Below are 129,527 nucleotides of genomic sequence, written 5' to 3'. Positions count from 1 at the left end.
CGCCCGTCGCCACCACGCCCGGCTCTTTTACCACTTTTTGAGTACTTACAGGTGCTTAACTTAATCAAACTATGTTTGGCTTGATGGTTTCCTGCCCTCAAACTGGCACAACTGTCTCTCACCTCATACAGGATATAGCAGGATTTTCAAGAATGAGGAAGCAGGATGACCAGTGACATTAGTAAGGAACTAGCACTTAAAAAAAATCCCATCTTTTTAATCGTTCTTGATGTAAAAGCAGCTAAGTTGTAAAGTGAGAGAGGACAGCTGCATAACTTCAGCTTAGCATGATGCAGTAACTAACGTTTCTGTAGCTCCCAAATGGTTCAAATCTTGCCAGCTCCTTTTAAGTTTGATTTTCAATTTATGTGTAAATAAGACTCAAACTGCTTCTAATTATATGAATTGATAACCACTCGTCCTCCAAGGCAGAAGGGGAAAATAGGAAAATTGACTTTTTTTGTGTGTGGTATTGGGGGTGGGACCCAGGGGCTTCTACCTCTGAGCTATGCTCCCAGACCTATTTTATATTTTATTTGGAAACAGGGTCTAAGTAGCTGAGGCTGGCTTTGAACTGGTGCTATCCTCCTGTCTTAGCCTCCCAAGTGCAGGGATTACAAGCGTGCACCACCACGCCCCACTTGAAAATTGTCATTTTGAATTTGGATACTCTGTTGATTTTCTCTGTCAATCCCATTTGAGTTTTCCAGAGCTGAACAACTATTTTATCCCTGCTGTGGTTTACTGAGGCTTTAGGCTGTTTGTTCTCTTCCTCATGTCAATGAAATATGTGCAACTGAGCAAAAGGACCATATAGGATAAAATGAGTCACCAGGAAGCTGCCAACGTTTTTAAGCTATGGCTTCTGAAGTACAAAGAAAAAAATGCCAGTAAACAAAAACAATTCAATCCCCCTGTGTACAGCAAGTGTGTATGTCATATCCTGACAATATCCTGATGCTGTGAGTTTTATAAAATTGTTCTTTGATGCTTCACGAAAATCAATCTGCCAATCTCGAGTACGATCAGATTCTTTATTCCTGTGGTACATCGGCTGGCAACCATGGCTCTCACTTGGAAAAAGGCAATCTGAAGTCAGACTTTTTTTTTTTGCGGTACTAGAAATGGAACCCAGGGGCATTCTACCTCTGAGGCTACACCCTTAGCCCTATCTCTCTTTTTTTTTTTTTATTCTTTATTTTGAAACAGGGTCTCACTGAGTTGCAAAGGGCCTCATTAAATAGCGGAAGCTATCCATGAACCAGGATCTTCCTGTCTCAGCCTCCCAAATGCTGGGATTACAAGTGTGCAGCACCACACCCGGCTGAAGTTGGGCTTTTGATTAAAAAGCTCCTATGAGTTGCTGCTCAAAAAGGGAAAAAGTTGCTGCTGTTCATAAACGGCACAAACTATTTCTCCAAAACTTTTCTAAGAAAGTTATAGCCCCTTCGTTTTTTTTAAAAAAGCAACAGGATCTCACTTTGTTACCCCAGATGACCCTGAAGTCCCGGGCTCAGCGACCCTCCTGCTGCAGCCTCCAGGGCCGCTCTGACTGGTGGAGCTCGCTACCTGGCTCCACCATCTTTATTACGGTTAAATCTAGTCCTGGATTGACTAGAGTGGGTTGAGTTCAATCTTCTATGTGTTTTAATACCTATTCCTAGGGATAATAATAAAATCAAATAACTGGCCCTGCAAGTATCCTGAGATGGAATCTACAAAGCAAGCTAAGAAAGCCAAGTAACTAAAGGTTTTCTACACCTGACAGCTGTAGTTACAACTTCAGATGTCATCTGTGAAAAGTATTTTTATATATACCTTTAAAATAACTAGTTCTCTCTTTTTTTTTCAGTGCTGGGGATGGAACCCAGGGGCACTGCACCTCCCAGCTATACCCTCAGCCCTATTTTTTTATTCTTTATTTTGAAACAGGGTCTCACTGAGTTGAAAAGGGCCTTCCTAAGTGGCAGCTGTCCATGAACCGTGATCCTCCTGTCTCAGCCTCCCAAATGTTGGAATTACAAGCGTGTGTCACTATGCCCGGCTAAGAGAACTAGTTCTTGAAAGTCACGGTAACTGTGTTCAAACAAATCCCTATTCTGTTATAACTAAATCAAAGAAGTATCTTCTTAAAAAAAAGGGAACAAAAAACTTTTAATATCTTGAATTTTAAACTCAAGCCAAGTAGTTTAGTACACCAACAAGGACCCAGTGTGGTAAATCCCCATTCCACAAGCTGTCATCAATCTCAAATAGGTAAAAGGCACACAGCAATGTAATTCTTTAATTGTATTTTAAGGCTTTTTACCCATAAGGGTCAAAGGTAAAACTACTTTCTCTAAATGCTTTTGAAAGGACTGTATACATCCTTTGACTACATGCTCTTGTTTCTACATCTAGACTAAAATGAAGATAACAGAATTAGGGCCTTAGCGTTCATAATGCTTTTAACTAGTGACAAGAAGGAATAAGCCTATGGTTAAATATCCCAGAAATTTATTTGATGTTTGCTTGAATACATTTTTTATAGAAAGATTGGGGCTTTTATTGTTTGCTGTGGGTGCCCCAGTACATTTCATACAGGCACTGAACTACAAAGGGTGCCGATCTGGAGACATCAGAAATACAAATCACAAGTCCAATTTAGGACTGTTCTTAACCTTAAAGACTTGTCTTTAGAGAAATCAAGCCACTCCCTTAAAAAATGCTTGGTGCTCAATGTATTGAAGCTACTGTGTGAAGACAGCTGACATTTAGGAGGGCATTTCATGTTCTGATACGTTGGAAAATTTAAATACTTGGAAATAAAAAATATTCAGCTCTGAAGTTTTCAATACTGGAAAACTTTCAAGTCTGGGGGTTATGGCCAGAAAGGGCTTCTCAAACTGGACTGTTTCCCACAAGGCTAATCTTCAGCTTTGGCTTCCATTTCCTCTGCATCGTCATCTCCATCCACTTCGGCATTTTCTCTCTCCAGCCTCTCCAGCTGCCTCGCAAGTTCAGTCTCATCTGTGTCTGTGACCACTTTGGGCTATGGAAGTAGAGGCATAATTTCAAAGTGAAGTAGTTAAATGCCATACAAATTCAATTTCAATATTACTACTGACTAGTGTTTTAATTTCAACATTCTACCTGTTTTAGCTTCCCAAGTACTGTGATTACATGTGTGCATCACACCTGGCAAATTTTAACTCTTTAAAAAATGCTTTCGCCGGGCGTGGTGGCAAACACTTATAATCCCAGCACTTGAGAGGCTGAGACAGGAGGATCCCGGTTCGTGGACAGCCTCAGCTACTTAGTGAGGCCCTTTGCCAACTCAGTGAGACTCTGTTTCAAAATAAAAAACAAAAAATAGGGCTGGGGGTGTAGCTCGGAGGTAGAATGCCCCTGGGTTCAATATCTCCCTTCTTTCTCTCTCTCTTTCTCTCTCTCCCTCCTCCCTCTCTCCTCCCCCCCTCTCTTCCTCCTCCCTCTCTCCTCCCTCCCTCTCTCTCTCTCTCCCTCCTCCCTCTCTCCTCCCCCTCTCTCTCTCTCCCTCTCTCTCCCTCCCTCCTCCCTCTCTCTCTCTCTCCCTCCCTCCCTCCCCCCCCTCTCTCTGTGGTAGCATACACCTGTAATCCCAGTACTTGGGAGGATGAGACAGGAGGATCACCAGCTTGAGACTGGCCTCAACAATTTAGTGAGGTCCTCTACAATCTAGCGAGAGTCTATTTCAGAACGAAAAATCAAAAGGGCTATATAGGGGTGAGCAGGGCATGATGGTGCACGCTTGTAATCCCAGCATTTGGGAGGCTGAGACAGGAGGACCTGGGTCCACGGCCAGGCGCAGCTACTTAGTGAGGCCCTTTGCAACTCAGTGAGACCCTGCTTCCAAATAAAGAAGAAAAAAAAATAGGGCTGGGCTCAGCACTAAACATGTCCTGTAAATGAAATGCACCTTCTGGACTCTAAATACATTATTTACTACTCCTTTCCAGAGAAAGACTCACTCTATGTACATGCATACATTCAATACATCCATTTAGGTATCTGTATGAAAATTAGGTTTCATTCTTGTTGAGATGAGGGCAAGACAGGAGATTACTCTTATTCTGACAATAAACATTTCATCTTTGTTGTCTATTTTCTTCCTGAAGGGGAACCCCTAACATCATTGATGACAGCAGGCTTGACGGTCCATCTCCTAATATGACATTACAGCACCGACATTTATTCATAAAACCTCTTTTTGGGTAGTACTTGGGGTTGAGCCCAGGGGCATTCTATCTCCAAGCTACACACCCAATCTAATTTTTATTCTTTGTTTTTGAAACAGGGTCTCACTAAGTTGCAGAGGGCCAAAATCCCTAAACTGGCTACAAACCTGCAATACTCTGGTCTCAACCTCCCAAGTACTGGGATTACAAGCATGCACCACCACGCCTGGGTTATAAAAACTCTTCTTAGAAACTCTCTTAGTCGACAACTTAGATTTGTAATCCTAAATGTATTTAAAAAAAAGTAATCAGGTATTTTAGAACACAAATCATTTAGATGACTAAGTTTCTCAAAAATATTAACAACATGCCGGGAATGGTGGTGCACACTTGTAATCTCAGCATTTGGGAGGCTGAGACAGAAGGATCATGGTTTGTGGACAGCCTCAGCTACTTATAGTGAGGTCCTCCGCAACTCAGTGAGTCCCTGTTTCAAAATAAAGAATAAAAAATAGGGCTGGGGGTGTAGCTCAGAGATAGCTATACCCTGGATTCCATCCTCAGTCCGCAAAAAAAAAAGTAAAGACGAAAGCAAGATCTCACCTCCATCTGAACGTTGAACACACCCCTCTTCTCCTCGATCTTTTCTTTGATCACAGCCATAGCCTGATTGAGGACAGAGAGGCCTTCTGTTCTCTCCAGCGTTGTTGTAGTCATCACATACCGAGGAGGAGCTATTAGATTAATCTAAAAGAGAAAGCCAAAACTTCAGTTACAAATGGACCTATAGTCACTCATCTCCCAATTCTGAAGCTGGCAATTTGTAGCAAGAGTAAGTGATAGAATGATCAAATCTAGCAGTGTGAGCTGCCTCCCAAGTACTGGGATTAAGACATGCCACCACACCTGGCTTTTGTTCCTTCACCCCACTGCAATACTGAACAAAAAGAATTATGATTTTAGGGTGTCTCTGGTGGCTGAAGTAACTAGTCATCATTAGCATAAAGGATAACTGCCTCTAAATAGATGGAAGGAATTGTTCTAAGAAATTCTGAATAATAGTCATGCAATTTATTTTAGTACTAATGAAAGCTACAGATCAAATATCATAAAAGAGCCAGGCGTGGTGGTGCACGCTTGTAATCCCCGCGCTTGGGAGGCTGAGACAGGAGGATCAAAGCCAGCCTCAGCTACTTAGTGAGACCCTGTTTCCAAATAAAATATAAAATAGGTCTGGGAGTATAGCCTGGAGGTAGAAAGCCTCTGGGTTCCACCCCCAGTACCACCAAAAAACCAAACCAAAACAAACAAACCAAAACAAACAAACAAAAAACAAACAAACAAAAAAACCACCCCCCAAAACATCCCCCCCCAAATATCATAAAAGTTGTGTGTATATAGTTAAAGAGCATGTTATCTTTTAAAGGTGCAAGCTTTCTGGGCACTACAACTTTTTTTTGGTACTAGGGATTGAGCCCAGGGTCATTGTACATCTGAGCTCTATCTCCAGCCCTTCCTTTTATTTTTTGTTTTGAAATGGTCTTGCTAGGTTGCTGAAGCTGTCCTCAAGCCTTCGGTCCTCCTGTCGCAGCCTTCCAAGTACAGGGATTACAGGCACATGCCACCATGCTCAGCTTACAAATCTCTATTGTAAAGGAGGTTTAATATCCCTACAAATCTGCAATAGAAATACCCATTCACTGTGACAAAAGCAAGAAAACAAAAAACATTCTCCAGAACTATTACCAAGAACCACTGCTTAATTTTAAGAAACACTATAACATGATCCTTTTTTTGGTGGTAGTGGTGCTGGGGATAAAAGCCAGAGCCTTGTGCATACTAGGCAAGCGCTCTACCACCGAGCTCACTGAGCTATACTCCTAGCCAAACATAAGAAAAGAAAGAAGAGCTAGGCATAGTGGTATATACACTATGATCCCAATACTTGGGAGGCTAGGATAAGAGGATTGCAGATTCAAGGCTAGGCTCAGCAACTTAGTGAGACTCTGTTTCAAAATAAAAATAAAACGGCTGGAGGTAGAAGTGTAGCCTGAAGGCAGAATGCCCCAGGTTCAATACCCAGTATTAAAAGTCAATACAAAGCCTGGCGCGGTGGCATTCGGGAGGCTGAGACCCGAGGATCGCTGTTCATGGACAGCCTCAGCTACTTAGTGAGGCCCTCTGCAACTCAGAGGTTTCAAAATAAAGAATTAAAAAAAAAAAAATAGGGTAGGGGGTATAGCTCGGAGGTTGAATGCCCCTGGGTTCCACCCCCAGACCAGAAAAAAAAAAAAAAAAAAAAATCAATACAAAGATCTGATCGTTCAGGTGGTTATTTTAGCAGGTGGGAGGAAACTGATGACTCACCTTGATGGGCATGGTCTCTGTGGAACAATTCAAACCTGCTCTCAGGGCCTCTTTAACAGCATCAATGCCTTCATAACCATAACAAGCCACTTCAATATCTAAAATTATAAAAATTCAGAAGCTGATATGAAAAAATATGAGAAATAAAGGCTTAAAAGAGTCAGAATGTGGGAAAGAGACTAGTATTTAAATAATTATGAAAACTTTCATCACCCTATCAATTAAAATTTATTATTATTATTTTGTGGTACTGGGGATTGAACCCAGGAGCATTCTATCTCTGAGCTACACTCCAATCCTGTTTTACCTTTTATTTGGAAACAGGGTCTCACTAAGTTGTGGAGGGCTTCCTAAGTTGCTAAGGCCCGCCTTGAACCCATGCTCACCCTGTCTCAGCCTCCCAAGCACTAAGATTACAGGCATGCACCAAGTCTAGTTTTTTTTATCAATTTTCACAATTAAAATATCTGAATATATAACATTTTTTCCCATCTATATTAAGCCACCTACTACCCAAACTATAAAAGACAAAGAAATTTACCAAATATTTTAATAGCAACTTATCTTGAAATGATTAGAAATTGCTATTGTTTGACAAAACATTTCTTTTTATCAATTTGCCTTAAGAACAAATGTATGTAAAAGGGTGCTAACTTATAGTGTATTATTGTAATTGTGAAAAAACTGGGAAAAATCTAAGTGTTCATCAAGAGAGGACTGGCTAATATGAAGGTTTATCTGTTCTATGGAATATTACCTAGCTATCAGAAAGGAGAAGATTCTCATGTCTGCATAAAGAGTACCAATAATACAAAGAGTAGAAAAAGCTAAGAGATAGAAATTCTATTTGATCCTGATTTTGTAAAAACAAAAAATTTAAATATGAATGTGAACAGCTTTTTCTTTTTGGCACTGGGGGTTATTCCCAGGCCCTTGAAACTTGTCCTATTAATGAGCCGCACCCTATGTTCTTACACAGTGAGTGTGTAAGAAAAACACCTGAAAGAAACTAAAGTACTAACAAGCAGCCAGCCTAGCACAGGAGGGCTCACCACAGAAACACGTTGCCTTTCTTGTTTTCATGATGCTCAACACCAAGCGCAGGCCTCCACACACACTAGCAAGAACTCTACTGTGAGCTGCATCCCTAGCACAGCGGAAATATTTAAGTACACACAAACACAAAATAATAAATTCATTTTTTAAAAAAAAAAAAGGCTAATTTAGCCGTGCGTGGTGGTGCACGCTTGTAATCCCCGCGCTTGGGAGGCAGAGACAGGAGGATCGCGCAGGTTCGAAGCCAGCCGTGCGCGCTGGCTTAGGAGACCCTGTTTCCAAATAAAAATGTAAAAATAGGTCTGGGAGTGTAGCCCGGAGGTAAAAGGACTTCCAGGAATCCCAGTACCACCAAAAAAAAAAAAAAAAAAAAAAGAGGCTGATTTAAAATTAGTTGTGCTGGGTGTGGTGGCGCACACTTGTAATGCCTGCGCTTGGGAGGCTGAGACAGGAGGATCGTGCAGGTTTGAAGCCAGCCTCAGCTGGCTTAAGAGACCCTGTTTCCAAATAAAATATAAAATAGGTCTGGGAGTGTAGCCTGGAGGTAGAAGGGTTCCATCCCCAGTACCACCACCACTAAATAAATAAATAAATAAATAAATAAATAAATAAAACTAGTTGAATTCATGATTCTTTTTACCTGTGTCAATATAGTTTTTTATGATGATGACTCTGTAGAAGCAAAAATGACTTTTTTGGGCTGGGGACGTGGCTCTGTGGTAGGGCACTTACCTAGCATGTGTGAGGCCCTAGTATGGGAAGGGGCAATACCATAAACCTCAAATTTTTCTTGTCATAAAAATACTTAAATTTTCATTTGTAGATGTGGCAACATATTCTTTTATTAGTCCCATTACTTAGCAACTTTGGTGCACGCAAATACTTTCAGAAAGTCATTTACCTGCTCGAATTTTGACAGCCTGTGGTGTCAAACGCCTATTAATATTGTTAATGAGTACTTCCCGTTCGTTTTCATTCAAATCTAAACTATCCAAAATAGATGGATCTCTGATTAAAACAAAAACAAAAACACAAAGGTCAAGGTTACAATACCAAAAATGGGAACTAATCATACACACAAGGAATGGTGCCCTGAACTGAAAAGCACTGGTTTCAGTGTCAGGATTAAGAAGTCAAACCATGGCTTTGTACTTTTAACTGTGTCCCTTTGGTCCTTTCCAGTCCTCAGTTTCTACGTGAAATGAGAATGAAAACATTTTATCAAGGGATTACTTTAAGTATTAAATGAGATAATGCAATTAAAGCACCTAGCAGTATATGGCAAACAGATAACACCCTACTGATTAGCACAAGAAGAATTTTAGAGATCTGACTAAAATACGCACTTAAATGCCTCCTGTAACATGACACCCTACAATAACACTTAAGCATTTCTATGTAATTAGCTGCCCCTGCTGAAAGGAACTTATAATTTAACCCGCAAAGAACAAAGACTTGGCAGAATTTGTAAAAATAAAAACACACCCACAAGTATCAGGAGAGGGAAGCACACAGGTCATAGTCACTCACATGTCGATGGAAAAAAAAAAGTCTGAAAGAACGGTAGCATCGCAACAAGCAAAAGGAGAACTGTTATTAGACAGTTATGATGTATTGGAAAGAAACAGCACGGGGTCCAGGTTAATGAACGGAAGGTGACAGAATTTTGGCATAGCAAATTTTCATTTAGCTAATGCAAAGCAACAGGAAGTGTATATAGAGCAACAAGATGGCAAAAGAATACAAGAAACGATTGGCAAGTGATCTAAACAGGCATTTCATAGAAGAAATATAAGTGACCAACAATCAGGAAAACCTATTCACCTCCTAAATAAATCAGGAGCATGCAAATCAAAGGCTGCTGGCAAGAGGGAAAAGAATCTAGAGACTTATATCAGATATTGGTGAAGACATGGGAAAAAGGAATACCTACACAGGTGCTAGAAGGAAATTACAAAATCAATTTGGAGAGTAAGCTGGCAAAATCAAATCCATTTAAAGATGCACACACACATACGTGTGAAGCTGTTGGATTGTAAGATTGATTTCTATATTAATTTAAGCTATGTATAATATACAATGTAACTTATTGTGTCATATGTATAGTTATGTATTAACAATATTATAATGTATCATATAGTGTATATGTCCTTAAATATATACACATATGTAATATACATATACATGTATATATAAAATCATTCCTGTGACCCAACAATTCCATTCCTAGGTATATATCAGACATACACATATTTACCACAACAATGTTTTTAAAAAGGGAACATCAGGTAAATGGCTCATAAGGAAAAATATAATGTATGTTCTCAAAATGAAATATCACATAGAAACTGATACTGATGAAGTAGGTACACATCTATTCATTAGAGAAATCCTGCTCAGTAGCCACAGAAAGAACAATGAATTCAATCTTTTTTCGTTTTGGGGATTGAACCCAGGGCATTCTACCTCCAAGCTACACCCCGACCCCCAACCCCTTTTTAAAAGTTGAAAGTCTTACTCAATCACTGAATCTGACCTTAAACCTTTGATTTTCCTGTCTGTCTCCCAAGTACTGGGATAGGTGTGCATTACCACATCCAGCCAATGCACTGAACTTTAAATACACAAACTATTCTCTATCTACTTAATCAATACATACACAGGCTATAAATCTCTTATCCAAAATCCATAGGGCCAGAAGTGTTTTGGACTTTTTCAGACTTTGGAATATTTGCATATACTGAATGAGGTATCTTGAAGAGATCCAAATCTAAACACAAAATTCATTTGTTTTAATATACCTTATGTGCATATACTGAATGGAATTTTATATAGTATTTTTAATTCATCTGTATTTTGACTGCAATCTACCATAGATCAGGTGTGGAATTTTCCACTTGTGGCATAGTTTTAGATTTTGGGCATTTTAGATTTGTGGGTTAGGGATGCTCAACTGGTACGCAGTAAAACCATAAATTATTATTTCGATATTGGGGCTTGAACTCAGGGCATTCTGCCTTCAAGCTATACCCTCAGCCCTTTTCATTTTGAAACAGGGTCTTGTTAAGTTGCAGAGGGTTTCACTAAGTTCCCGATGCTTAACAGAGAGAGATCCCTGAGCTGGGCATGAGTGGTAAGATTAGTTTGAGAGTAGGAAGGACATAAATTTCAGGAGCAAGGGAGACAATGACAGGCGGGACAGAGATAAGTATATTCAGATAGCTGATGCATGCAAGCAGAGGAGTGCTATGGTTTGATCTGAGGCATCCCCCATAGACTCGTGTGTTCAAGGTATGGCCCCGGAGCGCAGCAGTGTTCAGAGGGGCTTTGGAGGAAGGGACTGGATCATGAGGCCTCTGACCTCACCAGTGCATTAGTAATTCAAAGGTATTATTGGGAACAGCAGGAGGTAGAACCTGGTTGAAGGAGTAGTCAGTCACTGGGTGCCTACCCTTGGGATCTGCCCGGGCTCCCCCTCTCTGCTTCCTGGCTGCTATGAGCTAAGCAGTTTTCTTCTGCCACGCTCTCCCACCATGATATTCTGACTCAACTTAGGCCCTGAGCAATGGAACCAATCCACTGCGAAAATCTCTAAAACCATGAGCCAAAGAAAAATGTCCTCCTCTAAGTTGTTCTTTTTAGATATTTGTCACAGTGAATACAGAACTTCTTGCACATTGGCTTCTTTGTGAGATAACACAGGTAGTGAACATACCAGCTAAGAGAGAGGCAGGGGGGTGGAACAGGTTGAGCATGAGAAGTTGTCAAACAGCCACTATAGAAATGAGAGAAGAACCGGGCAAGGGCTGAGAGAACGTGGGCAACAGTGAAAGCCAGCTGAGGTTGGAGACCGTGAATATGCAGTGGCACCAACCTGCAAAACCGTTTTCCTAGTAGTGCCCAGCAGTCTGTAAGTGCAGAGAGCTCAGAAACATCCATCCAAGGCTGGACGCATAAGAGGGAAAAGAGGGCAAAAGCTCACAACACTGGCAAAAAAGCTGTTGAAATGACGGCTCATTGTGTCGTCTATGTTGAATAGGAAAAATAAGGCAGGAGAGGGTAAAAAGAAAGAGAAAAACCACTTTGGAACCAGAGACCAATACATAAGAATTAAAGAAATGGAGTATAACTTACTTTCTGAGAGCCAGAAGGATAGGAAACTATTCAAGTCTAAAAGAGCAAGCTGTGTGAGCTGGCCAAGGTGGCACATGCTTATAATCCCGGCTACTCTGGGGATTAAGGCAGGAGAATACAAGTTCGAGGCTAGCCTCAACGGCTTAGTGAGACGCTGTTTCAAAATAAAACAAAGGGCTGGAGATGTGGCTCAGTGGTGAAGTACCGCCCCAGAAGCACACGCATGCACTGTGTGAATTAAAGGTTTTAGAAGCAGAGCAAATCCTGGTGATAATAAAGCCCACGTGAGGCCACATTGAAGACTGGCTAAAGAGGAAGGGGGCAAAGAATTAAGGTAAGGAAAATAAGACATCCACATTGGTTGTGAAGTCACTTAGGACAATAATGAAATGAGAAAATGAAAATGTGTAAGGGAAGCCAGGTGTGGTAGGCTACACTTGTGATCTCAGTACTTAGGAGGCAGAGACAGGAGGATCGCAGGTTTGAGGACAGCCTCGGCAAGGAGTGAGACTCTCATCAACCCAGAGAGACCCTGTTGCAAAATAAAAATCAAAAAGGGCCGAGGGTGTAGTCCAGAGGTAGGATGCCCCTGGGTTCTATCCCTAGTACCCCCCTAAAAAAGACAATGTGTAAGGAAGTAATGTGAGATAAAACAGATGGGTTATGACTAGCTATTGTATAAGAAATTACAAAGACTTAAGCATATAGGACTGACCTGTATCAGGGCCTTTTTTAATCTAAACTTGATAAGGACTTAATCTATGGACGCTGTGAAAAGAGTGGCACGCTATCAACCTGTGCGCTAGACCCGGCACTGACATCAAGGCAGAAGCAGAATCGAGAAGGCGCGCTTACGAGACTGCGTGTTTAAATGCATCGTAGGCACCGTAGCCGGGTCTCTTGTACTTGTCGTCAAAGACCCAGGCCGTCCTCTGGAACAGGCTTTCCAGCTGCTCGTCCTTGGTATACTCCAACACTTCAGCGACATGACGCAGAATGCTGTAAACCTAGAAGCAGAATAAAGAGCTCAACAATTCCAAGAAAAGAGATCTATGAAAAAATGGCTATTTTTACATTTTAGTAGACAGCATAATTTGACTACGGTGACTCTTTAACGATAAAAGTTCCCCACACAAGCTTTCTCCATAGAGAAATATTAACTTTGTCAAAACAATTAACTCGAGTGGGCTTAACAAATAGAAACAGTACATAATTTAGGGTCCCAAGACCTGGATTAAGTCTTGACAATGGTTGACAAATTAACATCCCTGAATTGTTTCCTCATTTGGGAAAAGGAGGCACTGCAGAGAGTTATATACCAATATATATAAACACACGTTATTACACATAAAAAGTGAGGAATGGTATTAATAATGGCTGTTTTATTTTATCACTTTATTATCCTGATGTTTTTTCTTTTTTGAGACAGGGTCTCACTATGTTGTCTAGACTGGCCTTGAATGAGCTCACAAAATCCTCATGCCTTGCTGGGTGTACATGCTTATAATTCCAGGTTTGAAGCCAGCCTAGCTTAGTGAGGCTCTCAGCGACTTAGTGAGACCCTGTTTCTTTCTTCTTTTTTTTTTTTTTTGGTGGTACTGGGGTTCCTGGAAACCCTTCTACCTCCAGGCTACATGCACAGACCTATTTTATATTTTTATTTGGAAACAGGGTCTCTTAAGCCAGAGAGGCTGGCTTCCAACCTGCGCTTTCCTCCTGTCTTCACCTCCCAAGCGCGGGGATTACAAGCGTGTACCACCATGCCTGGCGAGGAGACACCCTATTTCTAATAAAATATAAAAATAGGTCTGGGAGTGTAGCCCAGAGGTGGAAAGCCCCTAGGTCCCATCCCCAGTACCACCAAAAAAGTCTCATGCCTCAGTCTTCCAAGTAAATAGGAATATAGGTACATGCTACCATGCCAGGCAAATACTCATTTTAGCAATATCCCAAGGAGACAAACCATGTAAAAGTTTCCTAGAGCAATGCTTCCCAAACTTGGTGGGATCCTAAATTCTGCTTATCTTTTTTTTTTTTTTTTTTTTGTGGTACTCGGGATTGAACCCAGAGACATTATACCTCTTGGGGCTATACCTCAAGCTCCTCTTTTTGCGGTACTGGGGATGGAACCCAGGGGTATTCTACCTCTGAGCTACACCCCCAGTCCTATTTTTTAATCTTTTCTTTTCTTTTTTTTAAACAGGCAGGGTCTCACTGAGTTGCGAAGAGCCTCAAGTGGCTGTGGCTGTCAGTGAACAGCAATCATCCAGTCTCCGCCTCCCGAATGCTGGGATTACAAGTGTGCGCCACCACGCCTGGCTCCCTAGCCCTTTTTATTTTTTGTTTTTGAAACAGCCTCACTATGTTGCTGAGAGTCTTGCTATGTTGCTGAGACAGGCTTCACACCTGTGACGTCCTATCTCAGCCTCCCAAGTATTGGGATTACAGGTGTGCACCATGCCAGGCATGAGATTCTGCTTTTCAAAACAGCCAGGCAATGCCAGTGCCGTTGGTTTAAAGACTGCATTCTGAACGTTAAGGTCCAGGATATTCAAATGTAAAACACCTTATATTTTACTTATGTGTAATTACATCAGTAAAACAAAGGAAGAGACCTAGGTAATGGTCTGAAGGACCTTAGACTTTTTTTTCTTTTACTAGAAATAACTAATATTTAAAAATTTTATTTAGACATTATTTTCTTGGTATCCTATCTCGAGGGCAGCAAGATAATAGCAAAGGGCAAAGAAACCACTAACAATGCTCTTCAAAAACAAAGATGTGGGCTGGGAGTGTGGTTCAGTGATGGAGTGTGAGGCTCAGCACGCACAAAGCTCTGCATCAAGTTCCCCAGCACAAGGGAGGGTGTGATGGTTTGGATTTAGAATGCCCTCCCCCCGCCCCCCCGCCAGCTCTCACAAAAAATAAGCAATGTTGGAAGCAGGCCTGGCTGCTAGGGAGGGGTCCCTGGGGCTGTGGTCTGGGGATTAGACAAGGTCCTCCTCTCCCCTGCTGGTTCTGGCCTCTGTGCTGTGAGGTGAGCAGAGCTCCTGCTGCCTCTCCGCTTCCCCCACCACGTCGAGAGCCGCAGGCCCCGGCCTCATGTGGGCTGAACCTCTAAACCTCCAAAACTGTGATCTTCCTTCCGCTAAGTTGTGTGGTCAGGTTTATTGAGCCATAGCCACGAGAATGCTGTCTGAACAGAGGGAGTGAACACGTGTGGTGTGTCCGAGAGGAGAAAATAATCCTAACTAGGGCAAAAAAACACTAGCAATAGGTCCCTGCCTTGCTTTCACAGATTCATAGAAATTTACAAACCCTTACTCATTTTTAATATACAGCAGTTGCTTGTTTATCTTTGTTATCTTTATCACAGAATAGGGTTGAATGACAAGAACTATGTTATGACACCCCATCAGAAATAAGCCAAGCCCCCAGGTGGAGTAACAGCTATAATCCTAGCTACTAAAATGGCGGAGACAGAAGATTCCTTGAGCCCATGGGTTCAAGATCTGCCTGGGCAACATAGCAAGACCCTGCCTCAAAAAATAAAGAAGACAGGGTTGGGGATGTCAGCTCAGTGATAGAATGCCTGCCTAGCATGCACAATGTGCTGGCTTCAACTTCCACCATTATAAAAATAAACAAAATTAAATTAAATAAGTCCACTGAAATTACTCATAGTTAATTTAAACCCAAATGGCTCCAAAACACTAACTTCCAGTATTGATCTGAGTTCTTTGTGTGTGTGTGTGTGTGTGTGTGTGTGGTACTGAGAATTGAACCCGTGGCATTCTACCTCTGAGCTACACCCCCAACCCTGTTTTATTTTGAAACAGTCTCAGTAAGTTGTGGAGGGCCTAAGTTAGTGTGTGTGTGTGTGTGTGTGTGTGTGTGTGTGTGTGTGTGTGTGTGGCACTGGGGATTAAACCCAGGGGTATTCTACTTCTGAGCTACAACCCCAGCCTTATTTTATTTTTATTATGAAACAGGGTCTCATTAGGGTAATAGAGTTTCACTACTTACTGAGGCTGTCCTTGAACCTGCAATCCTCCCGTCTCAGCCTCCCAAGTCCTGGGATAACAAGCATGAGCCACCTTGCCCAGCTTCATGCTAATTATTTATTAGATATACAGACAACAGACTAATTTGACTTAAAATTAACTTACAGTTTTGGACTTTGTGAATTTGTCTTCACATTTGATTGCTTCTTCTGGAGAAACTCTTCTTTTGGACAAATCTATATAACCTGTATGAGACAATTTTGAAAAAAATTACGTTCAAATGCCAACATACTACTGTGACCAACACTTCTAACCAAATGAAGACTTACGTAAGTTTAAGGCAGTCTTTGCCTTCAAGTAGTTTAATAATTTTGGGTGGGCAATGAGATAACTCACATCAAAATATTTATTATAATCAATGTGCTCAACTGTAGTCACTACCTAAGAGATAACATAAGACACCTTCCAAGTATGTAATCTAAGACTATAGTCAGAAAAAATTAAAATGTCAGCATGTATAAAAGTAATCACTTGAAGTGAAAAGGTCTCAGTAAATTATACTGTAAAGAGTGAGAAAGGCAAGTTCAATCAAGGTCATGACAGGCTATTATTCAAGCTCAGAAATATTTACCTACCTGATACTAACACCTCATAGATGAAGAGTGAAATTATAAAACACCGTACTTACTTAATGATACTATATACTGTATTTAGGATAGAAAAGGTTTCACAACAGAGATTGATTTATAGAAAAAAAGGAAAAACAAGCAATGAGTAAAACATGAAATTCACTTAGCACTGTCTGAAAGATCTTACAGGATCTGGGGGATATAAACACTTTAATTACCAGAAAGACATTTAATATTGGATTTCAGGTGTGCCTAGAATGTGTAAAGCCTTGGTCTCAATCCCCATACCATATGCATACAAAATATTGGATTTCAGGGGTGTGAACACACACACAGAACAACACAATGCTTTTTCAAAACTTATGTAAACCATTCCTAATACCACTTACCTTTGCCTCCTTTGTATGCTCACCCTATGCTTTGATTACTAATTGCTTTTTTTTTTTTAAACTGGGATTGAACCAGGGGCAATAGACCTCCTAGGTGTAGTGCTGCACCTCCAGCCCTAGTTTTTTTTAGGTTGAAACAGGGTCCTACTAAGTTGCTAAGGTTGGTCTTGGTCCTGCGATCCTCCTATCTCACAGCCTCCAAAGTTCTGGGATAACAGAGGCACACCACCACGTACAGTTAACTTTAAATTAAGGAAAAGGCATCCAATACGTTCAGGTCTGTCAGCGAAAATGAATGAACTAGTATTTTGGTTTATTTATCTGTCTTTTCTGGGTTTGGTTATCATGTGTAAATTCCTAAGATTCTGATAAACACTAGGGGAAAAAAAATCAAGTTATATGACCTACAAAATCTAAACCTGGAGCTGGGCGTGGTGGCACACAGTTATAATGCCAGTACTTGGGAAACTGAGACAGGAGGATTGCAGGTTCAAGGCCAGCCTCTGTAACCTCATGAGTCCCCTACAACTTAGTGAAACTCTGTTTCCAAGTAAAATAAAATAGGGCTGGGGGTGTAGCTCAGAGGTAGAATGCCCCTAGGTTCAATCCTTAGTACCATCACCAAAAACAATCAAAACCTGAGATGTACTAATTAAACTACAACTACAACCTAGGAGGTTTTTCTAAAAATACTTTGTAGCTAGGTTTGGTGGTATATGCTGGTAATCCCAGTATTTGGGAGGCTGAGACCAGAGGATCATGGTTCGCAGACAGCGTCAGCTACTTAGTGAGGCCCTTTGCAACTCAGTGAGACCCTGCTTCAAAATAAAGAATACAAATAGGGCTGGGGGTGTAGCTCAGAGGTAGAATGCCCCTAGGTTCCATCTCTAGTACCACAAAATAAATAAATTAAATACTTTGTATATAAAGTAACAAGTATAAAAGTTAATTTTAACAGAAGTAGGCAACTTAAAATACTTTACTTTTGTAATTGATATTTTGTGTGTGTGTGTGGTACTGGGGATGGAACCCAGGGCATTTCTACCTCTGGGCTACACTCCCAGATCTATTTTATATTTTATTTGGAAACAGGCTTACTAAGTTGCTAAGAGCCTCACTAAGTAGCTGAGGCTGGCTTGAACATGCGCGATCCTCCTGTCTCAGCCTCCCAAGTACTGAATTAAAAGCGTGCGCTACCACGCCCGGCTGTAACAGATAATATATATATATTCTTTAGGTATTTTCCTCACTTACCTTTTTCTTTGTCCACTCTAATGACAACCACACATTCATTCCTGCCAATTCGGATAAGTTTGTTTATAGAACGGATGCGTCTTCTGGATAACTCACTAAGAAGAATCATGCCTTCGATGTTGTTGTACTCCAGCAAGCTGACATACGCCCCCATTTCAGCAATGGACCTTACATTCACCATCACTACATCTTCTACTTCCGGAAATTTATGTTGATAAAATCTACAACTTAGACTTGGCATTCTGCAACTTAAACAAAAGAATCAAATTAAGTGTCCAGTTATAAGTCAAAAGAATGAAATACTAATTTTCTATATCTTGCCACCGAAAGAAAGTAAAAGATAAAAAAACATAGTTATTAGGCTTCTCATCTTTTTAAACTTAAGTGTTCTCAGAAAACGGACGGCTATTGAGGAACCAAGCTTTAATTTGTATTCTGCTCCCCGTTTCTGTAAGGCTTGGATGATTCTTTGCCATTAGTTTCAAAGGAATCATAAAAAATAATGACCATCTATAAAGTACTCTGAAACCTAAGGATTAAAGGAATACCTCAAGAGTAAAGTACTACTTTAACACCATCATTTTAAGAACTATCAAATGATGGGAAGCACCACTTTTATAAACCTGTCAGCAAAACTAAACTACTCTTTCCTCAAGTCACGCAAGACTCAGGTAGTAAAGAGAAGAATTTTCTGACTACCTAGACCAATATACCAAATGCCAAACACAATCCTGTGTGTGTGTTGCTGAGAACTGAATCCAGGGCTTCAAGCACACTAGGCAAATGCTCCATCACAGATGACATTCAGAGTCTCGTTTTCACTCATAGCCAAAATATTACAGTATCACATGTTAATGGAAAATTAAAATTTTATCAATCACAATATATTAAACTTAAATTTCTTCTTTTTTCTTTTTCATGGTACTGGGGATCGAACCCAGGGGCATTCTTCTACCTCTGAGTTACATCCCCAGCCCTATTTTTTTTTCTTTTCTTAGTAGTACTGGGGTGGAACCCAGGGGTATTCTACCTCCAAGCTATACCCTTGGCCCTAATTTTTAATCTTTTTTTTTTGTGTGGTACTGGGGAATGGAACCCAGGGGCATTCTACCTTCAAACCTCAGCCCCAGCCCTACTTTTTATTATTTTTTGAAACAGGGTCTGAGTTGCAGAATATCCTTTTGTCTCAGCCTCCCTACAAGCATGCACCACCACTCCCATTTTCTTTATTTTGAAACAGGGTTTCACTGAGTTGCAAAGGACCTCACTACGTACCTGAAACTGGCCAGAGATATCCTCCTGTCTCAGCCTCCTGAATGCTACCACGCCTGGCTTCCCCATCCCCACTCTGCAGTACTGGGGATTGAACCCAGGGCCTTGTGCCGGTAGGAAAGTACTTCTTCCACTGAGTTACATCCCTCGGGATCCCAGGCCTATTTTTTAATTTTTTATTTGAAACAGGGTCTCCCTAGGTTGAGCCAAATTCTCATTACTTGCTGTAGTTGTCCTCAAACTTGTGATACTCCTGTTTCACCCTTCTATGTACTGTGATTACAGGCATGCACTACCATACCAGTTAAATGTTTCCTTTTAATAAACTTTAATTCACAATTATCAAAATTTCAAGCTTCTATTAACTCTAAATTTTTACTTATTTCTGATGGTGCTGGGATAGATTTGGAGCCTTTTATGTTAAGCAAGTGCTGTACCACTGAGCTAGACACCCAATTCTTTTTTTTTTTTTTTTTGCGCTCATGTACGTGCGTGTACAAGTACATGTGATATTGGGGATTAAACCAAGGGCATTCTACCTCTGAGCTATTTCCCCAGCCCTATTTTATTTTTATTTTAAAACAGGGTCTCACTACTTGCCGAGGCTGTCTTCAAAACTGTGATCTTCCAGTCTCACTCAGCATCCCAAGTACTGAGATTACAAGTGTGCGCTACCATGCCCGGCTCTATTTTTTTATTTTATTGAATAAGTGTACCTAATCTTTTTTTTTTTTTTTTTTGGTACTAAGGATTGAACCCAGAGGCAATCTACCTCTGAGCTATATCCCCAGCCGTACTTGACTTTTTATTTTGAAACTGGGTCTCACTTAAGTTGCTGAGAGCCTCACTAAAGTAGCTGAGGCTGGCTGCAAACCTGTGATCCTATCAGTCCCCCAAGTACTGGGATTACAAGCATGCATCACCACGCCAATCTGTAAGTTAATCTTAAGAATAGTTTTATAGGTCTCCATTATTTTATATCCCAAAGCTGAAAATCATATTATAGGTAGAACTGCGTTTCAAACAAATAATGGCTGATAATTTTCAAGTTTTTCTACTAACCTTAACCTATTTTCTATTGTCAGAGGCCAGAAGATAGTAATAGGTAGGATCTAAAGGCCTAGGAAAAAAATTGTCTTAAGTTCATTTAATAACTTAATGAATTTACTGTTAAGTGGGAAATAGGCTGCCAAGAACTGACCTTAGGCAGACCACCTACATCCAGCACACGAACGCCAGAGTTCTTTCTGGTGTGGTACAGTATGAGAATTGCCACCTGCCACCCACTTCTGCACACCTACCAGTGGGAAGATCTTTGTGGGACTTTTATACACCTTTCCTTTACCCACAGGGTCCTAAATGCTATGGCCACTATCTTCTTGAAGTACTGCTTTCTTTCTAGCTTTCCCCATTTTATAGAGAAACTGAGGCCCACACTGACCAACTTGCTCTTTCCTATACTGATACCCATGAAGTGTGGATCCAGTCTTTGATCTTATAAATCAGGATATATTGTTGTTACAATATGAAACATGCAAACAAAAAGTAACATAAACATACATATTCAAGTATTGGAGTTTATACCACAAATTAGTACAAACTATTAACACTACTGGGCTTTAACAAAAGAAAGCAACATATGTATCATGGACTTGCTTCTCTTGTAGTCTGGCAAAACACAGATTTAGCAAACAAAGGGAGGTGGATATTCAATGGCTAGAATTCTTCACTAAGAATTAGCTGAACTGGTTGTTTCATTTTTAAATAGTCCTTTTGGGGGGGAATGGAAGAGGAACTGTCAAATATCTATACACAAAACACTCCAATTTGATATCTAAAAAAGAGTTTCAACTGGATATCGAAATAAATAATGTCATGGACATGTACAGAACAATTTTAAGAGGTACATTTACGTATCAAGTTTCTCCAAACAGTTTAAAAAAAGGGCTTTTGGGGAAACAAAGCTTAATTTGATGTTAAAGATATGGGCAACAGGAGAATCCTAAAGGGAGATATGAATCCTATGTTTTAATGAGAACAAGTCTCTTTGCAACATAGAGAGTAAATAATGTTATATTGCTGACGGTGTGTTATCCACAGCAAAAATAGAAAATAACTGGTACTTACAAAAGAACTGGTATCACAAATCACAAAGATCCTGCAATTGGTTGAGGGTGTGTGTGTGTGTGTGTGTGTGTGTGTGTGTGTGTGTGTGTGGTGTACTGGGGATATAAACCAAGGGCTTTCTACCTCCAGGTTATACCCCTGACCTATTTTATATTTTACTTGTAAACAGGGTCTCACTAAGTTTCTGAGAGCCTCACTAAGTAGCTGAGGCTGGCTTCCAACCTGCACAATCCTCCTGTCTGCAAGTACTGGGATTACAAGTGTGAGCCACCATGCCCGGCTGGTTGAGAAATTTTGAACATATCCTTTTATAAAACACTAGTAACTTTTTATAAATACTAAAAACAAAAAAACAAACAAACAAAAAAACCCACTACCTTTTTCTCAGGAAAACAGAAACCACACCAGGTACTTATTCAGCCCCTTCTATCATTTTCAAAGTATTTTAGAATTCAAAGCATTATTTTTACTGGGCTCTTAACAAGTGTCAAGCCAGACAAGTAGCCTTTTGAACTGTAGGAACAGCCCTAGACTTGGGTTCTAGTTAGTGCTCTGTCCTGCTTTCCAGCTGTGGTTGCTTGGGAAAGGAACTCTCTTTGGACTGTTTTCTCATCTATGCCAAGTACCTTATAGGTTTGCTGAGGGTATCAACTGAAAGTACATGTAAAAACATTTCAAAAACTGTGATGTGTTATGCTAATACAGAGTCTAAAAGGCAAAGGGAGTATTCTTTCCATTTTGTGACTTAATTTGATATATATATATTTTTTTTGGGGGGGGGGCAGTATCTACTATGTACTATGTACTACTGATACAGCTTCTTACCTAAGGAGTTAAATACAGATTTGGAAACAATCTAGAAACAAAAATTTACAATATAAGTTACTATGAAAGGAGCACAATGAAGCAATCAACCAACAGGGACCAAGGAACAGAAATACTGAATGAATGACTTTCTCAAAGACAAATGCTTAGTTAAGTATTAAAGCTATGCCCATGTCTTCTCACATCAAATCTAGAGTGTCTTTCGCCCACAGAACCTTAATATGCCAGAGCACAATACTGTTATGTGTTCTCATATAAAAATAATCCATCTTTCAAAAGATTTTAGGTCAAACTTCAAGTCCCTATTACTTTCCAAAGCTTATTATGTGTTGAAAAAATTCTTGTCTGGCACTGACAAGTAATGCTTATCAGTAATGCTCTCTAAATGTTATAGTTCTTGGTCTAGAAGCACACTTCATATTTCACCATAGTTGAAATAGTGCCACCAAATCTCTACAAATATTACTATCTTATCAGACAACTTTTGAAAATTAGTAACTGTCACTTGGCATCACATGAACTGATGATAGGCAGTGAAATTCTATATAACTTCCAAAGTTTAAAAAACAAGTTTTTCCTTGAATAACAAGTTAATTGGGATTAAATCCATATTTCTATGCTCTTTTTCCATGAAGCAGTGATTCATGTCTAATAAAAATTAAAGCAGCCTAAATTTTTGGGTATGACTAGTGTATACACATTTAGCTCCAAAGTATTTCCCAAGTAGGAGGACCCCAGATTTGAAGCCAGACGCAGTCACTTAGCAAGATTGTGTTTTAAAATAAAACATAAGCCGGGCGTGGTGGCACACGCTTGTTATCCCAGTACTTGGGAGGCTGAGACAGAACAGTCGCAGGTTCGTGGCCAGTCTCAGCTAGTGAGGCCCTCTGCAACTCAGTGAGACCCTGTTTCGAAATAAAGAATAAAAAACAGGGCTGGGGGTGTAGTTCAGAGGTAGAATGCCCCTGGGTTCCATCCCCAGTACCGCAAACAGTAAAAATAAATAAATAAATAAATAAAAGAGGTGGGGGCATAATACAGTGATAGAATGCCTCTGGCTTCAATCATCAGTACTACACACAATAAATAAAGTATTCCTTAAACATAAGCTTTTAGTTATGAAGAGTTATAAAACCACAATTTTATTCTCATCGCTTCCAAACTACACCTGATGTTAACAGTAACAGACTCCTCAGTAGCAATGATTCAGTTTCAACGACGGTAAGGCAGCTTCAGTCTTAATTGCCAGATTAATAAACTATTCTTGAACCTAGCTCTTTTCAACAATGGGACCCATCCTGCTGGTTCCTTGGAGAAGAGTCCGGTCAGGTTTCCACTGAGAATGAAGAAACTTATCGTAGCACTGCTGGGTGGCAGAGAAGAAATAAAAGATAAAAAGACTTCTCAGACCCGGAGAACGCGAAGTGCTCAGAGTGCCGGGCCGGGATGGGGTGTCCGAGCGCGCCCCGAGGCTGCCCCACCCCCAGGCATCCCCTCTCCGGCGGACTGGCGAGGCCGAGACCTCGGCTCGGGGGCTGCTCGGCGGCGGGAGGCCGCGCAGAGCCGCGGGTGGGGTCGGCGCCGTCCGGACGCTTCCCGCGCCGGGCCGGGCGGGGTGAGCCCGGGGCCTACTCTCTCCCGACCTCTGCTGTCACTGGGTACTGCCTAGAGCGAGTCCTCGGGAAAACCGGGCTGCGGGATTAGTCACCTGAGGTACGTGTGTGAATCCTGCACTAGAGTCCGCGCCGAGTTCTTAAATCCGAGCGATCAGACTTGATAGACCCGCACCAGCAGGCGAGCAGCCTCAGCGTGCGCTCCGCTCAACCCACTGCGCATGCGGCACCGCCTCGGACTGCGCAGGCGCGACGGGGAGGCCCCGCCTCCTCACTGACCATAGAGTCCGGGTCCTCCGAGCGCCAGGAAGGGCGTGAGCCGCAGGAGGACCTGAAAAGTACATGTTCTATTTATTTTCAGATTTTTCTGAGTAACGTCACAGGCGTGAGAAAGAGGCAGGATTCTGATGCCTTACCCCCAAAGGTCAATCTCCTCTCCATGTTTTAGTAAACCATGAGATGGCGCTGTGACTAAAGACGGAGGAATGGAGGAAGAGAAAGAGTACGCTCCCCCCCCCCCGCCCAGCACGTGCGGCGATCTGCGCAGCCGCGGTGACCTGGAGGGGGGCGGGGCCAGAGGAGAGCTGGACTTCCGCGGTGCGCGCGTCTCCACATCCGGGCCATCGTTTCCGCCCCGCCCACTCCCTCTTCCAAGACCACTGGAAGCGGAAGTGAAAAATGGGTGTCCCTGCTGCCTCTTAGCAACTCCGGGAAGGGGTCAGGTGACACGATCAGCTGATTCCGGGAGAGGCAGGCACTGTGGCGGCCGGTACTGATCTGTTGCAGCTACGATTGCCTGGCCGGGGACTTGAGCTGAACAGTGACTGTCAGAATGTCGGGCAAAGACCGGATCGAAATCTTCCCCTCGCGAATGTAAGTAAGAGAACGCGACGAGGGTGCTCGGCGTAGTGTGCAGGGTGTGCAGGGACGCCTGGCTGGAGCGCGACCCCTCCGTACCCCGGCGAGGTTCTTAGGACCAGCCTGAGCTCTCTGCAGGCTCCTTTCCTGAGTTCAGGGCCATGCTGCACAGAGCAATCCCGGCCAGAGGAAAAGGCGCCGGCCTGCTGCCTTCGGGACGATCTGCCTTTACTCTTGAGCCATTCATTCCACATAGGCTTGTCTAGCCACGCACTGGGTTTATATAACTGAACCGTCGCCATCTCTGTCTCCACAGAGATCACGGCTCAGTGGCGAGACGGAATAACCAAGGAGGTTGAGTAAAAGTTCTGAGACGGGAAGTTTACTGCAATGAAAACATATAGAAGGTCCCTAAGCCCTAGTATGGACGTCGGATCCGATCTTGGATTGCTTTACTTTCCAAGATTCCGTCCACCGTCACCTGTGGTGGGAACACATCCCTGCGTTTTGGAGGCAGACCTTTCTGCTTTCACCACTGCGCCTGTACAGACCTTTCTTACTGTCGCTCTTGGGCTACATTGTAAAATGGTTATTTGTTTACTACATATTTTTCAATTCCACCAGTCTGTGGGCTTTGTTCCGTATGAGAGCGTCTTGATTATTAGTCCATTTGCAAAGAATGCTCCTTGAGGGCTCCCACGCCTTGGTATCTGCTCAGTTGAGGGTGGCCTTTCCCTTTTAGCTTGAAATCTTTTTTTTTTTTAATATGAAAAGTATCTAATTTATTTTTTTAAACAAATTTATTGAACATAAATGGGATACATTTAAACTATATTTGGTGCCCTCTCCCCCTACCCCCTTTTTTCCTTCCCCCCTCCCACCAGTGGTTATCCAGGTTAACCATGTCATATTCATAATTTTACGCATATTCAGATGTAGACCCTCATTAATCAAGAAGATGGAAAGCCCTGGAGAACATTATGTTAAGTGAGATCAGCCAAGCACAGGAGGAGAAGGTACATATGTTTCCTCTAATATGTCCCAACTAGGAAACACAGAGGAAACACAGAGGATACCAGTGGGACTCCAGATAATGGAGGGGAAATATCAGCAAAGTTTGAATGGAAAGATAGGAGAGGAGGAAAGCTTGAAATCTTTGTCAGGAGAAATTGCATCGCACTGTAGGTGTTAGGCCAGTTTCTAAAGAAAAAGTTGAAGTGTTCTCAAATAGCTTGTGAGAGTAAAGATTGTTCTGATGTGAACTCTTCTCTTTCTTCCACAGTGGAAGCAGGAAATCGGTTTTGACTCTGACATTTAAGTCTTTTCATTATGGTCCTATTTTTTGAGGATGTACTGTTGTTTTTCCTCTTTTTTTTCTTTTTCTCAGATTCTGAGGACACTTAGAACAATTATATTCAAACTTCAAACCCAAGTGTCTGTCTCTGCCAGGATGACTGTAGCTCTTAGTGGATTTTTTTTTTTTTTATGGTACTGGGGATGGAACCCAGGGGCATTCTACCTCTGAGCTACACCCCCCCCCCAGCCCTACTTTTTATTCTTTATTTTGAAACAGGGTCTCACTGAGTTGCAAAGAGCCTCACTATGTAGCCGAGGCTGGCCACGAACCTGCGATCCTCCTGTCTCAGCCTCCCAAGTACTGGGATTACAAGAGTCTGTCACCATGCCCAGCTTGTGAAATGGAATTTTTAAATTGGGTTTTTACTTTTATCTGTGTGTGTGTGTGTGTGTTACTGGGGATGGAACCCAGAGACATTCTACCTCCGGGATACATTCCCAGACCTACTTTATTTTTTTGTTTGGAAACAGGATCTCACCAAATTGCCAAGAACCTCATTGAGTTTCTGAGGCTGGCCTCAAACCTGCGACCCTCCTGTCTCAGTCACCCAAGTACTAGGGTTATAGCCATGCCCCCACATGCCCAGCCTCGTTTTATCTTTTCTTTTCTCCTTCCTTCCTTCCTTCCTTCCTTCCTTCCTTCCTTCCTTCCTTCCTTTTTTGCAGCACTGGGTATTGAACCCAAGGGCAGTCTACCTCTGAGCTATATCCCAGCCCTATTTTATATTCTTTATTTTGAAACAGTGTCTCACTGAGTTGCAGAGGGCCTCACTAAGTAGCTGAGGCAGTTTGCAAACCTGTGATCCTCCTGTCTCAGCCTCCCAGGTACTGGGATTACAAGCGTGTGCCACCTGGCTTTTTCTTTTTTCTTTTCTTTCTTTTTATGGTACTGAGGATTGAACCCAGAGGCATTCTACGTTTGAGCTATACCTCCAGCCCAATTTTATTCCTTATTTGGAAACTCTTCAGCACTAGTTTGATGAGAGTCTCACTACTTGCTTAGGCTGTCCTTGAACCTGCCATCCTCCTGTCTCAGCCTCCCAAGTCCTGGGGATTACAGGTGTGTGCCACCACACCTGGCTATCTTACTGACTTTCTAATGGCTGATTGTATTGGTGAGAGAAAACTGACTGTGGAGAAAGGCAGTGCTTGTGACATAGATAAAGATCAGGACCACCCTGGGGGAACTGCAGAACTTTCAGTACTTAATGACTCCATCCAAACCTCTGCTCTGAGACAACCAAATTCTAACATGGCTTGTAGCAGCTGGAGTCTGTGTCCCTAGGGTAACCCCTGCTCTCCATTAAAATACCTGGGTTGGGTGTTGTCCAGTGGCAGAGCACTTGCCTCCCATCCTATGTACTCACAAGGCCCTGAGTTCAGTACCCAGCACTGCAATAAAATGAAATGAAATAAAATGCTTGCCTGAAAAATCTCCAAGCTGCCAGACTTAAAAAATTTGGCCAGTCATGGTGGTGCATACCTATAAACCTAGTACCTGGGGGACTGAGACAGGAGGATCACAGTTTCCAAGCCAGCCTCAGCAACCTAGTGAGATCCTGTTTCAAAAATGGAAAATAAATAGCCGGGTGTGGTGGCGCACGCTTGTAATCCCCGCACTTGGGAGGCTGAGACAGGAGGATTGCACAGGTTTGAAGCCAGCCTCAGCTACTTAGTGAGGCTCTCAGCAACTTAGAGCCTGTTTCCAAATAAAATATAAAATAGGTCTGGGAGTGTAACCCAAAGGTAGCCCACCCCTAGCACCACACACACACACACACACACACACACACACACACACACACAGAGTCTAATCACTTCAGTGCAGATCAGAATGGAAGCCCCTTCTCTTTCCTGTAATGACAGTGGTTACTGAGTGAAACCCATTTCTTTTGTTTTACTAATAGCTGACTGTGTTTGTCTTTTTAAAAAGTTTCTTTTATTGGTACATTATAATTATACATCATAATTGAGGTTCAGAGTGATAAAATCATACATGCACAGAGCATCTGGAGTGCTTCCCTCCAGATCCCCACCCTGTACCCCCTCCCTACCTGTACATGTTATTGAAATTGGTATTGGTAATTTCATATTTGTACATAGCATTATTATTATTATTATTATTAATTTATTTTTGGTGGTACTGGGGTTCCTGGAAGCCCTTCTACCTCCGGGCTACACTCCCAGACCTATTTTTACATTTCTATTTGGAAACAGGGTCTCCTAAGCCAGCGCGCGTGGCTGGCTTCGAACCTGCGCGATCCTCCTGTCTCTGCCTCCCAAGCATGGGGATTACAAGTGTGCGCCTCCACGCCCGGCTTTTGTTATTATTATTTTGGTAGTACTGGGGATGGAACCCAGGGGCATTCCACCTCTGAGATATACCCCTAGTCCTATTTTTTATTCTTTATTTTTGAAACGGTCTCACTAAGTTGTGGAGGGCCTCACTAAGTAGCTGAGGCTGGTGGAGAACCTGCGATCCTAGAGTTTCAGCCTCCCAAGTACTGGGATTACAAGTGTGCGCCACCATGCCTGGCTTGTACATAGCAATTTTCACTGTTTCCTTCATTAAGTCTGCACTCCACCATCCTCCCATAATCCTCTATCACTTTTACTGGAATCTCTCCTTTATCCAAAGTTTCTTTTCTGCTCCAATCTCTCTAGGGTCCACATATGAGACAAAACATACAATTCTTCACTTTCTGAGAGAATTGTGTTTATCTTTGACAGGAGTTAGAATTTTAACATGCTTTTATGTTTACTTTGGAACTTTGAGACTAAGAGGTGAAAATGGACTTCTTTGGATTTAGACAAAAATGATAGGTTTGTGAAGGTGAACACTATTGTTAGCAGGCCCTCAGCTTGCTGATTGGGAGGATCAGAGGCAGGAAGTAAATATTTTTGCCGAGGCCCAGACAACAGGTTCTTTGTCAGCAGGTTCTTTGTCACGTAGTCAGATGTCTTTGATTCAGCCACAAAACAAAGTCGTTGTCTGAAGGTCAAATTTTTTTTTATAGGGCTGAGCAACTCTGAAACATGTTAAAGAACAAGTCTTAAAAGTCCTAGGTTAGAAAATGTATTAGTGACTCCTGTGGATGAAGCAGGTTCACCAAGAGCTGCTTATAGTATATTCCATGGAATGTGGCTTTGACTCACTTATGAACCAGAGGAAACATAAGTTTAGAGTGAAAGAAAAAGAGGCACAAAGAAATTGGCATTGATGCAGATCCAGATTCTGCTAAGTGTCAGCTACAAACGCGTGTGCAGACTACTCTTAAGAGTCTCAGTAATCTAAAGTTTGCCCATTTCACAGAGTTTCCATCATATAGGAGGAAACTAAGTATTAAAATTGGTTTTATCAGGCGGGCGTGGTGGCGCATGCTTGTAAATCCCAGCATTTGGGAGGCTGAGACAGAGGATCGCAGTTTGCGGACAGCCTCAGCTACTTAGGCCCTCTGCAATTTAGTGAGACCCTGTCTTATTATTTCCTCCTCTTCTCCTTCTCCTCCTCCTCCTCCTCCTCCTTCTTCCTCCTCCTCCTCTTCGTCTTGCAGAATTGAGGATGGAACCCAGGGCATTCTACCTCCAAGCTACACTCCCAGCCTTATTTTTTAGTCTTTATTTTGAAACAGGGTCTCACTGAGTTGCAAAGGACCTCACTAAGTAGTCGCTGAGGCTGTTCGTGAACCTGGATCTTCCTGGTGAGACCCTGTTTCAAAATAAAAATGCAAAATAGGGCAGAGGATATAGCTCAGACCCTGGGTTCCATCCCAGACCCACAAAAAAGAAAAAAAAAATTGGTTTTGTCAATGAGTTCACCTATATTCTCTAAACTTGTTGGAATCTTTGGTACTAGGATTTTGCCCAAGTTTGATCCAGGTCTTTGAGACCAAATTCCGGTATGTAGTATCAACAGTACAGTATGTCAGATGTACACACGGGTGGATAGCTCCTGTTCAGGCTGGAGACTGGATCAGCTTCACTTGATCAGATCTCTGCTCAGTTCTGTCAGTGCAGAGTCAGCCACTGCTAATAGATTTGCAAAGTGAAAACTAACCTGCTACTGCTTGACATCTCTCAGGTGAGGAGGCAGGCCTGGAGAGGTAGCTCAGTGGTAGAGCACTTGCCTAGCATGTGTAAAGCCCTGGGTGTACACACACACACACACACACACACACACACACACCTCAGAAATTTAGGGAGGCCCTGTTTCAAAATAAAACATAAGCCGGGCATGATGGCCCATGCCTGTAATCCCAGCAGTTAAGAGGCTGAGACTAGAGGATCACAGGTTTGAGGACAGCTTTAGCAAGTAGCAAGACTCTCAGAAATCTTGCAAGATCCTGTTTCAAAACAAAAAATATAAAGGGCTGGTGGTGCATATCAGAGGTAGAACACCCCTGGGTTGAATCCCTAATACCACACACAAAAATAAGTAAAAAATAAAAAGGGCTAGGGATGTAGCTCAGAGTTTCCATTGCCAATATTGCGGTACTGGGATGGAACCCAGGGGCATTCAACCTCTGACCTGCATCCCCAGCCCTATTGTTTATTCTTTATTTTGGGACAGGGTCTCACTAAGTTGTGGAGGGCCTCACTAAGTAGCTGAGTAGCTGAGGCTGGCCGAGAACCTGTGATCCTCCTGTCTCAGCCTCCCAAGTACTGAAATTATAAGTGTGTACCACCACACCTGGCTTGCCAGTTCCCTTTTACACACACACACACACACACACACACAGAGGTGAGGCGGGGTGGGGAGTGTTTGGGTACAGTGGACCTGAGTGACCCATAGGTGAAGCCTTGGCCAAGCCACTGCAGTAAGAAGTCACGTTTGTGCTGGATCGTGCACACCTTTATCCCAGTACTTGGGAGCATGAGACAGGAGGATTGCCTTTAAGAGCAGCACAAAGTAACTAGTGAGACTCTCTTTCAAAATAAATAAAATAGGCCTGGGGCTGTAGCTGCGAGGGTGAATGCCGCTGGGTTCAGTCCCCAGTTCCACACACACAGAACAGGAAAATCTGGTTCCAGTTTCTGCCCTGCCTTTTCTGCACCAAATGACTGTGAGAAAGTTGTTTGACTTCTCTGAGACTCATTTTCCTGCTCTTTAAGTTAATGTCTGAAGTCTCTTCCATCTGTAGAATTCTAAATTACCTTAGCCCAGTGGTAAAAGATCTCAATATATGTAAGCTAAGAAAACGGCCGAAAGGTACTTAATATGTGCGCTTTTGCAGTAAGTTTTTAAGTGGTACCATCATATGAAATCCTATCCACTTAAATCACGCTAAGCATCGGGATTATGCATGCTGCCGTTGAGGTTTATTACCCACTTTTTCCATTATTTATCTGGCATGGCAATGAGAACAGAAATGTGAATTTCGGTGGTTGCTTGTTTCATTTTGGTATTAGGACTTCTGATGGGAAAACACTGCAACAGGAGAGGAAGCTTGGGCCTTCTTAAACGCCACCTGTACCTGGAGTCATTTCCATATACTCCAGTGAGTGATACTGGGGTCTCGATTGATGACACCAAAGTACTTTAATGCCACAGTGGTGATAGGAAGTATCATAGGAGATTGTGGTATAAAATGCAAAAAGTACAAGAGGAGTAAGTAAAAAGTAAGCCCATATTTTTTTCGTCCAGCTTCATTTGCTAAAGTTTCCAGTTTCTGTGAGTCTTCTGTAGAACTTATTCTCTGTATCTATGTATGCACATTGTTCCCTTACTTTACATAAGTCAGTCAGTATTATACAGGAAGCACATGCAGACTCACCTTTCTTTGTTTAAGGCTGCATATATTGCATCTTACGGTGAGCCACGAGTTATTTAACATTTGTCTTGTTTCCATCCTTTTTTCTTTCTTTCTTTTTTTTTTTTTTTTTTTTCGTGGTACTGGATTGAACCCAGGGGCATTCTACCTCCACGCTATACTCCAAACCCTATTTTTATTTTGTAACAGGGTCTTGCTAGGTTGATGAGAGTCTTGCTACTTGCTGAGGCTGTCCCCAAACCTGCGGTCCTCCTATCTCAGGCTCCCAAGTGCTAGGATTATGGATGTGCCATGACGCCCAGCTTGTTTTTGCCCTTTTGCTATTACAAATAAGTTGAGACTAGCCGGGTGTAGTGGTGCATGCTTGTAATCCCAGCATTTGGGAGGCTGAGACAGGAGGATCATGGTTCAAGGACAGCCTCAGCTACTTAGTGAGGCTCTTTGCAACTCAGTGAGACCCTGTTTCAAAATAAAGAATAAAATAAAGCTGGAGATTTAACTCAAAGGTAGAATGCCCCCGGGCTTCATCCCCTGTACCGCAAAAAAAAAAGTTGAGAATACTCATTACTAACCTTGTACTTGTTTTTGTAAACATGTGGTAATAAATCCATAGGAAAAATTCCTCAGAGTGGAATTCTTGACCAGAAGGTAATTAAATTTCAAGTTTTTGTTTGTGTGAGTTGCTGGTGGTCAAATCCAGGGCTTGAAATGCTAGGCAAGTGCTCTACCACTGAGCTAGATCCTCAGCATCCTGTGGCCAGTTTTAATATATTAGGGGTAGATTTTTTTTTTTTAACCTTTTATATATCTGTGTGTGTGTGCATGGTACTCAGGACTGAACCCAGGAGCACTCTACCACTGACTTACACCCACCACCCTTTTTATATTTTACCTGGGATCCTCTGATCTCAACCCCCCAAGTACTGGTTGAGATCATTACAGGCATGAGCGGCTGTGCCTGGCTTATCCTTACTTCATCGCTTAAAGAGAACTGAAACGTTACTAAATATTATTTTTTAATTTACAGGTTCATTAAGTACATAAACTATGTTGACATCAGAAAATAAGGATTCTGCCGGGCGTGGTGGCGCACGCTTGTAATCCCCGCGCTTGGGAGGCGGAGACAGGAGGATCGCGCAGGTTCGAAGCCAGCCGCGCTGGCGTAAGAGACCCTGTTTCAAAAATATAAAATAGGTCTGGGAGTGTAGCCCGGAGGTAGAAGGGCTTCCAGGAACCCCAGTACCACCAAAAAAAAAAAAAAAAAAAAAAAGAAAAGAAGGATTCTGATGTTTGTTATCATTTAATAAACACTTATTTCAGGTATTGATTACAGAATTGTTTCAGTGGTAAGTAAACAGACTTCTCATTCACAGAACACTGATGATGGAAATCTATAGTATTCAGACACCAGTTAAACTTGTCAGCTCTAAATGCTATTTTCTCACTCTCCTTACTTTTAAAAAAAAACAATAATTTTGCCACTGTGTCATAGAGGCATTTTTCTGTCTTTAAGTGATGACAGTACATGTCTTTGTTTATATAGGGCACAGACCATCATGAAAGCTCGTTTGAAAGGAGCCCAGACCGGTCGAAACCTCCTGAAGAAAAAATCTGATGCCTTAACTCTTCGATTTCGCCAGATCCTAAAGAAGATAATAGAGGTAGAATGAACTTTGCTTACGGAAGTTTTTGTTTTGTAAATATCTAAGGAAAAGTCAAAATGATCCTTGGTGCGCACATGCGCTTGTGTGTGTGTTAGTTTCCGGGGATGGAACTCAAGGGCATTTTACCACCAAGCTACACAGCCAGCCCTGTTTTAGTCTTTTACTTTGAAACAGGATCTCGCAAAGCTGCAGAGGGCCTCTCTACATTGCTGAGGCTGGTCAAGAACCTGTGATCCTCCTGCCTCAGCCTCCCAAGTACTGGGATTACAAGCATGCGCCACCATGCCTGGCAGCCCTTGGCATTTTAATTTTTCTTCTTTCTGGTATGGGGGATTGAAAATCAGGGCCTCACACATGCTAAACACATGTTTTCTCTCTGAGCTACACCCCAATTTTAAGTTATTTTAATTAATTTTGTTTTCTTTCAAAAGTAAAAACACCATTGTAACAGTGTAACACTAGACAAATAGTAGCATAAATACTTACAAGGATTTAAGTTTTGGGTAGTTCATTTAATAAAATCCAAACTCCTAAGCATCCCTCAAAGCCACAAAGCCCCATTGATGTGATATGGCCCTGCGGCCTCTCCTACCTCACTTGGAGGATGCTCCGGAGGCCTTCCCATAGCTCTTTCTCTGTCTAAAGTGCTCTTTCTCCAGAACATTTCATGAGTGGCTCTTCTGGTCATTCCAGTTTCTTCAGAGAGGCCAGTTGCTGATCACCGCATCTGAAGTGATCACCATTGTTACATCTGTCAAAGTTCATCTATTATTTTTATCTTAACTTATACAACTGCAGAATATTTCCTTCCTGTAGTGAAAATTGAACCCAGAGGCATTTTGCCTCTAAGCCACACCCCCAGCTCTATTTACTTTTTATTTTGAAACAGGACCTCACTAAGTTACTAGGGCTGGCTTCGAACCTGCGACCCTCCTGTCGCAGCCTCCTGAGTACTGGGATTACAGGTGTGTGCTACTGTGTCCAGCTTGCATGATGCTTTCTTGTCTGATTGCTTTCTCCCTAGGGAATGTCAGTTCTAGAGAGCCGGGCCAGTCTTTTCAGCACTGCACCCCCAGTGGCTGCAACAGTGCTAGCACAGAGTAGGTTTTAATTCAGGGCTTTTTTGGGTAAATGATGTGCGTATACAGAATTACACATAAAAATGGTTCTCTTCTTGTCTCTTTCCATTCTTCACAGGGATCCTTTCATCCTTTCTCAGGCGTAGTTGTTCTTGACAGTGGTTTATAGCTTTTCAGTCCCACACCCCCATCTTTCTGGTAGCTTGTACGAAAAGTATTATATTTGTTAAGCATTTATGAAGTGTATCATGTGTATACATAGTTGTTTTCCAATAATGAACATGTGGGTAGTTATATAGACATATAAAATTCTGTAATATTTCCTGGCCTGCGCCCTTCTCTCCCCAAGGTGGAACATGGACAGCTTTCTACATCAGTACATAAAAATCAGAGTCATTCTAGCTGGGCGTGGTGGGCACACCTGTAATCCTAGGACTCGGGAGGCTGAGACAGGAGGATTGTGGATTCAAGGACAGTCTCGGCAATTTAGCAAGGCCCTGTTTCAAAATAACAAATAAAATAGGGATGGGTTGTGGCTTGGAGGTAGAACACCTCTGGGTTCAATCCTCAAGTATTACACACACACACACACACACACACACACACACACACACACACTCACTCTCTCTCCTCCTCCCCCTCTTTCTCTCTTCCTCTCTCCCTCCCTCCGTCTGTAGATTTTGGTTAATGTATAAAACTCTAAAAATGTTTTCTCCACATTGTTTTTGGTTTTGAAAAGATGAGTGGAGTGGTGTATGCCTATTATCCTAGTATGTGTAAGATCGCAGATTCAAGACAAGCATCAGCCCTGTAGTGAGACCTTCAGCAACTTTACAAGACCTTATTTTATTTATTTTATTTTTTTTGCGGGTCTGGGGATGGAACCCAGGTGCATTTGACCTCCGAGCTACACCCCTTGCCCTATTTTTTATTCTTTATTTTGAAACGGGGTCTCACTGAGTTGCAGAGGGCCTCACTAAGTAGCTGAGGCTGTCCACGAACCATGATCCTCTGGTCTCAGCCTCCCGAATGCTGGGATTACAAGTGTGCGCCACCACGCCCGGCTTTACAAGACCTTGTTTTAGAAAAAATAATTTGAAAAAAAAAAGGGGGGGGCTGGGAGTGTAGCCCAGAGGAAGAATGCCTCTGATTCAATTCCTAGTTCTAGCAAAACAAAACAAACAAAAAAGAGGTATTTTAATTTTTATTTGGTTAAATGAGCCTCTATCTTTATATAGTTTCTGAATTAAAGGCTTAGAAAGGCCTAAAAAGATTGTGAACATATTTTGTGTGTGTGTGTATATACATATATCAGTTCTTTTTTTGAGACATAGTCCTGCTGAGTTGTTTGGGTTGACTTCAAACTCCTGGGCTCAAGCAGTCCTGTTTTCTGTCTTCCCAGTAACTGGAGCTACAGGTATATACCATCATGCCTGACTCACCTGAACAAAAGGGCTTTCTACCTCTGAGCTTCACCTCCATATTTCCTTCCCGCACTGGGGAGGCATTCTCCCTCCGAGCTACATCCCCATTCCTTTTTATTTTTTATTTTGAAACAGGGTCTAAGTCACTAAGGGCCTCACCAAGTTGCTTCAACTGGCCTTGAAACTGCAATCCTCCTATCTCAGCCTCCCAAGTACTGGGATTTTAAGCATGCATCACCATGCTCGGCTAAAAACCATTTTCTTTAACATGTCTGGATTTATTTTTTTCCTTTTTATGGGGGGATAGTATAATGATGTAGGGTAGGGATTTCGCTTTATCACTTTGTAAATGTATATACAATTCAATGTACTCTATTGTACTAAATTCACATATATATATATATGCTTGTTTCTGAACCCTGTATTCTATTTCTTATCTGTCCCATGCCGGTTATATTTCCTTATTGTACCTGTAGATTTTAATACTTGTTTAGCCAACTCCCTTCTCACTTGACCCAAGTTTCCTTCTCTTTATTTTTATGCTTGGCTATTCTCAAGCATAAAATTTTCTAGCTGAACTTTAGAATTCACTATGCCATTAGATTTTGAGTCTAACTACAGTGAGTTTAAGAGATTAATTTGAGCAAATCAGTTTGTGCCCATTCTGAAATAAGCTAGTTCCCACAGGATATATTGTTTTCTAGTGTTTTAACTATAAAACTTATTCCTTTGTAACCTTTTTAGTAACTAATGTAAAACAGTTCAATATTGGACATTTTTGTTTTATCAGTATCAAATCAACATTTGTTATTGATATTTTATATTTAGCATAAAAATACTGTTATTATATTAAGGAACTTAATTTTGATATAGGGTTTTTTTCCCCCCTGTAAACACGTAATTGAATCTGTGGTTGCTTTGTGCTTTTCCAGACTAAAATGTTGATGGGTGAGGTGATGAGAGAAGCCGCCTTTTCACTAGCCGAGGCCAAGTTCACAGCGGGGGACTTCAGGTAAGAGGACCAGACAGGGAAGCTTAAGACATGCAAGGGCCTGCTTGGCACAGAGGCCTGTAATCCTAGTACTTGGGAGGCTGAGACAGATGGATCATAGGTGTGATGCCAGCCTCATTGACTTAGTGAGACCCTGTTTCAAAATAAAAATAAATAAATAAATAAATAAAGGGCTAGGAGTATAGCTTGGAGGGATAAGCCTCTGGGTAAGATCTCCACTACCAAAATATATACATACATATATATAAATTTTACATATTATATGTAAACTTTACATATTATACACGTAATACATATATTTTTTATTTTTTCGTTTTTTAAAATATACATTTTTTCTTTTGTGTTTTGTTTTAAGCAAAGTATGGCCAGGTGTGGTGGCATATGCCTGTAATCCCAGTATTTGGTAGGCTGAGACAGGAAGATCACAGGTTCAAGGACAGCCTTGGCGACTTAGTGAGGCTTAGAAACAAGACTGTCTCAAAATAAATCGAGTAGGGCTAGGGGTGGTGTAGCTCAGAGGTAGAGCTACCTTGGATTCAACTCCCTGTACCACAAGAACAAAGAAAACAAGAAAAGGCCAGAACTTTATGGCATTTGTCCTATCAGTATATGTTTTACAAAATATGCACACTGTTTTGCAAATGAGTTATGCCAATTTATGTGTTATTACTGATTTTCCAAATAATCCCGTGAAGTAGATAAGCACTTTTATTCTCAGTTAACTGAAATGTCTTGCTGAAGTCACATGGCTAGTTACGGATGGGTAGAAGCTGTTTTCAGGATTTCTGTCTTCGTTTTCTTTTCCCAATGACATGATGTCTCCTTTAGTAGGTACTCTTCCCCTGCAGGCCTTGCAGCCTGAGGCCCCTCAGGCCAGGCGAAGCGGTAGATTTTAATTTTTGCCAACAATGGTAGGATCACAGCTTGCATTAAGTGTTCCAGCAGGAGGAAATTAGTAGTATGTAAGTTGTAAGAGTGTGTTTTAGGGTGGATATGGGGAAAACACTTTATGATAACAGACGGGGGCGGGGGGGGGAGTCAGTTGAGGAAGTTAGGGTAAAGAAATTTGAACACCAGCTTAACCAATCAAAAGCACACTTGGAAGGAAAGAAAGTTTTCTCCAAATTACACTAACAGATTAAAAACCCCTTAGCCAGGCGTGGTGGCGCACGCTTGTAATCCCCATACTTAGGAAACTGAGACAGGAGGGTCACAGGTTCACGGCTAGACTCAGCTACCTAGTGAGGCCCTCTGCAACTTAGTGAGACCCTGTTTCAAAATAATAAAAATTCAGGCTGGGGATAGAGCTCGGAGGTATACCCAGTTGGGCTTCCATCCCCATTACTGCCCAAAAAAAAGAATAAAAAACCCTCAAATCACATCCATGCACTGCCTGGAAATACAAGAAATCTATATATTTTAAGATCAGTCTTTGTTGTTTCCTATGGCTAATTGTTAGGCCTGGTTCATTCTCTGCTCTCCAGAGACTTCCTCTGGCAGCAGAGATTTTTCTCCTATTCTGGAAAAAGGACAATTACTCAAACATGCTGTGACATCTTATTCTTGGCCTCATTTAATGTTGAAACTATTCAGTGGATCTTTATGAGCTTATTTCTAAAAAGACAACTAAATAAAGGCTTTTTTTTTTTTTTGCAGCACCACAGTTATCCAAAATGTAAATAAAGCTCAAGTGAAGATTCGAGCAAAGAAAGATAATGTAGCAGGTAATTTTTCAACCCTTTGAACCTTTACAGGAGAAAAGGCAACACTGTAAAACTAGCTATTTATACAGTAATATCTCAATGTCTCTTCATCTCTTCTGTTAAGACAACTTGGTTGACTTCACTTGTTAAAACTATTAATATCCAGGTGTTTATTACTAAGAACAATTTTATTTTTGAATAGAAACAAATACTTGAAAAGGCAAGCTTCTAAATTTATTAATTGAAACCATTTACAATTCCAGACTTAATTTCTTGGCTTTTGAATCTTTGATGAAGAGACAGAGTACACAGTGGTTAGGAAAGTCCTTCAAGACCGTGTTTGTAAGTCCGTCTGTTTCTGTGTTTAACAGGTGTTACTTTACCAGTATTTGAACATTACCACGAAGGCACTGACAGTAAGTGTGAAAATTCTGATGTTAGTATGTGGCTGAGATCTTCTGTTTCTTCTTTATTTTTGTTTTCTCTGTTTGCAGTGCTGGGGATCAAACCCAGGGCTTTGTGCATGGTGGGCAAGCGCTGCACCACCGAGAGGCATCCCAGCTACCTGGATCCTGTTTTTTTTTGGTATTGGGGATGGAACCCAGAGGTCGTCTGTTTCCAAGTTATACCGCCAGCCCTATTTTATTCTTTTTTTTTAAACAGGGTCTCATTAAGTTGCTGAGAGTCTCATTAAAGTTGCTGAGGCTGGTTTTGAACCTGCAATCATGTCACAGCCTCCCAAGTACTGAGATTACAAGCATGTCCCACCTTGCCTGGCCATTTCCTTCTTCAATGGACCTTGTACTGGAGAACGGTGTTTGGGGGACTTTCTTAGAGTTCAGAAGTTCCAGTTTTAGACGCTCTCTTAATTGCTAAGGTCACAGCAAGTGGTCAGTTAATCAAAAAGGTTCTGACAGGAATTCATAAAACGTTGTGTATAGCATAAAATGTTTTGTCAAGTGCCATGGCACACTCATAAAAGCCCAGCTACTCAGGAGGCTGGGGCAGGAGGATCACAAGTTCGAGTCCAGCCAGGAAAACTTAGCAGGATCTTGTCTCAAAACAAAAAAGCAGAGCTCAACATCCAGAATTAAAAAAAAACAAAAAACAATTTTTTACTTTTGACATATATCAGTGTAGAGTCTTTGCCACTTAAAAAATACAAGGCTTTATCTTCGATTATGAATTTACTGACTTGACTTCTGTGTGGACTTTCTTCATAACCTCTACCCATAATGTTTTGCTTTGAATTTCCAGTTTGCTTCTATAATAAGGTCTTGGATGCTGGTGTGATTTTAATGCTGAGTTGTTTGTTTGGGTTTTTTTTGGTGGTACTGGAGATTGAGCCCAGAGGCATTTTACCTCTAAGCTACACCCCCAGCCTTATTTTTTATGTTTATTATATGAAACAGGGTCTTAGGTTGATACGAGTCTCACTGCTGGCTGAAGCTGTCCTCAAACCTGAAATCCTCCTGGTTTAGCCTTCTCAGTACTGGGATCACAGGCGTGCACCACCACACCCTGCTATACTGAGTTTTTTTAATTGTCCCTTAGCCAGTTTCTTATAATTGTTTCACCCATTCCATTCCTACCTTAGCAGTTTTATTTTTTGTCTTCCCAAAGTAAAGTAATCCCCCCCTTAGAAATAACAATATTATTTCTTTTGGCACTCATCTCATTGGTTCATGGATATTTAGTTAAATCCTATGAAATGCTCAGTATGGCTCATATGCAGAATTAGAGCATTCTAGAGTTACCTGTTAACAGTGAGTGTCACTCTACTGTGGGTATAAGGCAGTAAGGTTTCCAAAGAGAATAGGGGAGCCAGGTATGGTAGTACACACCTGTAATCCCAGTATTTGGGAGGCTGAGACAGGAGGATTGCAGGTTCAAGGCCAGCCTCAGGTACTTAGTGAAACTCTCAGAAACCTAGTGAGACCCTTTTTCAAAATAAAAATGGGTATGGTTTAGAGGTAGGAAACCTCTGGGTTTAATCCCTAGTACTGCCAACAAAAGAGAGAGAAAGAGAATGAGGGGAGGAGGACAGAGAGAGAGAATGGAGGATAGCTAACCTAGCAAGCTAGTGAAGTGAAGGCTGGTTAAATTTCTCCTCTAGGGCCGGGTGTGGTGGCGCATGCCTGTAATCCTAGCACTTGGGAGGCTGAGACAGGAGGATAACAGGTTCAAGGACAGCTTGGGCAGCTTAGCTAGGCAGCAACTTAGTGAGGCCTTGTTTCAAAATAAAAATAAAATGGGCTGGGCATGTAGCTCAGAGGTAGAATGCCCCTGGGTTCAATCCCCAGCACCACAATAAGTAAGTAAAATAAAGTTTGCTGGTTTGCTAGTTAGTCACTCCTCTAGGGCTGGGCGTAGCTCAGTGTTAGAGGCTCGCCTAACATACACAACGCTATGGTTCAGTCCCTAACACACACACACACACACACACACACACACACACACACACACACACACTCATTCACTCACTCACATGCACATACGTTTCTCCTCTAGTTTTAGTTAGAATAGTAGCCTTGAGGAATACTTTTATTTAGCAGCCCACTGCTGTAGTGTTGGGATGTAATAGGAGTTGGTGCATTTGTCTTTCCGTATTTATTTTTCTGAATTATCTTCCCTTTGGGAGTTTTATGTCAGAGATGATTTTGTGTGTGTGTGCGTGTGTGTATGTGGTATTGGGGATGGAACCCAGGGGCTCTACCTCCAGGCTATATTCCCAGACCTATTTTATATTGTATTTGGAAACAGGGTCTCATTAAGTAGCTGAGGCTGGCTTTAAACCCGCGCAATCCTCCTGTCGCAGCCTCCCAAGTACTAGGATCACAAGTGTGCACCACCACGCCCGGCTTGTGGGAGATGATTTACTCTCTAAATTTTACAAATATCATCTGACTGGTTCTTCCAGGTTACGAGCTGACTGGTTTAGCCAGAGGTGGGGAGCAGTTGGCCAAATTAAAGAGGAATTATGCCAAAGCAGTGGAACTGCTGGTGGAGCTGGCTTCGCTGCAGGTGAGTCGCAGCCGCGTGAAGCTCCCACCTGTGTTGGCGCCGCTGCGCTTTCAGCTGCCAGCCGCGCCTGGGGTCCTGTGTGAGACAGGCTGCATGCGTGGGTTTCTAAAATGGTGGCTTCTGCACAGTCATCCCTACTTTTTGTTATTAGCATGTTTAGTGTGACAGTTTCTGTCTTTGCTAGGTGAGAACAGCAATAGTCCATACTAGATTTAAATATAACAGGATTTGTGCATGAAAGCCATTTTTTCCCCTTTGTGGCCAGTGACTATATATCTAGATTATTAGTGAATGACTATCTTCTTGTCATATTTATGTCTTTGTTTAGGTCAGTTCAAGGTAAACAAATTATGATAGCATGGAAACAGTGATCTCACATGAGTTTTGTTTTTTAACCATGCTGAAAAGTAGTCTTTGGGTTCTCAATGTGATTCCAGGCGTCGACTGAGTGGGGCCAGTGAGCGGCGTGGTTGTGCTTCAGCCACTAACTCATTCTCTGTTTCAGACTTCCTTTGTTACTCTGGATGAAGCCATCAAGATAACCAACAGGCGCGTAAACGCCATTGAACACGGTGAGTCAAAGCTTCTCCTTCTATCTTCCCCTTTGGCTCAGACCAGTAAGGCCTGCGGGCCAGGGCTCAGCGCAGAGCAGTGGAGCTCGAGGAAAGTGGCGCATTGCAGATGGTAGAACGCCACGTTAATGTCGGGTTACTCATGCAATTAGCAAAGGGTGGGATTTCTCTCCGGAGCCTTAATATTTTCTCTCTCTCTTTTTTTTTGGTACTGGAGATTGAGTGTAGGGACATTCTACCTCCAAGCTATACCCTCCAGCCCTTTCCATTTTTTTTTTTAATCTTGAAACAGGATCTTGCTAAATTGCTGAGGCTGTCCTGCAGTCTTCCTCCCAAGTACTGGGGTTACAGGCGTGCGCCACCATGCCCTGCTAGTGTTTTCTTTAGTTCCTTCTCATGGTTGAACAATAGATCTCTTTGGATACAGGCTAAATATATAATGTTAATCCCTTTCTGTTAGGCCATCCTGTTGGATATCTAAAAATAAAATTACCTATTTGGTGCATTTATTTTCCATCTCTTATTTCATTTTTACAAACATGATTGCATAGTGTTAGCAATGCTTTCTGCTCAAGAAACCTAGTTCTCAGCCGGGCGTGGTGGCGCACGCTTGTAATCCCTGCGCTTGGGAGGCTACAGGTTCGAAGCCAGCCTCAGCTACTTAGTGAGGCTCTCAGCAACTTAAGTGAGACCTTGTTTTCAAATAAAGTATAAAATAGGTATGGGAGTATAGTCTGAAAGTAGAAAGCCCCTGGGTTCCATCCCCAGTACCACTAAATAATAATAATAAAAAAAGAAACCGACTTCTCACTAAAGATATATTTATTCTATTGTAAGGTAAGTAAGGAGCAAAATTTGAAGCCAAGAAATTAATTTGAAGTTCTGTTAATGTTACAAAGGAAGCTATCTCACTTTTTAAGAAAATCCTTCCTTTCTTCCTCTATTTCTTTTGGTGGGTGGGTATCAAGCTAGAACTTGGTACATGCTATGTAAGCACTCTACCACTGAGCTATATCCTATTTCTTGACTGCTTGCTAATGCCAAACCTTTTTTTTTTTTTTTTTTTCGGTACTGGGGATAGAACCCAGGGCATTCTACCTCTGATCTACACCTCCAGCCCTATTTTTTATTCTTTTTTTTTTTTGAAACAGGGTCTCACTAAGTTGCAGAGGGCCTCACTAAATAGCTGGGTCTGGCCACAAACCTGTGATCTTCCTGTCTCAGCCTGCTAGGTACTGGGATTACAAGCGTGCAACACCACACCCAGTGCCAGGCCTTTTACATGGAACTACAAACAACAAAATGGATGGTTAATAATTCTCACCTGCAGCAAGTTCATATTTATAAGCTGAGTAGGTCAATTCTTTTTTAGAGCATAACGATTCACATAAAACAGCAGTCTCTCTGCTTGATTTTTTTTTTTTTAATTTTTTTGTGGTACTGGGGTTCATGGAAGCCCTTCTACCTGTGAGCTACACCCCCAGCACTATTTTTTATTCTTTTATTTTGAAACAGGGTCACACTATGTTGCAGAGGGCCTCACTAAGTAGCTGAGGCTGGCCACGAACCTGGATCCTCTTGTCTCAGCCTCCCAAATGCTGGGATTACAAGCGTACGCCACCATGCCTGGCTCTCTGCTTAGTTTTTAACAGTAGATTGTTATTGTATTTTAAAACAACACCTGTGGTTCAATGTTATCTATTCACGTAAATTTAGTATATTCAGTGTTAGTCTCTTTTGTGGTCCAGTATATTTCCTATGCAGAGAAAAGACATTAGAAGTTCACATATAGCTGGGTGTGGTGGCACACGCGTGTATGCCCAGCATTCGGGAGGCTGAGACCGGAGGATCGTGGTTCGCGGACAGCCTCAGCTACTTAGTGAGGCCACTGCAACTCAGTGAGATCCTGTTTCAAAATAAAGAATAAAAAATAGGGCAGGGGCTGTAGCTCAGAGGTCAGATGCCTCTGGGTTCCATCCCCAGACCCGGAAAAAAAAAAATTCACATACTAAGATATTTACAATAGTTACTTTTGGGTGGTTGGATGTACATATACTGTGTATGTTTTCCAAGTTCTCTGCATTAAATGTATATTAATTTTACAATTAGAATATTATAGAAATGAGCACTGATCATTTGCAAGAAGGGGCTTTCCTTACATATGTATTTTTTAAACTCTAGTCATTATTCCCCGGATTGAACGCACCCTTGCCTATATCATCACAGAGCTGGATGAGAGAGAGCGAGAAGAGTTCTATAGGTTTGTTGAACTTGGTTTTGCTTTCCGTATTCCAAAGGCTCCATTTGTTGAGTGACTAGTTGGCTTATATTCTTTAGAATTCACACAACTTGTATTCTATTCTGATCAGAAGAAATAATACAGCGGTCCCCTCGTATCTGTACTTTTGCCTTTCCTGGTATCAATTACTTGTCAACTGCAGTCTGAAAATGTTAAATGGAAAATTCCAGAAATAATATATAAGTTCTAATTTGCATACTATTCAGAGTAGCGTGACGGGCTTCGTCTTGTCAGGTCAGCCCCTTAGCCCCTTAGGCTCTGCACCCTGCATGCACCTCCGCGCTTAGTAGCCTGGGCCTCCTGGGTTGGCCACGCACAGTGCTCATGCCCCTGCAACCTTCTGTCATGATGGCCCCTTGCACAAGAGTAGAGGTGCCGACAATTCATCCATGCCAGGAAAGCCCGAACAGGTCGCCTTGAAAATGAACATTCTTGACTTCATAAGAAAAAAACCAGTGGTTAATTTCTTAGTACCTAGTTTCTAAATCAAACTTTACATAGGTATATACTATGTTCAGCCACAGCTGGTTTACTTGGATGTGAAAGTGCAGATGCCAAGTGCCAACTTTATGGAAAAAGTATCCAAAGAACTTGGTACTCTCCAGTTTCTGATGTGCGTAGCAGCTCTTGGAATATACCCCACAGACAGGGGGGACTCTATTGCTGAAGTCTGTGGCTACAGATCAGTGTCACATTTGCATGTGAGACCTAAAAAATGGCATCTCAAAAAAAAGGTACCTTTCAGAGAAAATTAAGACTTGATAATTTCCCAAACAAAATATGATTTATATTGGGTGTCTTCTACATAAAAAACCCCAAGAAGAAACTGGAATTAATCAGCTGATCAGAAAATAGGTATTGCATGTTGAATATATTGAGAAGGGTATAAAGTACTTGGAGCATTACCAAAAGTATAAATGACACCATCTAAGAATTAGCACAGTAATCAGAGAAGCGATGCATGTTCATGAATTGGTTATGAAGATTTAGAGCCATTAGGGGTAAATATTAAATTGGTGGTGTTCAGGGTCAGTGTATCTGGTTCAGAGAGATGAGGGGGGCGGGCCGGGTGAGGAGGCATAAAGCCGAAGTTCAGGGAAGACATGCTTGTCTTAGACCTTGAGTGGCATCTTATCAATGTTTTTGGCTTTTTAGTTTCTGCCCTTCAGTGAAGCTCAGGGTTGTGGTGAACGACAATTTAAATAAATGTCTGAATGCTGAAAATCTGTTCTATTAGGGAATGGAGGGTTTTTTTGGGGGGAGTGGTGGTACTGGGGTTCCTGGAAGCCCTTCTACCCCCAGGCTACACTCCCAGACCTATTTTGTTTTTGGAAACAGGGTCTCTTAAGCCAGCGCGATCCTCCTGTCTCCGCCTCCCAAGCATGGGGAATTACAAGCGTGTGCCACCACGCCCGGCCTGGAAATGGGTTTTAAAATTCATTTAACCAGGGATAGGGGGTTCAGAAATCAGCCATTATTTAACTTACATATTACATCCCAAATATTTTTTAAATGGGTTATAAATTACTGAAATTAAAATTAATGGTAGGATAAAAACTTTAGTTGTATTTATGATTATCCATATTACAAAGCTAGAAGAACTCAATCTACCTTGTAATGAAATAGTGTTCAGTAAGTTCCCCCCTTTATCTTATAGGTTAAAGAAAATACAGGAAAAGAAAAAGATTATCAAGGAGAAAACTGAGAAGGACCTGGAGCAGCGGAAAGCAGCTGGCGAGGTGCTGGAGCCTGCCAATCTTCTGGCTGAGGAGAAGGATGAGGACCTTCTGTTTGAATAATCTTTCTTGCTTTGCTTCTCTCAGAAGCCCGCCGCTCGCCCCATTTTAGTCCAGTGTTGTAGATTTGGTACAAGTGGCTATTTATTTTTTGGCCCAAGAATTTCAGTGATGGTAAAATTTACCCGAGTGTCCAGTTATGGACACTTTGCAGACTCATAATCCAGCTATTTATCAAAGTGAATGTGATTTGCAAAAGCCTGACCAATACTTCAGGCTTTATTTTCCTGAAGTGTCACACTATTCCATTTACACCTGTGTTCCATGTGATCTGTCTACCAAGCACTTTGGAAACACCCCACTAGTGGCCCTTTAGTGGTCTCCGCCCGCCATGGTGGAGCAGCCTCCATCCCCTTACTTGCCATCCAGGTGCTGCTGTCCGAGGTGAGCGCAGCCGTCCTGTGTTACATGGTACTTCTCTCAAGCTTCATGAAACTGCACTTCCTTGCATGGCAGGTCTCTGTGTTGTCCGTCATGGGACAGTTCTGCCAGTTTGAATGTGTTCTAAACAGTAAAAAGATTTAAAAAATAAGTTGTTCCTTTTAATTTTACTGCTAAAGATGGTATGTTGGATGCACAGAGCAGTGACTATTGCCAATGAGAGCTTTCTCTACAGATATATAGTAAACGGGCAACCGCTTACTGGTTCTATATCAGTATTTCATTAAAAGGCTGAGACGGTTACTGCATTTTGGGGTACAAATAAATAATTGCCAATGAGTTAAGGCTTCCTACTAATTCTTTCCCAATCTAAGAATGAATTCCCTTTATGGAGTAATGTAATGTTAGTAATGTTGCTGCTCACAGAATAAAATTTCAGATTAGTTTGTAAATTCATTAGTGTCTGGAAAGCCACTAACAGAATTTACAAATAGCTTAAAAGTAGGTAACATCAAACTCTTTAACATCTATTACCCAACAGCTGGCTGAGTTGAAAGTTCTGTCATTTCCATTTTGCATGAGAAAATTGAACCTTCGTTCAGATAGCAGTGTCTTGATTTCAAAGGCTTGGTCCTTAAGCACTGTGTACATCTTTTTTTTTTTTTTTTTTTTGGTACTAGAATTGAACCTAGTTGCATTCTACCCAAGACATACCCCCAACCCTTTGTTTTTTAAGTTTAAAAGAGCATTTCACTGTGTTGCTAAGGGTCTTGCTAAACTGCAGAGGCTAGCCTCAAATCTGCAATCCTATCAGCCTCCCAAGTAGTGGGATTTACAGGGGTGTGCCACTATGGCTGATTTATACACAACTCTAATGAGAACTAGTTTGAAGGTGGTAGGATGCCAGATTCTTTAGTGGTTTTCATTTAAATTCAACATTTATCTTAGCATTGAGTCAAAGGAATCTGGATTTCTACGGCTACCTAAAACTCCAGGGTTTACATACCTTAGTTAAACTGCAGATGATTTTACGGCTTATTGTTAAAGAGAAAACAGTGGACAGATAACTTGTGTGGGGTTGTGATCTGATCCACAGTGGGAGGGGATAGATTGGGAATAGGAATAGAAAGCTAGATTAGGGTAGCAGTTGTGTATAGGTACTGGACTTTCGTTGGCATATGATTTATGTCCTTTGGGAGATAGGATAAGAAAGTAGGAAAAAAGATGAGTATGCTACATATTTGCCCACAACTCACATGCTGTCCCAAACCCTTGACTGTATTTAAAGCCATTTTGCCTGAGTAGGACATACCTCTTTTCTCCAAACTTTCATGGTTAGTCTTAAGCTATGAATATGAAACAGGCTCTCCCTACCTCTGCCAGCAGGGGGCAGTCTCCAACAGCAAACAACAAAAGCTGTGTCTACCTAGAGGCTCCCATTGTTTCTGCCAAACACTTGGAAGAGTGATCTTCATATCTGGAATCCTTGAGTGGCAGTATAAATAAGGCAAGAGAAAATAGTGGCTTTTTAAATTTGAAATATAACTTTACTTTTTATTTTTACAATACAGTGTGCAGTATGACATCTCAAAATAACAGAGTGCAGACACAAGAGTATAGAGGGAGATTAACAACAGATGTCAGAATGGTTACCTTTATTAAGGCTAAATCCCTGGTTTATATTTTTCTCACACATTCACAGAATTACATTCAAATCATTTCTTATCAATACTTATTCCTTAGGCCATGAGAAATGAAAAAATCCAGACATTAATTTTCATAGAAAGCAAATCTGGATTAGTCTAAATACTATTCTCCATTTGTTCTGACTTATGGTAGCTTAGGAAATGAAGCTACTCTCTGGTTGGATTCCTCAAGAACATTGCATTAGTGTTGGTGTAGCTCTGTAACAGTTGAGACCTCCTTGGAAGTGCATTTCCAGTCAGAACCGCAGAGGGACGGGAAGTAGCACTGGCCAGAGTGGCTATGACCAGAGGCATAGCAAAGTTTTTTCCAGTATGCTTTTGAGGAAATCAGCATAATTCTGTTTTCACTTTGTTTATGGGCTGTCAATATTGAATATCAGCATATTTACATCATTAGGATTTAGAAAAGTTCAAGACAAACATTTCTATCCCTCCACCGCTGATGACAAAGGGACCTGCTATAGGCCTTCGCTGACCCTGACAGTGTCTGCCACCTTAGGAGTTCCTGTAGCGCACGGTGGACGGCATGTGCGCTGCACAGGATCTGCTTGAGAAGCCATGTGTCTGCATCTTGGTAACATGGCCCTAGTGAGGCTCAATGTCAGCTACGGCACAAAAGCCACTCACACCACCTAAAACCTCACTCATATCCAACATCAACTGGCAGTACTTTCAATCTTGAAGCTGAGAACAGCTGTCAGTTACAGTATGCTAATCACAATACTCCACTGTTGAATACAGACTACCTTTTGTACCTGAGGAGAAAGTAAACTGGAGAAATGAAAAGATTAAGTGCTAAGGACGGTCCTTGGTTTTCAATGCTGAAAGTGGGTGCGACCTTGGCATTTTCCTGCTGGGAGCTGGAGTGTTTCAGACCTGAGGAGACAGCACATACAGCATTCCTTCCCTCAACCCAGGAATGGGACTATTTCCAAAATAATAATATCTTGAAAACATTTCCACATAAGACACTCCCCAGCCAACAAGGGAGGCCATGCAAATTTAAACAGAAAAAGGCAATGCAAACAGTACATTTGTTCAAATAAAATTGTATAGAAGAGAAAAAATCACATATATACATGACACTGAGACAAACCACTTACTAATAAATGCATATGTTAAATTAAGTGACAAGTATTATTCCAGTGTTTAGCTTTGGGAATAGGAAATGCTGTAGCTAAAGTCATTATAAAAACTAAAAGTATTCACATTTGAGATTGTCACATATCACGCTACCTTAAAGGCGTGAAAAGACGACAAATTAAGTTCCCATGCCAATTAAGATTTTGAGTTTTAAAGCTACAGCTATAGAGACAGTACAAAAACCCCACTAGCTTAAACATTTATTTTATGATTTAGCAAGCTGTTGTGTTCTGGTCAAGAGGCAGATCTTGTTAGGATAAAAACCTGTTTCTATATTGAGTAACGTTCCCCTCCAATGTTCTTTTCCTGAAGTGTTTGATTGACTTTCAGGTCTTCCTTTCCTTCTGATCTCGAAGTCAAGTGTCAGCATTCCCCTAGTACAGATACAATCTTACTCCAATGCTGAGTGTTATCAATGACCACTTGTTGATCTATTAAATATTAGTATACAGTATAGCAGCTATAGTCATCGACAGAATTCCAGTTATCTACATATGCGGCACAATCATAGACCAGTACTCTGCTCATATATAAAAATGGAAAAATTGTCAAATGTGCTGTCCTGCCACATATAAAAAGAACTATCTGCATCATGAGGAAGAAACCTTTTAACAGTCAACAGTTCATATAAATGTCTGCCACTCATACAAGTGTAATTTACACATTCTATTGTACTATTTAGCTCAGAGAAAGAAAACAAAGCTATCAAATCATCTGTGGTGACTTAACACAAAAATTTGGAAATTTATATCTTTAAAAAGATCAGCATATTTTGTGTACTTTTAACTACATTACAATCTGCTGAGTGCACAATCTGATCCACAAAGTTCTGGGGTAAAAAAAAAATAGTATGGAATGTGTGTGTGTGTGTGTGTGTGTGTGTGTGTGTGTGTGTGTGTGTGTAAGAATTGAAAGACAAATTAATTCAAGCCTAGTAAGTATCTCCCAAACCAGAGTGGCATCATTTTTTTTTCTTTTCTAGGAAATTTTTTCTGATTACTAAACCAATCTAAGCAAATACTGTTTTGTTCAGTGCATAGAAGCACGGTCCTCCAAAATATTCATTCCTATGAAGTAATTTAAGTGTTAAATAACATCAGTATTTATAATTGTGAGAAATGAAGTATTGTGTATGTACAGAGTTTTTCATAAAAATAAGATCAAGGAGAAAAGATTTAGGGGAAAACAAAAGGTTTAACAGGATAAAATAGAACCTCTCTGTTGAAAACTTCCATTTAAAATCCCACCATGAGGCAAGGGCTGCAGAGCCATGTGCAGAGGATAATGTGCAGAAATCACGTAGGGATTCTCTCTCACTAGGTGAGGGTGTAAGCACAGGTCTGTGGTTTATCGTGCTGCCGCCTCACACCACCTCTCTCTTGCTCAAGTGTTGGGCCATCTTCCTGCCGGCAGTCGACAGATCAAGTCCAGTCATGCCACAGAATGAATGTTTCCTTCACCTCAGCCAAGTGGAGGGCACCCACTGAGGCTCTGTATCAAGTTTGTTAATTAACCTAAGCAATTCTTGATAAGCTTTATCGAGATCTGAATTCACAATTGCTGTGTCAAAGTAGTGGCCATTGTTCTGCTCCATCTCTCTAGTCTTCTCAATGATTTCTCTCAACTCTTCAGGCTGAAAGAGAAGATAAAAATAGTGAGGTAAACTGGGCATGGTGGTACACGCTTGTAATCCCAGCATCCCGGAGGCTGACACAGGAGGATCCGTTTGTGGACAGCCTCAGCTACTTAGTGAGGCCCTTTGCAACTCAGTGAGACCCTGTTTCAAAATTAAGAATAAAAAAATAGGACTGGGAGGTAAAATCCCCCTGGGTTCCACCCTAGTAACACACACACACACACACACACACACACACACACACACACACACACACACACACACACACACACGAGGTGATCCCTATCCTTACCCAAATGCGGATGAGTCAGATGGCCCAGAAACAAGTGTCTTTGCATCACTTTCCTTCTGTCTCAAAATACGAAACCTCAAGCGCTCCTTTCCAATCCCTCCACAGGGTCACTGTGGTTTCCTCTCCTCTGATGCCTTCTGGATTCACACTAGGAATCACTAGGACTCTATAACCCATTTTATACTACTATTTAGATTTTTAAATATTTTTGTCTCATCCATCCAAAAGACTATAGGCTTTAAGTGCACAGACTGTTACTTTGAATTCTCTACAAACATTCATTTCAAGCATTTTAGGGCATCATAAACTCTTCCAAAAAGTAACATCTGTAGCAGAGTCAACATTTCTTGTTAGAACAGAACTCAGAGCCCCTGTCCTCTTGGCTCTTCTAGAGTACCTGTCAGCTGGGTGTGAATCCCAGTACTTGGGAGGCTGAGACAGGAGGATGGCAGGTTCACAGCCAGCCTCAGCTACTCAGTGAGGCCCTCGGCAACTTAGTGAAACCCTATTTCAAAATAAAGAATAAAAAACAGACTTAGGGGTGTAGCTCAGAGATAGAATGCCCCTGCGTTCAACCCCTAACACCACACACACACACACACACACACACACACACACACACACACACACACACACACACAGAGTACCTGTCCTTTAAACCTGTTGCAGAGTTAGGTAGAATAAACATTAGGGGAGAGGAAAAAAAGCATCAATAAAATAGGTTATATTTTTCAAAGCAAATCTTGGGCCATCTCAAGATCAAAGCTGTAGCTTAATACTTCGAATATTATACCACTTTGATTTCAATATACAAAGGATATATAGTATATATACAATGTATTATACATTACATATAATATATATAGTATATTGGTATTGGTTATTGAACCCAAGGCCTTTTTATTTTAAAAACAGGGTCTAAGATGTTGAGGGTCTTACTACTCATTGAGGCTGGCCTTGAACATAGATCCTCCTGTCTCAGCCTTCTAAGTACTGACAAAGGATATTTTTAAGATACAAGAATATATTCTAAGAGTGTTTGGTTACTATATAGAGCAGATTACTTGAAAATATTGATTAAAGAGCCAGGCATCGTGGTGCACCCTGTAATCCCAGTACTTGAGAGGCTGAAACAGGAGGATTGCAGGTTCAAATTCAGCCTCACCAACTTACCAAGGCCCTGACCAAAACTTAGCAAGATTCTATTTCCATATTATATGTAAAAAAAAAAAAATGGCTGTGTTTGTTGCTTGGTGGTAGAATGCACTTGGGTTCAATTTCCTGCAACACACACACACACACACACACACACACGGTTGTTTCACATTGACAAGCAGGAGTCAAAGCTATCTGAGAAATTTATCTATTGTCCTCTGATCATTAAGACACACATATTCAAGAAAGTGAAACTGCACCCAAATTACCCTTGCCAATGAAGATAGCTAAACTCAGGCCAAATGTCTCAAAACTCAAATGTCTCAGCAGTCACACACTTAACCCATTATACCCCACTGTCCTATATATAAAGGACACCTATGAAAACCTGTAAGATTTTATAGAACACCTATAAAATTACTCAATTTACATTTGTATAGGTGTCCTATATATAGGACAATGGGATGTAATGGGTTAGTACCTTTTGGACCTACAAAACAATTTACATCACCCAAATGAACTGTAACAGTAGGAAACCATTTTAAAAATACAACCACCTGCGTGTCCCAGGGCAGCAGCCTGTCCAGCTCTCTGCTGCTGGTTCTGGAATGCTGCGCATCTGAACATGGGGCACTGACTCCTTTGTCCCCTGGCAGGGACTCTACTTCACCAGTGCAACTGAACACACTGCAACATTTTTGCTAAAACTAAGTCCACTCAAAGCTTGAGATGTAATTTTTATCAAATTTAAGGCATTACTGTCTTATGCCAAAATGGCTTACATCATTTATTTCAGACTCTGTTTGAATTTGTTTAATCTGTGACCAAGAAGAAATAAAATGTTTTAGCTCAAAATATACTGAATTGAAAAAATTAGCCTGTTTGCAAAACTGAGTATTTCATACTGACAGTTAAAAAACTCTCAGACCCCACCTGTGGAACAGATTTAGAAATTCAGAGCACAACTGATTGGGCACTTGTATTTTAAATCCAGTGAATAGTATCATTACGTTCTTGGCTACCACAACTTTATGAAAGATTTTTTACTCCATACCTCTACTTATATAAATAAGAAAGCATTATTAGAAATATCAAAGAAGAGGCAAGCATGGTAGTGTACACCTGTAACCCCAGTACTTGGGAGGCAGAGACAGGAGGATGGCAGGTATGAGGCTAATTTCAGCAACTTAGACCTGTTTCAAAATAAAAAATAAAGCCAGGCATGGTGGTACACACTTGTAATCCCAGTACTTAGGAGGCTGAGATAGGAGGATCGCGGGTTTACAAGCCAGCCTCAGCTGCTTAGTGAGGCCCTCCACAACTAAGTGAAATCCCGTTTTAAAATAGTTAAAAATAGGGCTAGGGGTGTAGCTCAGAGGTACAATGCCCTTGGATTCAATTCCCAGTACCCCCCCCTCCACCACACACACACAAAAGAAGAGTACTTGTTACTCTGATACAGCAAGTTTTCATTTTACATATTTAAATATATCAATATCAGTGGAGAGTGGTGGTACATACCTGTAATCCCCCTGTAATACCAATACTTGGGAGGCTGAGACAGGAGTATTGCAGTTTCAAGGCCAGCCTCAGAGCAACCCAATGAGCCCTGTTTCAAAATGTAAAACAAACAGACAGACAGGGCTGGGGCCATAGCTTGGAGGTAAAATGTCATTGGCTTCAATCCTCAGAATGAATGAATAAATAAATACCTTCTGATTAATATATCAGTATATAATCAGTCATGGAATTATTAATAACATGGACTACATTAACCATAACAAGCACAGAAGTAATTTTTTCTTTTCCAGATCATGTGAGATTAAAAAGAAAAACAAAGTTTCAATGAAAAAAAATAAATTAAAAAGAAGAGATTCAATCCTGATACCCTGAAAATGAAGACTACCTAAAGAGAAAAGTAGGTAATCCCTATGAGTTTGCTGAGGACTTTGGGATGGGGATGGTTCATATAATCTGCTTGGAAATGTCACAAATCCACAAGAAAATGAAAGGAGTTTTAAGGATCCCCATAAGTTGCCATTTATTTGGGGGGTAACAACAGGAAATCTCTGGGGAAAAAAAGAGCAGCCTCTTTTTGAAGAGCTTTGAAGAGCTGCCACAGCTCAACTAGTGGAACTTTGGAAATTCAGGGGCAAGTGTTATCAGTTGGAGAGCTGAGGCTGATGTAGCTTTCAGGCATTGTAACAGATTATATCAGGAGAGTTTCATGTTTATCAATGGAACAGTATAACAGTATGACAGTTTTACCTTTGGATTCTTCCCCTCTTTGGCTAATAATGCCCGAAGTCTTTCTTGTGAAGGGGGTGCAATGAAGATAATATATGGTTTCAAATCTGAATTCCGGAGAGTCTTCAAAGACTATAAAAAAAAAATTTAGATTCTTAAAATAATTCCCATCACTGAACTACTTCACTACTTCTTAATAATATACTTGGAACATAATAATGGTGTGTGTGTGTGTGTGTGTGTACAGGGGCATGTGTTATTGGAGATTGAACCCAGGATCAATCTACCTCTAAGCTGTACCCCCACAGCTCTATTTTATTTTTACTTTTTTTTTTTTTTTGTGGTACTGGGGATGGAACCCAGGGGCACTGTACCTCTGAGCTACACCCAGTCCTATTTTTTAGTCTTTTTATTTTATTTTTTTTTTTGGTGGTACTGGGGATGGAACCCAGGGGCTTTTCTACCTCTGGGCTATACTCCCAGACCTATTTTATACTTTATTTGGAAACAGGGTCTAAGTTGCTGAGAGCCTCACTCAGTAGATGAGGCTGGCTTTGAACCTGTGCAATCCTCCTGTCTCAGCCTCCCAAGCGCTGGGATTACAAGTGTGCGCCACCACACCAGGCTAGTCTTTTTGTTTTTGAAACAGGGTCTCACTGAGTTGGGAAGGGCCTCGCTAAGTAGCTGAGGCTCCTCCAGTCTCTGCCTCCCAAATGCTGGGATTCCAAGTGTGTACCACCATGCCCGGCTTATTTTTTACTTTGATACATGGTCTTGCTAGGTTGCCCAAGCTGGCTTTAAACCTGCCATCCTCCTGTCTTAGCCTCCCAAATACTGGGATATAGGTGTGCCCCACCACACCCAGCTAATAATGCCATTTTAAAAACACTGCCAATAGGCTGGGCGTGGTGGTGCACGCTTGTAATCCCAACGCTTGGGAGGCGGAGACAGGAGGATCGCACAGGTTCGAAGCCAGCTGCGCTGGCTTAAGAGACCCTGTTTCCAAATAAAAATATAAAAATGGGTCTGGGAGTGTAGCCCGGAGGTAGAAGGGTTTCCAGGAACCCCAGTACCACCAAAAAAACAAAAAAACACTGCCAATAAGCATTTCTGAACATCTTCATAACAAACAATTCACACAAGATTTTAAGATCCTATCAATCACTATCAGAATATATTATGTAGCCATAAATTCATATGTTAGCTTGCTCTTTTTAATTACAAAATATAAATGCTTGAAAATGAAGGATGACAACTATGTGATGTTAAAATACCCTACTGATTAGATTGAATATACATTATAATAACCATATTAAAACCCATTACAGAGGAATCAGAATCAAGGCAATTGTCTATGTGTCAGGCACTAAATATAAACATCAGAGAAAATTTTCACATATATATGCCATAGAAAATTCTGGAAAAGCATATCTAAGAAAAAAACAAACTGTTTGAATTAAAAGATTACGGTTTTCACTGTCTTTACTAGTGCTCTTCTGTGTATCCTCAAACTAAGGCATTCTACCAAAACAGAATTATAGGAACTTACCCATTTCTATCTAAAACACCAAGATAATATGCTTGGAACTAGTCTGAGTTCTTTGGGAAACTCTGTTAGTTCAAATAATATAAAGAATCTGAAGGAATTTAGTGAAAACTTTTATACTTCCTTTAAATCAAATGTTTACAATTGAAATAAGTATTGCCATAGGACACTAAAACAAACAAAAAAGAAAATCTAATTACTATTTTAAGGTAGCAATTTTAGACTCAAATCTCCTTTCTAGAGTGTACATCTCTTTTGACTATGTGGCCTGAGTTGACAGCAAGAGATTCAGTTTTACTCAGGAAAGTTCTCTGCTGAAGCTGAAACAGTAGTATGTTTCTATAACCAAGACAATTTTTTTCCTCTTTTTTTGCAGTACTAGGGATTGAAAGCAGAGGCATTCTACCTACATGCTATACCTCAGTCCTATTTTTTATTCTTTATTTTGAAACAGGGTCTAATTTGCAGAGAGCCTCACTAAGTGTGGCTGGACACGAACATATGATCTTCCTGTCTCAGCCTCCCAGGTACTGGGATCACAAGCATGCATCCCATGTGGCCCAAGACAATCTTTAAACCTCTAAATTTCTAAAATTATTTTTTTAAACAGAAATCCAAGAGGCACTGACTAGTAATTTTCATTTATTTGTTTATTCTACCAAATAAGTGATGCTGACTGAAGGTTCATTGCTTACATAAAATCCTTCAATACGATACTTAATACTACTTGAACAGTGGCATCCAAACATCTCAAGAATAACCTTTAAATTTTCTAATTTTTCTCAGATCAAAATCAGAAAAGAGAAATTCTTTTAGTCTCTAAAATATAGTATTACCAGTAAGTTTCAGAAAATATGTACATGTGGAAATGAGAGACTCAGCAACTTACTTGATTTTACAAGGCAAATCCCTGGGAAAGTAGTGTGAGAACCTAATTACACTTGGCCATTCTTGCATCAAAATACTGCTTCCACTAACATTACTTTGCTAAACACACTAAGTTCAACATTTAAAAACAAAATTTTAGCTTTACCTGTGTACGAAGACTTAAAAGACATATTTTTCCAGAGTTGATCACTTGCCGTACAGAATCTATGCTGGTTCCATACAAATTTTTCTCAAATTCCCCATGCTCAATGAACTTTCCAGCTGCTATATCTGCTTCGAATGCTTGCCTTGAAACAAAGTGGTAATCTCTACCAGCTACTTCATGGTCTCGCCTACTCCGAGTTGTATCTAAGGCAAACAAAATCAGATAAAAAGAATGAGCATAGATCAGAGTGCAGAGGGGGGATAATCAGTATAGTCAAAGGATTTTTGCTCTGTAACATAGGTCAGAAAATTGTAAATTAAGGAAATGGTGAATTAAGGAAATGTTATGAGGCCTTTTTTGTGTGTGTGATGCTGGGGAATGAACCCAGAGGCACTTTACCTCTGAGCTACAACTCCAGCTCTATTTCATTTTTTTTATTGGACGATAGGGTCTCAATAAGTTGCTGAGGCTGACCGTAAATCTGTGATCCCTCTGTCTCAGCCTCCCAGTACTGGAATTACAAGCAAGTGCCACCACACCTAGTACGTGTGTGCGTGCGTGCGTGCATGCGTGCGTGTTTTGCTTTGGTTTTTTGGTACTCGGGATTGAACCCAGGGGTATTGTGTGTGTGTGTGTGTGTTTTGCTTTGCTTTTTTGGTACTCGGGATTGAACCCAGGGGCATTCCATTTGCAAACTACATTCCCAGCCCTTTTTAATTCTGAAAGTGTCTAAGTTGCTGATGGTCTCACTAAATTGCTAAAGTTGGCCTCAAACCTTAGATTCTCCTATCTCAGCTTCCCAAATACTGGGATTACAGGTATGCACCACTGTACCCAGCCATGTATTTTAACATTGTTCTTATTTCTAGTTTAAGACGTGAACCAAAATGCTTTTGTAGAAATCTTAGTAATTACATACAAGCCAGGCATGGTGGTGCACGCTTGTAATCCCAGCACTTGAAAGGCTGAGACAGGAGGATCGCGCAGGTTCGAAGCCAGCCTCAGCTACTTAGTGAGGATCTTAGCAACTTAGTGAGACCCTGTTTCCAAATAAAAGTATAAAATAGGTCTGGGAGTGTAGCCCGGCAGTAGAAAGCCCCTGGGTTGCACCCTCAGTACCACAAAAAACAAAAACAAACAAACAAAAAAATAATTACATACAATTACCTTTATCCATTTTATGTTTACACTTTAAATAACTTCATATTACATTTCAAACAGTCTTTCATCTTTTCCTAAATGAACTCCATAATCTTAAAACAAAATTTTCATTTTCAGAGGTTAGGTATAAATGTCTACCTTTTGAATCAGTTCAAAGAACCAGAAGAAGCTGATTCCCTATTGAAAAGGTAACTATAAATGGCCCAAAATGAAATTCATTTAGAAAATTCTTACCATACTGTTACAAAAAATGTTAAGTTTTTCAAGAATTATCTTTAATAAAAAATTCTTAAAATATTTCACTGAACAAAGGTCCTCTGTCACTGTTTCAATGAAATGGATGAAAAATTTCCCTAGTTAGTTAGTGAGATGGTAAACTGAAAAGCACCGGGAAACAGGAATGTTCTCAATCTTACGCGGAACTGCAGAAGCAAAGCGGTCCTTTTCTTTGTTCATGAGCCTCTGACGTAATTCATTCTGGCCACAGTTCTGTGGACCAATCAAGATGATAGGTCTTTTCCTATTTGCGGGCTGATGATAAAGTGACATTTCCTCATAAGTCAAGATCTCCTCGTCATAATCTTTGGGAAATAAAAAGTTAAGCTCTTCACTCAAACTTACTGCCATGTCATAAAGATATAAATATCCATACCGTTCCCCCACCAACTGGAAAGAAGTACAAATTCTTGTCATTAAAATACTTAATGTTTTATTGGAGATAGGGTATCCATGATAGAAATAAATGGGTAGTGTATCCTGAGCATTTCCCCATGTCCTTACATCCTTGCTAGAGCTATTATAAAAATTAACCAGACAACATTATAAACCCTTCTAGATATTTTTACTGCTTATCTTGTTCTATAGTGTTTTAATGTCTAATACAACACAATTATACTGATCCTTACATAAAATCTAGAGTTTGCTGTGAATACTCTGACAGAAGGTGGGGTGCCAGGGGGTAAACAAAATTATTTATCATTTTTATAAAATCGGATACTAATACTTTACTTAAGGAGGTTGTTTTAAAGATCAGATAAATGTTCTTACACAATATACAAACATTTATATGGTGTTATTAGAGTTTTCTGGAATAATTCCCTGTAGTTGTCTAACTTGAAAGCAAGTCATTGTGCCATCCTTACTTTCTGCATTTATGTTTACTTATCCTGGAATACTATCCAAAGTTATGACTCGGGATGAGGTATGAATTACGATGGGTGAGGTAGCATTTCTAAAGCCTATAATCCAGATGACACAGAGCTGTCAAGAGGTGAGAACAAGGGCAGACACCAAGCAGGCTGCCTTGTCCTCTCTGGTGTGACTTCACCTAAGTAGGAGGGGCTTCCAATGTGCAGTTAAATTCGTTCTAAGTTCCATGGGGGCAGGAACCATCTTCGTCTTGCCAAAGAGTCTGGCTGAGTGTGGGAGCTCAAACTACACTTGTTCAAGTTGTAAGAATTTAACCAGTTCACTAAATGTGAACCTGAATCTATTAACCTATTATCTCAAGGAATTTTATTATGAGAACTAAGTTACTGCCACGGATTATATCAGATATTATACATTTATACATGGTAGTTATTTTTTTTTGGGAAAAAAAAGTTCCCCATTACAAATAGCAAATGTAGCCCGGTGTTGTGGTGCACCCTTGTAATCCCCACACTTGGGAGGTGAAGACAGGAGGATTGTGCAGGTTCGAAGCCAGCCATACTGGCTTAAGAGACCCTGTTTAAAAAATAAAAAAAAAAAAAAAAGAAAGAAAGCAAATGTAATTCCTTCCCTTCTCAAAATGCTTTTCTCTTTTATTTATTCATTCATTTGTTTGTTTAGCAGTACTGGGGATGGAACCCAAAGACATTCTATCTCCAATCTATACCTCCAGGCATATTTTTTCATTCTTTGCTTATTTATTTATTTATTTATTTATTTATTTATTTATTTATTTATTTGCAGTATTGAGGATGGAACTCAGGGGCATTCTAACTCTGAGCTACACCCTTTGTCCTAATTTTATTCTTTATTTTCAAACGGTCTCACTAAGTTCCAGAGGGCCTCACTAAATAGCTGAGGCTGGCTGCCTCCCAATTACTGGAATTATAAGCATGTGCCACCACGCTCAGCTTTTTTATTTACTTATTTTTGCAGTACTGAGGATTGAACCCAGGGGCATTCTACACTCTGAGCTACACCTCCAGCCCTATTTTTTTAATTCTATTTGTTTGTTTGTGTATTTATTGCAGTACTGGGGACTTAACCCAGGGGCAGTCTACCTCTAAATTACACCCTCAGCCCTATTTTGTATCCTTTATTTTGAAATAGGGTTTCACTACATTGCAGAGGGCCTCACTAATTAGCTGAGGCTGTCCATGAACCTTTGATCCTCCTGTCTCAGCCTCCCAAGTATTGGGATTACAAATCCTCCTGTCTCAGTCTCCCAAGTATTGAGATTACAAGCATGTGCCACCATGCCTGGTTTTGCTTTGCACTATTCTTTGTTCCTTCTAACATGTACAATTAGATTGTGGTAGCTTTTTTTATTTGTAGTACTGGGGATGGAACACAGGGGCATTCTACCTCCAAGCTACACCCCCAGCTCTATTTTTTTTTAAGCCTTTTTATTTTTGAAACAGAGTCTCAATGAGTTGCGAAGGGCCTCACTAAGGAGCTGAGGCTGTCCACAACCCAGGATCCTCTGGTCTCAGCCTCCTGAATGCTGGAATTACAAGTGTGTGCCACCAACCTGGCTGTGGCAGCATTTTGATCTACACTCTTAACTTACATATCTGTAGGTTTCAGATTTATCAAGTTATTTATAGCACAGTAACTCTCAAGAACTGAACCAGTAAGACTGTTTCAAAACATGAAATAGGTATTAATCATATTTGTAAGATTTTTAAAAACCCAATCTTATTTATATAATGCCAATTAGTATTAAAATACAAAAGTATAAAATAGATCTGGGAGTATAGCCCGGAGGTAGAAGGGCTTTCAGAAACAACAGTACCACACCAATAAATAAATAAATAAATAAATAAATAAATAAATAAATAAATAAATAAATAAAATTATTTTAGAGCCAGGCATGGTGGCACACGCTTGTAATCCCTGTGCTTGGGAGGCTGAGACAGGAGGATCGCACAGGTTCGAAGCCAGCCTCAGCTACTTAGTGAGGCTCTCAGCAACTTAGTGAGACCCTGTTTCCAAATAAAGTATAAAATAGGTCTGGGAGGATAGCCTGGAGGTAGAAAGCCCCTGGGTTCCACCCCCAGTACCACCACCAAAAAAAAAAAAAAAAAAAAGATTTATTTTAGAAAAAAAGAATCTCAGATTTATCATGGTATGAAATAACTAAATAACCTATAACATTTTGTCTTCATTAAATTTACTCCACCTCAAATATTTCTGTTCTTAAAATAATAAACCTTATAAACTGTGTAAGAAGGAGTACCTTATTTTGTCTTGGAAAGCAAGGGTAGCAAATTCAACTGCCAATAAAGATCAACAAAAAAAATCAAGTTGGGTTTATAAAAACCAGAAGTGATGGAAAGTGCTGAACTAGACAGCAGGAGCGCAAATATAAGGGCAGCAGCTATCACTGAGGCCCAGTGGACTGTGGTCACTTGAGAGTGTAAGTCCAGTGTTGTCAGAATCCTTGTTTCTTTCTTTCTTTTTTTTTTTTGTGGTATTGGGGATTGAATGGAGGGGCATTTACCTATGAACAATACACTCTCAGGCATTATTATTTTGAAATTTTGAAACAAGGTCTTACTAAGCTGCAGGAGCCTTGTTAAATAACTAAGACTGGCCTCGAACCTGTAATCCTCCTCTCTCAGCCTCCCAAGAACTGGGATTATAGGTGTGCGCCACAACACCAGACAGAACTGTTAATTTTTTAAGAAAACCTATAACTTAAAGTCTTTTTAATCTTAGCAAACAACATAAAAGAAAAATTTCTGTGCCTGATTCAGCTACTCAGTAGTGGGCTCTGTGCAAAGAGCTGCCTCTGTGATGTATGCTATTTAGATGAACTACTTTTTTTTTTTTTAATGTAAGACATATCTGTTTTGTAAGAATTTCTTAGAAATCATAATTTTGACCTAAGTGTGGCAGTGCACAATTGTAATCAATCCCAGTACTTTGGAAGCTGAGACAGGAAGATCATAGGTTCATGGCCAACCTCAACTGCTTAGTGAGGCCCTCTGCAACTTAGAAAGACCCTAAGTAAAGGTTTCAAAGTAAAGAAAAAATAAGGCTGGGATTATAGCTCAGAGGTAGAGTGCCCCTGGTTCAATTCTTACTATCACGCACACAAATATATATATATAGTTTTGTAAAGAAAGGATCTAAAGAAAAGCTGGAGGAAACCACTGATTTAACACCATATATGCTAACTAGTACTTCACTTTTTATACCAGTATTTCCCAGAACTTAAAACACTGTATTATTCATAGGACTCTAAAGGCAAATAACTTCTATTAAGTAACTTTCTTAAGCACATATGCTATATTAAGGGTAAAAACAGGAGTTTCTTAAGGGTAAAACTTCCTGAAAACATTTTTATTTCTTTCATCAGATTTAAACCCCTTTCAGATATAACTACAGCTATACCTGAGTAAAACTTACCATCATTTTTATTGGCATTATATAAAACCTTTTTCCTCTTCTTTTTATTCTTCTTTGCACACCATAATTTTCCTGTTAAGCAATCATAAGTAAGTATAAGTGTGATAATTGTTTTATTAAAACTAGATATTTCAAACTGAATAGCAGTTTTAATATACATTTATACACTAATAGACTGTTCATTGAACTATTTTCTAATAACATTTATAATTTTCCATTAATTACCTATTGTAGATCTTTAATCTTTATTTTTATTTTTTATTTTTATTTTTATTGGTGCACTGTATTCATACATCATAGTGGGATACAAACTTTTGTAGACATACATGCACACAATGCCCAGTCAGCCCCCACCCGATCCCCACCCCATTCTCTCCCCATCCCTCCCTCCCATGCTTGGCTTAGTGGTTGACATCTGGTATTATAGCAATTTATCCAAAATTAAAAATGATAATCTCACATAACAGTTTCATTTGTCTGATACCAAGCTTTTGATGACTTAAAGATAACATTTCAATATTTCTTTTTACTTTCTTTCTTACCAGAGAATATTTTTTTTCTATTTTTTTAGGTGAAACTATCATATATTTATATATTTATTTTTCAGAAAAAAAAATCTATCCTAATATGGAAAATGGACTCTAGATACCCAAAACGATCTTGAAAAAGAACAAAGCTAGAAGATATATATTTTCTGATTTCAAACCATATAAAGCTACAATAATTGAAACAGTGTAGTACTATTCTAAAGGCAGATATATAAACCATTGGAGTTAAATAAAAGCCTAGAGCTAAATTCTTCCCTATATTGTCAAGTTATTTTTGACAAGGTTTCCACAAACATTTGGTGGTAGAAATAATAATATTTTAACTAAATATTGTTGAAACATAATAATTACATGGAAAAGAATAAAGTTGGACCCTTACCTAATCCCATATACAAATATTAACTCAAAATAGATAAAAGACCTAAATATAAATCTTAAGACTATAAACTTTTAGGAGAAAATCTGGGTCATTAAACCTCACAACATTGAAATTGGCAGTGATTTCTTGGATATGATTTCAATGGCACAGGCAACAGAAGAGTATACAAACTCCCTAAAAAATAAAAAAAAATATTGCATATCCAAAGACAATGTAAACAGAGTTAACAGTTATTAATAGAATGGGATAAAATATTTCCAAATGCTCTATCTGAAGGTATATTAATATTCCAACTAGAAATCCTAAAAATTAACAACAATAAAGGCAAACAATACCATTTAGAGATAGGTAAAAGACTAACATAAGTAATGAATCTCCACAGATAACCAATCTTAGTTGTCTGTTGGATGGAAACTCTTGTTTCTCTGGTTCTTGTGTGTGTTACCTATTTCTTCTTTGTAGTTAATCTCTTTGAGTATTTTCTCTAGTGCTGGTTTTGAAGACATAAATTCCTTCAGTTTCTGTTTGTCATGGAAGCTTCTTATTTCTCCATCTAATTTGATAGAAAGTTTTGCTGGGTAAGAAATTTTTGGCTGGAAGTTGTTTTCTTTCAGAGTTTGGAATATGTTACTCCAAGCCCTTCTGGTTCTCATGACTTGGTTTGGGAAGTCTGGAGTGATTCTAATTGGTTTGCCTCTGAATGTCACTTGGCCCTTTGTTTTTGTTGCCTTTAAGATTCTCTGCTTGGCTTCCACATTGGTCATTTTGACAATTATGTGGCATGGGGATCCTCTTCTCTGAACCTGTCCAAAGGGAGTTCTATGAGTTTCCTGGACCTGTGTATCAACCTCTTGCTCTATGTTTGGAAAATTTTCTGCTATTACTTCCTTGAAGAGATTGTTGAGCCCTTTGGTTTCACTTTCTTTTCCCTCCTCTATTCCAATTATTCTTAGGTTAGCTCTCTTAAAATGGGCCCATATTTCTTCAATATCATATTCCTGCTGTCGGATATTTTTTCCTAGATTAGAAACTATGCGTTCATTTTTGGAATGATCATCTTCTAAGAGCGAGATTCTGTTCTCCATGTGGTCTAATCGGTTGTTTGTGCTTTGAATTGAGGCCTTTACTTCATTAATTGCATCCTTTATCTCTTTTTGGCTCTCTCTGAGTTCTTTTCGAAGCACCTCTATTATTTCTACAGTTATTTTCCTGATTTGATCTTCTAGAAATCTCTGATTTTCTGTTTTATCGGGTTCTGATGTTGTGGTGTTGTGGGCATTCATTGCTCCAGTATTATTCCTCTTTCCCATGATTTCAGAAGTTTGTGCCTTCTCTGGGTTCTTCCCTTGGGTCACTATGACTTCACTTAAGGTGTTCTGGATCTCGAGTCTGTAGTATCTCAGACTCCACTGCTCCTTTACTGGGTTGTATCACAGAGTCTCTGACCCAGAGAGTCGATAGAGGCTGCTTTAGACTGTGGGGGGTGCCAGGTTGCACGTTCTCCTATGGTGTGATATCTCTGCCACCGCCCCTCCCCCACTGGGTCAAGTCCCAGGGAGTACAGTACTGGGATTTCTCCTCTGTGGCCCGCAATTTGACTCACTGTTCTTGAGTACGCAGATGTAGCTGTACTGGATTTGGTGAATTCTCTGCTGCTGCCGCCGGTGACAATATGGCGCTGCCGTTACGCCCTCGGCCGTGAGGCTGGCGTATTTCTTCTTGGTTTTGATTTCCACTCTGAATCCCTGCAGCGTGTGCTGAGCTCAGCCACTGGGAGCTTTAGATTTTACCTGCGGCGAGAAATCCCGCCTGGCTGTTCCGCAGCGGCTCACCTCAGCTTGCTGTAGCTGTCCGGTGAAGTCGCCGCTGCCGCCGGTAGTATGGCGCTGCTGCCGCGGCCTCGGGCGTGAGGCCGGTGTATCTCCTCTGTGGCTCTGAGCTCTGTTCTCAGACTGCTTTCTCTCTGGAGCCTGGTGATTTTTTTGTTTCTCTGGTGATGGTGTTTTCTGGCTATGAAAGGCGCTGATTTTGTGGTAATGGAGATTAGTTGTTAGCGGGGCTCTTAAGCCCCGCTTTTCTCGGTCGCCATCTTCCCGGAAGTCGATCTTTAATCTTTAAATCTTTATCACCCTAAGATAATCAGTTTTGACTCTTACTTTACTCTTTCCATGAATACATTTTTCTTCACAATTCTAACTGATCTGCAAATTTAAACACTGTTCTAGATAAAAATCCAAGACATCTCTTATTAATGTCAAATATAAATGTCTCACCTGATTTTTCTGGCTCCTTATCTTCTTCTATGGTTTGCTTCATGGCTTCCCTTTGCTGCTGAAAGCTCTTTCCTTTATAGCAGAAAGAAAAAATTATTTAAGATAAAAGAATACAAATATTTTTTAATCAAGAGGAAAATACTAAAAATAATTCTTCATATACATTTTTTCCAAATTCTTCTGCCATCACATTACACTAACGTTAGTCATGATATATAAGCCTCCAAATGTTTAAAATATTAAGTTTCAACCCCATTCAACTAACCATAGGATATGTATTATTGAACTATAAATCAGCCACTATATAAAGATAAATAATAAGCCATTACTAGAAAATTAAATAGTTTAACTTAGAGTTACCTCAAATTAAACATATCAATCCTAGGCATTACTTTTCCAAAGTAATATGTGGGCATCCATCACTTTTTGATCCCAAGATACATTCAACATATTCCCTTGCATTTATTATTTGTATTCCCTTTTTTCCATATGTATACATGTTAATTTTTTATTCCCACCTTTAAGTTACTAATGTTACAAATAAATGTAATACATTATTCCTCACAGGATTAAGATTTTAACATAGAAGGCTTTCAAAATGCCTGACTTTCATCTTCTTTTAGACTTGTACCTGAAAAAAAATTTTTTAAGGGACTGAACCCAGGTCTTTATGCATGTTAAGCACATATACTCTTCCACTGAATTATATTCCTGGCCCCTTAAAAATTCTTTTAATACTACGTATTTTCTCTTATGTCTCTTACCTGGAACAAGCCCAGCTAGAGGCTGATTATCTTCATCCCCCTCCCTGTAGGCCTGCCACCAGTTTGGATCTTCTTGACTGATGACATGAAGTATATCCCCTTTTTGAAAAGACAGTCCTAGCTCTCGACATGGAACATAAGGGTCATCTGATGGGTCATAGTCAAAATGAGCTTTAACATGAATCTAAAGGATAAAAAGGCAACACAAAATATGGAGCATAAATATAATTTAAATGTTATGCTTGTTCAAAAATGTAAAGAAATGAGTTGAAAGGGTGCTTCGTTAAGTAACAGTATTTGGGGACAGTATCTGCAAGATTATCTGTTGTTATCTCTACGTGGAATACGAACATGTACAAGAGTCCCCTGACTATTTTACTGTTAGCAGCTAACAAGCTGGGGTGTAAAGGTCCCCCAAAGGCTTGACAACAGAAGAAATGTAATAAAAAAGTCTCTGACTTCTAACAACAGTGACAATCCCATAAGGTGTGCAAATTCTAAACCTCTATTACCAGAAAAGGTAGGCTTTAAACCTTACCACATCTCATGTAAGCAGGTGTCAGTTTCCCTGTGGCTATCACCCTTTGACACCATTAATGCAACTCTGCCTTAATCTCCTGGTATTTCTTCTAAAGTTCCATGAGACAGACACACCTCAGACTGTTAAAATTATCTAAATAAAGATTAAAATCAGCTAGTGTAGTGGCGCATGCTTGTAATCTCAGTACTTGGGAGGCTGAGAGAGGAGGATTGCAGGTTCACGGCCATCCTTAGCAATTTGTGAGGCCCTATCCAACTTAGTGAGACCCTGTTTCAAAATAAAGAATAAAATAAGGCTATGTGTGTTGCTCAAAGGTAGAATGCCCCTGGGTTCAATCCTCAGTACCACACACAAACAAAAAGATTACAATCAATTCCTAAGTCTACTAAGTAGACTTTGAAATACCACTAATACTATGTTATGATTTTTGCTAATAATGTGCTTTTGTATATGGGGATACAATAAAAGAATTGTGCCCTTGCTATTTAGCATTAAAGGTAATTAAGAACTCACATGACTTTTATAGAAATCTAAGTTATTTTCTCTGATATGCCTTTCTAAAATATAACAAAGTATTCTTGCATCTAAAAAGGCATAAAGGCATTAATATTCTCTTTAATTTCCTTTTTTTTTTTTTTTGGTGGTACTGGGGATGGAACCCAGGAGCCTTCTACCTCTGGGCTACACTCCCAGACCTATTTTATATTTTATTTAGAATCAGGGTCTCTTAAGGCAGCTGAGGCTGGCTTTGAATCTGCAGGCTCCTCCTGTCTCAGCCTCCCAAGTGTGGTGATTATAAGCGTGCGCCACCACCCCTAGTTAATTTCTAATTTTTACCTCACCCGAAAAATAGCATGTGGCATTTCCAATGTATGTGAGAAAGCCACCTTCATTGAATGAACTATAACATATAACACCTACAAGGAATGAGAGTTTCTGTCCCGAAAGATTAAGGCACACATTCAGGCCTAATGAGCCAAGTAGTAAGTACATCTAAGAGTTTTATAATTCTGAGTCCATTTCTTTTAGATTGCCATTTGGCTTAAGTCTCTTACCTTCACCTTAACTGTGGCCGTATATCATAAAGATAATACTGTTCTGCCTCAAAAATCACTTTAGAGAACATCTTTTTTACACTTATAAAACGCTGAGAAAACTGACTATTCCCAATCAGCAATAGGCTACATGAAATTTAATAAAGTATTAGAATTTTTTAGCCAGGTACAGTGGCAACACCTTAATCCTAGCTACTTGGGAGGCTGAGACAGGAGGATCTTGAGTTGGAGGGTGGCCTGAAAAACTTAGCGAGACTGTCTCAAAAAAAATTTTTTTTTTTTTGGTGGTACTGGGGGTGGAACCCAGAGGCTTTCTACCTCCAGGCTATACTCCCAGACCTATTTTATATTTTATTTGGAAACAGGGTCTCACTAAGTTGCTGAGAGCCTCACTAAGTAGCTGAGGCTGGCTTCGAACCTGTGCGATCCTCCTGTCTCAGCCTCCCAACGCAGGGATTACAAGCGTGCGCCACCACACCCGGTGACTGTCTCAAATTTTAAAAATAAATAAAAAGGGCTGAAGATGTACCTCAGTGGCAGAATGACCCTGAAGATGTTCCTCAGTTGTAGAATGACCCTGGGTTCAATCTACACTACTATTCTGTTCCCCCCTCCCTCCTTCTCATGTTTGGCTTAGTCATTAACTTTGATACGTTTGGGAATGTACTTCATGTACATTAGAAAATTTCCCTCTCCCTCCTCAGGTCACTTTATTTGCTCACCTATAGATTCTCCTTCTATGTCTACATTCCTCCTATTCTTGATGTGAAAACATTTGATTTCCCAATAAAGTCTTGAATACTTTGTTAGCGGTAATGAAAATAAATTTTTATGCATGTATTTTTTTTTATTTACATGTATTTTATACATTTATGTATTTATGATACTAGGGACTGAACTCCAAAGGTGTGCTACCAGTGAGCTACACTCTCAGCCCCTTTTATTTTCTGAGACAGGATCTCATTAAGTTGCCCAGGCTGGGCAATACCTTGTGATCGTCCTTGTCTTAGCCCTCAAGTACTGGGATTACAGGTATGTGCCACTGTGCTGGGTCCAAAAATGAATTTTAGAAAGTCATGTGGGATAGTAATGAATCAACACACAGCTGGAAAATTGGTTAAGAAGAATGTGCATGCAGAGCATGGAGGTGCACACCTGTAATTTCAGTACTTGGGAGGCTAAGAAGGGAGGATCATAGGTTCGAGGCCAGCCTCAGCAACTTAGTAAGACTATTAGCAACTTAGCCAGACTTGTTTCAGAATAAAAAATAAAAAGGGCTGGTGTTGTAGCTCAGAGGTAGAATGCCAAGTACCAAATAGGTGAAAAGTAAGAAAAAAGGTATGAGAAAAGTATCTAATATGTAGGATGAACTAGAAATATGCCTCATGAAAAACTCTGCTCAAGTACTGTTCTTGCCAATTAATGTTTGCAGAATCTGTTTAAACTGTTACTTTAGTTGGGCATAGTGGCAGACACTTGTAATCCTAGTATTGGGGAGGCTAAAACTGGAGGATTGCTGGTTCAAAGACAGCCTCAGCAATTCAGTGAGGCTTTCTACAACCTAGTAAAACCCTATTTCCAATTAAATAAAATCAGCCGGGCATAATGGCACATGCTTGTAATATCATTATTTGGGAAGCTGAGATAGGAGGATCACAGTTCGAGGACAGTCTCAGCTACTTAGTGATGCCCTTTGCAACTCAGTGAGACCCTGTTTCAAAATAAAGAGTAAAAAATAGGGTTGGGGGTGTCACACGGAGGTAGACTGTCCCCCAGTACCGCAAAAAAAAAAAAAAATTAAATCAGTCTGGGTATACTGTAGCTCAGAGATATAATGCCTCTGGGTTTGATTCCAATTACTTTTTAGCCCCAAATCCTTGGAAATCTAAACATGAAATTTTCAGCATCACTTAAAGTACTGGAGAGACCATTTTTATCAGGCTCTTCAGAGATCTGTTAAATTGGACTTGTAGTCAGCTTGAGAATTTTATCAAATCACCTTCTGAAGACAGCATTTTGTTTTTCAAACCGGTTTGCCAGATCACCTGCTGGGATGTTTATTAAAATGCTGAATTCTTATGCTATACTCCAGACTTTGAGACTGCATTTTTATCAGATTCTTTGGGTAGTTGTTAGGTAAAAATATCATGGAGAATTATTACCCTGAGAGAAATTTCAAAGATCACTGAGAAAAGAACATCTATGTTTATGAACTTTGCCAGAGGCCAACAAAATCACCCAGAGATCCTTTCCCATATCCTCCTGCCCAGGCAGTCCTTGCCCTGGCTATCCCAATTTAAATGGCTTGGCGCGGTGGCCCTCTTTATGTCAGGCAAGGAAGAGGAGTACAGAGAACATGCTTTGTTTATGTGACAAATCCATCTAATCAAATACACCTAATATTAGGAACAAAAGCTCTTATTTCCTTCTAAGAAAAGTTTATTTCATATTAGAGAAATTACCCATGTGAATGTGCTAAAGTCTGGGTACTGCCTTAATACATATTATATAATATCTTTTATATATTTCTCTGATCAATTCTTATCAGTTCTAGAAATTATACCCACCAATGTTCCTTTTGTTTATGGCTTGTTTTCCAAATGAAGAAGAGAGCATTTTTTAAATGAAGGAGAAAAACTGACCCCCAAAGGAAAGCTCCAGGATATATAATAATGCTATAGTTTCAGAACAGCGTTATCTCATGAAAATAGTGTTTTTCAATCACATGAAATCTGTCTAAATGTCAAATTATAGAATTGTTTAGATACAATTACCTTCTGGCCCAACATATTCTTTTTGCATTTTTAAAATATTTATAAGCTATTAAAAAATATATATATATTTTGGCAGTACTAAGGATGGAATCCAAGGGCATTCTACCTCTGAGCTATACCCTAAGCCCTATTTTTTCTTTTTTCTTTTTATTCTTTGAAATAGGGTCTCACTAAGTCGTGGAGGGCCTCACTAAGTAGCTGAGGCTGGCTGCGAACCTGCAGTCATCCTGTCTCAGCTTCCAAAGTACTGGATTACAAGCATGAACCACCACAACTAACTTCTTTAAGTTCATTTCTATTGTAGCATATATACTTAGTCTCTTTATTGCTAAATGACATACCACTGTCTAGAAAAAGCATAGTTCGTCTTCAGTTCTCAGTTGGTGGATATTTGGGGTGTTCCTGCTTTCTAGCTATTATGAATATTGCTGCCATGAATATTTATCTGCAAGTTCTGCTGTGAATGTATGTTTTCATTTGTCTTGAATATATACCTCAGAGTGGAATTTCTGGACTCTATAGTAATGAAATCTAAAGGCAAAATTCAATGTTAGAAATCATAAATACTGTCAAACTGAAGTACATTCTTTTAAGCTTAAAAAGGCTCAGTTTGCTAAATTTGAAATGTAAATATTTTATATTTACTGAAATAAAAATTGCTGAATGTACCTCCTCTTTTTTTTTTTTTTTTTTTTTTTAGGTACTGAGGATGGAACCCAGGGGCATTCTAGCTCTGAGGTACACCTCCAGCCCTATTTTTTTATTCTTTATTTTGAAACAGGGTCTCACTGAGTTGCAGAGGGCCTCACTAAGTAGCTGAGGGTATCTCAGCCTCCCAAATGCTGGGATTACAAGTGTGTACCACCACACCCAGGATTTTTTTTTTTTAAACTTTTATTGGCGTGGGTATGATCTTAGGGATTGAATCCACAGGCATTCTACTCCTGAGCTACATCTTCAGTCCACCTTTGTATGCATGTATGCATGTATGTATGTATGTATGTATGTATGTAAGTATTTTTGCAGTACTCAGTGCTGAACACAGGGGCATTTTAGCTTCAAGTTTCACACACACACACACACACACACACACACACACACACACACACCGCCTTATTTTTTCTTTATTTTGAGACAGGGTCTCACTAAGTTGTGGAGGACCTCACAAAGTAGCTGAGGCTGGCCACGAACCACGATCCTCCTGTTTCAGCCTCCCAAATGCTGGGATTACAAGCATGTACCACTATGCCTGGCTTTATTTTTTGTTTTGTTTTGCGGTACTGAGGATGGAACCCAGGGGCATTCTGCCTCTGAGCTACACCCCAGTCCTATTTTTTATTCTTTATTTTGAAACAGGGTCTCACTGAGTTGCAAAAAGCCTCATTAAGTAGCTGAGGCTGTCCACGAACCCAGATCCTCCTGTCTCAACCTCCCAAATGCTGGGGTTACAAGCATGTGCCACCACGCCCGGCTTACTTTTATTTTATTTATTTATTTTTTTTTGGTGGTGCTGGGGTTCCTGGAAGCCCTTCTACCTCCGGGCTACACTCCCAGACCTATTTTAACATTTTTTATTTGGAAACAGGGTCTCCTAAACCAGCGCGCGCAGCTGGCTTTGAACCTGCGCGATCCTCCTGTCTCTGCCTCCCAAGCGCGGGGATTACAAGCGTGCGCCACCACGCCCGGCTTACTTTTATTTTTAAATAGGGTCTCACTTAGTTGCTGAGGCGGGCCTTGAACCTGTGATCCTTCTGCCTCAGCTTTTAAAGTACTAGGATTACAGGCATGCACCACCACACTCAATTTTCCTTCCTTTTACTTGAGTGCCAGAGATATTAACAGTGTCATTTCTGATACAAATAAGTAATTGCCATAGAACAATAAATAATGAACATTTTTTTTTTAAATCACTTACTACTGTTTCCTTGGCAGCAGGAGGCTTGATCTGCTGACTGGGAATCAGAACAAATGTCAAAGTACCATGCATATCAGACTGCAAAAGAAAGATTAAGTTATTTTTAAAATCTGTATTTGTGAAAAGAATTCCATGATCTTATGAACCATAACTCCCCAAACTGGACTATAATGGAATTTCCAGTCTTTTGTGTGGGTGTGTGGTACTAGAAATTAAAACCAGGGTCATTCTACTTATGAGCTACACCATCGGCCCTTTTTTACTTAATTTTTGGGGGTACTGGGGATTGAACCTAGAGACATTCTACTTCTTGAGCTATACCCTAGTCCTATTTATTTTTTATTTTGAAACAAAGTCTCACTAAGTTGCAAAGGACCTCACTAAGTTTCTAAGGTTGGCTGCACACCTGCAATCTTCTCTCTAGTCTCAGTCTTCCAAATACTGGGATTACAAGCCTGTACCACCACACCCTGCTTACTATTTATTTATTTATTTTTAATTTTTTTGTGGTGCTGGAGATAGAACCCAGAGGAGCTTTCTACCTCCAAGCTATAATCCAAGACATATTTTATATTTTATTTGGAAACAGGGTCTCATTAAGTTTCTGAGAGCCTCATTATGTAGCTGAGACTGGCTTCAAACCTGCATGATCCTCCTGTCTCAGCCTCCCAGGTGCAGGGATTGCAAGCATGCACCACCATGCCCAGCTTACTTTTTGTTTTTAAAAAGGCTCTCACTAGCCGAGCGTGGTGGCGCACTTGTAATCCCAGCATTTGGGAGGCTGAGACCGTAGGATCACGGTTCACGGACAGACTCAACTACTTAGTGAGGCCCTCTGCAATTCAGTGAGACCCTGTTTCAAAATAAAGAATAAAAAATTGGGCAGGAGGTGTAGCTCAGAATACCTCTGGGCTCCATCCCCAGACCCGCCAAAAACAAACAAACAAAAAAAAGGCTCTCACTAGGTTGCTGAGAGCCTCCTCTCTAAACTGCCAAGGCTGACCTAGAACCTCTGATTCTTCTGTCTCAGATTCTCATCTCAGCCTTCTCGGTACTGGGATTACTGGCCTGTGACATCAAGCGTGGCTCATCCACAGTCTTACAAGCAAATACTCAGTTCCTAGATGCCTTCTCTGTCATCCATTCTATTTTTTAACTGTATAAAGTTCTACTACTAGTTTCTCTATTATAGCCAAGTGTGCCACTGATTGATCCATTCAGATACCTCAAGCCTAGAGTGTAGTTATTACAACTTCTGGTACTAACACAGCAGGAAGCAACGTTCAACCTAAAGATAGCAGACAATAAAATGGGTTAAAAATGACAATGGGTTTTTTTTTTTTTTTTTTTGGTGGTACTAGAATTGAACCCAGGAACATTCTATCTCCGAGTTACACTCCCAGCCCTATTTTTTTATTCTCTTTTTAAAAACAGGGTCTCACAAAGTTGCTGAGGCTGGCCACGAACCTACAATCCTCCAGTCTCAGCCTCCCAAGTACTGGGGTTATAAGCATGCACCATCACACCCAGCTACCAATGGCATTTGAAACACCAAAGCAATGAGATGGGATTGAATGGAGGAAGGGATATGAGGATGTTTTCTGGATTTCACAACAGACATTAGTAGATAGGAGAAATGGTACTATTATTAAGACTATAAAAAAAGCCCAGCATGGTGGCGCACACTTGTAATCCTAGAATTTAGGAGACTGAGACAGGAGGATCGCAGGTTGGAAACCAGCCTTGGCAACTATGTGAGACTGTTTCCAAATAAAAAATAAAATTGGTCTGAGGATATAACTTGGAGGTAGAATGCCTCCGGAGGTTCAATCCCCAGTATGTAAGGAAGTATGAATATATGTACTTATGTATAAATAAACAAATAAGATACCAATTATGATACTACCTGCTTCAACTTACCAACAAGTCGAATACCTCATTGACATCTTTCCCCCGAATTTCAATGCCATTAATCTCCAGAACTTCATCTCCCTCATGTAAGAGACCACTCTTCTCTGCAGCACCTCCTTTTACTATCCTGCTAATGATGACAGAATCCATTTCATTACGTACTGTAGCACCCTTAAAAAAAATAAAGCACAACACATAATATAAACATAAAAATAAAATTTTTATTTCTTCGTGTGCGTGTGTGTGTGTGTGAGAGAGAGAGAGAGAGAGAGAGAGAAGAGAAGAGAAGAGAAGAGAAGAGAAGAGAAGAGAAGAGAAGGGAAGGGAAGAGAAGAGGAGAGAAGAGATTGAAACCAGGGGCATACCCCCCCCCAAGCTACACCTCCAGCCTTTTTTTATTATTATTCATTTTGAAATAGGGTCTTGTTAGGTAGATAAAAGTCTTTCTAAATTGCTGAGGCTGTCCTTGAACTTATGATCTACCTGTCTCAGCCTCTCAAGTATCAGGATTACAGGTGTGTGCCACCATACCTGGCAATTTCTTCTTTTTTTTTTAATTTTAATTTTTAGCAGTCCTAGAGATTGAAACCAGGGGCATTCTACTTCCGAGCTACACTCCAGCCCTAATTTATGTTCTTTATTTTGAAACAGGGTCTCACTAAGTTGAGGAGGGCCTCACTAAGTAGCTGAGTTTGCTGTTAACCTGAGATTCCCCTGTATCAGCTTCCCAAGTACTGGGATTACAAACGTGTACCACCATGCCCGCTAATTATTTTGGGAAATAAATTTACTTACATAGAGTAATAATTAACGCTAACCATTTGGCCCACATTTTCTGCTTCAAAAACACTATTAGCATTCTGAAATAAAAAAAAATTCTAAAACATATAATAGCAGAAAAATGCATTTGCTTAAAAATAACATGTGAAGACCTATGAAGATATTTGTTCTCTATTTGCCAGATCTTATTCAAATGTTTATACTACATTTAGGAAGCCGGGTGTGGTGGTGCACACTTGTAATCCCCGCGTTTGGAAGGCTGAGACAGGAGGATTGCACAGGTTCAAAGCCAGCCTCAGCTACTTAGTGAAGCTCTCAGCAACTTAGTGAGACCTTGTTTCCAAATAAAGTACAAAATAGGTCTGGGAGTATAGCCTGGAGGTAGAAAGCCTCTGGGTTCCACCCCCAGTACTACCCAAAAAAAAATGTTTATACTATATTTAGGCATAATTAATGAGCATCACTTTATAAAGAGCTTTAAAAATTCAAAATATACGGAGAGACAGGAGGATCACAGGTTCGAGGCCTCAGCTACTTAGTGAGACCTTGTTTCAAAATAAAGAATAAAAAATAGGGCTAGGGTGTTGCTCAAAGGTAGAATGCCCCTGGGTTCCATCCTCAGTACCTTAAAAAAAAAGAGAGAGAGAAGAAATGAGTACCAAGCTGGTAGATTATTCAAATGTTAAATATAGCTGCATCCAATTTGCATTAAAATATATTAAATCTTAATATTTATTATACAAATTGAAAGCACAACTGAAAAATGTTACTAAAAGACTGGAAATGTATAAAGCTTGTTCTCCTAAACTTTTAACATTTTCTCAGGACTGCTGTAATTTGCATTTTGATGGGGGAATTACTTACATAACCTGCCTACAAAATACATTCCTTATTCACGTGCTACATTAAGGCACAATTGAGATAAGTAGGAGTCAAAAATATTTCTCTGATTATAAAGAAGAGCTACTTAAGGCAATGAGAGCTGTCTAAGATCAGAGCTTTGAAAGGCTGTACATATAAAACCTATCCAACAAATGCCAAGGATACATACTCCCCCAACACACACACCCTGCAAGGAAATTCTACTTTTTGCAAAAACTGCATACTACCAACAAAAGCGTTGGGTAAGCAAGTGCCATGGGTAGGATGTTCACCCAGTTTTTATCCCTAAAGGCAGACTTCTACACCATCCTCCTATCTGGAAGCTGGCTTCACACTGTTACGTGTTGGCTAATTCATACAGAATGGAATGTCAGGGGAGGAGTTGGCATTTGCAGTAGTCAGTAAAAGGAAGTTCATGATGAAACAAGGACTTATAAAAGGTTACAAAATGGTGGTTTTATAAAATGGAGTTACTTTTAATGAAGTTAATCCTTTGATAGAAAAAAATTATATTCTCACAATTTCCCCCTTTTTTTTTGTGGTGCTGGGGATTGAACCCAGGAGCACTCTACCTCTGAGCTATACCCCCAGCCCAATTTTTTTTTCCTTATGAAACTAGGTCTCACTAAGTTGTGGACGGTCTCACTAAGTAGCTGAAGCTGGCCATGAACCCAGATCCTCCTGTCTCAGCCTCCCAAGTACTGGGATTACAAGCATGCACCACCATGCCTGACTTCCCCTTCTTTATTATATATCTACTCTTCAAATTCTGTTAGCAAATGGAGACTTTTGCTCTCAAAAGTGTCTAACAAGAACAGATTATTAAGAGAGTTGTCCCTGTGAGTCCCTGGATTAGGCCTCTAACATGGGATTATAGAGAATCCTACTAGGGTCATTACTCTGACATTATAATGAGCAATGTTAGGACTTATGTCATTATTTCTTACTATTTTCCAAACCATTAGATTGGAAAAAGGATCATCAACTCCAGTATTCTCAGCTAATGCACAGGCATCAGCTCATAAAACATTAAGAGCAGGGAAATTGGCCTGTTCAGATGAGATCAAAGTGTGGGTGCACCTGGACCAACTACCCCCAAAATTTGTATACTGCCCCCCTACACCAGAAAAGGCAGGGAGCATAGTTTACATTCCTGGGGGCACTAGCTATTGTTTAAAATAAGTTGGAAGAATAATAAATTATTCCCTCTTTGTTCCTTAACAAATGTTTCACAAGTTATTACTTTAAATTATGGATGAGAAAATAAAACAAAATTTTCTCAACTTAATAAGGGGTATGAGCAATAATCTCCAACAAGATAACCTTGAAAGATATAAATCATAGCTGAGCATAGTGACACATGCTTGTAATCCTGGTAATTTGGGAAGCTGAGACAGGAGGTTGCAAGTTCGTGGCCTTCTTCAGTAACTTAGTGAAGTCCTCAGCAACTTAACTTAGTGAGAACCTGTTTCAAAAATATAAAAAATAAAATAGGTCTGCAGGTATAGTTTGGAGATAGAATGCCCCTGTGTTCATTCTCAACACTATAAAAAAAAAAGAGAGAGACAAATTATCAAGAATACAATGGGAGAGCCAGGTGTGGTGGTACAAGCTTGTAATCCCAGCATTTGGGAGGCTGAAAACAGGAGGATAACAATTCACGGATAGCTTTAGCTACTACTTAGAGAGGCCCTTTGCAACTCAGTGAGACCCTGTTTCAAAATAAAGAATAAAAAATAGGGCTGGGGGTGTAGCTTGGAGGTAGAATGACGCTGGGTTCCATCCCCAGTACTGCAATTAAAGAAAAAAAAAGAATACAATGGAGACTTGATGTATGTGCCATACGTGAGATCTTTGTATAGAAAGAATGAAGGTCAGAGGTGTGGGACACTTACCAATGGAATATCACGAGCCTTTTCTATGCGAACTATTTTTACAGTTTCTCCTCCATACTGGCCAATGCTTTCATAAACTCTCTCGTCCGTAATGGGTTCTAGCTGCATTTCCTGCTCAGCAACCTTATCATGGGCCAGTAAAAGTGCCTGTTTCAAAGAAATCCACATTTTAAGTAACAGCATGATTTACTTCTGTGAAGAGATTTTTAGCCTCATCATGTATGTAATATTCTGATCATTAATTCTTTAAAAGTACTATAATTACCTGTATGTCCCAAACTTTCCAACTCAAGTACAGATGCAACCCTGAATCTTTTGGAGCTACTGTTAACTAATGATGTGTTGAAGTGTGCCAGGAAAAACTCTGAAATGGATTACAAAAGTCAAAAATGCTTATTAAACTTCATAAAATAAAAATCAATGTAAAGGCCTAAAGCCGGGTATGGGACACAATCTTTAATGTCAGTATTTGGGTTGGAAGGCTGAGACAAGAGGACCACAGGTTAGAGACAAGTGTTCAATAACTTAGCAAGACTCTGTATGAAAATGCTCCCTCACTGCGATATGTTGGAAGTCAGCCCTCGACACAAGGGTTTGTAAACAAGAAAATAATAAAAAGAAATTAAAAAAGACAAAGGAAAAAAATGAAAAAAAGTGCTAGGTAGTGTAGCTCAATGGTAGAACACCCGAGGGCTCAATCCCTAGTACCCCCCCCCCGCAAAAAAAGGTAAAGGTCTAATCAGCTTAGATAAATCAAAATTTATGGAAAAAAAAGAAAAAGAAGGAACTTTTCTTCAGTTTTAAAAATAAAAGAGAGTTATTTAAAAATAACTTTGGTTAATTTTAAATATAAAAATTTGTAATCCAAAATAAAATAATCATTTTGCAAAAGAGGTAATAAATATCAAGAGTAAACCAGACATGGTGGCTCACACTTGTAATCCCAGTATTTGAGAGGCTGAGACAGGAGGAATGCAGGTTCAAGGCCAACCTCAGCAACTTAGGGAGGCTCTCCACAACTCAGTGAGACCCTATTTCAAAATGAAAGAACAAAGTAGAGCTAGGCATGGGGGCACATGTGTGTAATCTCAGTGCTTGGGAGGCTGAGACAGAAATATCTCAGGTTCATGGCCAGCCTCAGCTACTTTTTGAAGCCCTTGCCACTTATTGAGACTGTTTCAAAATAAAGAATAAAAAATAGGGCTGGAAATGTAGCTTGGAGGTAGAATGCCCCTGGGTTCCATCCTCAGTATCACAAACAAACAAACATCAAGAATGGATAGAAGACATGTGTAATCTTAGTATTTGGGAAGCTGACAGGAAGACTGAAGGTTCAAGGTCAACCTTAGCAGCTTAGTGAGATCCTCAGTAACTTGGTGAGATCCCAGTTCAAAAATTTAAAAAACAAGCCAGGAGTGGTGGCACAAGCTTATAATCCCAGCATTTGGGAGGCGGAGACAGGAGTATCGCTGGGGGTGTCACTCAGAGGTAGAATGCCCCTGGGTTCCATCCCCCATACGGTAATAATAATAATAATAATAATGATGATGATGATGATGATGATGATGATATACAGGGCTGGGGAGTATAGCTCATAGGTAGAATACACCTGGAAGATCTCAGGTTCATGGACTGCCTCAGCTACTTAGTGAGGTTCTCTAAATTTAGTTAGACTCTGTTATCAAAATAAAAAAAGATAAGCCGGGAGGCAGGCTTGTAATCCCAGCACTTGGGGCTGAGACAGGAGGATCGCGCAAGTTCGAAGCCAGCCTCAGCTACTTAGTATGGCTCTCAGCAACTTAGTGAGATCCTGCTTCCAAATAAAATATAAAATAGATCTGGGAGTGTAGAAGGCCCCTAGGTTCCATCCCCAGTACCGCAAAATAAATAAATAAATAAATAAATAAATAGGGCTGGGGTTATAACTCAGAGGTAGACTTCCCGTGTGTGTGTGTGTGTGTGTGTGTGTGAGAGAGAGAGAGAGGGAGAGAGGGAGAGAGGGAGAGAGAGAGAGAGAGAGAGAGAGAGAGAGAGAGAGAGAGAGAGAGAGAGAGAGAGAGAGATGAGAATATATCCTTTTAAGAGTGGCTAGATAATGTTCGAGGTTTCTTCCAACTCTAGAAGACTTTGATTTGGGAGGAAAATAAAATAAAAAGATAAATGCCAGAAAAATAGTCACATATGTAATACTCTGTCCATTTTGTACCTGAAAATGTGGCCCATTCAGCAAAGCACTTAATTCTTGTCCTTCCTTCTGATGGACTGGCCTTAAAATACTTTGTACCTAAAAAACAAAACAAAGATTATATAATATGTATATAATACATACATACATACATACATACAAGCCAGTACCACAGGGGAAAAAATAATTTGGTTGAACCCAGGGGCATTCTCCCTCTGAGCTATAACCCTATCCCTATTTTGGGGGGTAAACAGTATCTTACTAAGTTGCTGAGAGACTTGCTAAGTTGCCTAGGTGAGCCTCAAACCTGCAATCCTCCTGTCTCAGCCTCCCAAGTGCTGGGATTACAGGTGGGCAACATGCTGAATATCAAATCAATGGTTGTCTTATACTTCAAAGTAACTAATTCAACTCATTCAAACTGGGGCAAATGCATGCTTTCATTTTTCCTCTACACCTTTATATTGCATTACCTTTTCTTGTATTATTGCAGTGGCTACGACCTCCATGAAAATGCTAGATACTAGTGGTGAATCTGGACATTCTTTTTCTTATTACAAATTTAAATGGCAATGTACTAGATGTTTCACAATTCAATAAGATATACTGGTTTCTGGCATTATTTAAGTTAATAAATATATCTAACCTTATAAGTTAATAAATATACCTAACCTTTTAAAAATGTTCATTACCAAGAAAAAAGTACTGAATTTAAAATTTTTTTCAGTTATTTTTATGCAAACTGATTTCTCCTTTTACCTATTAATGTTATTTAAAAATATTTACCAAAGTTGACCAATATAAGACACATTATTAATATAGCTTAGTTTTTTGGGGGGCAGCAGTATTGAGGAATGAGTCCAGGGATATTCTATCTCTCTACACCTCCAGCTCATTTTATTTTTATATCTATTTTGAAACTGGCTCTTTTAAACTAACTTACTTGGCTCCATCTTTTAAGATCATGTTCTAGAGCTGGGCATGGTGGCACAGGCTTATAATCCCTACTTGGAAATTTGAGACTGGAGGATCAGAGCTTCATGGCCAACCTCAGCATTTGTGAGACACTTACAACAAGATCCTTTTTTGAAATGAAGAATAAAAAATCAAGTTGGAGGCGTAGCTTAGAAGTAGATTGCCCCTGGGTTCAACCCCCAATATCACAGAAAATAAATAAATAAATAAATAAATAAATAAATAAATAAATAAATAAATGGGCTGGGATGTGGCTTGGAAGTTTAATGTCCTTGGGTTCAACTCCTAGTACTAGACACACACACGCGCGCGCGCGCGCGCGCGCACACACACACACACACACACACACACACACACGATATTTTACCCTTTACTCAATGTCAAAGAAATATGCCAAGCTGCTTTCTCAATCACTATCACTTTTATGCCTTCTGATAACAGAATGCCTTCTCTAAGGTTTTCTGATAGTTACCAATCACCCTTTCTTCCTTTCTTCCTACCTTCCTTATCTTTCTTTTTTTGTGTGTGTGTCTGTGTGTGTGTGTGGTACTAGGGATAGAACCCAGGGGCATTCTATCTCTGAGCTATACCCCCAGCCATATTTTTTATTCTTTATTTTGATACAGGGTCTCACTGAGTTGCAGAGGGCCTCACTAAGTAGACGAGGCTGGTCACAAACTGCAATCCTCCTGTCTCAGCCTCCCAAAGGCTGGGATTCCAAGCATGCGCACACACGCCCGGCTTCTTTCTCCTTTCTATCACTCTTTTACCCTCATGCCCCACAGCATTTGGCACATGTCATTGTGCTGTTGGCACTGTTCTCATACTGCCCCGTTATACTTCTCATTAATGACTGGGTTTCATTCCTAGTACCGCAATATAAGTAAGTAAATAAATAATCTTGCATATATGTGACATTTTAAAGAGAAAAACTACAGTTTTAATTGTGTGTGTGTGTGTGTGTGTGTGTGTGTGTGTGTGTGTGTGTGTGATCCTGGGGATGGAATCCAGGGCCTAGAACAAGCTAGGCAAGTGCTCTACCACTGAGCTACACTCCAGCCCCATAATTCCTTTATAAAGTACCACATGACTAATTTCAATAATAAAAGATGAGCTCAGTGAATTGGTTTCAACCATCTCTTTTCAAGTTTGGTGATGGAAAGTTTCCTCTCTAGGAACAGGTCCTTAGATAATTTTCTCCTAGATCTTGTGCAATACTAGACTTTCTCTTTACTTTTCTTGCAGTTGGGTCTCTGCCATTTTAGGCAACTTGATGATGAAAATAATTCCCTTAGGGTCCAATCTATGCTAATTTGAAAAGTATCTCCGAACCTAATTTATAGGTCTGTACCGTGGAAGTCCTATCTTTTCCACAGCTCATTTTCTGTCTTGCATTTGGATTCAATTAAATACTTGATAGGCTTCCAGAATTATCTTTATAATATCAAAATAAATTAAAATACTATAATAATAACAAGAGCTCTTTCTTTTTTGGGCCTGGCACAAGAACTCTTTTAAACCTTGAATTTGAAAAATGTTTGCAAACACATTCAACACTGAACATCAACTAGCATCAGATCCTAGAATTAAAGTCAGAATATTAGCAGAAGAAAGTCACAGTTCCTTACTATATACAATTTTGAACATGTCCAAAATTATTACAGGGGTAAAATATCCACAAGTAATAAATCTTAGGAGTTATAAATTATATAAGGGATAACCCAGGCGTGGTGGGGCACGCTTGTAATCTCAGCATTTGAAAGGCTGAGACAGGAGGATCCGGGTTCGAGGACAGCCTCAGCTATTCAGTGAGGCCCTCTGCAACTCAGTGAGACCGTTTCAAAATAAAGAAAAAATAGGGCTGGTGGTGTAGCTCAGAGGTAGGATGCCTCTGGGTTCCATCCCTAGTACCACATAAATAAATAAATAAGTAAATAAATAAATAAATAAGGGATAAATGACCTCTGATTATCATTCTTTCTGAGTTTTTAATATATAGTTCTCAATCAATAAAATCACACTTATAATAACTGAAATACTATCCAAATTTGTAATTTTTTTTTGTGTGTGTGGTGCTAGGGCATTCTACCTCCAAGCTACACCCCTAGCCTGATTTTTTTATTCTTTATTTCGAAACAGGGTCTCACTAAAAGTTGTGGAGAGTCTCACTAAAGTATTCGAGGCTAACCGTGAACCCAAATTCTTCTGTCTGAGCCTCCCAAGTACCAGGATTACAAGCATGTACCACCACACCTAGCTTCAAATTTGCAATTTTATGTACAAAATTAACTCTCTTCATGGAACAGAGCTCTTACTTTGAACTAATCATTATTTTCCCCACCAGGGAAAAAAATGCAGATAGTAATTTTTCCTTTCATAATTAGTTAAGTTTTTAAGATGTGACCAGCAAGCTGGGCATGATGGTACAGGCTCATAATCTCTGTACTTGGGAAGCTGAGAAAGGAGGATCTCAGATTCACAGGTAGATTCAGCAACTTAGAAAGGCCCTACATAACACAGACCTGTCTCAAAATAAAATATAAATAAAAATATAAAATAAAAAGTAGATTATATACTTAGGCATTTATTTATTTATTTATTTATTTATTTATTTATTTATTTATGGTGGTACTGGGGGTGGAACCCAGAGGCTTTCTACCTCCGGGCTACACTCCCAGACCCATTTTATATTTTATTTGGAAACAGGGTCTCACTAAGTTGCTGAGAGCCTCACTAAGTAGCTGAGGCTGGCTTCGAACCTGTGCGACCACCTGCCTCAGCCTCCCAAGTGCGGGGGATTACAAGCGCGCGCCACCATGCCCGGCTCACTGTTTATTTTAAAACAGGACCTAGGCCAGGCGTGGTGGCACACACTTGTAATCCCCGTGCCTGGGAGGCTGAGACAGGAGGATCGCCAGGTTCGAAGCCAGCCTCAGCTACTTAGTGAGACTTTTGGAACATAATGAGACCCTGTTTCCAAATAAAGTCTAAAAAATAGGTCTGGGAGTATAGCCCAGAGGTAAAAAACCCCTGGGTTCCACCCCCAGTACTGCCAAAATAATAATAATAGTAATAATAATAGTAATAATAATAATAATAATAATAATAATAATAAAATAAACAGTGAAAAATAAGGCTGAGGATATAACTCACCGGTGGAATACCCTAGAATTCAATCCCCAGTATTGAAAGAAGAGAGAAGAAGAAAAAAAATAAAGAAGAAGAAGAAATGTGACCAACAGTAATTAATTCAAAGAAGCTCTTTTCAGTTACTTCCCAATAATTACCTTGCAGATGCCAACAAAATGCCCAGGATACATACCTCTTGAGCAAGGTCTTGTGCGTTGGAGATAAGAGGAAATGGAGGACTGGCCTTGTTCATGTGTATTGTGACAGCATTGTGTATCTTGAATGCATTCTGGAAATCTTTATTTTGTACAAGTTGTAAAAGCAGTGAGATATCTTCCTGGCTCTGAGAATCTACCAAAGTATGTTGGATATGTTTAAGTGAAGAAAATAAGTCTTCCACTTCTAGCAGGAGAAGGAAAAGGTATCCAAAATTAGTTGCTTTGGTCTTAATTCAACATGTGTTTCAAGACAAAATTTCTTAACTAGTAATAATTTATATTTTCAGGGAAATATAAAGCTTGTATATATTTTCGAGTGTCACATTCTCTGTCATTTTACTGATTTTTAAGTAAAACTCTAAAAACTATACAACAGAACTTCCATTTTAAAAAGTATTTTAAGTACAAAATACATGCTCACTATAAATGAGGGAAAAACAGAAATTAATAAAGTTACAATCTCAACACCTAGAAATAATTAACATATTTCCTTTTTTCACTTAACAGTACATTGCAATTGTTTTCCTACATCACTAAATAGCTGTATTTTTCTCCCAGTACTGCAGATGGAACCCAAGTTTGCTACACCACTGAGCTACATCCCCAATCCTTCTCAATTGTGAGACAAGGTTTTGCTATGTTATCTAGGCTGGCCTCTAACTCACAAACCTCCAGCCTCAGCCTCCTTAGTAGCAGGGATTACAGGTATATGTAACCATGCCCAGCTCCTAGAATCTTCTTTAATGATAAAATGTTTTGTTTGTTTTGTGGTCCTGGGGATTGAACCCAGGGGCATTCTACTTCTGAGCTATATCCCCGGTCCCATTTAAAAAAATTTGAAACAAGGTCTCACTAAGTTGTTGAGGTTGGCTGTGAACCTGTGATCCTACTGTCTCAGTCTCCCAAGTACTAAGATTACAAGTATGCACCACCACACGCAGCTATAATAATAGTATTTTAATTAGATTATAATGTACCTTTTGGTTAAGAACAAATGACAGTGTATTAACATAAGCTATAAAATAATTTTAAGATGTGTCATGCTTGGGACCATATTAAGCCACTCAAACGACTATTTTCTTTCATAGAAGAAAATAATCACTATTTTGATTTTTATAGTTATGTGGCTTTTTACAGTTATCTTATTTCCTGCTTTGCAACAGTCTGTTGTCCTCTTTTTGCTTTCCATATATAAAATGAAATATTAAAGTATTTTACTTAATCAGATGCTGTAGGGGTAAGTCAGCAAGAAGTACTAGGGAAAGTGAGGCAGGGTAATCTACACCAGGAATGCTTGACAGATAAAGCTTGACATCAATGACATTATTTCAGGAAATTAGTTAAGAGCTGAGATATTACTCAAACAGGAAATGTGAAATCTTGCTGCTAGTCCAAAAGGGATGGTAGCTTCAAAGTTCTAAGAAATAAGTAGGCTTCATGTGTTGACATGGATCCAGAAAAAAAAAGAGAGATGTGGCCAATGTGTTTGTATTATTAAGTTCTAAAGCTATAAGGACATAAGTTTAGGACAATTTAAAACTCCAGAGAAAAACATTTTATAGTCAACTTAAAAATGTTTCTCACTGTCTGGGACCAAGATAAGATCCACAGGAATAAGAAATTAACAGAAAAATAACACAACCCATTCCTGAAGAATCTGATGATCTGGTACCTACCTACGTTTAAGACTCAAGCTAAGTAATGGGTAGTGGGAGAACCTGAGAACCATACCAATCCGAGAAATACCAACAAATTTAAAGTGGGAATAAGGATCAAGTTTTTTAGGTAAGCATTAAGACCAATTTAAACTTGTATTATCTTTTACAATCTTAACTCACCTTTACGAAGTCCTATTCATGTTTTTGTTCTTTAGTTAGTAAAAACTATTTCACCAAAACTCCAGATACACTGTTAATCAATACTGCCAAACTAAACTGAGATGGCTTGTATTAAGCCCTTCATTAATAATTTTAATTAATAAAATTAATAATTCAGCCGGGAGCGATGGCACACGCTTAAGCTCTTGGGAGGCTGAGACAGGAGGATTGCACAGGTTTGAAGCCAGGCTCAGCTACTTAGTGAGGCTCTCAGCAACTTAGTGAGACTCTGTTTCCAAATAAAGTATAAAATAGGTCTGGGGGTATAGCCCAGAGATAGAAAAACCCCTGGGTTCCACCCTCAGTACCACAAAAAAATTAATAATAATTCATTAATTAGTAAAAATTAAGCTTTTATAATTAAGTCCTGCCAACCATGATTGATAAACAATTAAGATGTATCTGGCTAAATTCCCTATTAGTTACTACCATACTGAATAGCATGATAGAAAAATATCATATCTTTTACAAGCATTCTTTTATTTAAACCTCTTTAAAAACCTGAGAAACTTTTCCAAATTAAAAAAACAAACACTTGAGACAAATCAAATTTCTACTGATAGAGAAAATAAAGAATGAAAAAGTGGCTTCTGAGTTGGGTGTGATGATGCACACCTGTAATCCCAGTACTTAGGAGGATGAGGATGACACAGGAGGACCACAGATTCAAGACCACAGCAACTTAGTAATACCTTATTTCAAAATGAAAATTAAATAGAGCTATGGGTGTAAATCAGAGGTATAATCCTTGGGTTCAATCACCAGCACCACCAAAAAAAAAAGTGACTTGCCTAAAAAGTCATACACCAATATGATATCAGAGTGGGTGAAAATCCATTTCTTCAACTTCTAAGGCAGGGATTATTTTACTGCCACACCAGAAAAATTTTTAATTTTTGCTTTTGCAAGCTTTTGGCTTGGTTTTGATACATTGCTTTTGTTGTAAAAGCTATATTGAGACCCCCCCCCCATACAGCAACATATAATGAATGCTGACTGGAATTTAGAGGTTCTTACACATTATTGCTATGTTGCTCACTATCTTTTAGAGGAATCATGCTCACACATAAAATGCACATAGACCTATTTTAATTAATCATCCAAATGCTACTTTTACAACAGTGTTGAATTTTACTTCTGATATTTTAACCAAGTAGCTTATCTTCAACATCACAATGGTATGTTAGGTAGACAGAGGGGAAGCCAGCTAAAAAACCAAAACTACAATTTCTGTAAACACTTTTTTTTTTTGGTGGTACTAGGGGTGGAACCCAGAGGCTTTCTACCTCCGGGCTATACTCCCAGACTCATTTTATATTATTTTGGAAACAGGGTCTCACCTAAGTTGCTGAGAGCCTCACTAAGTAGCTGAGGCTGGCTTCGAACCTGTGCGATCCTCCTGTCTCAGCCTCCCAAATGCTGGGATTACAAGCGTGCGCCACCACGCCCGGCTGTAAACACATATTTTAAAAGGCTACATATCTTTTTAAAAAATGTTGTATTTTTATAGTGTTGCATGAACTAGGTAACCAAGTAGAATACAGCAAAATTGATTAATATGATTTAAATAGGTAAAACTTTCAGATAAATTCCACAGCTGCTTTCCTGAGCAATTTAACTGGGAAAATTTCCAGATAGCATTTTTTTTTTTTTTTTTTTTGGTGGTACTAAGGGTGGAACCCAGAGGCTTTCTACCTCCGGGCTATACTCCCAGACTTTTTTTTTTTTTAATGTGGAAACAGGGTCTTGCTAAGTTGCCGAAAGCCTCACTAAGTAGCCGAGGCTGGCTTCGAACCCGTACGTACGATCCTCCTGTCTCAGCCTCCCAAGCACGGGGATTACAAGCGTGCGCCACCACGCCCGGCTTTCCAGATAGCATTCTTAGGAAAGGAAGGAAACCTGGCCAGAGTACTGTCATCCTTCAGGCACAAATGTTTCCATTAAAAATGTTGGATGAACAAGTAGAACAGATTGAGTTACTAAACATTCAGAAGAGTTTTTAAAACATCATTAAATATATGTAGCTTGGCAAGGAGATATGAACTAAACTACATGTATCTGAAATATATACTTAAGAAATAATATGAAGCTGTGCGTAGTGGTGCACACTTGTAATCCTAGCATTAGGGAGACTGAAACTGGAGGATCGCGGTTCGTGGACAGCCTCAGCTACTTAGTGAGGCCCTCTGAAACTTAGTGAAACCCTGTTTCAAATTTTAAAAAAAGAATAAAATATAGGGCAGGGGGTAGAGCTCGGAGGTCAAATGCCCCTGGGTTCCATCCCCAAACCCGCAAAATAAATAAATAAATAAATAAATAAATAAGAAAGAAAGAAAGAAAAAAGAAATAATATGAAATACCAAATGAAAAAATCTGAAAATACAAAATGATATAAGTAGTCTGATGAAATTAGTATGTATTTACAAATCAGTTTACCAATTTAAAGGACATTAAAAATGATGCTGCTTCTATCCAACAATTCTTAAGGTCATATATAAAGTGATAAATTCACTGGGTCTAGTGGTGCATGCTTATAATCCCAGTACCTGTGAGGCCTGTGACTGGAGAAGGGCAGGTTTGCCACCAACCTCTGCAACTTAACTGAGGACCTCTGTAACTTGCTGAGATCTTGTTTAAAAATAAAAAATAAATAGGGCTGGGGTATAGTTTAGAAGTAGAATACTCCTGGGTTCAATCCCCAGTAAATACACACACACACACACACACACACACACACACACACACACACAGTATTAAATACTTATGGCATTAGTCTTATAATAGATTATGATAAATGAAATGAATTCACTGTCTCAGTTCATTAAATTCTGACCGCTTTTCTTTGATATTAGGGATGATATTATAATGAGTAATAATTGACAACATTAATTCAGAGATTCTTGTTTTAATACACATGCTCATTCATATTTTTGTTTCATATAAAAATTCTTAATTACAAAGGTCAGAATATTTGGTTGCAGATTTAAAACATATAAGTTCTGAAATGGCACCTTTAAAAGTACTTCACAGCTGGGCGTGGTGGCACATGCTTGTAATACCAGTGCTTAGGCTGAGACAGGAGAATCGCACCGGTTCGAAGCCAGCCTCAGCTACTTAGTGAGGCTCTAAGCAACTTAATGAGACCCTGTTTCCAAATAAAATATAAAATAGGTCTGGGAGTTAGCTTGGAGATAGAAAAGTCCCTGGGTTCCACACCCAGTACCACCAAAAAATAAAAATAAATAAATAAATATGTATACTTTTCTAAAATAAAGATGAACACAGAAGACTATGGGTATTGCTCAGTGCTGGAGTGTTTGCCTAGAATGCTCAAGGCCCTGGGTTTAATTCCAAGCACTGCAAAAAAAAGAAAAAAAGAGAAAAAAGCGAAGACACACACGATAAAAGAATGGAATACAAAGAGAAGAGACTCCCTCTCATGACCTCCCCCCCACACACATGACATGAAGAGAACCACACACACAGACAAAAAGATGAAGGGAGAATCACAGGAGTAGAGACTGACATAAGTGCTAGGAAAGAGTGGACAAAGAAGGTAGTACTGAGGCAGAATGAAGATGTTCTGTGATGGGGAAGCAGAGGTAGGCATAGTAAACATGGCTTAAAATAAAGTCTAGGCTACAGAAACTTTCAAATCAGGCTTTGGTAGTAAGTGCTAGTCTATAGCAACTTTCTTACATGAAATTTCTTTAAATCTGTCTCTTTTTTGGTGGTGGTGATACTAGAGATTAAACTATCACTGAGCTACATCCTGAGCCCAAGGAAGTTCTTTATATCGAGTTTAAAATCCTTTCTGTAGCTGGGCATGGTGGCGCATGCTTGTAATCCCCACACTTTGGAGGCGGAGACAGGAAGATCGCGCAGGTTCGAAGCCAGCCTCGCTGGCTTAAAAGACCTTGTTTCTAAATAAAAATATAAAAATAGGTCAGGGAGTGTAGCCCGGAGGTAGAAGGGTTTCCAGGAACCTCAGTCACTCACACACACACACACACACACACACACACACACACACACACACTCCCTCCTGTAGTGTGATCTATTTCTTGTTTTTCATTAGAAAATATTTTAAGTTCCCATTATCATTTCTAACATTTCATACAACAGTTTTAGATCTTGGTTATCTACATTAAAAGAATTGAGTATATGGTCTTAAAAAGTTAATTTTAGCCAGGCGTGGTGGCACACAGCTTGTAATCCCCGCACTTGGGAGGCAGAGACAGGAGGATCGCACAGGTTCGAAGCCAGCCACGCTAGCTTAAGAGACCCTATTTCCAAACAAAAAGTATAAAATAGGTCTGGGAGTGTAGCCTGGAGGTAGAAGGGCTTCCAGGAACCCCAGTACCACCAAAAAAATAAATTAAAAAGTTAATTATAGCCAGGCATGGTGGCGCATGCTTGTAATCTCAGCATTTAGGAGGCTGAGACCGAGGATCATGGTTCGCAGACAGCCTCAGCTACTTAGTGAGCCCTCCACAATTAGTGAGATCCAGTTTCAAAATAAAGAATAAAAAATAGGGCAGGGGGTGTAGCTCAGAGGTCAAATGTCCCAGGGTTTCATCCCCATACCCGAAAAAAATATTTTTAAATATGTTAATTATATTGGCTTTGTGGTAAAATTAATCAGATAAATATAAACATACACAGAGTTCACAAATCTACCCCCTTGAATTCTCCTCCAGCCTTGGTACTCTGAGAGTCTAAAATATAAAAAGAATGAAGACTAAAACAGGCAACAGCTGGGCGTGGTGGCGCAGGCTTGTAATCCCCACACTTGGAAGGTGAAGACTAGAGGATCGCTCAGGTTCGCAGCCAGCCTCGCTGGCTTAGAGACCCTGTTTCCAAATAAAAAATATAAAATAGGTCTGGGAGTAGGTAGAAGGGTTTCCAGTACCACTATCAACCAAACAAACAAACAAAAACAGGCAACAGAAACCAAATGCCAAGAATTATTCTATCTGAAATTCTATCTGAAAATTCTGTCTTCAAATACACAAGACTTTCATTGCCCATATGGAGAATTTTTTTACTATAAAGGTAAACACTAAAATTACCTAAGGAAGGTAAGAAATCTGTATCTATGGAGATGTTCCAAAGCAGATAACCATCTACTCTGAATCATATTTTCACTTACTGCTCTCATATATCCCACAAGAAAGTGTGTAGAGAACAATATATGCCAGTAAAGGCTTCTCTGTTTAAGAAGTAGCCAGCCAGCCTACCTGTCTGCCTTCTTTTCTTTCTGTGTTGCGGATCAAACCCAGCAACTGCATATCCTAAGCAAGTATTCTACCATTGTGCTATATTCCCAACCTCCACCACCCCCTTTTAGGAACATAAAATTTATGTAACCTCAGTACTTGGGTGGTTGAGACAGGAGGATCTCAGTATCAGTGCATCCTCAGCAATGTAGTGAGACTCTAAACAACCTAGCGGGATCCTTTTTCCCAACAAAAAAAATTACAGGGCTTGGAGTGTAGCTCAGGGGTAGAAGGCCCTTGGATTTAATTCTCAATACCAGCAAGACAGAAAGAGAGGGAAAGGGAAGGTAACATAGATCTTAGAACTTTTGGTTTTCAGTGAACTAAGTCAAATAAATTGTGTATGTGTGCGTGTATGTGTGTGTGTGTACTTGTGTGTTTACTGGGAATTGAATCCAAGGACATTATTCTACTTCTGAGCTACATTCCCAGCCCTAATTTTATTTTTATTTTGAAATAGGGTCCTGCTAGGTTGATGAAAATCTCACGACTTTCTGAGGTTGTCCTCGAACCTGTGTGATGCTCGTGTCTCAGCCTCCCAAGTACTGGGATTACAGACATGTGGCACCATGCCTGACCAACATAAATTTTTAAAAAGTAGTCAGAAGCTTATGAAAGATGCAGAACAGTAATTATTCCCCAGCAACTTAAGTTTACAAATTAAAAATAAATACTAGAACTGGTACTTTGTATTTAGCTCAGTGATACAGGACTTGCTTAGTATCTGCAAAACCCTTCCAGCACCACCAAATACATACATACATACATACATACATACATACATACATACATACACACACTCTTAAATACAAGTATATGAAAAAAGACAGCTGAAAAATAACAGAGCAACAATCTTATTACTCAGTACTAAGACAATGGAAAACTGTCTAGAAGTAATTTCTATTCAATCAAGTACAAAAACTTCATGATTTTTCCTTGGACAAAATTAAAAGAGAGGGCATGGGGGGGTGAGGCAAAAACTAGATAATTTGCTGGGCATAATGGCAACACACTTGTAATTCCAGCATTTGGGAGCTTGAGACAGGAGGATTGCAGTTCACAGACAGCCTCAACTATTACTTACGTACTTTGCAACTCAATTAGATCCTGTTTCAAAATTAAAAAATAAAAAATAGGGCTGGGGGTATAACTTGGAGGTAGAATGTCTCTGGGTTCCATCGCCAGTACCACAAAAAAAAAAAAAAAGCTAGATAATGAAAATAATTACTCAGAAGTAGGTAAAAGTAAAACTCAAGATTCGTTGGCTCTAGAATTTTGCTTGTTGGCTTTAAATAAAGTTTGTTTACTTATAAAAATGTAATCCCAGTATAACCAATGGTCAATCAAAAGTGAAATGTGGAAGAGATTTTTATTTTAAAATGTTAATATTCTTGGGAGGCTGAGACAGGAGGATTGCAGTTGGTGAACAGACTCAGCTACTTAGGCCCTTTGCAACTCAGTGAGACCCTGTTTCAAAATAAAGAAAATAAAAAATAGGGCTGGGGGTGTAGCTCGAAGGTAGAATGCCCCTGGGTTCCATCCCCAGTACTGCAAAATAAATAAATAAATAAATAAATAAATAAATAAAATGTCAGTAATCTTTTAACTTAATAGTCTGAATATCCAGAGCCATTTGACAAGACATATATAAATACTAACCAAAACTGAAACCTGCTATTTAATATTATGAAAATGTTTCCTTTACCCTAGTTTCCTTCTCTTTTATCTTTCACTATCCTCACACTAAAGTATCTGGTGCAAATTTGAACACCCCTAATCACAAAACTTCAAGGGATTCCTTATTAGCCATAAAACAGCTCCCACCATGGGTATGTGTGGCTTTTCCTAATGTTTCTTTCAAGGTTTAGCAATATAAAGCTATATATGATAGATGAGGATACCATCTATAGGTATAGCTGGAATATATATGATAGATGGTATCTTTTCCTAGCTCATTTCTTTTAAATATTCTATTTACCTCTCCACATCCTTGGTCTTAAATTTCTAATCTCTGAACACAAAGCCAAATAAAAACAGTGAAATACACAACCTAGAAATATCTGATAATTACCCTATTCTACTTCATCTCCCTCTAACCTACACTGATCTTGTCTCAAGATTTCTCTCACAAGGTAGTTTGCTTTGATTATGAAAGAGAAGTAAGACAACATTTTATTTGTAATAAAGAAAAGTTTAAAACTAATGATAATTTTAAGGAAGCTTTCATATGTCATTGAAATTTTTATTACTTTCAAAATTAGTATTATTCACTTGAAATTATGTTCTCAATCACCATTTTCTACTTTTCTATAAGATTCTAAGCAATATTTTAAACAAAATTCAGTTTATCCCTTCCGAGTATTTTCTATTAATTACATCCTTATATGTTTTTGTTATATGGTACCAAATTTACCAATGCTTTCATTTAAAAATCACCCAGTTAAAGTACTTAATCTTGCCAAACACATTTGAAATTCTCAGAAGAGTACTATGTCTACTTACAGATACATGATGTAGTGTTTGAAAACCGAAGGCCCCTCTTAAAGAAATAATCAGCTGCCCCATCCTTCACTCATTTTAAACAAGGCTGCAGCCTCTGGCTGTGAAAAAGCTGAGACGCTGCCTCCTATCTTGTGCGTATTAATCAAAATACTGACAAGGAGACACAATTTTAAGGGAGTACTTCTGCTGTAGTTTGATGTGTTAGCAGATTATGAAGAGAAAAAAATGTTTGGTGAAAAGCTATTACACTTCATTTTAAACAAAAACTTAAAACTGAATGTATTTAAAAACTGAGGCTATGACTAACAATATAACTTAAGCTAGTTTTCTGTGTTTTCTATAATTTAAAAATGTTTGAATTAATATATTAAAATTAAATCTATCATTTATTTCTCAAAATATTAAGTATTTTATCCAAGCAATGAATTAATTACAAATACCTGGTCATTTCAAAGTACTTTTCTTGAATTGTGTAAAACAGCCTCAAGTTTAAGGACCATGCACACAAAGGTATTTATGAAAAACACAGTAGATTATGAATTGGAAAAAAAAATAGCTGTCCTTTAAACTTGTAGAAAAGTGAGCAACAAGAAAAAGTGGGGCCTGGAGATGTACCTCAGTGGTAGTGCACTTGCCTAACAAGTGTGAAATCCTGGGTTTCTAGCAGCAGCAGCAGCACCACCACCACCAACACACGTATGCGCGCGCGCGCGCGCGCGCGCACACACACACACACACACACACACACACACACACACACACACGAACAAACAAAAAACTGCAGCAGCAGGGAGCTCAGTGGTACACAACCACACTTGAGAAGCTAAGGTGTGAGGATCACTTGAGCCCAGGAGTTCGAGACCAACCTGGGAAACAAAGCAATTATGTGTCTCAAAAATTAAAAAAAAAAAAGGCTAAAAACAGAAATAGGAAAATTTTTTTTAAACACACACACAAAAAACAGAAATTATCTTTTTTCTGTGCTTAGGCCAAGTAAATAAGATCTCATATTATTCCCTTAAGTGAATCTGGCTTAAGCTATATTTGTTTCTCTACTGTGATTATTTAAGTATTATCTATTAGATGTTGGATATCTTGGTTCTAAATAATGCAACAAACAGGTACATTAATTTTTAAATGAATTTAAGTAACCATAGAATAATATAGAATTCTATAAATAAGGAATATTTGCAGGATATTTTAGGGAGAAAGGAAGAAAAGGAAGAAAGAAGGGAGAAAAGGAAAGAAGGTATGGTGGTAAATGAATGCCATTAAGAGGTAATCATGAAGTATTTGCCCTAACAAAACAAAACTCTTAGGAAAAAAAGAGTATCATGATTCCTTCGTATAAACTGAGCATGGTGGCCCTTGCCTGTAACTCCAGTACTAGGGAGGTTAAGACAGAAAGATCATAGGTTTGAGACCAGCCTCAGCAATTCAGCAAGGCCTCAGAAACTTAGTGAGACTGTTTCAAAATAGAAAATAAAAAAGGGCTGGGAGTATAGCATCCCCAGTAACAATAAATTCCTTTATATAACTGAGTGTGGTACACACCTATAATCCCAGCTGTTCAGAAGGCTAAGACCCCAAGTTTGAGTCGAGCCTGACCAACTTAATTAGACCTTCTCACAAACAAAAAGGGCTAAGGATATAGCCTGGTACTAGAGCCCTTAGGTTCAACCCCAACACTGCCCTTCTTCAATTAAAAAAAAAAATTCCTTTTAAAGAGAGCACAAATTAATGTACAAAGCAACTTTTCTCAAACTGACTTCTATCAGCTTAGTGAGTACAAGTGTGCAGTAAAGGCAGGCCATAAATTCAATGATCAGATTTTTTTCCCCCAGTACTGGGGATTGAACCCAGGAGCAGACTACCCCAACCCTATTTTAGTTTCATTTTGAAACAGAGTCTCACTAGGTTGAGGAGAAGCTCAGCCTCCCATGTACTGTGATTATATGGTTGCACTACCACCCATATAATGATCAGATATTATAAGTCTGGGGATATATGCTTGACACCAGTCTCACTGGGTTCATAATGCCTATTTACATTATAAATGTCCTGTAGTGAGAAGCTATTTAAACAATGGTTTACTAAACCAATGTTTTCAAGAATTTCAGTTATTTGGTCATAGGAGTCTCTTTTTTTACATATAAATAAATCTCATAGGACACCACCCCTAGAATTAAATCTAGGGATAGTATGGGGAATTTTGAGGCATATTTTATGTGTATGATGCCACATAAACAGTACCTGTTTATTGGCAGTCATTAAAAAAATTAAATAGGTTTTAAGCTACAGTTATTTTATAAACTTTAAGGAGATCTAAAAATTGCTTTTCAGTATTTGATATAAAAAATTTTGAGTATGATACAAAAGACAAATTTGAAATCTTTAAACACTGGGCCACATGTAGAAAAAAAAATATATATATATATATTGCATATATGTGTTATGTGTATGTATATACATACACACATATTAGGGACTAAACCCAGGGGTATTCTGAAACCCCTGAGCCACACACCCATCAGCTCTTTTTTTTAAACAGAGTATCACTAGAGAATCTCACTACATGGCTGAGGCTGTCCTTTAATCTGTAATCCTTGTCTCACCTCTCAAGTATTGGGATTACAGGTATACACCACCAAATATCTCAAAAATGTGTTGTAGTAACTGAACATTTAAGCTTTCACTCTATGTGACTAAAAAATAAATAATGATGGCTTTCAAGAAAAAAAAAAAAAACTGATCTTGGCCTGGAACTTAAATGGTCATTGCTTACATTTTTTTAAACCCCTGTTCCTTCTCATACGTATTTATATTAAGGCATACACAAACCAAAGTAAAACATCTATTATTCTGCTATGTTTACTTACCTAATATTTTCACAGTATAATGGGGACTTTCTAAGACAATTCCTTCTTCTGTATCAAATATAGGATTATCAATTCCAGTCTTTGGAGGAATCTGGGCTAATTTCTTAAGTCTCATAGAAGAATTAAGGTCAAGTTCTTGCTTTTTCCCTTCTTCCTCTCGCCTACGTCTCATGTCTTCCTGTTGCTGTCTGATACGCTCCAACTGTGCGCTTCGTCGTACGGGCATCATCCTGGTGCCCAAATCTCCAGGGCAGTCAACAGCCATCTCTCGGTGTTTCTGGTGTTCCTCTGGTGATGCAAGATCAACATTTTTTACTCCGCTGGCTGATTCCTCTGTAACATGCCCATTCATATGGGATGATGTCATGATTATCTATAAAAAAAACCTGTGCCACTTTTTACAAATCAATTTTTCTATAATGCCAATTCTCTTGTTTTTGTAGTGTAAAATCCATGTTACTTCAAAAAAACAAAAAACAAAAAACTTCTCATATCACATAATAATGCTATAAAAAAGTATCCACGAGGGAAATCTAAGGGAAAGATGAGGGAGAAAAAGTGTAAGAATTATAAAAGCAGACTTTACATAGCTATTGCCAATTTCCACAAAATCTACATACATTATACTATTTTGCTATGTAGATTAAGTATATTCTTTTCAACTTACAGATGTTGAGAAAATCAAGGTGCTTAACAAAAAGTCATTTCCCAAGAATATGAAGCATACTATTCAATTCTATAGCTAAGAAAACTTATATACTGAAAAGTTTAGCTAAATGGAACAGTAAAAAGTTGTGGGTATTAACTTTGCAAAGAAAAATCACTTACACTATAAACAGGTATTGAACTTATCTTTTTAAAGCTGTCTCAACACAGTACTTTAAACTAATTAATACACATAGAATTAATGAACAAGTTAACTGCTAAAGAAATTGATGACAATTTCACACATAAGCCAAGTTAGTGACTTATTTGAAATACAGGATTTTGGGTGGGTGGGTGGGTGGGTGGGTGGGTGGGTGGGTGGGTGTGTGTGTGTGTGTGTGTGTGTGTGTGTGTGTGTGTTTTACAGGGGATTGAACCCAGGGGCATTCTACCTCCAAATTATATCTCCAACCCTATTTCATTATTTTTTTTTTTATTCTGAAACAGGGTCTCGCTAAGTTGTAGAGGGCCTCACAAGTTGCTGAGGCTGGCTGCTAACCTGTGATCTTCCCGTCTCAGCCTCCCAAATACTGGGATTACAAACCTGCACCACCATGCCCATCTTTATTTTTAAGAGATTTTGAGAAGACGATGCCCAAAGAATGAGAAACTTTAATTAGTAGCAAAGGAATCTAAGGGTAAATAGGATTATAAATTATCTGTTTTTATAATTGGTTACATTTATACAAAAAATTAGGGTTAACTTTTTTGGGGAGAGTGGTGGTATTGGGGATTGAGCCCAGGGGTGTTCTATCTAGGAGCTACACCCCCAGCCATTTTTTATTTTATATTCTGAAATAGGATCTTGCTAAGTTGCCGAGAGCCTCACTAAGTTGCTGAGGCTGGTTTCAAACCTACAATCCTTTTGTCTCGGCCTCCCAAGTACTGGGATTACAGGCATGTGCCACCACACCTAGTTTAGAGCTAACCCTTTATAAACTTTTATTTAGAGAAAATCATATCGGTTAACAATAAAAAAAATTTTGAATTCATACTGTACAACAAAAAGAACATAGGAACCTTGGAAATGAGAAAACCGAATTTCCTTTTGGCTCTGCCAATTCCCCTAGCTTTATACTTTAAGACCAGTTTTCTTCCTGAAATTCAGATTCACTTAGAAATTTTATTCATAGGATTGTTCTGAATTTTAAATAAGATGATGTATGCAAGTTATAAAGTTAAATATATATATTTATACTAATTATTAGTATTTGTCTCTCCTACTTAAAAAATCTTCCAACATATTTTAGACAAGAAAAATATTTTCTTTAATAACAGTGGCTTTTCATCAAGCAATTTCCTAGGCAGACTGTTTATACATGTGTAAACCCACACATTAAATCTAATTAGCCTTCTTTCACTCAAGGCTTTACAAATATTTATAATAATAAGCCTACTACCTTCTTGAGCTGAACATCATTTTGGTAAATAAGTTGATTAGAGCACAATGCCAACTAAGCAAAACCCAGATTTTTAGCCTCAATATTCTTAGCCTCAATCTTCTTAAAAATGTCAGGTGACAGTGTAAATAGGGACAGAAGATAAATTTCTTACTATAAACATACCTAGGCTATCAGAAAAACCACTAAGGCCAACAGTTAGGAAAATAAAGACAAATTACATGAACCACCAAAGTTATATTTTTTACAAGAATTCTGATAGATTTTGTGTCCATCCAAATTTTGGTTTCTCTATAACCACTGGGTCTTCAAATAAGTATCTCATTTACAATTAGTATGCATTTTTTTTCATTAAAATGAGGGCTATTAGGTTTATGTCAGGTGATTCTTTAGCTTTAAATGTTGATTATACACAAGTGCAAATTCAGCTTATTTAATGTTTCAATTACAAGCATGAAGAAATTTGTGTAGGAGTTAGTATAGAGCTGTTTAATTTTAATCTTTAAAATCTAGGAGTGTACATATTTCCAGATAATTAACTCTCAACTTTATTTACTGGATATTAAAGACAAACTTAATGAGAACTTTTTTTACTTTATATACTAATTTATAAAAATCTTTAAAACTCTTAAAAACGTGTGCATATTCATTACATAAAATCATGAGAGAAAATTATAGATGATGCAAAAGACTGGGCAAGGTAATCAGGGTCAGAATTCTCATAGTTGAATGGTTATCATCATGCTTATTAATCCGAATCAAGTCTTCTACTCTCACAACAATTTCTACAACCTGATAATAATCTGCTTAAAATTCCATTTCAGTTATCTCCCCTCAAGTGTTCACAGTCTACGGGGGAAGGCAGCAAAGATGATTCATCTCTAGTTGATCTCTCCTCATCAGATCCAATGTATTCGAGACACCAGTCCTGTCTTATTTCTATATCCTCAATGCTTAGCATTATACATGTCCTACAGGAAATGCTCAAAAAATATTTGTTCAACTAGACTCAGAATTTGACAAATTCATAGAGGATATACAGACATCTAAAACTTTGTGGTAAAGAGTGACAAGAAACATTGAAAACAAGGATACTTTGTCTTGCATTTCAAAGAACAACTAAAAATTAGCCACACAGATAAAAGTCTGTTCCAGACAGATAGAATCACATGATCAATAGGAAGGAACAAGCCGGGCATGATGGCACACACTTGTAATCCCAGCATTCGGGAGGCTGAGAGTGGAGGATCACGGTTCGCGGACAGCCTCAGCTACTTAGTGAGGCCCTCCACGACTTAGTGAGACCCTGTTTCAAAATAAAGAATAAAAAAATAGGGCAGAGGGTGTAGCTTAGAGGTAGAATGCCCCTGGGTTCCATCCCCAGACCCTCAAAAAAAAAAAAAAAAAGGGAAGTAACAGTACGAGAGAATGGTACTCAGCAAACAGAATGCAATAAAGCTGGATGGGACAATGGGAACATGTTTCACATCAATAACAATAGACTAGAAAGGGAAGCAGGTAAGACTGAGAAGAATTTTAGAACTAAGAAACTTTACTCTAAAAATAGGTGAAGGATTTTAAGCAAGAGACGACAAAATCACATTCAGTTTAATAGAAATATAACTCCCACAGAAATGTAGAGGCTTGACCAAAGGGTAGAAATAAGATCAGCTTGAAAGCACCTGTAAGAAAAGAAATGGGGTCTCAATTAAGACAGTGAGAATGAAGAAAAAATACATTAAAAATATGTAGATTACAGACTCAGTGGAACTTGGGAGAAGAAGTAAATAGCATTAGTAACAGTAATAACTACTGAACAGGTCTGCATGTGCCAGATAATGCAGGAGACTCCCCTTACTCAGTTTTGCTTTCTGTGGTTTCACATTTTTGTGGTTTCTGTTACCTGCAGCCTGAAGATATCAAATAAAAAGTTCCAGAAATAAACAATGCATACGAGTTTTAAATGGAGTGCCACCTGAATAGTGTGATGAAATCTAGTGCTACCTTGCTCCTTTCCACTTGGAATATTAATCATTCCTTTGACCAGCATATCCACACTCTACACACTACTTGACCAGTAGTTACTAGTACATATACATTAAAAAAAAAACACAGAATAGGATTCAATATTATTCTGTTTCAGAAACCCATAGAGGGCGGGTATCTTAGAATGTATCCTTCAAGGATACGAGAGGACTACTATATTGAAAGCACTCCACATAGTTATTCACTTATTTAATTCTCATGACAACTTTAGATAAAAGTCTAAATAAGCCTATTTTGTAGATGAGTACTGGGAACTGAAGTAGGCTTTGAAGAATAAGTAAGGGTCTTATGAACCAAAGGCAGGAAGATAAAAGGGAAGAAAAGTACCAATAAGACAAGTTAGAAGAGTGGATGATATGGCTACAAAGTATGTTTTGGTCTAGTTTATGAAAAGTAATTGGCACATATTTGTAATTCCTGCATTTGGGAGGCTGAGACAGAAGGATCACAGTTCGAGGACAGCCTCAGCTACTTAGTGAGGCCCTTTGCAACTCAGTGAGACCCTGTTTCAGAATTAAAAATAGGGCTGGGGGTGTAGCTCAGAGGTAGAATGACCCTGGGTTCCATACCATTACCTCAAAAAAAAGTACTTATTTATGAAGGAGGTAAGAGAGTCATCAAAGGTTTAAAAAAAAGCCGGGCGTGGTGGTGCGCACTTGTAATCCAAGCATTTGGGAGGCTGAGACTGGAGGATTGTGGTTCAGACAGCCTCAGCTACTTATTGAGGCCCTTCACAACTCAGTGAGACTCTGTTTCAAAAAAAAAAAAAAAAAAAAGGCAGGGGGTATAGCTCAGAGGTCGAATGCCCCTGGATTCCATCCAAGACCCACCAAAAAAACAAAACAAAACAAAACAAAAAATTAAAAATTAAAAAAAATTTTAAAAGGTTTAAAAAAAGAGGGGTTAACTTATAAGTTTAATTGAACATTTACCCTTGGCTAGGAACTAGAATTAGGGACAAGATTCCTGCCCATTACTCTACCAAAATTTCCAACAGGAATCTAGACATTAATATGTATCCAAAATTAAGCTCCTAATTCTCTTTAATCTGCTCATACTCTTTGATTTTCTTTCTCTGTTTCCCATGCTAATACTGCCACTATTTCTATTCAGTCACACAATACAGCATAATGTTCAGGATAATGGATAGGTATGGTGGCAGTCTGTAATCTCAGTCTTTGGGAAGCTAAGACAAGAGAACTGCATGTTTGAGAGCATTCTCAGCAACTTGGACCGTATTTAAAATAAATAAATAAATAAATAAACAATAGGGCTGAGGGTATAGCTTGAAGGTAAAATATCCCTCAGTCTCCAGTACCCACTCACAAAAGGAAGAGGGCTTCCAAAATCAGACTGCCTAGTATCTAAGTCTTTAACTACTCTCCTTTTAAAAATCTTAGCTCAATACATCCTCCTTTGAAATCCAACAATAGCTATCACATTCTTGATTAGGCTAGATTACAACTGTTCATGCCTTTGTCTTTCTACTTCATCAGGCTAGAAGATCCCTGAGGCCAGGAACTAGGCTGATTCATCTCTAGATTTATGACACTGCCCAGGACCAGGCCACAGAAACAGAAGACTTTAGAATACAAACCCAGACAGTGCAACCCCAGTGACTCTTAAGCACTACCTTTGGGTCACTAGGTAGATGACAATGTCATTAAGTATGATGGAGAAGACAGGAGGAGATCAGAAAGAAGGAAGAAGAAATTAAATGGAAATGGAAACAGGGTGTTTAGTTCCTGACACAACTTTAAGGGAAGTATGTACCATAGATATATTACCTACTTGGCAGGGATCTATCTTGTCCATCTCTATAGCCATAGGATAAATGTTTAAATATATGAGCAAATCATTCCTCTGTTCAGAACCTCTAGGTTTTCAACATTACCTAGAGAATAAAGTCTAAACTCAAAAGGTAAATCCAAGCTTTTAACTTTTACTACTCTCCTGAATGAGCTTTTCCATCTAGCCCCTCACTATCCCATGTAACTTTTTTCTTCCTGCTCAAATGCATTATGAACTACACCTTCTATGTTCAAGTTTTACCTCAAGTCCCTAATTTCTTAAAGATATCTTTCCAGACCTTCTTTGTTAAATAACAAACTCAGCCAAGTGTGGTGATACACACCTGCAATCATAGTACTTTCAAGCCTGAGACAGGAAGATTTTAGGTTTGAGGTCAGTCTCAGTAATGTTGCCAGACTCAGCAACCTACCAAGACTGTGTTTCAAGGCAAAAAATAAAGGAGCTGAGAATGTAGGTTAGTTGCAGAATGCCTCTGGGTTCGATCCACGGTATCACAAAAAAAACATAAATAAATGAATAAACAAAAAGATCTGAGCAGGGTACAGCTCCAAGATAGAACCACTGTGTATAACACCCAGCACCAAAAAAGGAAAGAAACAGAACAAGCTCACCATACAACAAAAGACTGCAGTATCATGCTTGTAAGTTAACTGATAAGGACCATGAAAGATCCTAAAAAGTTATTCCCAAATTTAAAAAACCTATAGTTTCCATATTAAGATCATTATAAATTTTAAGTAGGCAACCCACAAATACTCTAGCTCATATGTAGTCAGTACAATAAAGAACTGCAGTCTCCCTCTTTTCTTCCCTTTGTTAGTTCTTTGACAATTTAGAAGTTGGTAAATGTGAACTAGAGAATGACCTCTTTATATGTAAAAAAAAAAGACTGTATTATAAGATAATGGAGATTACAAATTATTGACCTAATTCCTCTCTTCTCAATCTTTCAATCTGAAGTTAAAAAAAAGCTTCAAAGGCCTACATTTCAAACCTCATCAGAACTCCTGCTCCAACCCCCTCCAGAAAACAATGATAAGAATAAAAAATGTCTATATAGTTTACAAAGCAAGAAAATAAATGTTCAGGTTGCTAGGCCAAAGCTGTTTCAATGCTAACTTCAAACTAGTGAAAGAGAAGTCTTTCACTAGAGAGAAGGGGGTAAAGGAAGCTAAATAAGCTTCAACAAGTGCAAATGGGCCCACAAACACTCAGTACTAAGAAACAGAATCATTAGTGTAAGAGCTGGGAAGCAAGACAGACAGGATAGCAGAAAAACAATTTCCTATATCATCAGTATCCTAATTTTTCAGCATAGTAAAATTGAAATGATATCCTTCATATGCAAAAACATGCTCATAGTCTATACTAGTATACAAAATTCTATTTTTTTTTCTTCAATTCATCCTTCTTTCCTTCTCCAGCAAGTAATGCCCTTTGACCAGCAGCTGGGAAATCTCATTTTCAGTGATCAGCATTCCTCTGACATTCTAAGAGGTTGGACTACTTGTTTCCATAGAAACAGCTTTGTCAGCTAACATAGGATTCAGGCCAAAAATAGTGAAAAGAACTTACATTATGCAAACTGGAAAAACCTTGTCTACTATGCTTAGTTTCTCTCCTCTGGTTTTTCTGAAGACTCAGGCCAACTTTCTTATCTATAAAATAGAAAAATGAGATGATTAATCAAATACAAAAGTCTGTATTGTTTGAGGGAGGTAAGAAGAAAAGAATTATTTCAGTATGATATCCAATTCTATTCCCAGATACCCAGAATTTCTTAGTACAAAGTTGTAAAACTATACCACCATCATCCCAGTCTCTAATGGGCAGCATTTAAAAATCAATGCATGTTCAAAATAAAATATTCTGGCAATTCTTGAAAAGTATACACCATAAAAAAAACCCAGCAAATCCACTCCCAGGTATACACTAAGAGAAATGAAAACACATCTACACATACACATATTGTGCAAAAAGGCCCATAGTACTATTATTTATAACACCCAAAGGGTAAAAAAATTCTAATATCCAACAACTGACAAACATAAATAAAAAGATGTTGCTGGGCATGGTGGCACACGCCTGTAATCTCAATAACTGGAGAGGCTGAAACAGGACAATCACAGGTTGAAGGCCAGCATCAGCAATTTAATGAGACTCTGTTTCAAAATATGGGACCTTGCCCGGCATGGTGGCGAACACTTGTAATCTCATTACTTGGGAGGCTGAAACAGGATGATTGTGCGGGTTTGAAGCCAGCCTCAGCTACTTTGGAATGCTCTTAGCAATTTAGTGAGACCTTGTTTCCAAATAAGATTAAAAAAACAGGTCTGGGAGTGTAGCCCAGAGGTAAAAGACCCCTGGGTTATATCCTCAGTACTACCAAAAAAAAAAAGGGGGGGGGGACCAATAAGCAAAGACCATGACAGTTTCCTTGTTTACTCTTTCCTTCCATGATTCATCTGTGACTACCTTGGTGTTATTCCCTGATTCAGGCTATTTCCTGTGATTAATAATATCTTATAATGTTTTGGTTATAACCCTCAATAAAAGCAAGATGCTAGTGGAAGGAAGGCAGGAGTAGAGACATCTCTCTCCTCTCTGGCCTCCCCAGCTGCCATGTTGACTCTATTGTCATTCATGTGAGAGGCTACTTTTCATCAATAAACCAACATCAATGCCATCCGCTACATATATCCATACATGACATTTATTATTGGTTAAAATAAAGTAAATGGCCGGGCGTGATGGTGCAAGTTTGTAATCCCCGTGCTTTGGAGGCGGAGATGGGAGGATGGCGAAGGTTCGAAGAAATGAAAAAAGGTGAATTATTGATACAAAAGATGAATTATTGATACAACTCAAAAGAAACAATTCTTTGGGGGTATTGGGGGGTGGAACCTAGGGGCTTTTCTACCTCTGGGATATGCTCCCAGAACTATTTTATACTTTATTTGGAAAGAGTCTCACTAAGTTGCTGAGAGCCTCACTAAGTAGCTGAGGCTGGCTTCGAACCTGTGCAGTCCTCCTGTCTCAGCCTCACAAGCGCTGGGATTACAAGTGTGCGCCACCACGCCCAGATAAGAAACAATTTTTAAAATGTTTAATAACTGCATAAATTTCATTTTTCAACAATGTATGACCCATCTTCACAAACAATACAAGACATATCCAAAACTAAGTAAATACAAATCAAAACTGAATGTTTGATTTAGTTATTCAAGAAAATAGCAGAGAAGCTATTACTTAATAAAAAAGGGCACAATTTAAATAAAATTAACAACTTAAAATTTACTGAAAAGCTAGTTATATTACAGAACTAAAAATCTTTTTAAATAAATATATTAAAAATTATAAAACCAAAAGCCGAGTTTGGTGGTGTATGCTTGTAATCCCATCATTTGGGAGGCTCAGACAGGAGGGTTGTGGTTTTTGGACAGCCTCAGCTACTTAGTGAGAGGCCCTTTGCAACTCAGTGAGACCCTGTTTCAAAATAAAGAATAAAAATAGGGCTGGGGGTATAACTTGGAGGCAGAATGCTCCTGGGTTCCATTCCCAGTATCACACACACACAAAAAAAAAAATACACACACACACACACACATATGTAAGCCAAATTTGTTTAATATTGTACTCAAATATTTGTTTAATATTGTACTCAAAGTACAATATTAGCCAGGCGTGGTGGTGCACGCTTGTAATCCCCGCACTTGGGAGGCAGAGACGGGAGGATCGCGCAGGTTCGAAGCCAGCCGCGCGCGCTGGCTTAGGAGACCCTGTTTCCAAATAAAAATGTAAAAATAGGTCTGGGAGTGTAGCCCGGAGGTAGAAGGGCTTCCAGGAACCCCCATACCACCAAAAAAAAAAAAAAAGTACAATATTAAATTAAAAGACCAAATATAGATGTAGATGTCCTGGGTTTACTTTTTGATGAAATATTCTTACAAATCTTATAAAGGCATTTCTAAAAGTCATAGTTCATACCGGTTTAGGTTTCAGTTAGGAGTACACTTATTTACTGTCCAGATAAGTGCAATGCAAAAAAGTTACCCAACTAACTCTATTAAAAGCACACAATGCCAGATAAGTTTGAAAAGAATAGAAGCAAATTCCCTTAATTTAAAAAATCTTCCAAGTAAAATTCCAATAAGCAGAGATTTCAAAGAGGAATAAGGAAAATATAACTTAAAGCCACATAGACCTTTTACCCTGTGGACAGAAAAAGAAGGATAAGATTCTTGGCACTCTATCAGTGGATTACCAATATGGCAATGTTGTCAGCATACAAGACCCATCTTCCTTGGCTGTAAACTTTCAAAGACTTAGCAGTTTTTGCATTTTTAGTGAAAATCACATATAAGCCATACCTGCAACTGAAAGATTTAGCTTACAAGCTCCTACTCTCGTCCTGTGATTCTAAGCAATACAGTTGTCTTGAGACAAAAAATAACATAGAATAGGTGCAAAAAACACTGCCACATTTACAATTGCTTTCCATCTATAACCAGAAACACTCATTTATCAAATTTTGCCAGAGATTTATTTTCAAACTAGATGCAAAAGAATGAAAACTGGGCTGTCAAACCATATTCAAAAATCAACTCAAAATGGATTAAAGACTTAAACGCAAGACCAGAAACTGTAAAACTACTTGTAGAAAATATAACAGGAACACCATAGCCGGGCGTGGTGGCGCACGCTTGTAATCCCCGCACTTGGGAGGCGGAGACAGGAGGATCGCGCAGGTTAGAAGCCAGCCGCGCTGGCTTAGGAGACCTTGTTTCCAAAAATAAAAAAATAGGTCTGTAAGTGTAGCCCAGGAGGTAGAAGGGCTTCCAGGATCCCCAGTACCACCAAAAATAAAAAATAAAAAAAGAACACTATACAACACTGGTCTTGGAAATGACTCATTTATTTTTAATTTAACACCAAAAGCACAAGCAACAAAAGCAAAACCAGACAAATGGGATTCCAGCAAATCATAAAGCTCTGAACAGCAAAAGAAAACAACAATGTGAACAGACAACCTAAAGACTGGGAGAAATATCTGTAAATAATGCATTGATAAAGGGTTGCTATCCAAAATATATAAGGAGCTCAAAATAATTTAGTAGAAAAAAAAAAAAGCCAGGTGTGGTGGATGCATGCTTGTAATCCCAGTACTTGGGAGGCTGAGACAGAAGGATTGCAGGTTCACAGACAGCCTTGGCTACTTACTGAGGTATTCTGCAACTTAGTGAGACTGTTTCAAAATAAAGAATAAAAAACAGGGCTGGGGGTATAGCTCAGAGATAGAATGCCTGAGTTCCATCCCCAGTACCTCCAAAAAAAAAAAAAAAAAAGCTGAATTAAAAATGAGCAGGGACCTTAAATACATTTCTCAACAGAAGACACACAATGGGTAATCCTACCAATCACTCAGCAAATGCAAACTGAAACCACAATGAGGTATCTTGCCATTCAGTCAGAATGGCAATTATAAAAATGAGGAAAGATAGTAAGCGTTGGCAAAATGTAAGGGAGCTCTTATACACTGTAGGAATGTAAATTAAGTTAAGCCATTATGGAAAATACTATGGAAGCTCTGCAAAACTAAACATAGATTACCATACGATTAGTAATCCTACCTCTGGGTATTTACTCTAAAGATTTAAAAGCAGCTGGTTGAAGAGATGTTTGTACTTTCGTGTTCACTGAAGCCTTATTCACAATAGCCTAGTTATGGAATCAGCTTAAGAACCCAACAAGAAATGAACGAATAAAAAACAATGTAGTATATATACAAAACAAAATACTATTCAACCATTAAAAAAAAAATAAAAGGAAATTCAGCTGGATGTGGTAGTGCATGCCTGTAATCCCAGTACTTGGGAATCTGAAAAAGAAGAATTCCACGTTCAAAACTAGCCTCAGCAACCTAGTGAGACCCGGACCCTTTTCAAAATAAAGAGCAAAATAGGATGTATCCCAGTGTAGATTGCCCCTGGGTTCAATATCCCTGGTACTATCAAAAGAAAAAGAAAAAAAAGGAGAGAGAGGAAGGGAAGGGAAGGAAGGAAGGAAGGAAGGAAGGAAGGAAGGAAGGAAGGAAGAAATAAAGAGTGAGTAAGCAAGCAAACAAGCCAGCCAGCCAGCCAGCTGGACATGGTGGTGCACATTTGTAATCCCAGTACTTGGGAGGCTGAGACTGGAGGATGAGGATTTGCAGTCTCAGCTACTTAGTGAGGCCCTCTGAAACCTAGTGAGACCTTGTTTCAAAATAATGAATAAAAAATAGGGCTGGGGGTGAAGCTTGAAGGTAGAATGCCTCTGGATTCAATCCCCAGCACTGGGTAGGAAAAGAAAGAAAGGAAGGAAGGAAGGAAGGAAGGAAGGAAGGAAGAAAGAAAGAAAGAAAGAAAGAAAGAAAGAAAGAAAGAAAGAAAGAAGAGAGAAGAAAATTTTCTCATTTGTGACAACATGAGTGGAACTGGAGAATACTATGCTAAGTAATAAGCCAAGTATATTATAAAAATACCACATGTTCTCACCTGTATATAGAATCTGAAATAACTGAACTCTCAGGAAACAAAGAGGAGAATGGTGGCTAGAGTGGAGAGAATGGGAAAATGATGGCCAAAGGTACAAAATCTCAGGAGGGATACAAGATTATTTTTCTTGAGATTTACTGCATGGAGTGGTAGGTAAGAGTTAACAGAGCATTAAACATTTCAAAATTGCCAAGAGAATAAATTTCGAATGTTTTCACCACAAAAATGTTAAACATTTGAGGTGATGAATATGCTAACTAGCTTGACTTAATTATTCCATATTATATTCAAATTAAAACATTGCCTCATACTCCAAAAGTACACACAGTTATAAACTATCAATTTTACAACTGAGTGTGTGTATGGCGGGTAGTACTGGGGATGAAACTGCAGGGGCATTCTACCTCTGAGCTAGCTGTATACAACCTTAGCCTTATTTTATTATTTTATTTTGAAAAAGGGTCTCCACAAATTGTGGAGGGTCTAAGTTGTTGTACTGGGATGATAAGCACTACCACAGCCAGCTGTCAATTTACAATATAAAAAAGAGAATTAAGCCAATCATGGTGGCACAACACCTGTAATTCCAGTACTTGGGAGGCTGAGACAAGAGGATATCAGGTTTGAGGTTAGCCTTGGAAATTTAGGAAGATCCTGTTTACACACACACACACACACACACACACACACACTCACACTCACACACACACCACCTTCATTCTTTTTTTTTGGTGGTACTGGGGTTCCTAGAAGCCCTTCTACCTCTGGGATACACTCCCACGGGTTACACTCCCAGACCTATTTTTTAACTTTTTTATGTGGAAACGGTCTCTTAAGCCAGCGAGGCTGGCTCCAAACCAGCGCGATCCTCCTGTCTCTGCCACCCAAGCTCGGGGATTACAAGTGTGCGCCACCATGCCCGGCTTACACCACCTTCATTCTAAGGATGCCAGTGGTTCTTAATCAAGGGTGGTTTTGTCTTCCATCACCCCCACTCTCAGGGAAACTTAACAGTAGACATAATTGCGACTGGGGAAGAAAAGTGCCACTGGCATTTACTTTGTCGCTTCTAAGGCCAAAATGTTTAACATGTACAGGATAGCCTCCCGCAGCAAATAATTATACAGTTCAAAATGTTAGTAATGCCAAAATTGAAAACCCCTAAGTTAAAGCAAACACTAAAAACTAATATTTCATTCATTTAATAATATTCAATAAGCTTCTCACCCATACAAAACTTTAGATAAGTTTCCTAGTTAAACATGTAACTGGGGTATTTTAGCTTGTTGTGTTTTGACTGGTTTCCAGCCGGGCATGGTGACACATGCCTGTCATCCCAGTTCTTGGGAGGTTGAGACAGGAGGAACCAAGGTTTGAAAACACCTTGAGTGAGACCCTGTTTCAAAACAAAAAATAAAAAGGACTAGTGGCACAGCTAGGATATAGAAAGCCCCTGGATTCAAATAACTGACGAGAGAGAGAGAGAGAGAGAGAGAGAGAGAGAGAGAGAGAAGAGAAGAGAAGAGAAGAGAAGAGAAGAGAAAGAAAGAGAGAGAGAGAGAGAGAGAGAGAGAGAGAGAGACAGACAGACAGACAGACAGACAGACAGACAGACAGACACACGGACAGAGACAGTTGTTGGTTTCCAAATAACTAGTAAATACTGAGGCTGAAAGATCCTCACATATCATTCATTCATTCTTCAGTGGTACTGAGTATTGAACCCAGAGTATTTTACCTGTGAGCTACACTCAGCCCTATTTCATTTTTTTTTTTTTTTTTTTTTGGTTTGGAAACAAGGTATTGCTAGGTTGCTGAAAGTCTCACTAAGTTGCTGAGGTTGATCTCAAACCTGTGATCTTCCTTCCTTAACCTCCCAAGTACCAGGATTATAGTTGTATGCCACAATGCCTGGCTCTCACATATCATTTAATCTAGTGTTTTCCAAAATATTCAGGAAAGCCGGGTGTGGTGGCGCACGCTTCTAATCCCCGTGCTTGGGAGGCTGACAGGAGGATCGCAGAGGTTCGAAGCCAGCCTCAGCTACTTAGTGAGACCCTATTTCCAAATAAAATATAAAATAGGTCTGGGAGTATAGGCTGGAGGTAGAAAGCCTCTGGGTTCTACCCCTAGTACCATAAAAAAAAAAAATTTCAGGAAATAACTTCAAGGGTAATATGAGTTGGATGGGAGGATAAAAGGAGAAGCTTTCATCGTTTTGTCTTTTTTTTTTTTTTTTTTTTTTTTTTTTTGCGGTAGTAGGGGTGGGACCCAGCAGCATTCTGCCTCCTAACTACATCCCCAGCCCTATTTTTTATTCTAAATTTTGAAACAGGGTCTCACTGAGTTGCAAAGGGCCTCACTAATTAGCTGAGGCTGTCCGCAAACTGAGATCCTCCTGTCTCATCCTCCCAAATGCTGGGATTACAAGCGTGCGCCACCATGCCCAGCTCTAGCTTTTAAAGGTTTAAGAGAATTAAAAGTTCTGCTGACTTAAATGTTTTTTAAAAAAACAGGTGGATGTGGTGGTACCCTGCCTCCAGCCCCAGCTACTCTGGGGTTGAGGTAAGAGGATGACTTGAACCTGGAGTTTAAGTCCAGCCTGGGCAAAATTGGGAGATACAGTCTAAAAAATAAATAGAAAAAGAAAACAAAACAAAAAACTCATATTTATAGTTTGGCTACCATGAATTGTGCAGCTATAAACATAGATACACATGCATTAGTTTGGTAGTTTGGTTTCCTTTCTTTTGGGTAGATATCCAGAAGTGGTACTGCTGGATCAAATGGTAAATTTGTTCCCATAGGCCGGGCGTGGTTGCACACACTTGTAATCCCCGTGCTTGGGAGGCGGAGACAGGAAGAATGCTCAGGTTAGAAGCCAGCCATGCTGGCTTAAGAGACACTGTTTCCAAAAAGAAAAGAAAAGTATAAAATAGGTCTGGGAGTGTAGCCCGGAGGTAGAAGGGCTTCCAGGAACCCCAGCACCACACACACACACAAAAAAAAAAAAAAAAAAAAAAAAAAAGAAAGAAAAAAGAAATTGTTCCCATTCTTCTGAGGATTCTCCATACTGTTTTCCAAAGTGGTTGCAATCCCACCAATAATGTTTTAGAGTTCCCACTTCTTCACATCCTTGCCAGCATTTGTTGTTGTTTGTGTTTTGAATGGTTGCCATTCTAGTTGTGGTAAGGTAAAATCTCAGGGTAGTTTTGACTTGCATCTCTCTAATTGCAATGATGTCGAGCATTTTTTCATGCATTTATTGGCCATTTGAATTTCTTCTTTCATGAAGTGTCTATTTAGTTCGCTTGCCCATTTTTTTATTGGATCTTTTTTAAGTGCTGAGTTTCTTGAGTTCTCTGTATAGTCTAGATATTTATTCTTCTCATCTTACATATGACAAAGGAAAATCCAGAGAAAAAAATTCTTTTAGTACTGTTTTTTTTTTTTTTTTTAACTCAGGGGCATTCTACCTTAGTCTAAGCTACACTCTATTATTTAATTTAAAATTTTTATTTTTCTGGACCCCGCCAAGTCCAGAAAATTTAAATCACTTGTCCAAATTATACAAATACTTAATAATAGATTTATAAAAGAAAACAATGGTTACCATCATAAAAGTAATAAAGAGAACAGAAACTGCCAAAAAATTACACTGTTTACTGGAGTCCAATTAAGGAAGCAAAAACACCTTCAGTAATATATTCCAATACACAATACATTCCCTAGCACATGCTTACAACTTGGCTGGAAAGATAAAATATAATAAAACAATAAAGAGTTACACTAAGAATGGTCCAAACTGAAGAGGCTAAAAACAGGTATAGACAGAATATGTAATTGTCATAGCTAGTGTTATTAACTGACACTTATGTGTGCTGAACACTGTGCTATGTACTTTAAACATGGTTAATCCTCAAACAAAACTACAAGTTAAATACTACTGTTATCTCCAGTGACAAATAAGGAGACAGGTTTAAAAAATAAAGATTTGGTACAAAGAGTGCCTCAAAATAAATACTGAACAATTATAGCAGGTATTTTATGTATATGGTTTCATGTCCATTATATCATATAACACTTATGATCCTTGTTGTATGGTAGTTTAAAAGGAATTAATATCCTTATTTTACAAAGGACAAAAGCAGGACAATTAATTTAAATGGTTTGCATAATCAGTGACAGAGTTAGTAATAATAGAAAAAGTAAACGTAGCAGCATTACTTATCAGGCACAGTGCCAAAAATTCTCCGTATATTCTCATTTAATCCTTTCAACTCCTCAGTTATCCTCAGTTTACAGATGAGGAAAACAAGTAGGGAGATATTAAATTGCTTCACAAGGTAAGAATTTTAAATGGCAGAACTAAGACTTATACCAAGTCTATATGGTTTCAAAACAGAAGCTCTTAACTTTTGTCATTATTTTTAGTGAGTGAGTGAGTGAGTGAGTGAGTGTGTGTGTGTGTGTGTGTGTGTGAGAGAGAGAGAGAGAGAGAGAGAGAGAGAGAGAGAGAGAGAGAGAGAGAGAACGAACTTCCATTGATCATTATGATTAATTCTCAGTTTAGTTTTTTTTTCCTTGGGGGGGTACTAGAGATTGAACCTGGTCTAACTCTGAGATACACCCCCAACCCTATTTTATTTTTTTATTTTGAAACAGGGTCTCATTAAGTTGCTGGGATTGGCCTCGAACTTGTGATCCTTCTGTCTCAGTCTCCCGAATATTGAAATTAGAAGAGTATACCATTATGTCCATCTGAGTTTAGTGCTTTTGGTTTGTATCTTCCTAAGATTTTCTTTTACTTGTCCCTAAAGATTCTTTCTTTTAAAGGATGAAATTTTATGAGAAACATAATCCAAGATCCAAATACTTAACAGCCTTTTCTTCTCTTTTATGTTTTTAGAATTTTTATTGGAGCAATATATCGTATTGAGGTGTATCACTCAAGGTGATACATCCATACATACACACAACATCTACTGGTATGGTTCCCTCCTAATTCCATCCTGCCACCCACCTCCTCCCTGCTCATACATGCTAGTAAGGTTATTAGGTAACTTCATATATGGACATAATTTTACTTTGTCTGTTTCCTTTTCCAAGCCTCCTTTTCCCATTCTCCTCCTCTCTCTTCCCAGATCTTTTCTCCTTTAATGCCTAAAATTTAGCTTTAGTCTTACATATTCCCAGGGAACAACTGGACTGCATACAGGACCATCCTTCACAAATCTCCATATAATTCTCTTATAATAATATTGTGCAATATAAGAAAGAGTAGAGAAACAAAGATTGTGATATATTTTTTCTCCCTAGTAATGGATGGACCCAAGGGCCTCATCCATGCTAGGCAAGTACTGACCACTAAGCTATATCTCCAGCCCCCGTGATTCTTATTTTTAAACATAGAGAGTCCCCATATATGTATTAAAGTAAAAGAGGTTTCATTTTAAATCAATTTGTAGGAAATTCTTTATTTGTTCATATGAAACAAAGTTCAAGATCTTTGGAGATACTTAAGACCACACACTCATGGCAGGAATTGGTTAGAAGCCAAACAGTATCAAAGGTATCAAATGGTTGGTTACTTGAACTGCCCCATTATCACCTTCAACTCCTTAGTAATAAAAAATTAAATATATCCAAAGGTTAGCAAAGTTTTTGGAAAATGTGTTAGGACAAAAGTAATTTCTAACATTTCTGAACTGGCTAGAAATGAACTTTTTTAAATATATGATTTAAAATGACCTGCACTGTGGCTTTTCTGTACATGGCTACCAACTAATAACATATAAGGTCTGGTTGGATAATAAAAAGTCTAGATAAGAAATAAAGCCAATGTAATTGATAGAAGATAAAGCCAGAGTTTACTGGGAATGCTAAACTAGATTATTTAAATTTTCTCCTGCAAGCAATGGGAGAGTACAAGTTTCTGAGAAAAGAGGAGCAAAATGGTTTTTTAGAAAGTTAAATCCACCATTTAACCACAGATGACTAGAGGCGAATATAAACAGAGCAGCCAATAAAGAGCACGTTTTGATAGTTTATAAATGGGAAGATAGAGGAAGTAGCCAAAGGAATGAAAAGGAATAGTTCCAGACAATGGTTACTACAAAGGATGATCTAAAAGGACATGGAGACCAGAAGCCAAATATAACTCTAAGATTCAGTATAAAAACTGAACCTAAAAAAGAAAAAGTCAGAGAATAAAGTCCCTTCCAAACAGGAAAGAAGATAGGGATAAGAATGGAAAAGGAGATGTTAAAATTCACTTTAAAACTATTGCATTTATGCTGGACATGGTGGCATATGCTTGTAATCCCAGTACTTGGGAGGCTGAGACAGGAAGATCTCAGGTTCAAGGGAAGTCTCAGCAAGTAGTAAGACTCATCAACCCAGCAAGACCCTGTTTCAAAAAAAAAAAAAAAAAAAAAAGGGTGAGGGTGTAGCTCAGAGGTAGAACATCCCTGGGTTCAATCCTCAGTGCCAAAAAAAAAACCCCAAAAACCACTACATTTAAATTTTTTTTTTTTTAGTTAACAAACTGTTAGATGCTATATAAAAGCAAAAGGGCCAGATATTCCTATTTTCTGAATACATAGGAACTGAAAACTTAAACAATATACTTAGACTAAGACAAAAGTTAAAATCCAAATGAGTGGCCAGGCGTGGTGGCGCACACTTGTAATCCCCAGGCTTGGGTAGCTGAGACAGGATGATTGCACAGGTTCGAAGCCAGCCTCAGCTACTTAGTGAGGCTCTCAGCAACTTAGTGAGACCCTGTTTCCAAATAAAATATAAAATAGGTCTGGGAGTATAGGCCAGAGGTAGAAAGACTCTGGGTTCCACCCCCATTACTACTAAAAATAAAAAAAAATTAAAAAAAATTTTTTTAAATCCAAATGAGTGGATTCATAGTGATGTTACATTTCTGTAAGATAGTACCAATGTTGACTACCTGCTTCTGTCAAAGGCATACAATTACATAATTCTTTTGCCTCTGAAATATCAGATACAATGAATATTTCCATGTAACTGATTCATATTATTAAGAGACTACACTCCCTCCCACCCCCCAGCCCCCATCCCGTACTGGGGATGGAACCCAGGGCATTCTACCTCCGAGCTATACCCCCAGCCCTATTTTTTATTCTTTATTTTGAAATAGGGTCTCACTGAGTTGCAAAGGGCCTCACTAAGTAGTAGCTGAGGCTGGCCATGAACCACAATCCTTTCTCAGCCTCCCAAATGCTGGGATTACAAGCGTGTGCCACCATGCCCGGCCGAGACTACACATTTTTAAGCACCTAAGAGTAGTTATATCTATTCCTCAGCGCTGGTTTTCCTGCTACATATAAAAAGGAAATTTTGTTGTTGTTGTTGTTGTTGTTGGTGGTGGTGGTGGTGGTGGTAGTGGTGGTGGTACTAGGGTTCCTGGAAGCCCTTTTACCTCCAGGCTACACTCCCAGACCTATTTTATATTTTTTATTTATTTGGTCTCTTAAGCCAGCGAGGCTGACTACGAACCTGTGCGATCCTCCTGTCTCTACCTCCCAAGCACGGGGATTACAAGCATGCGCCACCATGCCCGGCTAAAAAGGGAAATTAAGCCATCAACATTACAGCTTCCTAGTGATATTATTCTATTGTGCTCTAATTTAAAAATGTACATGCTGCCAAACTGAGCCACATGTCTTAACTTGACAGACTTTAAAAATAATAAAGCATAAATTTATAGCTTAAAAATGAATGCCCTAAAAGTATAACAAAGTAGCCCATTAGATAAATTAGCTATCCCTCTGGTAAGATAAAATGTAAGTACCTTAGCAGGGCATGGTGGCACATGTTTGTAATCTCAGAGCTTGGGAGGCTGAGACGGGAGGATCACACCAGTTTGAAGACAGCCTCAGCTACTTAGTGAGGCTCTCAGCAACTTAGTGAGACCCTGTTTCCAAATAAAGTACAAAATAGGTCTGGGAGTGTAGCCCGGAGATAGAAAAGCCACTGGGTTCCACCCTCAGTACCACCAAAAAAAAAAAAAAAAAAAAAAAAAATTACCTTAGAAATTGTATCTATTATATCCCTAAATAGACTTATAATTCTGTCAATTCTCATCAATTTTACCTCCATGAAATCTCACATATACCCCAGCTTCTCTCTTCTCATGCCACTACCTGAAATCATACACACATTATCCTTTGTATTGCTTTATCTATGAGATGCTTAACTAGTCCTCCCAACGTTCACTCTCATTGCCAGTCATTTTACACAGTACCAACAGGTAACTTTCCTGAAGCACCCCTATTACCATGACAGTATCCCTTTGGAAGTTTTTGCTGCCTTTCCTTTTTAAACTTTTGTTCATCAAGGGTTTACTATTCACCTTTCATTCACTTGGCAAGCAACTGACATGCATTATCTCACGTAAGCCTGAGTCTCTTTTTCACTTTTGTATCATAGCTTAGCAAAATTGTAATTTGCCTAATATCAAAAGCTAAATGGCACAGCTAGGCCTAGAATCTGTTTGGCTCCAGAGACTTTTACAATTATTCTGTAGGTCACATTTCAAATTCCTTAGACTGACATACATATGGATCCTCTGGACCTAAGTCCTAAAATACTTTTCCCACTTTATTTCTCCTTCCCTATCTCCCAAATCAAGTTGATATTTCCCATACAATCCTTGCCATTTTCTACCTCCATAGCCTTGACATTTTATTTTACACCCAGAAAAAAAATCCTCTCAATCCAATTTTTTTTTTTTTTTTTTTTTTTTTGGTGGTACTGGGGGTGGAACCCAGAGGCTTTCTACCTCTGGGCTATACTCCCAGACCTTTTTTTAATATTTTATTTGGAAACAGGGTCTCACTAAGTTGCTGAAAGCCTCACTAAGTAACTGAGGCTGGCTTCGAACCCGTGCGATCCTCCTGTCTCAGCCTCCCAAGCGCAGGGATTACAAGCATGCGCCACCACACCCGGCTCAATCCAATTTTTTTAATCTGTTAAATTTTCCCCCTCCATTCAGTGTTTTAGGAAATCTTCCTGAACCCACCTGTTTCCCTCCACATCCCAAACTTGTCGGGTACTGCCTCAGCTGTTATCATTTACTTTCCACCTTGAAATCAAAATGTTTATTAGTCTTAGTCCAAGTAAACTGCAAACCCTTTGAGGCATAATTTGTGTCTACTTCTTATCAGTTGAGCCTATACTATGTAATATTAAGTAGTCCCTCACCCCATCCACAGTTACAGAGGTTTGGGTTAGCCAGGGTAAATGAGAAGGGTAAGTACAGTATAAGGTATCTTAATCCAGACAGGAAAAGAGACCACTCACGTAACTTTTCTTTCTATATACTGTCATAACTGTTTTATTAGTTGTTAATCTCTGACTATGCCTAATTGATAAACTTTATCATGGGTATGTACACATAAGAAAATAGTAGAGCTTGATACTATCCAGCTTCAGGCACCCCACTGGGGTCTTAGAATATGGCCCCTTGAAGACAGGAGATTGGTACTACTGTATATTGTACTACAAATATCTTTTTGAATGAAATCTTTTTACCTAAGAACTACTTATTATGGGGGAGGAGGACCTATTATGCCTTCATTCATAATTTTATAAATACAGTTAAAGCACTATGACTGCTGAAGGTGAGCTGGCCCTTAAACATATAATTTATTCTAAAGATAGAACATTATTTATCAGAAATATGCATATGAGGTTGAGTTATGGCTATTCTTCCTGTAAATTAATGAGGGGTCAATCCTCAGTACTGCAAAAAGAAATAAAGTAATAAAGAAGAATAATTGAGTATTTAAATCTCTCCCCTGGGGACAATGTTCTTCACCATAAAGTCTGATAGAACAGAGAAATAAACAAAGGGGTTAAAATAAAAGAGCTTTAAGGTCTAAAAATACTTATGAAAGGCGCCAGGCATGGTGGTGCACGCTTGTAATCCCCGTGCTTGGGAGGCAGAGACAGAAGAATCGCTCAGGTTTAAAGCCAGCCACACACAGGTTTGAAGCCAGCTGCACTGGCTTAAGAGACCCTGTTTCCAAATAAAAATATAAAATAGGTCTGGGTGTATAGCCCAGAGGTAGAAGGGTTTCCAGGAACCCCAGTAAAACAAACAAAAAGATTACTTATGAAATAGATATTAATAAATTGATATGAATTAAAAGAGCAATTTAATGAATTTTATTAGGAATTTATTAGAATAGTTCCTGTTTTTTCTGCAAAAATGGTAGTACATTTATTTTTATTTTTATTTACTGTGGGTAAAGTAAAACCAAGACCATAGCAAACAGAAACAAAGTATACCTGTATAGAAATAGGAATATATGGTTCAGAGTATAGCCAAGTGGTAGAGCCCATGTTAAGCAAATGCATGGCCTGGGTTTAATTCAAGAAGAAAAGAGGTGGGGGAGGAAGGAAGAAATAGAGAGAAGAGACAGAAAAAAGAAAGGTGTGGGGTGTATTCATTTCAAATCACCCCCTCATGCCATTTTGGCATGGGCTGTATTTCTATTTTCTGTATTTCTATCTTTTAATAAACTTCTTTAAATTTAAAAAAAAAAAAAGAAAGAAGGTGTCTACATATGTCATATATATACAGAAAACATCTAGGGTACTCTTTATGACAATGTTAAAAGTTAAAAACACCCAAATCTATTTCCTTATCAAAAGAAAAGAATCATTAAAGTAAACCATTTAAAATTAAATAATTTAGCCAGCCTAGGCTACTTAGTGAGGCCCTCAGCAACTTATTGAGACCCTATTTCAAAACAGAGTTAAAAATAGGGCTGGGAGTATAGCTCGGAGGTGGAATGCCCCTGGGTTCAATCCCCAGTACCACAAAAATAAATAAATAAAAATGAAATAATTTAATATGAACTAATACTTTATTATTAAAGTTAACAATATCAAGGCAGCAATCTGCAACCTTGCAAACTTAAGGTTCCATGCCTAGTCTGCTATCTATTTTCATCAAAATCTCTATACTGCAAGTATAACTCAAGCCCCAGAAGACCCTATTGATGGCTCTTACAATCAGGTCCTAAAGCACTTTATTTTCTGTACTACTTATTTTGCCATTTATCTGTCCTACCTGGCACTGTCATCTATTATTAATTTTTTACACATGAGTACTTGCCTTCCCAACTAGACTGCAAATGCTCTATAACAACTTCAGTCTACTAGTAGTAGCTCTTCCAGCCCCCACATAGTGCTATGTATGCTCACATTAGAAACTTAATACCTATTGCATTCAATTTGAATGAGTATTTAAATAGTAAATATGGGGGCAGGGAACTGCAAAACATTTAATAACTCAAAGAGACAAATGTCTCCACATTCTTTAATGACAACCATAAGGAATATAATAACTAGCATGGTAACAACAATGATTTACAATTACTTCATATACTGGGCCCCTAATATATGACTTGTGTATTTTTTTTTCTTTTTGTTTCTTTTTTTTGGTGGTACTGGGGTTCCTGGAAACCCTTCTACCTCCAGGCTACACTCCCAGACCTATTTTATACTTTTTTTTATTTGGAAACAGGGTCTCTTAAGCCAGCGCGGCTGGCTTCGAACCTGCAAGATCCTCCTGTCTCCGCCTCCCAAGTGCAGGGATTACAAGCATGTGCCACCACACCCAGCCTAACTTGTGTATTTTATGTACAGTTGTGTGATATACAACAATGTCTATATCTGAATATAGTTTTTTTAGAAAAGCAAATGATAGCCAGGAGTGGTGGCACAGGCCTGTAATGCTTAGGAGACTGAGACAAAAGAATTGCAGTTTCCTGGCCAGCCTCAGCAACTTAGCAAGGCTGTCAGCAATTTAGTGGGACCTTGTCTCAAAATAAAATATATAATAAAGCTGGGTGTGTAAATCAGAGGTAGAATGCCTCAGGATTTCATTCACAGTAACCAAAAGAAAAAAAAGCAAATGGTTCCATGAAACTTACTACAAAATTAACAATTCAATTTGTCACACCTCTACCTGAGTTCTGGCAAGAGAATCATTTTTAACTTTCAGCTATTTCATCTTGAGTTTACCTCCACATTTATAGTAACTTGTATAGAAACACATTGTATGCATATATTTAACATGTAAATATATATTACATACAGATACCATGCCACTTCCTGATTTTTCAGTCATAAGTATTATCTGCTGACCATCTACTATGGAAGGTAAGAATTAGCTCGCTCTCGTAATCCCTTCTCCATAAATTATATCCCCCCCCTTTTTTTGGTGATACTCGGGATTAAACAGAGGGGCATTCTGCCTCTGAACTACACATCCAGCCCTATTTTATATTTTATTCTGGAACAAGGTCTAAGTTGCTGAGAGCCTTGCTAAACGCTGAGGCTGGCCAGGAAACTACAATCTATCGCAGCCTCCCAAGTACTAGGATTACAAACTTGTGCCACCACACCCAGCTTATGTTTTACTTTTTAGTTAAGTCACTAATATATCCCCACATTCTCGAGTAGAAGAATCAATGTATATTTAAATGTATACATTCAAACAAATCATGCAATCTATTCCTCCCTTGCTCCTTCAGCCCTGGGCTTAATAGGCTTCCTACTGTTGCTAAGCCTGAGGTGCTGTAACAGCCTTTGTTAATTGTCATATCACTACCCACACCTTGGAGAGTCTTTTCATTAAACTCCCTTCTATTGCTGGGGTTTCTTTTACTAATGTTATCATGTTTCCTGTATGGTATCTGAGAGCTATGCTCCAATCTAAACTCCTTCTCTAAGTGTGTAGCACTTACAGCCATCACTGTTCCTTCATCCTCATTCTGAGAAATTCTCCCATCTCTCCTCTTTCTTCATCTACCTCCTCTTCTTAAAAGTCATCCAATAGCTTCTGGAGAAAGAGTATAAGGGGTGAAACTTCTGAGACTTTTGTTTATTGGATACTAGAGCAGATAACAATCCTTGAAGTATTCTTTTGCTTCCTTCTAAACCCAAATGTCTCACTTTTTTGGAAGGGGGAAGGTGCTAGGAGTCAAATGCAGGGCCTCATGCAAGCTAGGCAAGCACTACACCACAGAACCATATTCCCAGCCCCATCTCACAGCTTCTCATGACCTCTGCTGCCTGTCTTTTGGTTGTACTCCCCAAGAAAACAGTGAAACAACTCTTTTCTTCAAACTATAGCAAAAGAAAAAATGGTTGTATCAATATGTAAGAATAGTTACTGTGTTATTAGGTTTTTGTGTGACCAATAATGCTCAGCGTTCACAACTACAGAGTGAAACAAGCATTATGATTGTTGACTATAAAACAACACAAGGTTTTTGGAGGGCACTTTGGCAATATCTACCAAAATTTTAAAATAAACCACTGGTTTATTAATTTCTCTTTTAGAAATTTATCCTTCACAATGTAGTTCTACCAGGATATTCACTGTAGCATTTTTTAATATCAAAGAGGCTATAGGCTATCTAAATGTCTATCAATAGTAAATAGAATAAATACATTTCAGAAAGTCTAAAGGAATGCTGTAAAGCTGTTAAAGCTGAAGTGTCAAACATGGCAAATACCACTGTGGCACAGACCTGTAATCCCAATATTTGAGAGGCTAAGACAGGAGGATCACAGGCCAGTGTGTGGTAACTTAGCAAGACCTTGTTTCAAAATTAAAACAAAACAAAACAGAGGTGGGGGTAGGGGTGTATCTCAGAAATAGAATGAATCCCCTGGGCTTAATACTCACTACCCCCTCCACAAAATACATTTTACACACACACACACACACACACACACACACACACACACACACAGAGTAGCTATCAGCCACATGGATACTGAACACTTGAAATGTTGCTCAGAATAACTGAAGAATTTAATTTTTTTTTTCAGTACTGGGGACAGAATCCAGGGGCATTCTACCTCTCAGTGACACTCCCAGCCCTATTTTTTATTCTTTATTTCGAAACAGAGTCTCACTGAGTTTCAAGGGCCTCACTAAGTAGCTGAGGCTGACCGCGAACCGGGATCCTCGATCCCATTATTAGAAGTTTTAAATATTTTTGGAACAATTTAGTTATGTGAATCTATTTTTTCAACTGCAATTCTAAATACAGGTCAAGCACAGACAAGCCTCAATGTAGGGGATAGGTTCTGAGAAATGCATCACTGTACCATTTTGTTGTTTGAACATTGTAGAGGGTATTTACACAAGCCCAGATGGGATAGGTCAACTCAGTGTAGACTTAGGAAAGGGATGTAGCTCAGTGGTAGAGTACTTAGCATGCGTGAGGCCCTGTGTTTGATGTCCAGCACCTTAAATAGCAACAACAAAAAGTCAATGTGAACTTTCAATGAAATCAATTTCACAGTAAACATGAGCTACCAGTCTAAGATGGCACACCATTTTACAGTAAATATTTTTATCAGTAAAAGGAGTACATGTTAAAATAATAAAAATGAGTATAGGAGCTGGGCATGGTGGTGCACACTTGTAAACCCAGTATTTGGGGAGGCTAAGACAGGAGGATCACAGGTTTAAAGCCAGCCTAAGCTACTTAGTGAGGCCCTCTGCAACTTAGTGAGGCCTTGTTTCAAAATAAATAAAAGCCGGGTGTAGTGGTGCACGCTTGTAATCCTAGCATTTGGGAGGCTGAGACAGGAGGATCATGGTTCGCTGACAGCCCCAGCTACTTCAGTGATGCCCCCTGAAATTCAGTGAGACCCTTTTTCAAAATAAAGAATAAAAACTAGGGCTGAGGGTGTCACTCAGAGGTAGAATGCTCCTGGGTTCCATCCCCAGTACCACAAATAAAAAAAAAATAATATAATACTAATAATAATTTATTAAATAACATTATTGTTAATTATTAAATAATAATTTATTAAAAATAAAGAAAATAATAGAGTTGGGGTGCAGCTAAGAGGCAGAATGTCCCTGGGTTCAATCCCCAGTACTGCAAAAAATGAGTACAAGAAATAAGCACATAAACAGGTAACTATTTCATTCTCATTACCAGGTATTATGTGCTGTACATAGTATACGTGTGTGTACGCATGTATGACAACTAAACCCAGGGGTGTTCAATCTCTGAGGGGTGTGTGTGTGTGTTTTATTCTTTATTTTGAAACAGGGTCTCATTAAGTTGCAGAGGGCCTCACTAAGTAGCTGAGGCTGTCCGTGAACGGTGATCCTCTGGTTTCAACCTCCCAAATGCTGGGATTACAAGCGTGTGCCACCACGCCCAGTGACCTGGAAGTGGTCAATCTCTGAACTATACTCCAGCTCTTTTTCTTTTTTATTTTGAAATAGGGTCTCACTAAATTGCCAAGCCTGGTCTCAAACCTGCAATCTTCCTGTCTCATCCTCCTCAGTACTGGGATTAAAAGTATGTGGCTTATGGTATACTTTTATATGGCTGGCAGTACAGGTTTGCTTAAGTCAGTACCATAAGTATATGAATAACTCATTGTGCTACAATATTACAACACCACTAGATAGGAATTTCTCAGCTGTATATATGGTTCATCACTGACTGAAACACTGTTATATAGGATATAACTATTTTTTTTCCTTTCTTTTCTTTCTTTCTTTCTTTCTTTTTTTTTTTTTGGTACTGGAGATAGAACCCAGGGGCCTTCTACCTCTGGGCTACACTCCCAGACCTATTTGTATTTTATTTGGAAACAGGTTCTAGCCAGGCATGGTGGCGCACGCTTGTAATCCCAGCATTCGGAAGGCTGAGACCTGGAGGATTGCGGTTCGCGGACAGCCTCAGCTACTTAGTGAGGCCCTCTGCAACTCAGTGAGACCCGGTTTCAAAATAGGGCAGGAGGTGTAACTCAAAGGTCAAATGCCCCTGGGTTCCACCCCCAGACCCACAAAAAAAAAAAAAGAAAAAAGAAAAAGAAACAGGTTCTAAGTTGCTAGGAACCACACTAAGTAGCTGAGGCTGGCTTCGAACCTGCATGATTCTCCTGTCTCCCAAGTACTGGGATTACAAGTACTGTCTCCCAAGTACTTCCACAACAGTGTCTCACTGAGTTGCAAAGGGCTTCATTAAGTAGCTGAGGCTGCCCATGAACCTCAATCCTCCTGTCTCAGTCTCCCAAATGCTGGGATTACAAGTATGCACCGCTAGATATAGCAATTTCTAATGAAAGTTTATCGCTCTAATTGAGATGTGCCACCAGTATAAAAAAGAGATGTAAACTGGGCATGAGCTACTCAGGAGGCTAAGGCAGGAGGATCACAAGTTAAGGGTCAGCCTGGGCAACTTAATGAGACCCTGTCTCAAAATAAAAAGGGGTAAGAATGTAACTTAGTGGTAGAGTGCTTACCTAGCCTTTGCAAAACACTGTGTTCAATCTAGTACCAAATTAAAAGTAAAATGTCTCATTTTAAATATTTAGTATATGTTGAAAAGATAATTTTATATGCTCTATTAAATATTTTATAATTAATTTCATATTCTCTTTTAACTTCTTTTTGAGTGTGTGGTCCTGGAGACCAAAAAGAGCACACACACTCTAGCACTGAGCTACACCTCTACCCCTTTATTATTTTATTTTTTGGTACTGGTGATTGCACCAAAGACTATTCTACCTCCGAGCTACACTCCCAGTTTAATTTTTTTGTTTTGAAACAGGATCTCACACTAGGATGTTGAGCACTTCCCTAAGCTTCTGAGGCTAGTCTCAAACCTTCAATCCTTCTGTCTGAGCCTCCCAAGTACTAGGATTACAGGTGTGTCACCATGCCCGGCTCTTTTACTTTTTTGTTTGTTTGTTTGTTTTGGTACTACTGAGGATTGGGCCCCCAAGCTCTCTCTTATTTTTTATTTTTTTGAAACAGGGTCTTACTGGGTTAAGGAGAGCTTCCCTCTTGCTGAGGCTATCCTCAAACCTGCAATCCTCCTTTCTCAGTCTCCCAAGTACTGGGATTACAGGTGTGAGCCAAAATACCCAGTTTCTTTTACTTTTTTTTCCTTAAGAGTGGCTATTACAGTATAAAGTTCTATATAAACTGACATGAAACAAAGGCAAAAGATAAAAACAAGTTTCAAAATAGTATCTGTGTATCATCCATTTTAACAAGTGCACATAAACTGTTTGTAAAGTTATTCATAAGAATTTGGACTTCCGGGAAGATGGCGACCGAGAAAAGCGGGGCTTAAGAGCCCCGCTAACAACAAATATCCATTACCACAAAATCAGCGCCTTTCAAAGCCAGAAAACAACATCACCAGAGAAACAAAAAAAAAAATCACCAGGCTCCAGAGAGAAAGCGGACTGAGAACAGAGCCACAGAGGATATCTTCACGACCGAGGACGCGGCAGATGCGGCAGCAGCGCCATACTGCCGGCGAATTCACGAGACGGCCACAGCAAGCCGAGGGGAGCCACTGCGGAACAGCCAGGCGGGATTTCTCGGCGCAGAGGACATCTAAAGCTCCCAGTGTCTGAGCTCAGCACACGCTGCAGGGATTCAGAGTGGAAATCAAAACCAAGAAAAAAAAAAAAAAAAAAAAAAAACGCCAGCCCAACAGCCGAGGGCGTAGCAGCGGCGCCATATTGCCACCGGCGGCAGCAGCACGGAACTCACTACAGCTACATCTGCGTACTCAAGAACAGTGAGTCAAATTGCGGGCCACAGCGGAGAAATCCCAGTACTGTACTCACTGGGACTTGACCCAGTGGGAGAGGGGCGGTGGCAGTGATATCACACCATAGGAGAACGTGCAACCTGGCACCCCCCACGGTCTAAAGCAGCCTCTATCGACTCTCTGGGTCGGAGACTCTGTGATAAAACCCAGTAAAGGAGTAGTGGGGTCTGAGATACTACTGACTCGAGATCCAGAGCACCTTAAGTGAAGTCATAGTGACCCAAGGGAAGAACCCAGAGAAGGCACAAACTTCCGAAATCATGGGAAAGAGGAATAATACTGGAGCAATGAATGCTCACAACCCCACAACATCAGAACCCGATAAAACAGAAAATCAGAGATTTCTAGAAGATCAAATCAGGAAAATAACTGTAGAAATAATAGAGGTGCTTCGAAAAGAACTCAGAGAGAGCCAAAAAGAGATAAAGGATGCAATTAATGAAGTAAAGGCCTCAATTCAAAGCACAAACAACCGATTAGACCACATGGAGAACAGAATCTCGCGCTTAGAAGATGATCATTCCAAAAATGAACGCATAGTTTCTAATCTAGGAAAAAATATCCGACAGCAGGAATCTGATATTGAAGAAATATGGGCCCATTTTAAGAGAGCTAACCTAAGAATAATTGGAATAGAGGAGGGAAAAGAAAGTGAAACTAAAGGGATCAACAATCTCTTCAAGGAAGTAATAGCAGAAAATTTTCCAGACATAGAGCAAGAGGTCGATACGCAGGTCCAGGAAATGTATAGAACTCCCTTTAGACAGGATCGGAGAAGAGGATCCCCACGCCACATAATTGTCAAAATGACCAATGTGGAAGCCAAGCAGAGAATCTTAAAGGCAACAAAAGCAAAGGGCCAAGTGACATTCAGAGGCAAACCAATTAGAATCACTCCAGACTTCCCAAACCAAGTTATGAGAGCCAGAAGGGCTTGGAGTAACATATTCCCAATTCTGAAAGAAAACAACTTCCAGCCAAAAATTTCCTACCCAGCAAAACTTTCTATCAAATTAGATGGAGAAATAAGAAGCTTCCATGACAAACAGAAACTGAAGGAATTTATGTCTTCAAAACCAGCACTAGAGAAAATACTCAAAGAGATTAACTACAAAGAAGAAATAGGTGACACACATCAGAACTAGAGAAACAAGATTTTCCATCCAACAGACAACTAAGATTGGTTATCTGTGGAGATTCATTATTTATGTTAGTCTGTTACCTATCTCTAAAGGGTATTGTTTGCCTTTATTGTTGTTAATT

At 39.3% G+C, this 129,527-nt stretch overlaps 3 protein-coding genes across 3 annotated transcripts; 1 reads left to right on the top strand and 2 right to left on the bottom strand.

The window, feature by feature from the left end:
• Nucleotides 1–2,905: 2,905 nt before the first annotated feature.
• On the bottom strand, nucleotides 2,906–18,270 carry EIF2S1 (eukaryotic translation initiation factor 2 subunit alpha; the record flags this gene model as incomplete). The annotated part of the gene is made up of 7 exons (XM_080708245.1): nucleotides 2,906–3,031; nucleotides 4,800–4,943; nucleotides 6,564–6,661; nucleotides 8,521–8,627; nucleotides 12,609–12,760; nucleotides 15,923–16,002; nucleotides 18,030–18,270. The coding sequence occupies 7 exons, from the start codon at nucleotides 18,268–18,270 to the stop codon at nucleotides 2,906–2,908; spliced, it is 948 nt and encodes a 315-aa protein (XP_080564371.1).
• Nucleotides 18,271–24,698: 6,428 nt separating this feature from the next.
• Nucleotides 24,699–46,427, top strand: ATP6V1D (ATPase H+ transporting V1 subunit D; the record flags this gene model as incomplete). The annotated part of the gene is made up of 9 exons (XM_080707796.1): nucleotides 24,699–24,739; nucleotides 33,395–33,512; nucleotides 36,951–37,030; nucleotides 38,687–38,754; nucleotides 39,105–39,149; nucleotides 41,654–41,757; nucleotides 42,263–42,329; nucleotides 44,511–44,589; nucleotides 46,286–46,427. 9 exons carry the CDS (start codon nucleotides 24,699–24,701, stop codon nucleotides 46,425–46,427), a joined length of 744 nt encoding a protein of 247 aa, XP_080563922.1.
• A 4,683-nt stretch (nucleotides 46,428–51,110) lies between these two features.
• On the bottom strand, nucleotides 51,111–98,475 carry PALS1 (protein associated with LIN7 1, MAGUK p55 family member; the record flags this gene model as incomplete). Its single annotated transcript, XM_080706771.1, has 13 exons — nucleotides 51,111–51,287; nucleotides 55,006–55,116; nucleotides 57,564–57,766; nucleotides 59,141–59,305; nucleotides 63,348–63,419; nucleotides 66,548–66,619; nucleotides 67,312–67,495; nucleotides 73,597–73,674; nucleotides 75,517–75,678; nucleotides 79,065–79,211; nucleotides 81,271–81,348; nucleotides 85,547–85,755; nucleotides 98,109–98,475. 13 exons carry the CDS (start codon nucleotides 98,473–98,475, stop codon nucleotides 51,111–51,113), a joined length of 2,025 nt encoding a protein of 674 aa, XP_080562897.1.
• Between the last annotated feature and the right edge of the window lie 31,052 nt (nucleotides 98,476–129,527).

The sequence above is a fragment of the Muscardinus avellanarius genome, assembly GCF_963383645.1.
Source record: "Muscardinus avellanarius genome assembly, chromosome: 12".
Taxonomy (NCBI): domain Eukaryota; kingdom Metazoa; phylum Chordata; class Mammalia; order Rodentia; family Gliridae; genus Muscardinus; species Muscardinus avellanarius.
The sequence above is the reverse complement of the archived record's forward strand: the minus strand, read 5'-3'. Positions and strand labels throughout refer to the sequence as shown.